The sequence below is a fragment of the Dromaius novaehollandiae genome, chromosome 1, assembly GCF_036370855.1.
Source record: "Dromaius novaehollandiae isolate bDroNov1 chromosome 1, bDroNov1.hap1, whole genome shotgun sequence".
NCBI lineage: Eukaryota > Metazoa > Chordata > Aves > Casuariiformes > Dromaiidae > Dromaius > Dromaius novaehollandiae.
Genome location: NC_088098.1, coordinates 75851185 through 75971873, shown reverse-complemented (window position 1 = coordinate 75971873; position 120689 = coordinate 75851185). Strand labels below are relative to the sequence as shown.

General features: G+C 38.9%; 5 protein-coding genes across 18 annotated transcripts in view; 3 read left to right on the top strand and 2 right to left on the bottom strand.

Annotated features, from left to right (window-relative positions):
- LOC112991498 (zinc finger CCCH-type antiviral protein 1-like) overlaps window positions 1–12455 on the top strand; it is a 24460-nt gene extending 12005 nt beyond the window's left edge. The window contains exons 7-13 of the mRNA XM_064517174.1: window positions 367–547; window positions 2308–2428; window positions 2918–3014; window positions 3512–3590; window positions 7508–7638; window positions 9591–9742; window positions 10415–12455. Coding sequence (XP_064373244.1) covers window positions 367–547; window positions 2308–2428; window positions 2918–3014; window positions 3512–3590; window positions 7508–7638; window positions 9591–9742; window positions 10415–10698 — 1045 coding nt within the window. The 3' untranslated portion in view covers window positions 10699–12455. The remainder of the gene's footprint in view (window positions 1–366; window positions 548–2307; window positions 2429–2917; window positions 3015–3511; window positions 3591–7507; window positions 7639–9590; window positions 9743–10414) is intronic.
- A 5175-nt stretch (window positions 12456–17630) lies between these two features.
- TTC38 (tetratricopeptide repeat domain 38) lies at window positions 17631–41577 on the bottom strand. The gene is made up of 14 exons (XM_026114100.2): window positions 41422–41577; window positions 38020–38097; window positions 37256–37337; window positions 36869–37040; window positions 35593–35766; window positions 33298–33373; window positions 31071–31190; window positions 27926–27985; window positions 26787–26825; window positions 25873–25954; window positions 24756–24921; window positions 20924–21083; window positions 20561–20634; window positions 17631–19698 (listed from the first exon to the last, which is right to left on the bottom strand). The coding sequence occupies exons 1-14, from the start codon at window positions 41443–41445 to the stop codon at window positions 19605–19607; spliced, it is 1401 nt and encodes a 466-aa protein (XP_025969885.2). The 5' UTR covers window positions 41446–41577; the 3' UTR covers window positions 17631–19604.
- PKDREJ (polycystin family receptor for egg jelly) lies at window positions 41567–51266 on the top strand. The gene has a single exon (XM_064517101.1). The coding sequence runs from the start codon at window positions 42040–42042 to the stop codon at window positions 50011–50013; it is 7974 nt and encodes a 2657-aa protein (XP_064373171.1). The 5' UTR covers window positions 41567–42039; the 3' UTR covers window positions 50014–51266.
- Window positions 51267–54795: 3529 nt separating this feature from the next.
- Window positions 54796–75641, top strand: CDPF1 (cysteine rich DPF motif domain containing 1). The gene is made up of 4 exons (XM_026114150.2): window positions 54796–55118; window positions 66113–66232; window positions 68503–68614; window positions 74229–75641. The coding sequence occupies exons 2-4, from the start codon at window positions 66120–66122 to the stop codon at window positions 74376–74378; spliced, it is 375 nt and encodes a 124-aa protein (XP_025969935.2). The 5' UTR covers window positions 54796–55118; window positions 66113–66119; the 3' UTR covers window positions 74379–75641.
- Window positions 75642–78296: 2655 nt separating this feature from the next.
- PPARA (peroxisome proliferator activated receptor alpha) lies at window positions 78297–120438 on the bottom strand. Of its 14 annotated transcripts, none has more exons than XM_064517106.1 (9): window positions 120164–120438; window positions 119055–119212; window positions 116685–118298; window positions 97857–98101; window positions 95045–95205; window positions 93461–93599; window positions 91222–91424; window positions 87954–88401; window positions 78297–86250 (listed from the first exon to the last, which is right to left on the bottom strand). In XM_064517106.1, the coding sequence occupies exons 4-9, from the start codon at window positions 98062–98064 to the stop codon at window positions 86003–86005; spliced, it is 1407 nt and encodes a 468-aa protein (XP_064373176.1). In that variant the 5' UTR covers window positions 98065–98101; window positions 116685–118298; window positions 119055–119212; window positions 120164–120438; the 3' UTR covers window positions 78297–86002. The 14 variants fall into 14 exon arrangements, with proteins under 14 accessions (XP_064373176.1, XP_064373214.1, XP_025969928.1 ...); XM_064517144.1 differs by having other exon boundaries at window positions 116685–116811; XM_026114143.2 differs by having other exon boundaries at window positions 116685–116807.
- Window positions 120439–120689: the final 251 nt, after the last annotated feature.

Here is a 120689-nt window from a genome sequence, read left to right as displayed (position 1 = left end):
ATTTACCAACTTTTTTTTTCTACTGAGAAAAATTATAACCACACTACTGTGTGCATTTATTTATTGCAAAAAACGCCTTTTGCTACATTATGCATGTAGCCCTAGACTGTCTGGAAGGTTGGCAGCACAACATCTGGCTAGAGATAGAGATGGCATTCAGTCTCTCACAGGCCTTATTTCAATCCTGAAGACTAGAAGCAGTTCTCAGAGCTGCCATGCATGCTGTGGGAAAGTGTTCTTATTTTGGGCCTAAATAACTTCAGGCAGTCGCATCATATTAAAGAAAATTGCTGCAGCCTAAATCAGATATTAGAGAATAAAATTTGCACCGTTAACTTCTATAAACCTCTGAATTTGTCCTTACAGCATAGCAGATAAGAACATTAATTTCCAGACAATGACCCTCGGTGGTTCTTCACTTCGACGCCTTTCTACACCATCATCTGTGACAAAACCCACATTTGCATTGACCACACAGTGGATTTGGTATTGGAAAGATGATCGAGGCGAGTGGACTGAATATGGAGAACAAGCGAGTCTGTGTTCTGTACGTCTACCTCATTCTGTGCTTTGAATTGCTCCTGAAACAATGTGTGACACCTCTTTCCCTCACCCCCCCCTTTAGTCAAGCAAGGTTAATGAAGTAAATACTTGTGTTTGTATTCTACAGAGTGTCAAACAAGATAGTGAAGCTACAGATGTTGGTAACAAATGTGATAAAATGATGGCAAGGTGAAAGGGCAGGAACATGACTAATCTCCTTACACTGAGGTTAAATACAAGCTGTTGTCCCTACTTGTAACTGGATGACTTGTTATAATTGCTTTCCTGACAAAGATCTTGTTGGGGAATGCAGGAAAGTGAAATTCCCTCTCTTCATCAGACTACTGGTGATGGTTCATGCTGGCTTCTCTAGTCAGATTCCCTTTTGGAGTTGTCCATGGCATCTACACAAATTTAACATATACACTTGTCCCTGAGATACATTGCCTTCTAATTTATTCAGGAAGTAGTCTTGCCTCTCTTCTAAGTTTTCTCTTGCTCCCTGGGAGATGCAAGGGGGGTTGCTCTCTCAGACCAAGTGTTATCTTTGTCCTTGGGTGGCCAGATCTTCCTGAATGGGGGAGTAATCTGTCTGAAAAACTCAGGAAAAGAAATAAAGAAAGAACCTCTCCTTACTCCCAGGCAGATCAGTTTCCCCCATCCAGTTCACAGTGTAGCTGCACAAGTCGTTGTGCTGGCAGAACACAAGGGTGATCCAGGGGAGGGGTAAAGTAGGCAGGGGAAGAAGGTAAGTGCAGTGGTTCTGGCAGCAGTGGGCCTTGATTTCCAATGGCAGCTTAAACGGAAAGCATCTCCATCAGCATACCCTCATATTTTAAATTATTTTGTGCTCTAGTGAACCACCCCTGTTACAGAAATCTAAATAGGATACATGTGTGTATGTCATTATTAATTATGTGTTTGTATGTTATGAGTGGATGGTAATCACACTTTAGGCCACAGTAGTTCTGGGTGGATTCCTCTTCATCCTTCTTTTCCTGTCTTCTTTCCCTCTACCCAAACCAAAGAGGGTTTGAAAAAAAAGGGGGGGGGGGGATCCCAGTGTTGCCTCTTGGTTTCTGTTGCAAGACACTTATTGCGTTTGTATGTCTGGATATTCCTAAAAGGCAGCCAGGAAAGGAGAAAAGAAATTCTCCGCTATGTGTAACAATATTGGTTCCCTAGGTATTTTTTGGTATGGTTGAAATGCAAGGCTTGTTCTGTCCTTACTAGTCTTTTCTCTCTCTGTCCCCCTCTGCTCTTTCTGCTGTATCCTGTGTCATCTTGTCTTTCTTCCTTTGAATCTGCCTTCTCATGGCCCTTAGCCAGTAGAAAAGGTCCTGAAAGCAGAGAGTCTCCCACGGATGAGCTTGCACTGCAACTGCTCACTTCCCATCCTTACACAACTTCTGCATGAGTCTCTTCATGCATCTAATGTCTGTGTCCGACCTTGAGGTCTGTCTTTCTCCTGGATGCTACAATCTCAACCAAATCCAAGTGGGAGAGCCTTATTATTCTCACTCATGTCTGCATGTCTTTGGCCTTCACACTTTTTTCCTTCTCTTTTGTGTCTTTTGGCCTTAAGTTAGCTGTGTCCAGAAATCAGACATTTGATTTACCTGCTTAAGATTGTGTGCATTGCATCATTTTCACCTGCAGAATTTGGAATTTGCTTTTTTGTTACCATTGTGTTAATAAAAAGTTATCCAGTGTTTAGTCCTGACCACGATTAATCATTCTTCTCTCTCTCTCTTTATCCTAAAGGGGGAAGGAGGTAACACGAACTCACCAACCTCTGATATTTTTGAGAATTTATATCTAGCAGATCCAGATGCCACTATATCTTTCCAGGCTGGCTTGCATCATTATGAGCTCAATTTTAAAGGTACTGGTCTCATTTACTGCTATGCAGTGCTTGACAAAGACTAACTTGCCTAACACTCAACTTCTTTCACTAACTTCATCAGATTCACTCGCTGGAAGGAGAGGTGAGGTAGTGATGGCCCAGGGGAAATTTCTTACAAAACTAGTATTCCCCCTTACTCCTTTACTCTATCCAGGCTCACATAGGAGCAGAAATCAGGTGATGCTGCACCAAGTCATGATAAACCTCTTTCAGTAAAGTCAGGTAACCCTGTGAATGGTAAGATGAACAAGCATCTTTCTATGCTCTTGGAGTAACTTTTAAAGAACATTAATGTGTAAGGGAACAAACAAGATAGACACAGGTTTAAAAAGGGAGTTACAGGAAATAGACAGGATTGACAATGAAGATGCCATTTTTCATTAATGAATACCTGCTGTCTTCAATGAATAACTCCACCTTCTAGACTCATTCATGATGTTTTCTTTTTCCTTCCCTCATCCCCTCAAGAAATGACCCAGACAAATACCCATTTCAGAACTCGAAGAAAGGTCTGCAGACGACCGAAGTTTGTGTCTTCTGAAGATGTGGAGAAGATAAAGAAAGGGTAATGATGCTTCTAAATTGTTGTCATTTGTCAGAAGTAACTGTAAGGTAAAATGGCTGTCAGCGTTGACAGTAATTGTGCAAAGAATGCAACTATTGATGGCAGAAAACATATCCACTTGATTAAACAGAAGGTGCACCACAAATTCTGTTTGCTTGGTGCATTACTTGGTTTCTGGGATATATGTTATTTCACATACCCCAGTCTGCAGGGTTTGGTGAGGGACAATTGTTTCTTAGAGAAGCAAATGAAAGAGGACTGACAACAGAATGACAGCATGCAAAGCCCAACTCACAGAATGAGTCTGTTTCTCAGTTTCTTTGTGGGATATGGGGGATTCTTTTGTTTATTTGGTGGGGGGGAGGTATTTCTGGTGAGAGGTGGTAGGAACTGACCAAAGGGGATGCTGCCAGTTTGAAAGCTCAGAGCTGGACTAGAATTAGTAACATCATCTCTCTTTTCTTTTCTTTTTTTTTTTTTTTTCTGTTTGCAAACAGACAAAAGGATTCTTCTATTCCAAATCAAAACTGTCCTGCCCACTGGGATCAATCTGCACTACCTGAGTTAGGATATAAGGTATCTTTTTATTTCCCCTTTGTAATTCTGATGAAAAGGCATGATACAAAGGGGGACACTGTTTAAGTGAAGCAATCACAACTGGGTAGATGCTAAAAAGGCACAAGAATGGTTTCTTGGGTGGGCGTGCTAAAAATCTAGATGATTTCCTCATCTAGAGGAATCCAAACTCTTGTTTACTTCATCTACATTTTTAAGCATCTATCTACATGCAAAAGCACAAATTCAAGACAAAAAAATCCACTGTTAAAAATGTCGTAATGGCTTAACTTAGACAGGTGGACCAGTTAAGCAAGTGGATTCTGTGAACTATGTATTTCTTCACTGGAACCTGGGCTGAGACCAAACCCTGTCTGCATAGACCATTATGAAACCATACAATAATAATACTGGCATGGCTGTCAATGAATAAGGTTTGGCCTGGAAAGCTAGAAAAGTGAATCTCTACACGCTGTAGAGATGACACCCTGCACTGTCACGCACTTTACAGATCCGAGCACAGACCATAGCCTCAAAGAATGGCAGAGAGAAAGAATTATCGCCAATAGCATCTAAAAATATTTGCAGTGGTCTCCTAATATGGTTACACTGGGAGTAGTATGAGAACCAAAATACCGTTTCTTAGCTTCCATAGGCTGGCTTCTGTTATTCTGCTTTGTACTGAACATTTCACTTTACCCTGACTACCCTCTTCTGTTGAATTATGCCTTACTCACTGGAATACCAGTATCTGGCTGTGTGTGTACGTGTGTGTGTGTGTGTGTGTGTGTGTGTGTGGCGAATTCATCTAAGTATAGTTCTGCTGAAAAATCAGTAGGTTAAAGTTTAGGTCATTTGCTCTGTATATTAGCTTCTTCCAGGTAGCTAAAACCTGTTTTTTACAATTAGTCAAAGAAGTATTTTTTCCAGGTTGTGTCAGGTACCTCGCACCTGCTGATGTAATTAATAAGTGTTTGTGTGGGAATCTGGCACCTACACCTTTTTTTAAGATTTGCCCCATCTTTAAATTGTGTCATCATAACAAAGGAGAGAGCTAATTGGCTCTTCTTCCTCTTGGCACATCAGCAGCATAATTCCAACTTAAGCTGGAATTTTTCAAAGGAATACTGGGAAGACAAGTACCTCCGTTCTTTCTAGATCTCTGAGTCGTATGTCCTTCCTGCTTCTCTTACTTTCTCTCCAAATTTCAATCTAAATTTTAGTTGAGTCCATTTGTTTAGGTGTTTCTGAAGTCACTGAGCTGAGTGAGAGGCTTAAATAAAATTGTAATTTGATGTACAGATCCATGGTATCTCTGGTACTTGTGGGGATGTGTGAAACAGAAGGATCATCTTGTTTCTCAGAGCCCGATTTGCTTGCTGACTTGGCACCTAAGAAAACCATTTCTTAACTTGTAAACTGAGTGTCTTTGATATGAAAGGAGAAGTTAATTCTGTATCTAAAAAGTGACAACGCCAGTAGTATCTTTCAGAACTAGGAATTAAAGCCTGGGCTAGACTAAGTGTTATCTCTGGGACCCTAAGCATGTTTTTTTGCAGTAGGTAATATTGGGACTGACTGGGATTATGGATGCTTGTGGTGACCATCATAACATCTGACAATTACAACTTGATGAATTCCCTTCTCTTCAAACACTGGCAAATAATCCTGGCAAACTTTGCTGCGCTGGAAGTCATCCGTTTAAAAAGGAACATCTATGAGACAGGGAGAAAGTCTTGTTTAAAAAGAGCAGCTCTGCTTTGGTAACATGGCTTATTTTGAGTGTTGCAGTGTGTTAATCTGTAAATCATTTAGAATCATAAACCATTCTATGGAGTGTAAAGTATGTGAAGTACATGTTAGACATTGGTAACACCAATTGGAAAATTGGTGTGAATCCCTTCTGTCTTTGTTTAATAGACAAAGTGGAATCAGTAGATGATAAGCCTTTAGTCTTGGAACTTCATGCTGTGTTTTAAATTCAGTCTGTAATGTAGAACTGAGAAATGTGTGCAACAAAGGTGGTGTGCTTTTACGTCAGCGGATTGGTCCTTGTGTGGCTGTTATTTTGCTGAAGCCTGACATGCACGCCAAAGATTGCTGTGCTGTAACAAGAATGGGAGTTGATGTATCAGAAAGAGTCTAGCTTTGTACTTAAACATTAGCCCTACTTGGGTCAGCCCAACTAATACGGGCCATACTGCTTCCAAGACCTATGTTAAGAAGATATCAAAGATGTCACATAGTATCATTATTACAAAGTATCAAGCCAAAGTAACAGTGTGGCATTCACCTTTACTAGCAGGGGATGCATCTCTGAGGAAGTAAGAATGAACCCACAAAGTCTGGTGCAAGAGAATTGGCTTTGTTGCTTGGGAACCATCATATTAACAGATAACTAACATACCTGTCTTACAAGATCAGGCCTTGTACCATGTGGCTGACCCTGTGTTTCACCCAGAAAGGTTACAGTTCCTCAGCAGAAGATGCAATATAGTAAAAGTATATTTTGTAGTCTAAATAAGAACTTTATATGTGTAATTAAGAGATGTAGCACTGAAATACATTGATACAATTTTTATTTGATAAGTGATGATGAAGAAACTGATCTGTAGTATCACAGAGCATGCAGATAATAAATCCTTACTCATCCAGACTGATTGATGTATTGCAAAGTGGCTTTGCAAAATATTCTTGTATAGGAAATACAATACTACATGGGAAATATCTTCAACTTTGTAAAAGCTTTTTAATAAATCCAAAGAAGTAATTCTTCCTTGTGCAGCTGAGTTTATTCTTACAATTCTTTATATCCTTATAAGACTTTCCTGTGACAGGCTTCTTCTTAATTCAACTATTTCATGCACGAACTGGACATGGTCTCTGGAAAAAAACCTTCTTCGCTTATATGCAGCTGTGACATGAAGTCCTATTTTATCCTCTCTAAACTCATTTTGAGTTTGGAGGAGTGGAGTTTGTGATAAACAGGCTAAGGTGTAGGTTTCATGTTAACTCCTAGGATGATCATAGTTTTCCTTCCTAAAATACGTCTTTGATACATGGGATGTTGGGCTTTTCACTTTAAGTCATCTTGAATCCCACTTGGCTTAGGTAGCAATAAACTGAAAAGTGTTACCAAATAACATTTGTCTGCCAGCATTATGCATTTTCAATCCAGCTTTCAGAAGTGGTCATTCTAGAAGATTAAAGGCACAGATTACTTTGGAGATAAAATTGGCAAATTTATGCATGACATAAACAAGCAAGAGAGCACAAATCATGTTTTAACTATGTTTTGTGTTAACTGTCCTTTGGAGAAAATGTAAACTTGTTGGTAAATTGTAAACAGGAAAAGTGTTGATAAATGTAGGCTTTGTTTCCTTTAGCGAAGGAACAGGCATGTTTAATTAAGCAGGTATTTAGTTTCTTAAATCTGTATTTAAGTGTGACTTTTCAAGTTTTAACTTTGAAAAGCTAAAGAACTATGATGCTGGGTGGTTGTATATATTTTGTGTGTTTCATTTTCAATAGCCAAAGCTCCCTGAAGTGACTGGGGTACAAATGAAAATGTTATCTGACATCTTTTGTTCTTAATCTTAGTTGGTCAGGTTTTCTTAAGATTACTTTCTCACTGTGATTTAAACTGTTGCAGGTATTATCTCTTACTTGGACATGATAAGCATTTAACAGACCCCTTTTATACCTTCAGGGTCCTTCTAGAAGAGAGGTGAGGTGTCTTTGAGGAGCAGGAGTGACATGCTGATTTACGTATTAACTGTCTGTCCTAATTATTCACATCAATCTAAAGCACTAAATTAACCCCTATTAAGTCTAGTTTGGGAGTTTTTTTGAAAGTAAATTTGTTTTAATTAGGCTTTTGTGTGTTACAAGCTAACTGAAGCTTCGTGTACTCTTTTGCTCTGGTTTATATTTTATAGACAGTGGAGATCACTAATACATCCTCTGAATACAACAGAATACGGATGATGTTTGAGAAGACTATGAAAAGCTACACTGTCCATAGAATAAGGAGGATTCAGAATCCATCCCTCTGGAAAGTGTTTCAGTGGTTTGTATTTGTTCTGTCATCCCTAAGGGGAGGGAGTCTCCAAGGCCTGGTCCCCTATGACTACTTCTAAGAAGGGAAAGAGGTTACTACCTGTGCTTTGAACTTTGTGTTTACTTTTTAGGGGCAGTTTCAGAAGTGAAATTAAGTGGCTAAGTCCTAGTAGTCTAAGACCTTCCAGAGAATGCCATGTTTTCTATGCAGTGGGGAGGCTGCCTTTGCACAACTCCTTAGGAGGTGTAGACAGGAAGAACAGAAAGACATGAATGACACAGGATTGAATGAGGATGCACACAATGATATGGAATAGTGTATTGTCCCTGTGATTGAACAGTAACTGCCTGCTGCACCTGTGCTTGGTTACAAATATTTATCCATTATAGTATATGAAATACTTATTTTAAAAAAGGAAGGATTGCAAAGGTGCTTGGGCCCTCTTTTTTCCAGTCAGATCTTTTAAGGCTTCTTCACAGGTTTGGATACCTTGTTTACTGATGCCAGTATTTACTGATGTAATCCTCATGCTTTAAATCAGTGATCTCTGACTTCCAGAGCTCCTTTGGGGTTTTCAACATCTCTATCAGTGATGTTGAATTGCTGATACTTGTGCCAGGCTGGATACCAATAGATTTGAGCTGGCACCAGTGCAGTAAACGATGATGTTCAAGTTCATTTCGTAGCAGATAAAAACAATCAGCCATTGCTGTTTCATAGCAGAGTTGTATATTTTAAAGCAAAAGCACAGATATTTAATAGAAATATTCAAAGACTGTATGGAATGGTATTGAAGAGGAAAAATATTTCTCAAAGAAATACTTTAACCTGTAAAGTGGTTGAACCCACAAAGTCGTTGTCTAATAACTTCATAAAACTTATACATCTAGCAAAACTTAGACACGTCGAAGCATACAACAGTGTATGCTTTTCTGTCCCTTCTCCTGCCCCCCCCCCCCGCAGACTTTTAAACTAACCAGACAGAAGTTAAAGCTGCTTTTAAGTTCTCAATGAGCAAATTTCAGTCCATTGTTCTTAACTCTTCATTTATGCTTTTTTCAATTTGGAGTGGTTCTTCCGTCTCCCCTGCTATGTTTACTTTGTAACTGGTCACTTCCTGAAGAATATTACTGTCTGGTCCACTTAAATAGCTCCTGAAAAGTCTGTGGGAGGTTTTGATGCTGTGAAGTAGTGATGGGACATACTAGTTGAATCTTCCCATTTTATGATTCCTCTGTTGGTACTGGTCATAGCGCATCATCTGACCCTGGCCTAAATGATTTGGGTCTTTAGTGGTGACAGAAGGGTCAGTTTCTCTCCTGCCTCTGTATCCCCAGCTGAACTGATCTCACTGAGGCACCAGGAGCTCAGGGCTGGTGAAGGGTTGCAACAGCAAAGGTAATACAGCATTTGTTAGGAGTGCACACCCAAGGCAGAAACCCTATCTCAGCACAGTCCTGTCCACTTGCAGGATGACTGGCCCTGTGTGTGTGGCAGTTTTAGTTCACCAGAGGAGCAAAGAAAACCTTCCTCTAGTCTTTCCCCATGGCTTGAGTGGGGAGGCTCTGCAGTTACCACCACCCCACTCTGCAGAGGGAGTTTGGGATGGGGGTAGCGGTGGGAAGGGACAGAAGACAGGAAAGCAGAACTAGCAGGACCATGCAGGGGGAAAAAAGGCTGATACGGGAGGAGTGGGACTGTAGTAGTATTGGTGCTTAATTCTGGCCATCTTCAGTGAATTTATCTAGAATTGCTGGACAATGGTATCAGTATATTGCTCATCTTGTAATTGTTTGTCACACTGCTAGTCTGCCTAAGGAGAGAGAGGAGAAAGCAAATATCATCCAGCTGATACTTACATGTACATTATGTACTTAGGAACTTCTTTTTTTTTTTTTTTTTTTTAACCCTCTCTTCCATTTTCTTCCACAACTTTCTTCCCCACTGCCTTTTTCTGTTAGGCAAAAGGAGCAGATGAAGAAGGAAAATGGAGGGAAGGAAGTAGATGAAAGATTGCTGTTCCATGGTACCAAAAACTCCTTCCTGGAAGCCATCTGCAATCACAACTTTGACTGGAGAATTTGTGGAACCAATGGAACAATCTATGGAAAGGGTATGTGGGAAGTGACTGTGGGTTTTAGACCTTAAGCTCCCCTAAGGGGAGCGTCCCCTAAGGGTACGTGATGAGCAGTCAATATTTTGAAGGACTGTCTTTAAATATACAGGGCAGGAACTGGTATTACGATTTTCATTCCATCTGGAGAGGACAGGAATTTGCCTTGTGCAAGGCGGTGTCTTTTCTCAAGGTTCTGAGAGAAGTAATTTAGGGATTTGAAAAAGCCCCTGTTGCTGTAGGTGGGACCTCTTGAGGGCTCAAGGGCACGATTTGAACTTGCTAGAAAAATAGCTGCTATCCTCCATGGCAGGGAGGGGGAAGGGCATGAATTCCCTCAATATAATCATGGAAGATCCTTTTGCTTGCTTTTCTATCCCTCTCATAATAACACATATGCCTTTAGTGTTTTGGGTTTTGTTTGTTTGTTTTTCAGGTATTCCTAAACCAGCAAGTTCTGAATAGAAATTCTGTGGTGTAACCTGTTGACTCTTGTAAAAAATTCTATAGTAGTTAGTAGATTAGTTAGATTAGTTAGTAGAGTAGTTTGTAGATTGAGTAAGAGGAGACATGAAAGTTGGGTCAAATACCTTCTGAAAAATTAAGGAACACTCAGTTTTCACTGTTGCTTTATATTCATTCCTTATACCATCTTTTCTTACCATTTTCTAGGAAGTTACTTTGCTAGAGATGCTTCCTATTCCCATGAATACTGTCAACCTGCAGTGAAACCAAACGTCATGTTTGTGGCGCGTGTATTGGTTGGAGATTTTGTTGAAGGCAACGCAAGCTATGTTCGTCCCCCGCCCAAGTCTGCCAGTACATTTCGGTTTTATGACAGCTGTGTGGACAATGTGTTAAATCCCTCCGTTTTTGTTGTCTTTGAAAAATATCAGATTTACCCAGAGTATCTAATAGAGTATAAGGAGGCAGAAAAAAAATGTATCTTGTCTTAGAGAAGGATGAGGGCAGTTTGTATCCCTCATCTTATTTTCCCTGTTCCCCATGGGTTCATACTTAGTGACTTCTTTTTTTTTAATACACCTCTTTTGACTGTTTATCTGAAGAACTTCCATACTGAAGAGGGCTGGAAAACAGATGTTGTATTTAAGAGACTTATCACCTTGTCTTCTCCTCTTCCTTGCCCAAATCTAATAGACATTTGGATAAACACAGCAGAAAAATCAGAATCATGGGATGGGAAAATTGAATTTTGTGACTTTTGTGCAAATAATTGTAAACAGTTTCTTGGAAATAGGTAAAGAGGATTTCTCTTTACAAACAGGTTTGGTTAAGAGCAAAACTGACACTAGGGTAGTTTTTAAGCAAACTCACAGATTTTTTAGTGGTTCTCAGGTTCCTGTAGTGTTTTGCAATGTTCAGCGCTTTGTGGAGTCCTGAAGATTCTTTTCAGTGCAGAATATTGCTGTTCTTGATGCTCTCTTCTGTCACAATTCTAAGCATGTCAAAGTACTTAAAAATGATGTGACTTAGTTTTCAAAACGCTGTTCGTTAATGGCAGTATTAGTTTCAAGTTTAAAATAGTAAAACAAAAAATAAAAAGCTTCTTTTAAACTCATATTGTATGTTCTCAAGTAGAGAAGTTTCAATTTTCCAGTGGCAGATACTCTTCAGATTAGAAAACTGTTGGAACAAATTCTTTTTGCAGATCTACATTAACTTGCTCTGGACCTTTATAGCAATAGGAGAGCAGAACTGAAACTGTGGAAATCACAGTCTATGAATAAGCTTGTCCGAGAATCTGCTGGTCTGGCTGCAGCTAATGGCCATAAGCATGTAAAGGCCATGTCACAGTACGGGCCAGCCTTTAAAGTAAATGTGACCGCATATTTTTCTCAATGTGAACAATTTCTTAGCAAATGCTGTAGGACAGGAGTAACATCTTAAGATGAATTGATGTTTTCTGTCCTATGTGTATACATAAATTTTCATTTTCCAGAAGTATTAAACGACTGGAAGAGGTACTGAGCTAATAGTTTTTCCCAAGTGTAGTTCCTCTTGTTGTTTTGAGCCTGTTGTGGGTCATCCTGGATACAGGTTGTCTGTGTCTGGATTTAGATATACTTATTTTGCTTTGTTTTCATGAGTGATGTGCAACTCTACTAATGGTGGTTAAGCCCTTTTTTTAAATTGTTAAATGCTTTTTCTTTTCCCACAAAGAAAATGTGATGCAGAGTTTTTACTGAATCATAAGTTCCCTCGAATTGAAGACCCTCTGTACAAAGATGATTTCCCTCTGTCTTACTGAGGCAATCCAGCTGGTAAGAGGAAAATTGTTGCTGAGGGCAGAAGAGGAGTAATTTTTGCTTTCGGATAAGTTTTTCAGTAAAATGAGTAGCCTCCCAGTTATTTCTATCTTCAGCACAAGTCAGTATAACACATATACTACCCAAAGTTCATGAGTTATAAAGAGGATGGGGAAGTGTATAAAAGTAGGAAAACTTATTGCAATAACTGTTTTAGAACTAAATGAAAACATTCATCAGTAATAACAGAAAAAGGGGAAGATTTTATTATATTTAAAATCTTTCATTTTCACTTTGTCTGTGGAGTTCCTGCACCACTATGAGCTCTGCCATATTTGCAAATAAAATGTATTGTCAGTCACTTTTACCTGGTTAGTATGCAGTTTGTTCCTTATGTAAACCTACAGCACAATTAAACAGACTTGGTGAACTAGCCATTTAATACATTTGCTCACTGTCTTCCTTTCTTCTGTGTTTCTAAACTGGGTAACTGCATGGATGTAGTTTTACATTTTGGTGTAGTTGCTTAGCCAAGTCTGAAGGGTAGGATGCAGTCTGATTCATAGACAATATTTATGTAAATGAACTTTGTAACTAAAATGTCCTTAATAATATTAAACACTGGTAGTTTGGTTGGATTCCATGTAATTAAACAGCTGTGCTTAGCAATCGTTGTAGTCCTAGAAAAAGGAAAAGATTAGGGTGAAGCACTGGTGGAATTAGATGAGTAACTTCTAAAGAATATAAACTAAGCACCTACAAGATGTAGTGCTGCACTTTCTTTTTTTGCCCTGCAAGCTACAGACATGCAAGTAGATGAAGTTAATGTGCTGTAGATCCACTTCCTCCTTTGCTACACGCTTGAATTCCCTGAACAGATTGGGCCTGTGTTTCACCAAAAGCCAGTGGCATGCTGGCAATTCAAAATCAGCCCAAATCATGAAATCTGGAGAAAAGACAAAGGAAGAAACTGGAACTCCAGAGTTGTGCTTCATGTCCTCAAGTAAGACTGCACTTCTGCAGGTCTGGCAGGAAATGCTGCCACGTGGGGGCTGTAACTCTGCGGTGCACAGGCTATGGGCTATGTAATCCGGGGGGGAGTTGGACTGTAGATGAGAATTGCTCTAGGGGAAGAGGAAGAAAAAAAACTTCTTTGAGGGTAACTGACCTGAAGAGGGAAGAAAACTTGTTAAAAAAAAAAAAAAAAAAAAAAAAACCTACCCTGAAGGTAGGAGGATGGAGCGTAAAGAAGAATAGTCTCTCCCATCTGCTGCCACCTCAGCCTCTTCCTAACCCATGCTAAAAAGATTGCTTTACAAGAGAAATGCAACGCATGCCAGAGGCACATAGTTATCCTTTGCCCTGTGAGATTGGTAAAAGGCACAATGGGTGAGACAGATGCCTCTGAAGGTGTTACTCCTTTTATGTGGCCACTGGGCAGGATTATAGCGCTTTGCTGCAGCAGGCACACTTCAAGGTAAGAATAAATCAAAGTGTTGTTTTGAGAGTAAAGGATAGAATTTGACAGAATTTTAGAAGTGATTTTTTTTCTTTTTTTTTCTCCTGTGACTCTGAATAGAAGCCATATTTGCTTATTTCTGGAAATCCTAGCTCTGCTTATTAAGACTGTTGTTTGTGGTCTGTATTTTTGCCTGAAACAGCCTACATGTGATAACAGCACTTCAATTTGTGGATTTCTGGATTTGCTAAAAGCAGCTTGTTGAATGTCCTGGTGTATCTGCCACATTCACTAACCACATATTAGAATCTGATTAATGGCTTTCAAGGAGTTCAACAGCTGCAGAACAACTTGTTCTGGAAAGGCTAAAAATGCATTTGCTGAAGGCACATGCTTCTGTGTTCAATCCAATAGCTTCACCCTTTTTCAGGCTGTTCATGAGCATAAATACTACTGCTCTTGACTCTTTCAGTGGCAAACTTGTGACTTTTTGTTCCTGTTTTTAAACTGAGTGAATAATTATTTCCTGTGCTTTAAGACACAGGAAGAACTTACAGAATAGCTTCACAGAATGTGTGTTATGAGCAGCAGCAATCTGTAAATATTAAAAAAAAAAAAAAACACAACAAAAACCCGTTAATTCTCAGCAAGTTTGTTGCATGTCACCACATAATACCATGTTTCCAACCTAACATACTTAATAAATTAGTAAATAACTAGCAATTATTTCCTTTGTTTTTGTTTAAATACCCTTGTGAAAAATGAGCTTGTGTTTGTACCTAAGCTGAACTGAACAGAGACAAACTTAAGGAAACATGGCATTTTTACAATAATGTGCTGTCTAGTATAGTTCAATTAGATTTCAAGTTACTGGCACGTTTGTCCTTTAAATTTCAACTCCATCTCCCCAGCTGGATTGAATGCTGACATTCCATGTCAGCATGCAATGAATATAGGAACGGATAAAGTGTTCAAAATGGCCACAGTGCCATGTGGCCTTCAATTAGCATATCCCTCCATGGTGCTTGAAGACTTTTGTCTCAGGTGTCTTTTAATTAGTGTGACTCAGAGTGACTGTCTGTCTTAATCCACAGTGGCTCCAAACACTTATTTATGAAGGAAAATAAGCTGCAGTTAGGTGGTTGTGTTTTCAAAGCATCTTGCTGACTGACTTCCAGTAGAACTTGGATTTCAAAAGTCTTATTTATGGCAATTATTCTCAAAAAGATTTTGGTGTAACACAAGTTTAAAAAAGGCCCTGCTGAATGGCAACGTTGTTTAAAAAAATGTGCCCACCTGGAAAAAATATATTAACGTGGATGCTTGAATTCTAAAGCCAACCATGTAATACTGCCTTTATGCAGAATCATATACAGTCCACTTCCAGATGACTGTGCCCACTTCCAGTTGACTTTCCTTTCTCTAGGAATTTTTCTAAACTGAGGGTTTTAAGGTGTACCTCGCATAGGTAAGGTAAAGGGCATGGAGCTGGCCAGCAGCACTCTGTGCTAAACACCTGCTGGAATGAGGAAGTCATTGCTGAGTTTGAAAATATTGGTGTTGGTTTTGAATTTGTTGATAAGACTTTCTAGCATCTCCTGTAAACTTGCTATGCTGATTCAGGAAACTCTTTTATTCTCATAATTAGAGGTCCGCTTTTTAAGTGAGTGCTCTGTGGAAAAAAGATGCAGATTCAAAATTGTAGTCTTGGCAAACAGCAGTTAACAGTTTGTTAGATGCTCTTTGCTACGAAAAATGTAGGCTTCCTTGGGAAGAGCCTTAAGCTCTGTGAAAATGTATGTACAGCTTTCAGTACATTGACTGAATTCTTTGTTACTCTAGGGCAAAGATACAATGCAGTTCATTTGGTCTGAGACTTTATGCAGAAGTTCTGTGCGCCTGCAGTAGTGGTACTATCAAGTGTCAACACAGATAAGCATAGATAAACTTTAAAAGTGAGAGTTACCTACTTTTCTGGAGTGAATTTCCCAATGATACGAAGTTTATGCATGTATCATCTAGGGTGACCTAGTATCTTCTGAACTCCATTTCCACTTTTAGCCAGATTTTAGAGGTAAATCTCTTACATGATGTTCCTTTGGACTGTGGTGGTTTGATAGAGACATAAAAGAATGTCTTGCAACCCCTCCTCACTCGCTCCCTTTTGTTTGGGCATCTTGTTTCGTGCAAAGAGACTGTGCAAGCAGGATACACACAAGCTGCAAATGCATAGCAATTATTCACTAGCTAATGCACGCAGTAGATCTAGCCCACAAGCATGTCAGTCATGTCTAGTCCATAGTACACCCTCCACCGGCAGTGAGTCTCTGCTGTCCAGGCAGTAATCAGACAGGGAACTGCTGGTTGCCTTTGCTCTTTGAGACAAGCTGATCCCTGACCTTGCTGAGTTGTCAGCTTCTGCTGCTTTTTTTCTTTTTCTCCTCCTTACGTTTCTCATGTCAGTATTTTTCCTCTTGAATCCTTGAGTTGCCAAATATTTATTGTCTCAACAAATGCACTGTTTTACTTTTCTTGTATTGCATGACTTTAACTATGTACTTTCCCACACCTTAACAAATTTCTCGGGAGAACTAAGTCAAGCTCACACAGCTGTGCAGCACCAAACTAGGCCTTGGACTGTGGACAGCTGAGCTTGGACTGAGGGTTACAGCCCCTGCCATGTCCTGTGGTACAACTAGCAGCTCTGGTTATTCAGAGCCTCGTTAGAGCTAGTCCCTGCAAGCAGGAATTAGGTCCCAGAGCAGAGCATACTTGTACCTCACCAAATCTTCCATCCCTTACCCAGAACCCCAAATAGGGGGAAATGAGGCCGAGAGGTGCGTGTTGACAGACACACATCATTCCTCCTCAAATTGGCCCTACCTGCCCAACACAAGATCTCAGAGCCACAAGCTCTCCCATGAGCTAGGATGCCAACCAGCTTGTCTGCTTATAACTAAGTGTAAGCCAGATCTGATCAGCAGCTGGCTGATCACCAGCTGTTGTCCCACCCCCACCACCCTTCCATCCCACCACCCTTCCATCCCCACACAGCCTCAGTATTAAAGATGTTGGAGAGTGTTTTGAGGTATCTTCAAACAGAATGGTGCGCACGTGGTTTCCTAGACTGCCCTAGCAAGGCTCTAGCGCTTTGATTTGCTTCTTTGCACATTCAGGCCTCTCAGGAAAGAAAGAAAGGAGAAAAAAAAAAAAAAAAGCTACCTTAGCAACAGCTCTGTGCAAATGTAAGCTGTGAACTTGCAGCCCTCTGGCACAGCTGCTGTTTGGGTCTGACTTCTCAAAGATAAGGTACCAACAGACAGACATGAGCCTGCGAGACAAATGCAGTGCCATTTCCCGGGGGGGGGGGGGGGGGGGGGGAACCACCACTGAAGCCACAGAACAGGCCTGACCACCATTGCTAAGTATTAACATGTCCTTAGAGAATATACAGTGGCTGTATTCAGGCACATAAAACATTCTTTCGAAAGGTCTCGATCAGTAGTTATGTATGCAAGGAAGCTAAAGTATATGTAAGCTTAAAGAAACTATCACTTCAAGAGCTTCCCTCAGCTGAATAAGGCCTTTATTCTCTATTTTGAAAGGATCTATTTGTATGCCTGTATCAGGAAAACATGGGTGGAAAGCTTGTTTAAAAAAATTGTATTTAATCCTAGGTTAACAGATCTGGTCTTGATTTGCAAACAAAAGAACACATGACTCAAAACTAATGTACCATCCACAGTAGCTGGTTGTGATACCACTGATGCTGTGATACATTTTCATTGCCAACAAAACCGGTGAGCTGCAGTAGCAGAGGGCTGTGGGGGTGGGAGTGGAGGGAGTCTAGGCAAAGCCTTGAACCAGCAATGGATGGCAGCTGTGTTTTCATGGCAGTTTCCACACTTCATTCAGCATAGCAGGGTAAAGCAAAACAGACTGAACAGAAGGAATAGCTGGAATATTTAAAAAATAAAAAATAAGAATAGGAAGGTAAGGTAGGAAACCAGAAGTGCTCATCTACAGCAAAATGTATAGTACTAATTGAATGCAAAAGCTTCCAGTCACATTGATGGAAGAAAAGCCTGTTAAGTTTGAAAACCTATAGTTTAACACATTTAAAGACTTCCTCAGTACAAGCAAAGAAGCCATTTACTTGTGCTGAATTAAGCATATCTGAATTTATTGATGTAAAGCAGGCAAAGTTTTAAAACACATTATATCAAAAGCACTACAAGTGTCACTGTTACATTTGTTTAGCAATGGATCACTTAGCCAGCAGTGTTCTCTGGCTTTTGTTCCCTAGGAGATTTGTTACAATCTTTGAGTAAAAAGTTATTTGTCCAAAATCAATGTTATAAATGCACTGATTAAAAATCAATAGTAAAAAGGCTACTGTAAGTGTAGCACAGAGTGAGCCAAAGCATGGCCATGGCCAGATAGACAGACAAAACAGTGATGTACCTGAAGAACAGAGAACTATGACTGCCTGCAGGATTCAAAAGGCTACAGGCAAGGACTGAAGTACCCTTGTCTGGTTTCACACATTATCCTTGGCTTAAAAATAAGCTGACTGTTCTTTTCTCAAAAGAAGGCTGGGGCAGAAGGGTGGCAGCAAGACACTTTCAGGTCTTAAGCCTCTATGCAGGAACTCCAGGTGCAGTGCAGTGCGAGTGATGTAAGTGGTAAAGTCAGAAGAAGCCATATGTGAGAGGGGGCTGCTGCAGGACCCAGGGAAGAGCCTGACTTGGACAGGAAGGAAGGGGTGGCACATCTGTGCAGGAGAGCTTGCAGATGTGATATGGAAGCCAGAGCTCAGGCACCTGAAGACAGTCCTATTTCCATTCAGAAACAAGATGAGTCTAGTTTTGGTTTGAAATGCTATCTTCTTTCCCTTCATTACGGATTTTGGATTGCTATTGCAAGATAATCTGTCACCTTTGGTGTACTGCAGGAATCCAGAGGCATCAGAACTCCATAAAGGTATATGGCTCATATCCTTCCCCATTTGCAGCACCGGAGCTTGTTGTCACCCCACTTAAGTGAGGAGAAAGCTTTGTGGCAGTTCTCGTTAGCTCGCTCTCTCTTCATGGGAGCTCCCTTCCAGTCTTCACCCATACTGAGATGTCTCAGTGTTCTATAAAGTGCATGCTGTGACATTGATTTTAAAGTATACTTTGCTAACATGTAGTGACTTGGTGCTGTTGGGATCACAGAAAGACCCATCTTTCCAAAAGCTGAGATAAGCACAAAAACACCAGTCCAAACTACCATTCAGAAATACCAGGGCTTAAGGAGAAAAATCCAGCCTTTTTCTCTTTTTCTGAAAGATGCAGAAATGCTAAAGGAGTACCCCCATTAAAATATTCCCCAGCAGCAGCCAGCCATTGTCCCTCATGTCTGGTTTCATTCACATAGTAGTTTCAGAAAGCTCTGAGGCCCTTTGTTTAAGGGAAAAAAGCCTAACATTTTATGAGAGGGAGCTTAGAAAATATGCACCTGGAAAGAGATCCTGAATGCAGACAGACCTATAACGCTAGGGTCTGTGACCAATGGCCAGGCAGACTGGAAGCTTTGCATGGAATTCAGTTTATGTTTGTATTGGCTTTGGCTCCTTACCTTCTATTAGCTATGCTTAAAAAGCCTATTTGAATTATATGACCAGTTTACTGATTATTTAATACATTAATTAACAAAGTAGCAAACTGGGCCAATAACTGACTGAAATCCAGGCACTGTCATAGTACTGTTTCTGGCAATCCACTGTTACCATATTTCCTACATGCATCTTCATAATCAGGTTACAAGGGAGTTTTCAAGAAAAAGTACCAGAAAAGCAGTATCCCAGGATGCTTCAGAAAGCTGTGCATTATTAGCAGGTGAGCTTACTCCCTTGTGAAGTAGGCTAAGTTATGACCTCCTGAAACTCAACAGCTTTGTTCCTTTAAAAAGAAAAAAAGAAGGAAGGAGAGGGGGAAAAAAAAAAGAAAAAACCCACATTATTAGGTCTCCAATTCCTATGATGCTCTTACCTATCATTAAGTGCTAGCATGATTTATAGTGTAGCATGTCCCCCCACCCAAATGTTGATTGGTAAAAGCTCATTGCCACTTCATCTGAAGCACATGGGAACAATCTAGGCCATTGAATGAACAGCTGCTGCCTTCCTAATAAGTCGCTCTGTCATTGGTGAGTTTGGTCTCATCATATCACGTTCTCTCAGGAGGCATCTGAGAAAACAGAGAAGAGGTAGGAGAGAAAAGGGAGGAAGGTCATGAGTACAACATGGGTTTTCCCATAAGATCCCCAGCTGCATCATTGTAAGAGGAAGGAAAGGGTGCCTGGGATCTCCTCTTAAGGTGCAGAATTTCTTTATAAGAGATAGGATATGTCATGCTTAAGGAAGGGAGCAGTGCAGCAGCTGGAAGGAGAACCAGGAGGAAGAAGCTCTACCATTTGGCCTCGACAGTAAGGTAGAACAGCTTTCTTTTCAGCACTGAGACTGAAAACAAGTACTTAGGGCTCAGAGTGCACAAAAGACTCATTTTGATTCTTCTATATAATCTTTACACACTAAAGAGACCTTAGCAAGGAGAACAGGCAAGGCCTCATATTGTCCTAAGAATCCAGTCTTCAAAGCCCGCAGGCAGACCCAGTGGATAAATTTTAACAGATCTCAATATGGGTCACTGAGCAACTCTTACAATTTGTACTAGAGCAAGCTCACATATCTGACTCTGTAACACTTCCCAATACAGTAGATATGTTATCATTAGGAGGGACTTGGACTGCTAAACTTCTGTAAACTGCTGAAAATCATTAAGTACACTGATCAGCAGGCAGGAGGAAAAACAGAAGCAAGAACCATTAAAAAAAATCAACTGTCCTAGAACAAATACAGATCATTCATCCAGACTGTGAGATAATTGGGAGCTACTATACTTTTTATCCTAGTTGGAAAAAAAGTTTATGTATTTAAATTGAATGATTGCATATAATTTCAGCTTTAATATAGTGTCTGAATATACTAGCCACTTCTTGCTTTTAAAAACAGTATCATTTCCACAAATATTAAACAGGAAGAACACTCACTTAGCAAGGTTTTGTTTCACTTGAGATTTACAATTTAAAGCAGCATGGATCAATAACTGGCTGAAAACATCTCTCTGGAAAAAAAGTATGGAAAAAAAACAAGTTAATAAGTAACTCCTACAATACTGCTGATTACAACATCTTGTTTAGCAAATTGTTAAAACTCCTGAGGAAAGAAACTCATCCACAAGCAAAATGAAATCGTTAACATTGCTAGTAACTGTTTGCAAACAGAATTCAATCACAAGCACAACTCAGTTTTTCACTTTCTAAGAAAGAAGCGTTATTAATAATGTAAGTGCCTAACAGGCTACTCGAAGAGGATTAAGTCATGTTAAAAAGCCTTTTATTGATCTCCTTTACCTGAGCATTACTGCCTCCTATTTGGATTAGCTGGTAGCGGATTGGGTACAGCAGGTCTACAGCTTTGTCATAATTTCCATTTTCAAACTCTACAAAAGCCTGGCAGAGTGGCAACCCCAAACTTGGAGCCAGGGAAAGCTCATGTTCTTCAGAATGTGTTCTGTAGAACAAGAAAGTGGTTAAACTCAGATTAAAAAAGAAAAAAAAAAAAAAACAGGAAATTGTGTACTTTCAGTGCCAGTCTGTCCCTGCCTGCAGATAGAACTATTTTTTATCCAACAAAGCCTGATGCTTCAAGTACTTTATTTAGATAATAGGTTTTCTGTGGTTATGTTACTTTCACCTTTTTGTTACCCCATAATCAGGAAGTCTTCCCTGTTCTCAACATATTTGCTAAAGACCCAATGCCTCCTGCCTTTGTGATATACAGTTTTGGCTACTACAAGTAGAAAAAATTTTGTCTGACAACCAGCTCAGTAATGACCCTTACTGAAGAGCTTGGATGACAAAGTAGAGACAACAGTTTGAGCAGGTTCTTCACTGTCCAAGTCTTTCTGGTAGCAACTTCTCCCCTCAACACGCACTCTTAGAAGGAACAGACGAGAACAGAGAAGAGAAGAAATAGAAACAGAAACCTGTTTCCTTAAATATAGTTGGGAATAAAAACACAGGGGAGTTACTATCTCTGTCTTCCAAGGCTCTTTTCTGTAGCCAGAAATTCTGCACAAGTTGCTATCCTAATCTTCTCAGAAGAGCATCATATTGCTACTTCTCTGTCTCTATCTGTGTTAAAAGTGCCTAGCAATTTCTTGCAGAAACCTCCAAACAGTAACCTCGCAAAACATCTCTGTTCACACACGTCAGGATTGCACTGCATTTCAGATATAAACTGTTTAATGAATTACAGCTCTTACAGTCCACTCTCTTTTTCCAGCCAGGACTACTCTTAGGCGGACTGCTCTCAGGTCCACAAACAGCTGAGGAATCTCATCTAGTTCTTAAGGTTTTTTTTTTCTTTCTTTCTTTTTTAGTGTTTGTATCCTAACCCATCTATGAGTAGGAGAAACAGCAGGACAATAAGCCTGTAGAAGAAAGTATAAATACAAGCAATCATTGTTTCCAATATTAAAAAACAAACAAAAAAACCCAAGTGACCAGAATTACTTCTCTTTAGTCCACAGGTAGTACCTGCACGGGCAACATGGAAGTGTGTCTTTCCATTGACACTGACAGTGACAAGGCCTCGGAGATAGCCACATCATTTCAATTGCCAAAAGGCTGGTTGGCAGCACTGGAAGGGGAGGAGGGCTTCTATCCCAGGCTATATATATAGCTATCTTTGAGAATACAGTGCCCATAATTCAATGCTGTAAGTCAAATCAGTTGCTCATAACAGATTTTTTGGGGGTAATTTTTTCCAGCTAACATTTAATGCACTAACCTTAATCTCTGGCTTCTGTTTAGAGTGCTTGTAACAACAGTTCAGGGCCATGCTCCTAAGCTAGTACCTTAAACTTACCTAGACAAAAATCTGATTACATAAGAGGTACATAAGGTAAAAGCAAACAGAAGTCTACACAACACCCCACCAAATGCCCCATCGCTACAGTTAACTCTGAAAAAATGTGCATGTGCATGCTTTCCATTAACATCATCTTTCTGAGATAAATGACAGCAATAAAAAAAAAAATTGTTTTTAAAGATCTGCCTTTCAAAGCACCAAGCTTTGGCCTAAATTCTCTGTGCTCTCTTTCTATGGTCACTTCTACAAATCTTCCTTTTCTCCCACTAGGTAAGCACTGATTTTTCAGCATGCAGTGTCACCGATGTATTTATCATTCCTTACAAAACACAGCCTTCTGGAAAGTTATAGGTGCACAATTGATGTGCATTTTAAATACCTCGTTACAGGTACTTAACAATGAAGAAATTCTCCATTTAAGAATATGTTTCAGCTCTCAGAAAATGCACATACGTGGAAGACTGATTTTACTTTCTCTTGCAATTAGCTGAAATATTGATTCATGAAGAACAACATAAACCCCTGAATTAAAACCAGAACAGCATTTCCATTCATGAAAATAAGCATATGATATCAACCACCAGAGAGTGCCATAGAATAGATTTTTTTTTTTTTTTTTTTTTTTTACATTTCAACCTCAGATTGCAAAGGCTAGGGAAAAAATAATAATAAAAACCCAAGGGTGACTGGTGTTTGCTTAAGTAAGAATTTTACTACTGCCTTTTAAAGAAATACGAAACACATCTTAGAAATTGTTTAGTTATCACATACCTATGATGTATATAATTAATCTTTTACTGTATACTAGCTTTACTTTTTATTTTACTTTTACATACAGATTACTAACTCAACCCGATTATTTAGTTTTTCAAAGTGCCTATTCTTATCATAGTCTCAAAAAAAAAAAAAAGCTTAATCATGCTTTAAACTACTGCTAAAAATGTACAGCTGTGTTACTTAGAAAAGGCTGAACAGATATACAAAAGGAAGCTCTGGGCAGAGGATAAGTACTGTATGTTCATTAAATATTCCCTGAGGTGGTAGGCATGTGCAGTGAGTATATAAAAGACATTTACCATCTCCTACTTTAGTCAAATCAGATATACTCAGGTTTGATTTGACAGCTGTTTATTTTGATAAGTATTCTTAAAAATTCTATTTATTTTTGATAGTCAGTAATAAATAGTGACAATAATACCAGTCAATCTCAGGTTCTCCTTCATTCTTCTTAAGTGATAGATGTGGAAACAGAGCAAAAAGAGAGCAGAAGGGGGAAAGAAGCTAGAACTGACTGAAATTATTGGCAAGCTGAAAAGCAGTACCAGCAGTCATGGGCTTAGACCATGGCAAGCCAAAATTCACAAAATTTACAGGCAGAAAGCTGGGGAGGAAAGGTGGTGGTGTGATTCCAAGGACAGAAGCAGGACAAATAGAGATGTTACTTGACAGTAAGTTATGAGTTTCCTTTCCTACTAAGCCTATTTCTCAGTTTTGTATCCTCAGACTCAATCTCTCCAAACCTTAGCAGCTTCCTTTTCCCTTTTGGTTGGAGTTTTTTTTAACATCTATACATCCAAAACTATCAGTCACACTTATGGGAGAGATTCTACTTATATTCTACTTATAAAGCAGTTATATATTTATTGGTTAGGTATTAATCTTTTGTTCTAAGTTTGCTAAAGAATATAGACAGGTGGTCTATTGCTTACAGCTTTGTAAATACCTCTAACTTTGGTGCTTAAAATGATGTTTCACATATACCATCCAAACCTGTAACTTGCTTTTAGGATCTATTAATTGCATTTATGTCATTTATGTATTAAACCCAAATTAAAAAGAAAAGGCAATTTACATTTACTTCATATATAAGGAAACATGACAAAAACATTTTGCTTAGTTGAAACAAATATTCAAATTTTGTAAATATTTGAGTTTGAATGCAAAACACTTTCTAGTGTTTTCAATACATTTAATAGTAGTTATTAGAATATCATTACTAATTAATGCACTCTGACTAAAGAATAACCTTTTAAATCAGAGCAAAAAGAACCACCACAAACAGCTGACAAGCTGTAGAGTGTCCTTATTACTATACAGGTGAAATATTTTCATCCTTTGTATGTAACAGCTTAGTATGAACCCACCAAAAGGAAATATACAGCAAATGTTCAGGTAGCATCCACGACCTCAAATGTAGATTTCCATGCAACAAGATTAGAATCCCCTCTGGACATTAAGTCATACATTATCACCCTGAAGTTGTGAGGACAAATTATTTATTCAATACAGTATTTTAATTCACTTGCTTACTTGGCAAGTTCCTGAAGAGTTGTTAAAAGCTCATCAGTAGTTTTTTGGTCTTTGGCTCCAAGGGAGGACATCAAGATGTGTACATCATTAAACAGCAGAGTGTGATCTTTGGTGTGCTTCTTTGTAAGCTTGAGAACATTGTCCCACCTGTTTCCAAGCTTTACATCTACGAGTTAAAAAAAATTCTTTTCCAGTAAAAATGCCAGATGCAAAAATATCACTTTGCAATATATTTTCACTTTCACTCAGCATAAATAGCATTGCTAATAAACTTAAGAAACCAGTCTCTGATATGGCAAAATTAATAGTCTAATGCTCAGCTACAGACTGCCATATTTGGGCAAATAGTTTGTTGACTGTCAGTAATTTTTCACCAATACTCTAGATTGCATTACATGAGGTCCTGGCTTTACTATGAGATGGCTCATCTCTTCTTGGAAATGGTGTTTATAATGAGCCACCTGTAGCAATCAAATTATACAGACTGGTAAGATGGATTTCATAAACAAACTCAATTCATCACTAGTATTTTAGCAGAATATTATAAAAATAACTTAATTCCCCCCTCCCCCAGCCCCCAGAACTCTAATACATAAATTCTAAAAGTTAAGGAGGAAGCCCCTGGCCCTTTGCATATTCTCATAACTCAGTGGCATAATATACATGCAATACTTCTTTCAATCAGTATCAAAATATGAAGTGAAGTATTAGTGCTGATTTGAAATTTGCTACAAGGGAAGCTCAAGAGCTTTTAGGGGCTTATGTATTTGATCCCTCACTCTCAGATCTCCAGCAACAACAGAAGTGAAATTTGCCAGAAAAGTGTGTGACCTGTGGTAGCTTGTGCTGAATGAAAGACTGATAAAATACTGTACTGGCAGGGGAAGAAAAACAAACAAACAAACAAACAACAAAAAAACCACTCTTGGGAGGAATAAAGGTTATGCACTTTATAATAAACCCCAAATTGAGGCTTTTCTCAGGAGGAGAGTTTTAAGATTTCCTCTGTAACGCTGACTAAGCTTGCTCTGTAAATATCTTTATATCCTTCTCCCACGTGCAAGAAAAAAAAAAGTTGTTTCCCTTACAATTTAAAAAACAATGACTGGTATCCTACCTTCCAAATAAAGTCGGTATAGCATAGAACAATTATCTACAACATCCAGCATGCTTCCACTTGACAGACATCGGGGAGCAATCTGCAATCACAGGTATTCATAAACTACCCTGTCAATGTGCTGGTAGGAACTTAATCAGATAATCAAACTTATTTTCACAGTAGAGAATTAATTTTATCTTCTTATTCACCAAGAATATCTGCTTTACAATAGCCTTAACTGCATCTTTTCTGAATACCACAAAGACAAATATATATGTTTTATTTATGCTGTTTTGCCCATCCTGAAGTTAAATCCAGTAAGTATCAGAGGTCACCAGCATATTATGTTCTTTCCAAGATGGAGCCATAAATATTACCTCACTTTGCCAGGGTTAATAGATGGTGTCTACTTACACTTTTTTTACAGTATTCTACAACCAAGATATGTTATGCCATCTGATTTGCTATTACTTATTTAAGAAGATTGTTTTGAAATCTGGACAGTAAAGAACTTTAATAAATAAATAAGGAATGAAGAGACATGCTCATGTTGACCTAGCAGTTAACCTGCAAAATCACTTCTTTGTAAAGGTAATTTGACTTTATAGGAAATATATTTTACATCATTTTCTAAAGCTTTTTTCCAGGACAAATACAGCATGAATAAGAGACATGAACAGACTGAAAAACTACCAGTGCTACCTCTGTAGCTCCTAAAAGCACAAGTATAAGAATCACGTATAAACTATACACTGCTGTGTCTTTTGGGCATTTTACCAGTTGAGAAAGTTTCCCCATAAATGTTGTAACAACAGATGTAAATAAAATACGCATGGCCCACTGTGACAGGCTTCAGCCTCATAGAGAGGGAAGAAAGCACATAGCATGCTCTTTAGTGTGTTCTCAGTAAGGAAAAAAAGCCCTCTACTCACATGATTGTCATAAATTGTCAAAGCAGCCTCATATTCACCCTGTAAAAGGAAAAAAGGACTGTGTGGTTAATATTCAGCTACAGTAACCAAAAGTGATTGGGAGAGTCAAAGACATATGTACAGTCAATAGATATCATAGTATTATTTCACAGCTGCCTCATGACTTGACCAAATAATCTGAGTCAGGGAAACCTAGAGGTACTAAAAGGAAGAACTAAGATAAACCAGGATTTACCTGGCAAAATAATCAGTAAGTTTAGGTTTCATTTAATGACGGATAACAATATTGCTGTAAGTTACACATGAGGGAGAAAGACAAGATACTACCTCTGGTTCTAATATACCTTTCGTTGATCTTTGCAAAAACTAGTGCATCCTACAGTGTGTACAAAGACGTAAGAAGAAAAATAATTTTAAGCAGGCTGCAAAAGAGTTGTACAGACATAAGGTGGCAAATTAAACAAACTATTAGACTAATTCTGGGAATTACACTCCTTCTATGTTACCATTACAGAACATAATAGGCAAGTTACAGCATGTTTTCTAAGCAAATTACACTGTCTTCTTGACAGTGTTGTTTTTGCCTCCCTAGTGAACTGAACCCCACAAGTCCTAAGTGTTATTAAATCCAGAGAATTTCTGCATTGCAGTCTGACAGGTTGGATATATTGTAACCATTTTTATAAAGTGCTTCAATAAATCTGAAATCTCTAAGAACAAGAAGAATTAATAACACTAGCTACCAGATTTAATAGATCAGTCCTACAGTCTTTGGGCCAGCAAAATAATATTGAATTTGACGAGAATTTTGCCTTATTTTTGTCTAAAGATGAGAGAACCAAGTTCATCTCTCTATCAAATAATTGTGCCAAGTGTAATTAGTGAGAATATTTGATCTTCAAACGTGTAATGATCTCACAACAATTTTTCAACACTAACAAAAATCCTGGAACTTTCTCCAACGTAACTAAAACTTCTCAAAATAACATACTATCTTACAAAAATGGCTTTGCATTATTTTATAAAAACATCCCTTCAAATAGCCAGAAGCCCCCTGCCCCCATAACTGCCTTTTAAATAGTGTTAAATGAATTATCTATCCGGACACCATAAAACATCTATATGAGAACACCTCATACCTTTTCGATAAAATATAAAGCCCAGTGCCAGTAATTATGGCAAGCAAGCATATCACTGTTCTGGAAAAAAAGAAAGAAAATTATTTGCAAAATAATTTCCCCTTTAAATCTATGCAGTCAGATTTTTGTTTTCTTCTTCAGCAAAAGCGAGTACTTCATGAGATAGAAGGGACAAGAATTTTACACCACCTGGCCAGAATATATCTTCTCACTTGATAGATTTGCTTTTTGTGGCTATTCAAAGAGATACCTCAAAAACAAGGCTTCCCACATCATTTCCCAGAGAGGAATTACATTTGGATGCATCAGAAGATTTTATCCTTTTGTGGCATTTCTTTTTTTGTGGGGGGACGGGGGGTTGTCTGTAATGAGAGTAAGGTTTGTCTCATCTAAAATGCAGATGTATAGTCTAAAGTTGCCCAGAGAGTTAGAGGAGAAAGATACCCATTTTACGAGAGCCATTCATCCCACCTATCTAGATACCCATATTAGGTAGACAGGAATCATTTCTTAAAGGCATGTCTCACTGCTGATTCCAGAAGCTACATTAGACGCCAAACACACAGGCAGTTCATCAGACAACATGAATATCCCCTGGACTATGCTAACTTTGCACTGTTCTCTCCAGCAGTCTGAATACTCCTCCCTAGCTTACGCTCAAGACAATGTCATTGCCGTTCACTTTTGTGAGTGCACGAAGACAAGACAAACAGGAATGTATTTCCAAAACCCATTAGTGAAAATTAGAGAAAGGTTATTCCCTCTTCTCCCATTCTTTCCTAGCACTGTAGTTAAAAATTAATCTTCTCACAAGTGGAAAAAGCATGTTCATTTTAGCGGTGACTGCTGTAACGCCCACTTTCAATAAGCACAAAGGTTCCCAGGGATTCTCAGAATTTTACAGTGCTCAGATAATATTAAACAAGTAAGGATTACCAGACTGTTTAAGTCACAAAACAAACCTCAGCAACCGAAGCAGTTAAGTGCTTGGTATAAACCTGATGATATCAAGTTTACCATCAAATACTATTCCAAATGTCACACAAACAAGAATACTGGGTTACCTCTTTGTGAATAAAACAAGGCCACTTTTTTTGCTTCTGATTTTGAGTCCTGAATGAGATTAAATTGCTATGGGAAAGTGGGCCAGTGGTCTGCTAAAATAAATAAAATAAAGCAGGCTGCCTTATTTATTTATGGAAAAAGTAGTCAGGGCAAGGACAACAGAAGAGCAGGCTATGAGAACTCATCACAGTAGTGCTGGAAAAAAAAATCCCATTTATAATAAATAGCGTTTGTATGGAGGCCTCTCTGGCAAGATATTTTGCCCCTTTTTATTTTGTATTGAAACATACATATGAAATGAATGGCATCTGCTTTTTTGCAGCATGAACAAAAAAATAAAGCCATCTTGGAAAGAAAACCTGTACAAAATCTATGCCATTCTTATTGGAAAGGAGAAAAATTAAAAGCAACAGAAGGAGCCTGAATGCTGTGGCAGTATAGATAGATGATCTCAGTCATTAAAAATAAAAAAAACTAAAAATTCCAAATCACCAGGCCAAATTCAAGCAACTTTGTTTATGCCCTTGGAGCTCCATGATTTTTATCATGTGCTGACTTTTGAACGTTCTGTGTTCATAATGGCCAAGATGAAAACTACTGCACAGAAGGAATGATTATATACATTGTTGTAATGACAATGTCAGCTGTTATAAATCTTAACTATACTGGGTCAGACATGAAGGTGTGTCACACAGTTCTGCTTACTGATCTTGCACTTTGCTTTATTTGGATAAATTGCAGGGGCACGCAACTATTTTAAGAAACAGGGTTCAAAAGGGATGCAGAAGTCAGAGACTTATTTTGAAAATAGTTGGCGTGATTTTGAAGGCATCACCTAAACTATCATTCCTTGGTATCACTGTTTTACAAGAACTGGTACGCCAAAGGACAAAACGTATTCTGAGATATGACATCCGAAACTCAAGTGAGGGATCTGAAACTTAAGTGCCTACACTTCCAAGCCTGATACCTGAATAGTCCAACTTAAAAACCAAACACACAAAAAGAAGTCATTCTAGCCTCGTTATCCAGCCCTGCTCTTTGGGTGAGGTAGAACTGCCCACTGCAAGAATAAAGCCTATCTGTGCAGCCGGCAGACTGCAAATGACTCTCAAAGAACTCTTGCAGGTTCTAACAACAACTCCAAACCTCACTGACTTCTGCTCTGAATATAACATGCACTTAATCACTAGTAAAGCATACACTGTCCAACACAAACAAAAATTAAGCTTCATTTCCAGCAATACTCTGCTGAGAGATACTCAAATACACTGGATATATAAAATGGCTTTTTTTGCTGTTTTAGTCTACTCAAGTTACAAACATCATTTATCTTTCCTTTACAGTTGATCTTTAAAAATCCTTCCCTATCCAGAAGCAAACATGCGTGTTTAATGAGCCTTCTGAAATGTTTGCTTTGTGTTATTTCACAGCTTATCTTAGGTTACTATGAAGATGTTTGCCAGGTTCTTTGTCTGGCTCACAGTGCTCATCTTGGTTTAAGCAGAAAGCTTGTAAAAATATACAGTGTACTGCATGGGTCACTTTACTTTCACCATTCACTGTAGATGAAGTGTAATAACCACATAGCTATCAATAAATTACAAGTTTCATGCCTGATGTTTCACCTGTCAATGATACTGTCTTTATGAGATGCAATGTACCTATCCAGCCCCACTCACTTAGAAAAAAGAAACTATGGTGTGTGTACAAACTACACACTTGCTCAAAAGCAGTGTTTATTAAAATATTGCTAGCTAAAGTAAGGCAGTGTGAAAGGACAGACTTTGGGTGGCTTTGACCTACTGACTTGTTTGGCATTTGTATAACCGCAGCATTCCTAGTCAGGATGGCTTGAAGTGACCCAAAATACCTAACCCTCATAAAATGCCATTTTTTCCGCCTCTTGCTTCAAAAATGGCATGGATGATAACAGCACCTGAAATCATGGTTTCCTCTAATTTGTAAAATTCGCATTGCTTGTAACATCTCTGTGAGTGGAAAGGAAGAAAAAAAAAATCACGGAATTTGGCTAGAGGAAAGACCTATAAAATTATAAAGAAATTTTTAGAACGTGTACCTTCCAGTTGGTTTCCGTTTCTTTCATAAATGCTAATCCTTTCTCCACCTCTGCTTTCATTTCATTTATGTGAGCTATTGTATGAATAGACCATGCATCTGTCTTATTCACAGCCAAGGCCTACAAGAGGAAAAAAAAGAGAAAACGTGATAAAGCTTACAAACCTGTAAATAATCATGTTTATTATTGCTGATATAGAAACTAGAGACTATTTCTCATTTGCTGCATGTTAAGTGTATCACTGTGTACTGTTCCAGCTAACCATGGCCTGGAAGACTGATTTGAACAGAAAAGGGAGAAAATGTTTATTGGTTGACTTCACTTCCTGGATTCTACTGCACAGAGATGGACAGCTGCAAAACAGTTTTAAAATGCAGGCTTTAATGATGATTATCAAATGTCATTTTATTTCACAGACATGAAACCAATATCCGTCATGAAAGAATTGCACGCATAGGCAGAGACATATTCTTTCATCCTCCTTCTCAACGTAGAGCAAGTTAATAATTTGGTTTAAAAAACAAACAAACAAACAAAGTAGCATATTCCCTAAAGTTTTTCCTGTAAGAACACGGTCAGTTTTGAGTATTGAGCAACTTCCTCTTTCCTGCTCCAAAAAGTTTTAGGCTTTTTACAATGTTAGTCAAAAGTTAAATGATTAGTCTTTGTTGTCATTTTCAGCAATTTGATGTATGACAGAAGCGCGGCAAAAACACACATTACAGATTATAGCTGAGACCCTTGGAGGACAGGCATAATCCTGAGGACTCGGGGCAGGGGGGTAGTAATTATTATCTTCATGAAAAGAGAACAGGCAGACTAAATTTGACCCCCAGAAACATTCTGGAATTAATTGTTCAATAATCTAGGGGCAAGCATTTAGAAAAGAGGGAGAAAAAAAACCCAACCAGGATGAATTGTCAAAAGCAAATTGCCTCAAACCAATCTAACATTCATTAATCAGGGTAAATAGCCTACTGCACATAGGAGAAACAGTAAATGGGGTATATACTGTTTTAGATATGTTTTTGGACACTATCTGACATGGCATTCTCATAAGCAGGTGAAAGAAATACAGTCAAGATGAGATTGCATGGTATGGCACAGATTGAGAAATCTCTCTAAAAAATAGTTATCAACAGTCCTTTATGAAAGTATGTATGCATTTCCATGTTAAGCTTTCTCTCTTCACTATTTCTACTAACAATTGGGATGATGGAGAGTCAGTCTATGATATTTGTGGAAACCACCATCCAGAGATAGGCTTCAAGCAATCTGGAGGACGGGAATAAAAATCAATATGATATTGACACTTTGGAGGAATGATCCAAAATCAACTTGGAAAAAGAAAAAAGGAATGTGCTACATGTAAGAAGGAAAAGTCAAATGAATAAATAAAAAATACAGAACAGTTAGCTGTATTGCAGGAAGAGGGCAAAACTCATCACATATGAAATAAGGGTCAGCAATCTGTTCTAGTCATAAAAAAGGCAAATTCTACTCCTGTTAACAGCAGTGTCATACGTAATAGATGAAAGATAATTGTTCTGTTCTAGCACTGAGGAAGATTCAACCAGACAAGTTAGTCCACCTGGGACAATGCATGGAAGAGAAATGAACAAGTTGATCTAGGTTTACATCTGCTTCTTCAGAGCAGGTGAATAGCCTCGGGGACCTCTTGAAGTTGCTGCTAGTCCTAGCTTTCTAAAATGTCATATCAAGGAGTTAAACTGTTTCCATTCATGCAATGACTAATATTTTGGAGTTCTGAAAGCCCTTTGTTACAAAGGGATGCAGATGCTTTCATATCCCTCTCTGAAATCAGGAGATAAATAGATTGCTGATCCACTTGCCAAGCTATTTACCAAGAATTAATAACATATGGAGTAAGTCTCTAATATGCAAAATTGCACGTTACTCTAGCAAACTGACATGATTTCCTGTCTTCAATACTCTTTCCTTCGTTACTCTCTTTCTGAAATAATAAAACCAGCAGAAGTTGTGGAAAGGACAGATTTTCTACTCTCAGCTCTAAAAGACCTTCAATGACCTTCAAGATAACCCAAATAACAAAATGGCACAAAAATCTATTAGTTTTAAAGAAGTTTCTCACTTTTGTTTAGTTCATTTTGAATGTCCCTTAGCCATATTTCTCAAAAAAAGATTTCCATGCAGACCATAACTTAACAACTCTAAAACCTTTTAGCACCAATAGCAACCAGTTTACCTCACAGGCAAGCTCTTCAGCATGATCAAAAAAGTTTGTCTCCATCAGTCCAAAAGAGTAGTAGCCCTTCACATAGCTAAAAAAAAGAAGGGGGGGAAACAAAAGCAGCACTTCATTCATTTAGAACTAGATTTAAGCCAGAATTGAAGGAAAAAAAGAAAACAACTTTAAAAATAGTATTTAATTCAAAGCAATTCTTACTATGTGAGCTACAACACTGAACAGTGGAAAGAGGTCAGAACCGATGTATTTTTTTTAATGAGTCTATCTAACAAAAGACTAACTCTTCCTCATTCTCAATATGCATAATAGTAAGAACATGTAATATATTTATTGTGCTGGTAGAGTGCTGGTAAAAATCAGTTGTCGGGCTGCTGCTGATGGTGGCAAACTGCAATGCTATTTGTTAGATTTGGAGAGTGCAAGCTTGCACAAAACAGAAGAACTAGCTAGTTCTCATAGAAAATGAGATGCCCAGGGACACTAGCATGGGAAGCAGTGACAGGATGCACATCACTGGTGTCTTGCCAACCGATGTTTACATCTTTGGACAGGCTGGAATTAACAGGACTGCACAGAACAATCTGCTGATCTCTTAACAGTGGCAAAATGCAGAACTGATGGTTAAAAGCAAAACAGTGCTGCTTCCAAAGTTAGTTGAATGTCCCAAAGGCAACACGTATATATGACTGTAGCCGTCCGCACTTTCCAGAGTGCTCACAAAACTACAGGCGAATATTTTATATGTGAAGTGGCTCTTTAAAACTGGTTATTGTCATTGTCAATTCACAAAGCACCCTCACTAAGCAATAAAGGATCAAGGTAAAGGAAAATTAAGGATGTTGTATACTCTTATACCTGATGTGGTCATTTTAAGAAATATTTAACTCCCATTGTATTTGCTGATTCATAGATTGCAAAATACCATGGGGTAGGTTCTTTGTTCTCAAAGCATCTCTTGTGTTTTTGGTTTTAAACTCCTGAGGTAATACAAATAATCATCTGTGTGGAGTACACTGTGCACAAATAATTTCAGGGATTGAGATGAATAAAGGTTGAATTTTTTGCCAAGGTAAGTTTCAATTCATATGTAAGTACGTGCCTGTTGGTTTGAGGACAAGGAGTACCTGCTGGGTTTTGACACTTCAAGAAAAACTTGGCACACAGATGTTCCTTTTTTCTTTACAATTAAGTGGACAACAACCTGCAGTTTTGTGACATGTGCATCTGGAAAATTTTACAAAAATGCAGTCAAAACTGCTAAAGAGTTTTCTTTTTCCAGCAAATGATAACAGAATACTCTAGTTAGAAGAATGAAGAATTCCAGATTTTTCTGAGTTGAGATAACACAGCTAGAAAAAGATGCCTGACACTGACTGCTACCCCATGAGACTCTGGGGTGCACAGATTAGCTACATTATTATGCTAACAATCAGTCTACTCTTCTCTGCACAGCTTGTGGAAGAGACGAGAAGAAAAGATTGTGTTGGATACAGAGGTACAATGGATTGGTCTACAGTAACACTCATAGAATATTCAGAAAGTTATGGTTCCCTGTGGAGGGCCAATACATCCCTCTCTCTCTAAATGCTAAATCCATGTACTGGCTTACAATTTAATGTAGATTTTTACATAAAGTTAGAGGCTTTCGAATAATTTAACAGGTCTTAAAAATAATTCAAAAAAATATATATGCAAAGTCAGTTTTTGTAAATGATTCGCATGTCAACAGATTCATACTATCCTGAATAGTTTCGGGAAACAAAAACTTTTAGGACTGAACTAAAGATATTTAAAAACAAGAAAAAAAAAGGTCTACCCTCCTGTCAGTCTTTGCTGCACCAGCCATTATGAGATATCCCAAAATTTTATTTCAGAATCATACTTCGATATTCTAAATTGCAACTCCTTTCTTCCTTCCTCTGATGTGCTCTATGACCCATAGTATGGGCCCCAGGAGAAAAATTGTTCTTAAAAGCCCAAAGGAGTTTTGGCACTGGCCTCTGAGAGGCCAAGATTTTATCCTGTATATTACAACAAATGTGCAATATTTGATAATAAAAAATTATTAACTGAGCTACAGATCACTTAAAAAATAAAAGCCTCCCCAACAGTGTTAGCAGGGATACAGGAAAAATGTTCTGACTGAGGTCAGGTTGGATTCAATTGCCCCTAAGTTTGTCTACAGGTCTCTACCCAACAGATACGGCTATGTAGATGTGTCTGAACTTAAAAAACACAAAGCACATGCATACACCAGATACATGGCAATTTTCAAAATAATGCATGACCTACCTGCTGAGAGGAACATCAGGTGTCCAGAAAGGATAAACCCGGGCAACAGAATCGCGCATCTGTATATGATATCCAAGGTAGAAATAAGTGTCCTGGGAAAATCTGAGGGCTAGCAGGTCAGTTGGGTGGCTCTGTAGAATCTGCTCCCATAGGTCACAAGCTTTTGGAAGATGGCTAGAAATAAGAAACTATTTTGACCAATGAAAGACATGCATACCTACCTCTACGGCCACTACTAAACTCTTGCTACTCTGAAAAATAGAAAACTCAACATCAGAAGACTTTGCCTTGAAGGAATTTCCTAGTGTTTTTATTTTAAGGTTTATTATGACATTGACTTCACAAAGTACCTTGCAGGAAATCACGTAAACAAAATCCTTATGTTATAAGTCACACACTGTAATAGACAAGGCAAATGAATCAAATTTAACTCATAAATTTAAGGATTTTCCAGTATGGGTCAACTTTAAGTTTGTATAGAGACCTGCTATGCTTAATCTAACTCCACATGAATGAAAACATCATCTTTCTTCACCTCTAGGTGCAAATCAAACCCACAGGAACAGGGCTTCAGTAGTTTTCCCTCACGTTTTACCTTTGTTAAGAAATGTGAGCAATAAGTCTGTGGTCATCTATTTGCTTGACAAACAGATAATAAAAGCAAATCATGTGCCATGCTTTCTATAGAGTACATAAACTTACTATATTGAACAAAACAGTGAGACCCTACAGTGCTTCCGACACTCTGCTATCTCCCCGTTTTACAGATGAAATAAAGCTTTTGCTATGACAACAGAGAGAAGCAGAAAAGTCTGCAGCTTTGCTTCTGTGGGCCCAAGGCTGTGTGATATTATACTGGGCCTTTGGAGCAGTTAAATAGTTTTTCAGTTTTAAACCATTTATTCCACTGATGGACCTATGACAAATTTTTAAAAAGGAGCATTTAATGACATGACACAGCAGCAGCAACAGCATGTGCTTGCCTATGGTGCTGCTGGCTAACTAGTCATGGTGCATACAGTCCGGGGAGATAAATTCAAGAACTGTCTATATGTCATCCTGATCCTTTGCTAGATCCCAACTAATGTCAGGCAATACCACTAATGAGTAGCGCTTCCATCTGTGGTTGCTAAAATCTTCAGTCTTTCAAATAGGATGAAAGCTGCCAACATAACGGCAAATGTGATACATCCCAAGGCAGTACGCAGTGGTAGCGAGAAGATTCTGAATGATCAAATCAGCTCCTGCCCCTTTCCCCAGAGGGACAGCCACTTACCCACGGGCAAACATGTCCAGTGCTGATACATGAAGCTTCTCCCGCTCAGTCAGTGGCTGTGATTTTGAGAGTGTCATCATTGTTTTCATTGCACTGTCCAGCTCTTTGTTGAGTCGCACCGAACTTCCAGTGCCAATCAGCTCCAAACCATTAGCGATGACATGTCCCATTGCTACAGAAACCAGCACATTAGAGCTTTAGCTGTAGAGAATTACAGGTAATTTATCTGTAGAGAATTACGGGTAATTTATCTCTACATAAATTCTTGAAGGGTATTTTTGTTTGTTTCTTTGTTTAAAAAGGGGACTGTCTCGTAGGTGAAAGTAGTCCTAGGATTTAGGACATTATCCAGCAGTATCTATACTAAGAATTAAAGGATATACTTACTAAAATTTGGATCTGCTGCTTTTAACTTGGAGAGACATCCCTCAATACCTCCGAGACTCTCATTATTGGTCCAGGTTGCATACTGTAACAAAGAGAGATAATTGCTAGAAATCAGATGACGCTGTACTTCTTTTCATTCTCCCAAGCAAGTAAAACTCAAAAGTAAGGACAATAATTGAGTAAAAGAGAAAATTAACTTTCAGATAAAAGTTAGGTTAGTAGGACAATGGAGAAACTGGTTTCTTTAAGGCATTTCAGCAAGTAGAAGAACTAATAATCTCGGCTTTTATGTAGTTTATGTCCAGTGGTGGATTCTCCAGTGCCAAGTAGGATGAGCTGGCTGGCTGGAGTTTTTCCCCACAGCTGTAGCATCTAGCATAGCTCTCTGCTACAAGGATTTTTTTGCTGTCTACTAATGGCTGGCATTAGTAGCCATGTGGCAGCCTGATATTGAGGTTCCTTCTTCTCTCCTCAGCTACTTTTTGTCAGAAGACTTGCATGATTGTAACATCTTTGAGCCCACAACCTTCCTGTTAGGTTTGGCTGAAATTAGCTAACAGATACATACATTACCAGGAAGAACCAAAGGGCACACATGCACACACATAGAGTCATTGCTTAAGCTTTCCTTCGAAAGAAACTAAACTAAAAATAGCTTGTTTCTAATCTTTCAGCTGATAAGAAAGTTAAAGAACATGTGCAGCAAACACTGTTTTGTACACAAGTCCCTTCAATTCACATTCTCTCAATTTTTTCTGTCATACCTGGGTCAAGGCAGCATCAAATAGTTTACAGGCTTCATTGCTAGTAGTGGACAAGATAAGTCCAGCATCCTGCCAGGCCTGCACAACAAAGAAATAAGAAACAGCTCATTTCACACATTGATTTTCCAGATTAAGCCGACAGACTTTAAAAAGTGATCGTATCTTTAGATGTTCTTCAACCATGTTTAAAAAAAAAAAAAGGAAAAATGATGGGAGGACTACGTGAACAGCCACATAAACCTTTTATGTGGTTATAATTCTATGGGAGAATCAATTAAATGGGTTAGCAGGGGGAATTGTACTGGTGAAAGAGGTGACAAATTTTAGAATGTAGAAGACTTCAATTGGCTATGCACCTTGCAAATTTAGAACCATCCCTAATTCAATACAATGCAATTTTTGGCTAGTCTCTCTGCTGCAGATACACCTCTTCAGAAGTAGTAACATGGTAAAATAAACCCCTGCTTTGCTCTTTATGAAATTAATACCACAAGTAACACACAGCCCAAATAACCTGCCAGAGTAAATTCACCAAGTCACTGGATTTAAGCCAGCAAATAACTGAACCACAGACTTGTGCACAGTCCTTTCATAAAGGAAAAACATGGACATTTGATAAAGCTAAAATGCAATGTAGAATCTGGCTGTCACAGTTTCTTGACAAGTTATATAACACTGACTGAGATGTCACATCTTCTACAGTCAAACTGCTGGAAGATTAAAAGAATTCATTTTACTAGGTGGGTGGTAGATATGCTCTTTACCCAACAGTGGAATTAGCTGTAGCAAATTAGTTCAAGGCATTCTTTAAGAGTGCTCTTGTAAGTATCTCAGGAAACAAATGAAAAATCCAATGACTATTCCAAAATGCCTAACTTGTTCATATGACTGCCTAGAGCAAATAGGCATGTAATCATTAACTGCCTGCAGGCTCCTTTCTAACACAGGATGGCTGCACAACCAGAAAGCCTGTCATTTCACAAATGTGGGTGCTTCCCTTCAAAACTTACTAATATTCTTTTACTATAGTTTTTGCATATTCTAACTAATCACTCTCCATTCAATGTTCCTATACTGAACCCATTACTGCAGGCATCTCAAGCACAGACTTACATTTAGCACACCATATCCCTGTCTAAGTATATACACATTTGAAGAGCTATACCAATCATTACAGGATCACTTTTATTCATTACACGGAACTTGCAGGATATTTATACAAAAAGACCTGGAGCAAGCTAATGCATACTCCTCTTAATGAGGGATTATTCCTTGTGTGTTCTGCAAGAATTTATCTAGTCTTATTTTACAGTTTGAATTATTTCCCGGTTCTAATGACTTGACTGTCAAAAATTTTAAATAACTAGGCAAAGACATCTATTTTAATAGCATTCTAAAGCTTTCTCACTGTGACTGGATTAAAGGCTCACATGCCAGCAGTTTAAGTACATGAGTGTTCAAATCACAAGCTTAAAAGACTACACCAGAATATAAAGTTACATGGTTTCTTAAAAAAAAAAAAAAAAAAAAAAAAAGCATACTGCATTCAGAAATAGGGTAAGGAGGAAAGTGAAAAGGGTTAGGCCTACTACTTATAAGCTACCTTTCATGAAGCCCTGCAAAACAGACCATGAATCATAGGCTGAAAATCACTAGTTTTCATAAACAATATCTGTCTGAAGTTGTTCTTTGTGCCATGGCCCATCTTGCACAACAGCTGGAAGTACTTTCCGAGTAGAATACGTTATCCCATTTTGAGGAGATTTGTAATATTAAGAATTGTATGAATGAAGTACAAATGAAAACGTCTGTGTGAGCATCAGAAAAAACAACAGAACAAAGGTTAACAAAAAAGGCCTGTATTGATAACTAAGGACATTCTTCCCAGTTAATCAAATTGAGGAAAGTGATGTTTCTATTAAGCCTAGAAAGCCTGGGCTCTGATAAGGCCACAGCACAGATTAGTCAGCAGATCCTCACTGTGACAACGGGAGGATTACTGCAAGGTTGAATTGTTTCACATATGCCATTACTTCTCTTGTTAGCCCACCATGAAAACAGATTCTAGGAAAGAACCACTCCATCAAAACTGTTGACTCCTAAAGGATATAAGAGATATGCCCCACACCTACTTTGTTGCTGCCAATTGAGAACCTAAGAGGCGTGATGAGGATGGAGGGGCCAGCACTTCTTGTCCTCTGTGTCTCACATAAGTGACTCTCACCAGACTATCTGGACACTACTTGATCTTGGTGCTTGTGCATACATGGGTGTAAGATTCTGAGTGAATGAAATCTGTGATAGAATGAAGTGTTCGTATGTAAAAATCAGCTTGAGATTTTGTAAAACAAGTATCGCTGCTCCCTTCCATAAAGTCTGGCATTGAGTTTTGTTGCATTAATTTCCTGCAACTTTACTCTTTAACCCTAGAACAGACTGTTCTCTGTGATATTTCTTGGAGGAGAGTGCCACTGCCCCGACCCTTTCTCCTGCTTTAAGACGAGAGTTTAGCAACAGGATCTGGTGATTTTTCATTCCTATCTGTGTCCCCTCTGGAGCCCCAGCTGGCTCTCTGGAACCTCTGCTTCTTCCGGGTTGCTCTTTGCCCACCCGCTATCACTCAAGCGGTAGCTTTCCAGAGCTCTGGATTTCACAAACCTATGACACTTCCAGAAGGTCTTGAGAGCTTCTTTAGCCTCCTGTCCTAACCAACTTTTTCTTACCTTATAAATCAGCAGGAATCATGCTGGCACCTCCTTGGACCTCTCAGTATTTCCTGATAAAGAGCCTCATTAATAGAACTTTTTCCAAATTAAAATATTTCTCATTTTTTTTAATCCGGTAACATGAGAGTACGCTTTGAGTCACTCCAGATGTGGCTTCCTCTGGAAGCCTGAGCTATCTCTGACACAACGGACTACTCTCTTTAAGTGCTAAATTTTGAAAATGCCACAGTTTGAACAAGCCACAGCTTTGGGCAAGAAATTAAAATAATTTTAAAAAAAGAATAAAGGGAGAGAAAGAGCAAACAATCTGCATTTAGAAGGATAATTTGAAATCTTAGAGCTGGAAAGGAGAACAGCAAACAAGACATGCAAGCAACTAGTAAGTAACTGGCAACGGCAGGCAGGTTTTGAAGCCGGAGAATGAGCCGGTGCAGGGCTCACCCACGGGGCGCCCAGCCCGCCTCGCAGAGCTGCAACCAAACGCGGACACTTTCGCACCCGGTTTCCCTTGCTGCAGCGCTATTTATAGAGGGGAGCGAACGGTGCCTCGGCACCGTTTTAAGATCGTAACACCACCCTCGGCTCACCTCAGCCTTACTCTCGGGGTCAGGTTACCGGGAGAATAAACTGGGGTGAACGTTAGGGGCCCCCCGCCCGCCCCGCAGCTGGCCCTCACCTTGCAGTCCCGCAGCGGCGCCATGATCCCGCTCCGCCGGCCCGCAGCCGCCGCGCTGCCTCTCTCTCCGTGGAGGAGGAGCCGGCCGCGGCGGCCGGGCCGGGCCGCCAACCGCCGGCCGCGGGTCGCCGCCCAGCCCGTTGGCGGCGGGCGCTTCCCCTCCCGCCCTCCGGGGCCCCGCAGCAGGGAGCCGCGAGGCTGCCGGGCTGCGCCCCCGGCCCGCGTGGCCCTTTCCCCCTCCGCTGCCCAGCTCCGGCCCTCGGCTTGAACGGCGGGGCCGCGGGCAGAGCTGGGGTTTTGGGAAACCAGGTTTGGGGGGTTGTTTTGTTTTCGAGTGGGGGGTTGATAGAATAAGCCTGACAGCACCCCCCCCGGGGGGATGGGAAGCCGGGATGCAGCGGTGTTGCCTCAGGAACGATCTGGCTGAGTGACTGCCCTAGGACCCACGGTGCCCATCACCGGGCAGCGGGCCCCGGGGGCACGGCTGGTGCCCCACCAGGACCCCTCGACAGCCGTGCCGCTGGGGGAGCGGACTCCAGGCGGCTGCTCCACAACAGTTGGAACAGGTGGGAACAGCCAGTGTTTTCTCTTTTAAGCCCTCTTTTAGGTCGCCACGCAATGCCAGGGCCTGTGCTCCCTCTTCTCCTCCTCGGGCTGCTCGGCTGCTGCCCCCCAGGCTCGGGAGACACATCTCCCCTTTTCCAGCCACCACCCCTCCAGGTCACCTGCCTGGGCCCTCACGGACACATCTCGCAACGGTGGGACAACGAGCGCTGGATCTCCTGCTTGTGGAACAGCACCATGAAGCTGCATTACCAGCCAGCCCCAGGAGGGAGACCCAAGGCAGAGGCGCAGCCACAGCCCTCACCACATTGCTTCTGGTACCTGAACTCGGCCTGGGTGAAGAACACCTCTCGCTGGTCAGGGCAGGTCATACTGCAGACGGGCCTCCTTCCAGGAAGCACTCCACCACCCACAGCCCCCAGCTTCATTACAGTGCAATGCTCATCAGCTTTGTGTGCTGCACCTGAGTGCCTTCATCACAACTTGAGCATTGAGATGTCTAGGCAGGATATGCATCTGTTTGTACTTTGGCCACAGATTCACCTGATCCACACGTGGCAGCCAGTAGAGCTGGGCTGGTGTGCACGTCTCAAGAGCGCAAACTGGCAGTACCGTTTCAGCAGCCACGGAGGCGACCCATCTGCCCTTCTCATTCCCAGCAATGAGCACGAAGGCACACTACCATCCTCTGTTTACCCAAGGGCCAAGTTGCAACAGGCTTGTGCTACCTACTACAACTACCGTTTGACTGTACACTACAGACACCATGGGCTCTATGTAGCTTCAGTCAGCATTGAGCAGATGCCTCAGATAAGCCTCAGCCTCTCTCTCAAAGTAGTGCCTAACTTGCTGCATGTCCTCAGTATCAGCTCCAAGCTCCTTAGTGTTCCTCACCAGCCCCTTAGCCTCTCCTGGAGTCTTCAGCCCCTTGCACTTAGGACATTGGCCTACAGGCTGGTGGATACACAGGGTATAGGGGGTTGGTTCAGTTCCTACAATTCTTTTACTTTGCAGAGCAACTTCTGTGCAGTACCCAGTCGTGAGAGGCTCGGTGAAATGGTGGTTGCCAGCCTCTACTTTCATGTTGATGGAAAGAAATTAAAAGAACTGACAGGAAAATTACATCTGTTCAACGGTACACTGGGCCTAACTGCAGGTGGAGAAACTCCTACCTATGTCAACCTTCACCCTGGCAAAACCAAGAGAGGCACTTACATTTTCAGATACAACCATGGAACTTTTTATACAACCAAAGAAAACAACAACAGTATTTCCACAGATGGCTCCAACACATGCTATGTATTCTACCAGCACCAGGAGCTTTCCTACTTATTCTCCATTGAGTTTGTGAAGTTTCACTGGTATAAGTTCAATATCTACCTTTATATGAATCAGAAAAGGACTTTGTTTAGGTCTCTGGTAGACAGAGATCTTGAAGTCCACATTTTCAACAGTAGTCCTTCGTTTCTGCAGAACTTTATTTATTTAGTGTGGTTTATTCCTGTACAACATCCTATGCTACAATGTGAGTGGACCTTTAATCTGCAGCTATTTGGAGCAAAAAAAGACCATCTTATTCAGAATAACACTTATACATACAGTGATCACATAAGAAATGCCACACGTTTTGTCCGTCGCTCTGTTTTACCTTTTGATCCTGAGAAATACGCAGGGTTTGTGGCAAAAGTGAATTGTACCAGGGATGGACTTACACCTGCTGTTTTACGAGTCACAGTCAATAATTACGCTTCAAAAACCATAGAACCGTTGGTGGCATGTCAGAAAAAGCCCTGTCGGATAGACAAGGTTTGGATTCAGAGACCTGCTCTTCATACCTCTCTCTTACGTCATAAAAAGGGGGCATCTTTTTACCTGTTTGTCAGACTGCTAGTAGACTGCGATGTCAGTATAACTATTAGGCCTTTGTGGCGAATCTATCCTGTTGAGGACAGAAAAGCTATTCCAGACTGGTCAAGACCTATAAACTCATCTATGATGTATGGTGTAAATACTATACGCATAACTGTTCCCAGTTCTACTTTAGATTATGGGTTGTATCTGTTTTATTTTTCTGTCACAGTAACTCCAGTTTGGACCAAAACAGTTCTCAAGGGCTCAGATAAAATTCATATTCAGATTGACAAAACTGATCTAGTTGCAAATATTGCAGCAGGCACATTCCGAACAGTGGGGTTTTCTGATAGGTGGACTCTTGATGGCTCCTCATCCTCTGATCCTGATTCAACAGAAGGGCTAAAGGGAATCAGGTTTACTTGGTACTGCACTAAAAGGTCATCAGACTATGCAAACATGAAATTGAGTGTAGGAAAGAAATGTCATCCAGGCCAGAGAGATTTGAAATGGTTAACATCTTCGGGTCCAGTTCAAGCAGTGGCACCAGAAACCCTCCAAGGAAACACTATATATTACTTTCGTCTAGTGATTCGAAAAGATACAAGACAGAGTTATGCTGACCAAACTATACATGTGAAGCCGGGATCCCCACCTATTCTGAATGTGGTATGCATTGAAAACTGTGGTAAAACTGTAATCCCAACAGAAAGACTTACATTATCTGGAAAATGCCTAAACTGTAGAATAAGCAGTCAACCAGTCTATCACTGGTCGCTTTTTTCTACAGAAAAAAATTTTACAGAAATTAGATTTGATTGGTCTTCCAGAACTTCAACAGGGAGGTCTGGGGCTTACCTATCTATACATGCTCTGAGTTTTATGAATACTGCATATCGATCATATGTACTTCTATTAAAAGTAACTACCTGGGATGGTAGGTCATCAATCTACAGATACTCATTTAAAATAAATTCTCCTCCAAGGGCTGGAAAGTGTACCATCAAGCCACACTGGGGTACCGCATTTGTGACAAAATTTGTTGTTCGATGCAGTGGATTTTCTGATAGCAATTTACCTCTGACCTATAAAGTAATAGTAGCTTCCGAGGTACCAAAAACTACCAAAATAAATTCTTTAGAGGAAAATACATTTGGCACAATTCTGTATTTTGGTTATCAGCCTGAAACTCCTCCATCTTTTCTCCCAGTTGGAGTACCCTCTCAGAAGTACACTTTGACAATTTATGTTCAAGTCTATGATTCTCTTGGGGCATTTACCCAAGTGAGCTTATATGTAAAAGTGCAGAACCCAGCTGAAAGTCGACCACTAGCTATTGTGTTTCATGAACTACTTGCCTCAGTAAGTGGTTCGAGTGCACCAATGACATCTTATCTCCAAACTGGAGATTATTTTAATGCAGGATATTTGGCTTATATTGCAGCCTCAGTCTTAAATTACATTAAAGCTGTACCAACTCTCCAAATATCTAAGGCTCAACTTCGGGAAAACCTTATTAAAACAGCCCTGAAGATTTCAATTGAGAGCATAATAGAAATTAATCAAGTAGTTGCTTCTATTTTTCAAGTCACAGAGGGAGTTGATGAAATAAATATTAGATCACAAGAGCTTGCCATTAGGAAACTGAGAGAAGTAACTGAAGTGCTGAAAATACAAAGGAATGAGAGCCATTGGTCTGAACAAACAGAAATTCAGACCAGTGGAATACTAAGATGCTTATCCAACATCCTGAGAGCTTCTCTTTTACATCGTAGGAATGTCAATATAGATGGAATTAAACAAGTTTTCTTCATCATGGAAAATTTAACTGACATAGTTTTCCAGGGCAAAGTCCCTGGAGAAATGGAAACTGTAATGGAAACAAAAGACTGGATTATCACTTTGAACAAAAAAGAAAATTGGAATGTTACAAATGCTTTCTCTACCATAAAAAAATGCAAGAATTGTTTTTATCCAAAGCTGAAAAAAGAGAATTATTCAGAATTGCCCAGTGACGCTGTGATTTCCACTGCCCTTTATGAGTTTGATGAGAACCCTTTCCCTTGGTTAGGTTATACATCAGAAATTGCAACAACGGTGTTGGGGTTCAAAATGACAGAGACCAAGGCTAATGGGGATCTAATAGGGATCATGCCTGAAGGGGCAGACATTATTATTGCTAGGAAAGATACGGAATCTTCAACTTTTCGGTTAGCAATAGGGCCTGATAAAACACAACATTACACAACTGGAGGATTTAGTGTTGAAGTGAAGAGAAATACAAAGGAGATATATATCCAGATCGTGACAAAACTGAAAGTTACTTTCAAGGTGTTAGTATTTGCAAGTGCAAATATCACTGATGCTTCTCCTACAGCCTCTTTTTCTGCCTTTCACAACATGCCAACAGTTGCAAGCAAAAATAAGCCATCTAATACTGACTGTAACATTAAGGCTCCTTACGTTATCTGTCTCTCAAAGTCATTGTTGAGAGTCACAGCCCAAGAAAGTGGTACTGATAGTACTGGTAGTCATAATATCTCTATCATCTTGCTGTCACGCTATGTTGTAAGGTATCAAAACACGGGACTGGTAAGCATATCCATTTTTAGTGATCAGTGCTTATTTCTGGATGGAGTTCGAAGTCACTGGAAAGAAGGCACCTGCAGGCTTGGCTCTTTTACCAGCTGGCGAAGGGTGCATTGCATCTGCAATACGAAGTGGAGTCCCAGAAGACTGTTAAAACACACTGCGTCAAACACATCCACTTTCAACATCAGGTTCCTGGCAGCCAAAGTAATAGTTACCCCCAACACCGTGGATCTGGAAAAATCGTTGATAGCAGACATACCTAAAAACCCTGTGACCCTTTTAACAGTGGTGTTTATTTTTTTAGTCTACTTTCTTTTGGCCCTCTGGGCCATGAAAAAAGATAGGGCTGATAGAGTCAGCAAAGACAAGATTATCGTTTTGCCAGACAATGACCCCTTTGATAAAGTGTGCTTTTTGGTCACTTTATACACAGGCAGTCGCTTGGGAGCTGGAACGAAGGCAGATGTTTTTCTTCAACTCATTGGTCAGGATGGCACAAGTGATGTCCATTGTTTACAGCACCCACATTTTCCGTCTTTCCGTCAGGGAAGCACTGATACTTTTTTGTTAACTACTAAGAGAGATTTAGGAGACATTTGTTCCTTGAGGGTCTGGCACAATAACAAAGGCCCTTCTCCAAGCTGGTTCTTAAGCAGAGCCAAAGTTGAAAATATGTACACTAAGAAGATCTGGTTCTTTATTTGCAGGAAATGGCTTGCTCTTGACAAGGATGATCACTTACTAGAAAGGACATTTACTGTCACGAATCCAAAAGCACCTCTATCCAGAATCGACTATTTTTTGATTAATCTTGCTGAAAACCTGATAGATGGTCATCTGTGGTTCTCTATTTTTGCTCATATTGTCACTGGCACTTTCAGTAGGCTCCAAAGGTTATCATGTTGTTTAGCAATATTATTATTAAACCTGCTTGTTAACATTATGTTCTTTAATGCTGACAAGAGTGAAGAATCTCCACTACACTTGAGGTATTTGAGATCAATAGCAGTAGGAGTTGAAAGTGCTTTGATTACCTTACCTGTACAAATGATTATAATTGCCTTCTTTAGGTATTCCCAGAAGGAACCTCCTTCCTGGGGTGTGGCTCAGAAGCACCCAAAGGAAAGTCCATCCATCATGTCTGAAAATCTTGAGAACTGGAAGGAACACTTACAAAAATGGTACCTTTCAGAAACTTCAGCACAATCCAGGAATACTAGTCCCTTGGGAAACTTTCCTGGTGCTAGCAATTCACAGAGCTTCCAGAATTACGGAAAGATAATAAACCAAGGAACTCCCCAAAACTGGAGTAACTGCACAATTTCCGAAAGAGATGCAAATGTAATTGCAGCAGAGGAGGAGACAAGAACAAAGGATTCCATTCCAAAGGCTAAAGCCTGGCAGAGAAGACAACCATCAAATTCCAATGTTAGTAATAATAACGCATTAGAAGGGGACAACTTTCACAGAGAAAAGAAACCACTAAGCATTATCTCCGTGCCCTTTCGCAGGAGACCACACATAGTCTTTTGTTGGTGGTGCGTCTATCTCTCATGGTTATTAATTATAGCTGTAACTGGGCTATCATCATGTTTCATTGTATTATATGGATTGTCTTATGGCTATCAGACTTCACTAGAGTGGCTTTTAGCATCTGCAATCTCTTTTTTTGAGAATGTGTTTCTTCTTCAAACCCTAAAAATCATTTTTTTCTCAGCTGTGAGTACAGTCATTCCAAAATACTGTGAAAACATCACATGGTTAACTCAGGAAAATTATTCTGAAATTAAGTTGGATAAAGCAACTATGAATGCAGATGAGATGAGAGAGAGGCACTGTAAACTTGTTACAATCAGAGGCAGTAAGCAGTATAAGCCTTTAGAAGCTGATGAAATTGCAATCATGTTGAAAAAGGCAAAAATTAAAAACAAAGCTCTTGTTTTTCTAAAAGATACCATCAGTCACCTTGTATTTTTAACACTTATATTAAATCTTGCCTATTCCACTGAGAACACCAATAGTTTTTACTACAACCAATTTATTCATGATCAGTTCTCTCTCAGACTTTCCAGTGTAGATAAACTAGAACATATTTATATGTGGGTGAATGGTGTGTTCTTGTCTTTGATTCATAATAACATTCAGCCAACCTTTCTTTCTGATAGCTGGTCCAAAATCATTGGTTTGCCTAGGATGAGGCAAGTACGGGCTAAAGATACAGAGAAAAAATGTTTCCATCCTCGCAGCTTTGTAAATAAATTTGTGATCAGTAAAAGCCACTGTCTTCACAAATATAGCAGTGACATCCAAGAGAAAGGTGACTATGCTGGCACTTGGAAAAAGATTGCCAAGGAATATGTTTCCAAGGATGCCAGCAGTTATATTGGATTTACTTACCAGCCAAACAAGACTCCGTGGGTGTATTACTCATATGGAGATTTGCACACATATGGACCAGCAGGATACACCTTTTACTTTTTCCCTGCAGAAGACAGACGGAATTCAACCACAAGGCTGGATGTTTTACAAAAGAGCAATTGGCTTGATGAAAAGACATGGGCTGTGATCATTGAACTAACGACATTTAATCAAGATGTACATCTGTTTTGCTGCATCTCAGTCATATTTGAAGTTTCTTATTTTGGGATCATAAACTCAAGCTTGTCAGTACATTCTTTTGCTCTCCCCATTTTTCATCAGCAAACTAAAGCTCAAATGGTTGTGTTTGTAATTGTCCTTGTCTTTCTCTTCATTTACATTTCAGATGAGCTTCACACCATAGGCCAAAAAAAGAAAGATTATATTAATAATATTTCCAATATAATCAACTTATGTTTAAAATCACTATTCTTCCTTTTTGTTTTTTTAAAGGTCATAAAGTTTAAGATGGGAGCAGATATTGTGAAATTTTACTTACTTCATCCAAATGATTTCATTCATTTTCATGCAGTTTCTCGTTTAGATCAGATTTTAAGGATTACTATGGGTTTTTTAGCATTTTTTACCGTTTTGAAAACTCTGAGATATTCCCGATTCTTTTATGAAGTGCGCCTGGCACAAAGATCAATCTTGGCAGCTCTTCCTGGAATCTCCTCCATGGCCCTTGTGGTGGTGGTGTACTTCTTTGTATTTATGGCTTTTGGCTACCTTGTATTTGGACAGCATGAATGGAATTACAATAATATGATTCACTCAGCACAGACTGTATTCTCTTACTGTGTCTCAGCTTTCAGAGACACTGCATTTTCATCCAACAGGTTGCTGGGTGGTCTATTCTTAGCCTCTTTCATGTTGGTGATGATCTGTGTCTTGATCAATCTATTCCAAGCTGTTATTATATCAGCTTATGAAGATATGAAACAACCTGTATATGAAGAACCATCTGATGAAGCAGAAGTGGTTACTTTTCTAATTAAAAGGCTCAGAAAGATATGGTATCTTCTGATCCATAAAACACGCAAAACAGGTGACCCAGATCTTCTTCACAGTATATTCTATGGGCAGCCTCAGAGGAGACATCAACGACATTTAGGGCTGAAGAACAGAAAAATAAATGGCAAAAAAATGGTTTATCTTGTCATATGAACGAGGCAGGATTTTGTATTCAGCACTAACTTAACTCTGTGATATTTATTTTTCAAATAAATGCTCATGAATGTTTAAATTAATTAGTTATTTTTAAGAAATTCTTAACACTCAGACGCTTGCCTTTGATAGTGTTCAGATTTTCTCCAGAATGTTTTGCATCCACTTCCGTGGTACTTTACTGTCTTGGGAACTGATACCTATTTTACATAGACAATGAATAAAGAATAAGCTCAGTAGACTATGAGTGGTAATCTTGCTTCTGGCTAAGAGTGTCTGAGCATATCTATAGTAACAGAAGACTAAAAATGGCCAGAGATCTGAAAATGTTGATAAAACCGTTACTACTCAAAGCATAAGGAATAAAAAAAGATAGGATGATTTATTGTGGTTTGATCTGGCAATTAAAAATATAAGTTCTCAGCACAACATTTACATTTGTATGCAGATGACACTGACGCAGTTTAACTTTTGGAAGTCATTAATATTAGAACTATAAAATAGTATAAATAGTATAAATAGTATAAAGTACTATTATATAGCCTAAAGGCTTTCAGTAGAATGCTGTATTTTACAACTTTATCTGGATACTAGTCAGTATGTTACTTTCTATACGTGAAGACTGTCCAATGTAAACAAATACAGGCAAGAAGAAGAATTTGCTTTTATCTCATCAAATATAAAATAAATAGAAGTTACTCAGAAAAGTATCAGTCAGCTTCCTTTTCTGTCCATGTAAATTGTTTGCTTTACAAAATGGATATACAACAAAACACTTCATCTTCAGTGGTAATGATCTAGACTATCCCTACATATTCATTTCTTGCACAGAATCTCTTTCTCCTTACTTGAATTTCTGCTATCCAAAGAAATTTCAGGTCCGTATTTTGTTAGAAAAAGTGAGGGGCTTACTATAAAAACCTCTGACATTACATGTTCAGGTAACATTTTTGATATTACATTTTGTGTTTCAACAAAGTGTGGGAACATTATTTTAATGAACTAATTTACTGATTTTGAACATTTATATTGCTGTAGACATACCAAAAAAAAAAAAAAAACAAAAAAAAAACTTGCTGGTCAACTGGTAAATACAACTATTGCTTATTCATAAAATTGCAGGCATATTCCAGGCAATGTACTTTGAATGTAAATCATAGAATGTAGATCACAGAATAAATTGCCAGTTTTCTTTTTTTTTCCTTCTTCCTACAGTAAATGATGGTCTGTGTTGATTTCTTCGGTATTTTCAACTCGAGAGTTAACTGCATGGTAAAAATCATACAGTCCCTTACAGTAGCTTCCTGATTTCTGATTTTTTTTCATCTTACGATTTTGTCATATACCGATATATTTGTGCGTCGGGCAGGCCCTTAACACCGCATCCTTCAGAAGAGCAGGGAATGAAGGAAGGCACCTACCGGCGGAGCGCGGGGCGTGAGCTGCTGCCGTTAGCGCAGGCGCAGAGCGTCGCCTGCTGCCGCGCCCGGCGCGGCCGTTGGGCGGTGTTAGCACGGGCGGCCGTTAGGGCTCGCGCCGGACTGACTCGGCGGCTGCGTCCCTGTCTCCCTCACAGCAGCCTCGAGACACAGCTTGCCCCCACAGGCTTAGCCGTCTGGTGTCGAACAGTATTTGCTGGCCCTACTGCATTTTAGGAAGTGGAAATTTGGGTATTACTCCTAAATTTTCTGGTCAGAATGGTTTTTGTGACTTAATGTACGCTGCTTTATCCACAGTTGTTGAAAGCTATAGCAGCAGGTTAAGTGATGGATTTTTTTTACCCTGAAAGGTATAAAAGCCCGTTACCAGAGTATACACTAATGCAAATAAACATTTTGATTCCTGTATCATTTTAACAACCTTTCTTACCTGGCAGCTCATGAAACCAAATGCAAGTCGGTAAAGCCCAATGGTTTAACTCCTGACATTTGAAGCAGCCATGTCTACAGTGCAACTGCTCATTTTCTCCATCACTATTCTTGTATTAACCTTGTTTCTGCTCCATTTATTCAGAAATTGCTCTGTAACAAATGATCGGTGGCAAATACTTTTTCTATTGCTCATGCTTTGTTTTTATTTCATTTTAACAGTTTCAGGCTTCAAGTGCAATGAAGAGCTTTTCCTCAACGCAGGCTACATAGGAGGTGCCACTTGTTTTGATGTGCCGCATATTAACTAGGGCTCCCATTTATCCTCCTTGTCCTCCCTGCACATCCCATACTTTCCTGCACTCCCAGCACACAGCACAGAAAGGCTCTGACACATGCCACATCTGCACTAGTAATTCTTCATGGTCTTGTATAGTTTTCACGCCTTCCCCCATGTATGCTAACTTCTACCTAAGGTTCAAATAAAGCCTCAAATAAAAGATTTGCAGTTCCAAAATTTTCTCATTCATTCCTTCCAACAAATACAAAAATCAATAGATGAAAGATCCTGAGAAAATAGCCTAGAACATATGAAGTGCACTGCCCAAAAGCGGCTATACCTATTGCTGAAAATGTAAAGGCCCACCCATATAGCAGATGCAAATTTTATGAGCCAAGGAAGATTAATCAATAAACTTCATAAGGAAGACTGGAGGTGGCTGCATCATTCAGGGAAAGAGAGACTCTGCACAGCCTCTTTGTCCAAGCAAGCCCATAGTCCCATGTGGGAAATACAGTGTGTTGAGGAAAAAGAAAAAAACGTAAAAGGAGACCACAAAGCAAACACGTCATAAACAATCCCTAGCGAAAGAGTGAACTCTCCAACAGGGATCAGCCAGGAAAGGAGAAAGAAGAGCAAAACCTGTTATATTGTACTGCTGCAGTTTTCCTGGGGAACCCCAAAGTGCAAAACTATTGGCAACTGGGACACCGGCACAATATTTTTTTAATGCTGTCGAGTACCCCAGAGATGGCAACCCACCTGTAGATTTGTCCATACTAACTTGGTCTGTTTAAAATTAGACTGATAGAAATAAAGGTCCCTGCACTTCTCCAGAAATATCAGGAAACTCCTGATGGTCTAACACTATGATTCACAGATTTCTAGAAAACTGGGCTGTCTTATCCACCCAGTGTGAGTCAGACCCTGCCTGCAGCACAGTCTTCTCCAACTTGCCCCTGTTTATCTTCCACATCTAACCATGCCACTCTAGATGTGGTCCCACAGAAAACTTTCTTCACTCTTTGCCTGAATATTCATGAGACTTGTGAGCATCTCACAAAAGCTGAGTATGGCAACCTGTGAGGTGTAATTCCAGAGCAATAACGGAGTTATACTGAACACATGCTATCAAATATTTTCCAAGACATTTTTTTTTGGAAAGGTCTAAAGCAAGACAGTTTGTGAGGAAAGGCAGTATCTTTTTTAAGACCAAAGATCCAGTTAAAAAAAAGATGGACAAATTTTTGGGCACAAACCTTTCTGGCGATCTTAAACTCCCCTGGGGTTAAGTGGCAAAACTTTTTTTTTTTCCCTTCTGGCTCATTCTAAATTGGGAAGGTTTTCTAACCTCCTCACTCAGAACTTGTCTAGAAGTTGGGCTATTACTGGTAATAGATAACTACAGTATCCCTGGTAAAAAATACCTGATTTCTTAGCACTGCCTCATTACAGAACACGGTTTGCTTATACTAATGGTGCATTGCATCTATATAGGTGGTTTAGACTACCTTGTATTTTCCAAACCATTCGACTAGCCCGAAAAGTGAATTTAACCAAATCCAGTTTTATGTGTCAGTTAAAAAAGTGGTTAGAGATCTGAAGCTAATTTAAATTCAGACTACTTTTATGGTGACCTTACCATCCCTTCTGTATACTGGCCTCTCTCCAGAAGCTCTATTCTATGGCAAGCAAATTACTAACAAAAAAAATAGAAAAATCTGTCACAGTTCATATGAAAATTTAATGAGCATGCCTGCGCTTCTGTCAATATAGATAGAATATATAATTAATAGAGTAAGAACCCTTAATAACTTTCATAGAGAAGTCTTTAGCCAGTTTTAAGCTTGCAGCTGTAACCCTCTCCTCTCTAGAGATGCCTGGAGATCATTCAAGCACTCCAGTCATGCCTAATTCTATAAAGTTTCCTACATCCAGACTGGCTGGGGAAATAACATTTTATTGGCTGTTTAGATGAACTGCTATCTGATTTGTTTCTGTTAGTCTTTACATAGGACTGCACTCTGGAAGTGAAGAACTTTTTCATGAATAATTATGATTTGTTGAACTTTGAGTTCACGCTGAATATTATTACATCAGCCTGTTTTCTGTTTTGGGATGTAGGTGAGGCTGCATAGCCCAATTTCAAGCATTACAGCCAAAGGATAAAGAGGCGCTCTCCTGAGATTTCAATTCATATTTCATCATTTGCTCATTCCTTGTTGAAATTTGGTGACCAGCAACTTTTTATTATCTGCAGCAGCTGCAACTAATTTCAGACAAAGCAGTGACCTTCTCACTTGCAGGGTCTCATGTGCCCAAAAGGCAAAACCTTCTTTCACATCCAAGAATGTAACTTGCAAGTTTTTATTATTAGACAAAGAATCTCTTGACTTCAGTTAGTAAAAGAGATCCTCTCTGGCAGGACCACTAAGTATAGTCACGATTTGCAGTCTTCTCCGATCTTAGCTGCTCTCTTCCAATTATTAGTGCCATTTGCAATACGAAAGCGCTGCTGCGCCCCCGGCCCGCACCCCGGCGACCTCCCGCCCCCACTCCCCGCGCCCGGGAGCCCCCGGTGCCCCCACCGTGGCTCCCGGCGCGCTGCCCAGGCCGGCCCTTCAGCGCCGCCCCACGGCACGGCGGTACTCGCCCGGGCGACCGCCGGCGCCAACGGCCGCGCCTAACGGTCCGGCCGCGCGTCCCCTGCCGCTCCAGCCGCGCGGCTTCCCTTCTCTCGCGCTTAGTTCCCGCTGCCGTTCTGCAAAACTCTCGCGTTTATCAGCGAGCAACGCGAGATTTTACCCCGAAAGGGCCGCGCGCAGTCTCGAGCCCCCAGGGCGCGAGAGGCCGGGCGCTCCGCCGAGCCGCGCGGTAGGCCGAGCTGGCCCTTTAAGGAGGAGCAGGGCTGGACCGCGGCGTCATTGCGCCAGCGCGGGAAAGCAGGAAGCGGCGCGGTGGGTCTGCGCCGACCGCAGGGGTTGTTTGGGGTTGGGCTGGGGGGTTCTGGGAGCCGCTGCTCGCCTGTGCCCATAGCGGTTCCTGCCGGGACTGGGGGCTGCGTCTGAATGAGGGCCCTCACCAGGGAGAGCCGGAGTAGCGGGGCTGGGCTGGGCTGGGCTGGGCCGGGCCGAGCCGGGCCAGCTGGAGTTGTGCCTGCCTTTGGCAGCCAGGCCCCTGACCTACCTGGAGGTAGCTACTGCTAACAGTAGGCAGGGGTGAATCTTTGTCTTGTGCAGACAGTGTGCCCGGGGTCTGAAGAAAGTGTTTCCTTTGTCCTCCCCAGGCTGGAGGCCTTTCTGGAAGACCGGTGGCCATACCCCTCCTTAAGAGGCTTGCTGGCCTTTCAAAGTGCTGTTGCAGAGGCAGAGCACAGGGCCTCTTCATTGCAGAAGACAGCAGGTAGACAGAGCCTCACTGCAGAGGTGGGAGAGCAGATTCAAACCCCGTCTTGGTGTGGGGCGGGAGAGGCTTCAGATATGCACTTCCTACCTCCAGAGTGCCCAAATCACTAGACCATAAGTTACACTGAGCAGAGGGGCCTTCCTCTTCAAACTGCAGAAGCAATTGTGAGAGGAGCATAGGTGAAGAGAAATAGCACAAGCCTGACAGTAGCTGGCTGACTAGAGCACGCACTTAACAGAGGAGACACCCTCTGAGTCTGGATGTGGAGCCAAAGCTTGATTCTGATCATTTTCTTCTGTGCAATAGTTTAAAATATAAAGCATATACTTTCTTTAAAAGAACATAGTGGCCACAGACTCCTTTTTTTAAAGGAACTTGGCTGAGTTGAGGTTGGAGTTATAGGATGCCACCTCAAAGGGGCTTGTGCAGAGGATCCCAGGAAAGTTCAGAGGCATACAAGAGCATTATGCAACAGTACTTTTGGACATGTGCAAAGGTGGAGCTTTAAGGACCCTAGGAAATTCAGGGAAAGCCCTCAGGTCCTGTGAAGTTTAGATGTTTCCAATAAGAGGTTGCACCTGAACAGGGCTTTTCAGGATCACAGCTTTGTGCTTGGACAACCTTAGAGCCATGGAAACAATTAGGTGCTCAGTTCCCCTTGAAACTACAAGGGTAGGGATTTTGTAAAATGCGTGGGAGGTGAAGTACCACAGTTTCTGGATCTGCTGTGAGAACCCCCATAAATCTCTCTGTATCTCAATGCTAGGAAATGGTCTGACTGCTTAAGGAGAGAGCTTAGTCATGTGACTTTCCTTCAGATTTAATCTAGACTTGTTCACTAACCTATTACTTGTCTGTAAGGCACTAGGGCTGGTAGGAGAGTCTCTATAAACATACTGCAAATTGCTATCAAAATGAAGTCAGTTGTGTCTTGGGAATGGTGGACTAAATCTCTTGAGCCATCTTCCATGTACAGGCCTCTGTGAGTCAAAGAATTGGATTTGTGTACTGGTAGTTAGTTATACCTGTATTCAAAGGTTTGTGCACTGGTTAAGCTTTTTCAGTTAGGATTTTTCCCCTGCTGTAATTTTAGCAATACACCCATTTGGAGGAAGTTAATAACACTGTAAAGATAGCTATAAAGATATTGTATGCTGATTTATTTCCCTTAATTGACATAGCTTATAAGTTGTACTGATGTGAACCTCTGCTTTAACTATATCCATACAATTCAAATAGTGTATGTTTTTTATATAGACAAAATTTAAGTCCTTCGTGCTTCAGGATGCTGTGTCAAAATGTTGTTTTCCTCATGCCTTAGTTTCCCGGGTAAAGGGAAAAGTTATTCAGGCAAAGTAACTGGTGCAACAAGAGCATTACTTTACATCTTGCCTACAAATATTAGAACAGTAGAGACTCCCCTGAAAGTTTTGTTCTGCACGCACACACAGCAACCTGGGGTTGTTTGGAGGTGTTCCATTGAATAAGATTTTGAATTGATAGTGTAGAAGATTTGGATTCCATTGTTAACCTCACTGGGAATGGAGATTTGTTCCCCAGGCTTGCTGAGACACTAAACTTCCTAGCATGTACATTAGCCTTACACTGCCCTGTTTACTAAAGCAGATCTTTTACTGACACAAAAAACAACAAACAAAGCCAAAAAAGTAGCTGCCAAACCTCCAGTAGATAAGCAGAGACCTGAGATGTGAATTAAAAACTAATCAGTTAGCCATATGATTGCTGGGTTTGATTTTATTTCTCTAGGTCAGGGTAAAGCAAGGGAGGGTCAGCTTTTTGTTATGTTTTGTTTCTCAGTGCCTGGCAGAAAGAGCACTTTTTACCTGATCTTTCTGTTTCCTTTTCACTGGCCTGCTATCACATAAATATGCTGTCTCCTATAAGGTATCCTTCTAACTATACCATAATAATTTTCCACTAGGCCCCCTACCCCAATCTGTTCACTTATTTTGTTGTATTTTTCCTAACATAAACTAAGTCAATGTATTACTAATTAATCACATTCAGATGCATACATATATACAAAAAGGAAACATACATTTAAACCTGTAACATAAACATCACAATGTTCTTAAGTTTTATTCATCTATAGCTGTATCTAGTACTTCTACCAACTCTTAACATAAACATATGGCATATAAGATTACTATCAAGACCCTATCAATTCTGCTGCTTACTTAGCTCTACTCTGTAGTCCATGCTCTTCACTTGGGCCTTAGTGTAAGCTTAGACCAATCTATCCTTGCTTAACAGAGAGAGAACTGAAGCCAAGGGAAAGTTACGTAAGTATCTGTGATTCTTTGAGGATGCTGCTGATCCTCACTGTATTTCGAGTCTCCTGGGAGACAAACCAGAGCTGCGAGGATTTTGCATGTCTGCCCTCCTAGCACATGACCCAGTAGGAGTGTTCAGCTGTGCAGTTGTAGTGAATTCTAGGATCCACTAATCTCTCTCTCTGATGAAATATGTCACATGTGAAAAATCCTGCTTTCCTCCTTTTTTTTTTCTACCTGTGATGAATGGAGCTGTAAATTTGTCCAGAAACTTATGGAGGAGGAGAACATAAACACACATGCTCTGCAGAACAGGCTGTGCAGACTACAGAGCATGCACAAAGTTCAGCAGCCTATGGTACAAGATGTCTCCCCCTGTTTAAGAACAAGTATAATTGCCCTGTTTCAAATAGAAAGGTATGGAAATGGTTGTTGTAAGTGAGTCTGCCTGATACCTATCTGATAGTGTTGAAAGGAGCAAATTCAGCCTTAATTCCTGCACCTTTTTTAGGCTAAGTAATTCAAGTAATGACTGGGGGGCCAAGTCTTTCTGAGAGGAACAGACTAATCTGAAAACAGAAATTCACACCATTAATGCATGGTTGAATTCATGTCATTTGTATTGCTATATGGTTAAAAAACAGGGATTTACCATATACATAAGTCACAAAGTCTGGAAATCACTAGTCCACATCTGAAGGATTAATTTCAACTGTAACCTGTAATCAAAGAAAAAAACAATAACCTCAAAGTTGTGTGTGTGTGTGTGGGGTTACCTATTTGTAAGTTCTTGTGCCAAAACTTCCACCAAGTGCCCTGGGAAAGAAGACTTTCTAACGGTTGACTGGGAATGGGCTTCTTGGCTTCATCAAACATATTGGGAGTATCTGTCTCTTCAGTTTTCCTCATTGCTTGTTGTTCACAATAGCTGAGACAACAAAACTTGGCAAACTAAGTGCCTTTCAGGGGAAAGGACAGTGCCTGTAAGAAGGTGTGTGGGGCTATGTGCATGGGAAAGTTACGTATGTAGAAGATCGAGGACTTTATTTTGTGTTCTCAGGCATTTTGAACCTGACACTCTTTGCCTCATACCCTGCTGAGTAGTTTTGTGGGGTTTTTTTTCCTTTTTAAAGCTTTTGCTTTACTTCACTATGTAATCCTTACCTTGAGCTCAGTCCTAACAAACTGAGAGCATCAGTCACATTTTGCTGAAAAGAATTCACTTCCCCCACTATGTTAATGTTGAACTTGCTCGTCATAGAGGAGAATGGGCACTGGCTGTCACATCAGTGACATGGTAATACACAACCCCCAAGTGCGGGTGAGAAGTATTTCCTTACAGGTGCGAATTTGCTTACAGTAGGGAGATAAATCACTGAAGCTATATTTACTGCTTTCAGGATTATGTTAACTGGCAGTGTCTTATTTCCTGATACACCGTGTTACCCTCTCCTTGTGTTTTTCCACAAAATCTTGCTGTTCCAAATTTTAGACTATGTTGGAAAGTGTTGCACTAAGTTTAGATTGTGCCTAACTGTGCTGATACTTTTCACTGGTGCATGTGCAGCCCTCCATAATTCTTCTTAAAGGACAACCTAAAGGGAACCACCATCCCTTATGTGTTAATAGCAGGCGAAAAATAGGATGGTAAGACTCTATGGATATTAATCCAACAAAGCTGTAATAGGGAGCTATAGTTTGAAGGGGAGCCAAAATCAGTTCAGGACAGGATGTAACCTATGGCCATAGCATGCTTATTTATTGTGGCTGTATCAGAAGGGAGATCTAATGATATCAGACCTCAGGTCTGGTATACCTTGTATAGGCAAAGAATAGTTATAATCCAGAACTGATAAAATTTCGATGTTTGGATTTCGTGTGTTGCCTTCTTGGCACTGTATCCCTATAACTTTGCTGTGAAAAGAGGGACAAACTTGCCTTGCCTTCCTTTAATTTCTGAGCCATTTTACATACAGAATGTTAGAATGGCGTCATGGATGATGATGTGATAAGCTGTGTGCTCTGCTTAGGAAAATCTTTTGGAAGTGAAGAAAGGAAAGAGGAGTTGAGTGGAAAAACAGATATGACTATGGATAGTTTGGTGGTTTTTTTCTTGGGGTGGTGGTGAAGGGGAGGAGAATATAATGATGCTGTAATTCTCCCACCTATGTTTGTATTGTTTGGGGTAATACTTGTACTGTCGTGTAACAAAGAGGTCTACCATTCACCATGCCTCTGCAACCAGACATAGGTATGGCTTATACTATGCATGCTTGGCAACTTACTTTTATTTTATCCTATAAATCATTCTTACTGCGGTGATCCACTTAGTTGTGTTTTTACAACTGAGTCACTCTTAACAGGTTCAGCTGAGTCGCTGAAACAAGGATTCCTAGCAGCTACTGACAGAAATACAGCCAGTCACCATGGCTGTACAGCTCTGGTGCGTCCACTAGGGGCCAGTGGTATATGCCAGTTAATCAGTGCCTTGTTGCAGCATTCCTGTGTGAAGCTGTTAAATTCTCACTTAATTTGAGATTCTTCTATATTAAATGCTGTCTAATTCAGAGCTGGCTGCCTGCCGTATTCAAGTAAGGAGTACTTGGACTGGATTTTTTTTAAAAGTGTTGATTTCTTAGCGTTTAAAAATCGTGTATCTTTTGAAGAAATGCTTTGTTGAGATTCATCTTGTGTTCATAAAGACTTTTTACCTAAGGAATGGTTTTGATTTGCTTATATACATTATTCCTCTCTTTCTTCAGACACGCCCCTATTCAAACATTCCCTATAACTGTTTAGAAAAAATGCTTGCTTTCACATGGCCTTCAGGGCTAGCTGCATGGATTAGCCCCTAGGAGGGCTGTTTACCCTGCTGCCATGGGGAGTCCTAGATCCCATGCAAGCAGCAATGAAGAAGCAGGGCTTAGGCCTGCTACATGATCACTGCCTAGAGGGAAGCTGTGCACTGCAGGGATTCAATTCCTTCAGAGCAAACAGATCATAGCAATACCAGCACTATTCCCTTGGTCTGAAGGGAGAAGTTGCTGTAGCAAGTGTAAGGTTCAGTGTAGTCAAGTGATCTTTTGGGGACGTAATGGGCGTGAAGTTCCAAGTGGCCGCACTTAGTGGACTTGCGTTCCTGGGCTAATTAGTTACCCGGAACCCAAGGTAAGTCAGCTCAAAGGAAGAACAGGGAGGCAGCCAACGAGTGACCTAAGCATACCTTCAGGGCAACAGCATGAAGGAACTGGAGGGAGAGAGTTGTTCGTGTAGGAATTAACTAGCAAGTAAGAAGGTTCTGCTGTTTTCTCTATTACCTGAGCAATTAGGCAACAGATCAGTTTTCTAAAGGAGGTGAGTACATTTCTGCTGCTGAAGTGTATTTAAACTTATACCACACCAAACACTGCAGAATAATTCAGCGTTTGCTAGGCTACGAACTCAGTGGCTCCTAGCAGTCTAGTAGAGAGCAGTGTGTACCACAGAGAATCAAGCTGAGAATATTTTAATAGGTTATCGTCATCATCACTGGATAGTGCTGGAAAAATTTGGCAGGAAAAAGAAACAAGGCTTTAGTTTGATAGGATTAAAGGGGTGTCAATGCTGGGCTTATCTGACACCCTTTCAAATCAAAGTCTATGTCTGTTTGTAAGCAGTTTCTTGCATAGTTTCTCTAGTTTATCAGTGACTCAAATACATGAGTCTCCTGCAGAGAATTAAGAGGGGCTGAAACCATGCATTGTAAAGACCTGTGCTAATAAGGTTTGAAGCAAAGAAAATCAGATTACTTATCTGTGCTACTACTTTGCCACCGACTCTGACAATTTAATGGTGATTTATTATTTCTGGCATGCCCTCCGGGCCTGTTAGCAGAGTGCTCCAAGCAGAACTGCCCTGAAGTTTTCAGGAGTCCCTAGAGAACTGCACTGAGAGCCATTTCCCCCCCATCCATATCATATATCAGCCACAGCATGGAGAAACACTGTTATACCACTAAGTTGTGCCTTCCTTTTACTATATTTATTTACGTAGTACTGCATTCAAATCTGTGTGCTTTACCTTTCACCATGCCACATGGGCCAACCTCACACGTGTCCTGCAGTATTCTGGGCTTGACTTGGCAGGTTTCTGCTGAGTGTGCTAGTTCAGGGTTTGATTTGTAATCAGGCATGTGTGGGTAGCTGTGTTCTTTTCAGAAGTGCTATGTATGTGCTCAAAGTAAGTATGTGTTTAAGTACCTTGCGGCTTACAGCCAAAATGCCAAATGCTTTGGCAGAATTCAGTTCTAAACAAGCTGTTCTTAAAGACTTCTTCATTACATCCAAGCCAACCAGATATTTGACATGTTTCTGGGGCATGGTACTTCAAAAATTCCCAAAGAAAAGAGGAAAACCCCAGCGATAGCACTGGTGATGATTTGAGTCACTTGAGGTCAGAAAGTTGCCTGCCTTGATTATAAAGGGATTAGTCTTGTAGACTTTTTTCCTCCTCAAGAGATCCGTCATCCTGTAGCTGGTGTGCTAGAAAGAAACTAGTTCTCGTTCATTCTTCATATGTTTGCTTGGAAGGGAGGCAGATACTATGACTCTGACAAGCTATCAGGCATTTTGCTAAGGTTGGGTATAGGGCTGAACCAGTGAGTTTACTTAGTGATAAACCAGAGTGTCTCTCTTAACTGTGTTTTTACCTGCAAACTGCTTCTGCACATTAGTTATCTGACATAAAAATACAGGATTTTTTTTAATTGCAGAAGAGTGAAAGTACTAAAAGCTTTGTGAGAGTGCATCTTAGCACTTGTCTGCTTCATGGTTTAGACTGAAAGTGTGAAGTACATGCACGTAAGTTAAAAAAACTTATTAAATCTACCATTAATTTTTTTTCTTCAGAAGGAAAATGGCTTTATTTTGTTATATAGCAAACTTTACTTCTGAATGGGAGCATTCACACAGAAATCTGTGTGTGTATTAAATTCACACCTTGGGTTAGTGACCTTAACTTTCCCAAGTGCTGCTGTATAGACAAGCTCTCAGGACAAATGCTGTTCCAATGAACTGAAACTTGGTGCAGCTGATGCCAGTGACCTGTAGCTTGGAGTAAAATGGAAAGCATCATAAATTTGTCTGTGCCTTGCAGGCAGGATCATATGCTTTTCAACTGGCATGGCCAAAAATCTGTTTGTGCATAGATATCATTCCTTCCCAGTGGTAGTCACTGAACAGATTCTGTTCTGCATGCCAACAGTCTATAAGAGAGCAGGTGTTTCTATATCTAACGTACTTCAGTTCTGAACCCGGGGCTGTTCTCTTGACTTGGGATCAGGACGCACTCATTCCAAAGTCTGTGATTCCCACTGCCATAAATACTCTTTTGTTGTTGTTGCTCTTAATTTTTTGGTTTGTTTTAAAGAAAACGTAACCATGACAGCCTTCTGTATTTAATTCAAGTGATCTTCCATACTCTACCTCTGCAGGCTTAACTGTTTTCCCTTTTTTTAAAAAAAATGATCACCAAAAATCACACGCATTGCTCTGAACTGAGTCTCATTCAGACAGGTGGGTGTCTTCGTATTGCTACTGACTACCTACAGAAAAAGCAGCTTTGGGTATGTTTGGGAGATTTCTCTGGTAACGCTAAAATTTAGGTTTCAAAAAGCAGACTTCTCAGTTCAGTTTGTGTATAGTTTGAAGAATCCCAGTTTTAATGTACAAGGAAAAGTACATAGCATATACATGCCTTATATCTAGCTGAAAAATCTGAAAGCGCTTTAGTTAATTCAAGTCTCTCAGCATCCCTGTGAGGTAAGTAAAATACACAATATCCAAGGTTTACATCATTTTCCAAAACACGTAGTTGCCTAAGGTATTCAAGGGTTGGATGTATTTATTAAACCAGCACCCAGGCACATTGGTGTTAGATTTGGAGAGCTCCCTATACTGCTGAAATGCAAGGAATGGCAGTGGAAAGCAGGGGTGGGAGTGAAGGAATTAGTTTGACAGGATAAGGGAGACTATTTGCGAAATTAAGTTTCAGGATTTAACAGGCTGAGGCTTTATGAGCTAAAGGTCCAGTATGAAACCTCTGTAACCTCTAAGGATCTTGGGGCTCCCTGTTCTTCTGGAATATTAGGTAACAAGTAGTCACAGCTCTGCTTCACCTTGCCCCTAATTCACCTTAGCAGCATATGTTTCTATAGATTCGGTTTCACCACTTAGGGTGAGCAGAAATAGCAGCTCACTGTCACTGAAAGGGGGAAATACAGGTCCCTCATCTCAACCCTCCCCTTCTCCTGGCTGTGAAGTTTTGCCTCTCACTTTGGGCTACTGTTGGCAGTTGTTGGATCCCTCCACAAGCCAGTTTAACTTACTAAAACAATGGAAAAAAAGACAGTGGAAGAAAAAAGAAAAGTAAGGCAGTTCTGTTATTTTTGACTATATTAGTAGGTAGTGTGGTGCAATAAGGCTGAAGTCATAGACCGAAGTGTTTGGTGCTGAGTACCTGATGTCCCACTCTGTATGTGTTTCAGAGGGTGTTTCAGAACGCTTCTAGTCATCCTGTGGATCAAATGCCCATTAGTTGGGCGTTCAGGTTGGAGGGCACTAGGTGCACCTCTGGAGCACGTCTTCCGGTTTAGTTCCATCAGAAACAGTCCAGTTTGTGTGCCTTAAGGTTGCTCCGTGATGCAAACCAAAGTGTGGTAGGTGGGGACAGTCAGACGGTTAATTCCCAAAGCATGCCCCTGACCTGAATAAAAACATTAGTAGAGACACAGCCTTAATGAACTGAATCAGCCCTATAGGCAAAGGGTATGGCTGGGAGGCTAGAAGAAGGGGGAATGGCCTCTGTTCTTTGGCAGGAGAGAGCTGTACGTCAGCTCATCTGTGAGCACACACAACCAAATCTGGACTAGTCCAGTGTTTCCAGTGATTCCTAGTGTTTCACATTCCTGACAGCCTAATGCAAGCTGTGCTTCACTTACAAAAGTGATGGGTTTGCAGCAGAAAACTGCGTGCCATAGAAAATCTGAGGGCTCTTAGCAGTTGGCTAGAAAATTGAAGCTTTTAGCTAGGTAAATGCATCCATTCAAGAGAATGCTGCAGGTGAGTAAAGATATCCAATTTGCAAACAAGCAGTCACATTCCATTCATGGATCAGTGCAGGTTTTGGGCATGTGCGTTGTGTTTGATCTGATCACACATACACACAGAAATCAATCCTAAAAGAATACATTCCATGCCATGCTTTTGGAAAACTGAAGGGTATGACTCTCAGATAAAGTGGTATCAGTTACCAAGTGTAAATCAATGGCCAAGATTTTAAACAAGTTGTCTTTTAAGCACCAAAGATGATGAAAAATGGCATCCTAAAGTTTGTACCTCATGACTGACAGCTACATCTTTAGAGTGGGTGTCTGAAGTCTTTCCTAGAGATGGACAATAGCTTTTGCCTGGGTGGATTCTCTGATGTGTAGTAACATACGGATGCATATTGCAGCTTTTTCCTCAGTGAGGACAAAGCAGAGTCTCCCTCTTCTACCTATTTTCTTAAAAATTACAAGACCTAAACATTTTTGAGACTACCTCCTTCTCTGTCTTGGTTGGTTGGACTGGGCCAACACTCTAGATAGACACGTGGTGTGACTGCATCAGCCTCACTTCCCTTGGAAGCCAGATAATAACAGGCAGCCACAGTTAAGCTCACAAAACTCTGTTTGAAGGTGGCAGTCAAAATGCAAGAAAAAGTACATAGGCATTCCTATAAGTATACCATTGCAACACCTACCTTTCTGGTACCTGCCTCCTGAGTGGAATCCCAGCCCTTCCACAGGCTCCGTTTGCAGGTCATGGGAAGAGACGGATGCTGCAGCCCGAGATGGGGATGCTGCACACTGGGTGGGGAGGTGCTTACGGAGTATAGGCCTCAGTCGAGCAAAGTGTTTTCCAGGTCACAGCTATGTACTCCATTACCTAAACTCTTTCTTCGATCAAGTTGTAAATTAGCAGGCGGGCTTTTATAGTTAGGCTCCAAGGCTGTAATTTCCAAACCTGTCTGAGGAATTTGGAAGTGTAACTGGGGCATGGGAAATCAACTTGATTTAGGAGAAATGATTTACTAATCAAGGCCTGTAACAGTCAATTCCCTGCTGGATTTTAATTTGCATAGCCAGATGTCCCACATTAGTTTAATTATCTTGCAAATATGTTCCAAGTACAGCCTTTTGGAGCTAAAATATTTTTGGTTTTCTTTGTAGGTAGCTTGAAGATGGATTCTCACAAAGAAGCTCAGCCTAAAGGAGAGTTCAAATGTCAGCTTTGTGGCTTAACAGCTCCATACACCTACTATGGGCAGAAGCCACCAAACACGCGCTCTATTGTGTGAGTACAATTTTTCATATTATAGACTTCATTTCTGCTATGGGCATTAGAAGCCTTGTACTGTGGAATGATGTATGCTACATACACTCAATAACATGCCATATTGACCCTGAATATGAGGCTTGGGATTTAAGATGACCTTCATTTTCCAGAGGAAGGAAATCTTAAAAATTGTCAGCATCGATAGCAAAGGAAAAAAAATAACTTTCTCATCCTGCTTCAATGCAATGCAAAGACTCGTATTTAACCTACTTCCTCACTGCACTGGCCACTCTACGATTTACCTGCACCATAATTTTCGTACTAGAATATTGTTGACTGTCAGCCTAGCGTTTCTGGGAATAGCCCTTTACCTCACAGCTGTATCAGCTGGGTAACACTGTAAACATAACAAGAATTACATACATACGGTAGAAACACTTTTTAAGAGCTGTTTGACATTTGGAGTTTCAAACAGCATTGCTTTTTGCATGAATTAGACAAAACTTTGGCAGAATGTATAACATTAAAATGTGTGGAAATTTAGTACATATTTACATTTCAGGAGACTGAAGCTTTTTCCTTCTCTACCAAATAGAGATAGTTTGACCAGAAAATATGCAGTCACGACTCTGTCTGCAGACGTTAAACTCCCCACAAAACAAACATTTAGCTTTAAATGTACGAGTAGCTCTTTTGAGGCCATCCTGGTCAATGAACTCATCAGGCAGACACGGTCAGGACCTCACTGGAACTGGAAGTCAGGCATGTACTCAGTGTTTCAGCTTACTAAGACTGCTCAGTTACTTGTAAAATGGAAACAGCTGTTGGTCACCGCCTGCTTGGGCTGACATCAGTTCTGTTATCCTTGGGCAGCTGTATTTTTATCACTCCAAATCCTACAGTGCTACTAGTTTTCCCCCTCCCACTCAGAAGAATGATGGATCACCTTCAATGAGGTACTCATGTAAAGAGTCTGAATCAAAGCTGAATGTGACTCCTACTTTTAAACTGACCCGGATCATTGTTAACATCTCAGCTTTATTTAAACCATTCATATTCAAACAGCAAAAGAATACTTGTGCTATAATAACAGCACTTCCATACACGCATAGGAGAAACACCTTTACAGACTACCTTTATTGCCTTATTTTCTGGTCTACTCATTAGTCCTAAGCACTGCAGGAAATGTATGCCAAACATGAAGGCTTGTACAATGGCCAGGTGTCTTCATTGATGATGGCTATGTTAAGACTGTGAGGCTTGCAAGGGGAGTTTTACAAAGATAATTCAATCTTTGTATGCTGGAAGACTTGTTGACAAGGTGTTCTCCCATGCCTGATCTTTCCTAACAGCGAAGGCTTGAGCAATACCATTTTTTGTTTGAGTGGATGGGAAAGCGAGAAAGGAATACACTCACAGACACACACATACAAACATTTAGGTACGTACATATGTAGAGAGACAAGTAAAGGACAGTATGAGTTGTCAGAATATCTTTTAAATAGGTATTGTACTCCATTTTACTATAGAGTTCAAGGTTGATTTAAATAAATGAATAAGCTAGCCTTGCAGAATGTGCTGTGCAGACATACACCAAACTGACTTCAGTAACGCTTTGCTTGGAGCTCTCAGGAATAATAAGGCATTAGTCTTTCCCAAGCAGGTTGCCAAGTTGCTAATAAATGCACTCCCTCAATACCCTGAAGCAAACAGTACCGTCTCTGAGATAAGGTCAGAATATTTCAGATCATTATAATGCTCTGTGCTAGTAGCTCCTGTCTGCAAGAGATGGGAACCTTAACTTTACTGCAGTGGCATAACTAAGAGCAGTAAAAGCTCTCTTTATTTTATACTTGCAGACATATCTTTCAAAGAGAACTCCTTATTGAAAGTGCTACAGCTGAGATGATAACTTGGCAAGGTACTTAAATTGGCCATGTGAAGGAGTGCCTGTCATAAAAATGGAAGATTAAAAAAACACTTTAAGGTGGAGCACTGAGAAAAACTTCGTAAGGCAATGCTGAGATGATCACCAATTGCTCTCCTTTTCAGAGGAAAGTTACAGATAGGAAGTGCCACAGTTTAAGACTGAAGGCAGGCCCAAGGTTGATTTTAAAAAGGAAGGGAGTGGCATAGCTGTTCCACTGTTACTTGTACAACACTAGGCAGTGCAAACCAAGGAGGGAGGGCTGCTGCCTTTTTATCCTCCCTCTGATTCTCCCTTTCAACTCTTCTCCTGCCATTGCTGTGAAATCTACCCTTAAAAGTTTGGAATTATTCTGTTCTAGGCTTTTGGAAGAAAGCTATGTTATGAAGGATCCTTTCACCTCTGACAAGGACAAATTCCTCATCCTTGGGTCTCAGTGCAGTTTGTGTAGCAGATCAGTGTGTGTCGGTACAGTAAGTAACAAGCAAAACAAGCATTTTGTCACTGCTTTTTGTTCCAGCCCCTGCGACCTACTAGAAAAAGACCAAACAACAACGAAGACCCAAACAGCCTATTTTTAAGGCACGCTGGTTATCTGTCTTGTTGGATCTCCCACATAAAGCTCTTCATATTAGTAAATGAAAGTGGTCACCAACTTTAAGTGTTTGCTCTGTTTGAAGTTTCCTCTATTTACACAATCCAACCTCACAAACACAGTGAGTGCTCTTTTCCACTGTCTTAGCACAGGAAGATGTGAGGGAGATCATGTATTGCTTCAAGACTCTCAGGTCCTTCCTTGCAGCAGCATACTATACCAATGGTAGAATTTTTTCCATAAAGGAGGTATGAATGTCCACAAATGGTTAGGTTTGCACCATCCTCTTTCCAAAAGCTGGTGTAGAAAGTGAGCAGGGAGAAGAGCTGTGAAGTGCTACAGCAGATCTCTGAAGAAGGAATTTGAGTAGCAGCCTCTAGGCAACCTTAAGCTACGAATTCTGAGTGCGGTTCAGAAAGGTGGTGTAAAATTACAGTTGCTTTAATTCCTTCTCCTCAGTGCAAAATTGGTCCTTTTGTTTGCTCTGAGTTCAAAGTAAAACTGAAGAGAAGTTATTACACAATTATCAGTGTCCTGAGGCTGTACTGTGCTTCTTTGAGGCAGTACAATGAATTGAGAAAACTTTTAGGTTACACTCCTTTCCCTTAGTGAGCCAGTTCTGTGACTGAAGAGATATAGGCAAGACTCATACATGACTCATGCCAAATATCTCCTAATGGAGATCATGCCATCTGATCATTTACAGAGACAGCAGCATATATTTGTTACACTGGACACCATCACCCTCACAGCAGCCAGATCCTGGCGTTCTCTTCCAAAGTGTTCATTTGGTCTCCTGAAGTGCTGCATTTCAATCTAAAGTGCAGCTGATGGCATTTGTGAGAGCTTACCTCAGTCTTGAATGTCAGCTTCAGCAGTTTTCACATTTAACCATCTCAGCCCCATCCATAATTGCAGCAGTTAGGGTCCAGCATTCGTGACGTGATCCTTCCTAAAAGTAGCTGGAAGCAGGAGTTTTTTAAAAAACAAACCTGCTAATGACTTTGTGAAGATGTGGAATTTTTTCTTCATGATATGTTTGGTGGCCAAGCCTGGTGGCCAAAGTAACCTTTGGCCCTGCTCAGATCATGAGGTGAGATAATCTGGGTAACTGAAAGAGCTCAGCTGCCAATGCCAGACAGTTTCTGTGGGGGAACTAGAGCAAATTCTCTTGAGCAAAAAACAGGGTCAAATTACACTGACCAAATTCAGAGGGTTAGACAGACACAGCCAAAAAGAAATTGGCATGCTTGGACAAGTTTAGGTGCAGTTCTGACTTGCAGGGAGTTAACATCAAGGACAGATTTGGTGCACTGTCCTAAGAGGAGAAAATTGTACCATAACATCTTTCTCCTGTTCAGGTTTGTTTTCCATTTCTGAAATCTCCTCTGTCATTTAAAAGAATGAGAATCACAAAAAGGTCAGACTAGAGATTGCAACTGAGATTTGTTTTTCTTTCTGGAATTACCTGAGGACTCCTGTGGGAGTCAGATGAAGCCCTAAAGCTCTCTGGTTACATTTTTGATAGCTGGGCTCTAGCCTAGTAGCTCAAGGCACTTGTGTACCTACAGCCTGTAGAGGCAAAGCTCACATGTGAGCAAGATCTTCCTTGTGACAATGTCCTTGTCTTGGCTGGCAGTCAATTCACTCCTATGAACAGCAAGAGTAAGAGCAAACATGCAAGCAGTAAAGCTAGTCAGATAGTTTGGGCTTATGAGCTTGATTCCTGCCCTAACAAGCCAGGTTTATCACTCCTTTTTAACAACACAAGATTTAGCAAGTGAGGCGTATTTTGAGCAAACTTGAGCACATTTTGCTGGTTTCATCCCCAAATTCTGTGTTTTGAATTTAAGAAGGATTTGACAGATATTTCCAACTCTAGCGATTAAATTTATCAGAAATACTGAGTTTCAACCTCTCAGTATCTTTCCACATAGTGTATCTTTCTGAATGAAGGTGAGGCTCTGAATTTAAGAGATTTATTAATTGTTTCATTTAATTTAGGGCATGACAATCTATAGAGGACACGAGCAGTGAGCTGGTGGAAGCTTCTCTTAATCTTTTAGCATTCCTGGCTATTTTGGCTATTGTGGAAATATGTTGATCATTTACCTGTTGTTATCTGAGTCTTCAAGATTTCCCTGATGGTATCACTCAAAGCAAAGCCTTGATTGTAAATAATTGAAAATAAATTTCTTACCAAACTGGCCAGGCCAGATAGTGAATCACACATATGACTATGGTTACAAAATGTCTTTAGCAATATGGCTTAGGTAACATTGAGAGAGATTTGCAGAAATGATAATTAACGCTGTAAACACCCACACCAAAGCAGGTAAACACATACTATTCCTCTTTCATGTAGGGAAAATTAGAGTGCAGAGAAGTAAAAAATTAACCAAGGCTGTGGAGAGAGCCAAAGCTGGGATAATAATTCCATGGGTTGTTTTGGGTTCCTGATTGTGCTTGACCCAAGTGGATCAGTTCAGCCCTATTCTGAGTATTTCCATCGTGTTTTATAACATAAGCATTGAAGGTAAAGAAAATCATGCTTTCTTGGGCCCTTGTAGCAAAGCAGCAGACTTTTATGATGGAAAACTTTCAATGGCAGGTTGCTTTAGTTTTTCTGTTACTTCAAAATACTACTAGCTTAACCTGAGGCAAAATTAAGAGATTTCTCACCTTAGATTTGGCAAAGGCCAAATTGGATTTAATTTGCTACCTTTTGTATCTAAGCAGCTGATCAGATTTTAGGCTTTTCTTGAGGCACCCCTTACACTGGCTAAAGTGTCTTTCCTTGTAGTTGGTGTGCCAAGGAAAATTAAAACTTCAGCAGCTGTTCTGCAGTGTGCTCATTAGCTCACTTCAAATATTCTTTCAAGTCTCACTAAGTTCATTTATTCCAGTCAGCTGGCAGCATATATCACTCTACTAAACCAATCTTTGACACAGTATGGTGATAAGTGCTTTGGGTCCAACCAGAAATAATTCTTGTAATGATTATCTGTAATGTCTTTAAACATGCCAAAACGCTATAAAAAGGAAGATAATAACAATGATTTTAAAAACCCTTAGAAAAGTCAACCACCCTTCTCCCTGTTTCCCTTTCAGAAAAGCAGAGAGGAAGTGATATAACCTGACCGTATTAGTCATTTAAAACAGTTAAGTTACTTCTTCTGTTGTGACACTAAACATAGGAAAAGAAAAAAGGTGACTTTTGGAGAAGAGAAGAAGATAGGAAGCAAATTTCATCCCTTATTGCTCACCACTGCAGACGCTGAGTAAACACTGACCTTGGACATGACTGTAGGTATTAAGTGATATACGTAGCACTGCAGCTACTTTCCACTCAACTTCCAGTCATGTGAGGACAATCCTGGACAAGGTCAGTAAGAATCTTTTCTTTACATAGAATTTCCTTTACACAGAGTTTCCTTTACAAGTGTGGTAAAGATAATATCCACGTACATTACTTTCAGACGTGATCCTTGTGAAAGTAGAATAAAACTCTGGCAGTAAGCTTTGGCAAATCAATTTTGCCTGAATTGGACTAGTAAGCAATGAAAACAGCATTGAAAACAGGCCTGGCCCTCTCCTACCTTGGTTGTGGAAAGGGTAAAACACACTAAAGAATTATCTGTTAAGCACAGAACCTTATTAGGATAATGATCAAAGAAGGGCTTGAATATACATAAGTGTAGTTTGTAGGGCTTTTAAACAACAGGTAGGCTGAAGTAACCTGTGCTTGAGAGAACAGGGGAGGACTAAGGGTATCTCGACCCACCCTCCAGAGGTGGAGTTGTTCATATTGCAAACTTTGCCTACATCCCGTAGGCTCAAATCAGCTAAAATAATTAGGCAACTCACTTGAAAGAATGCAAGCTGATTACCTGTGAGGAGCTGGGTCTTAATGTCGGAGTTTGCCATCTGCAGAACAAGGGGCGACCCTTCTCACCCCACCCCTCTTTGCCTTTGCCTAGTATCCCATGGGGCAATGCCCACCATTATGGAGCCAAGAACTTGACCTGGGGTGGGGGCAGCTGTGTGCCATAGTGTAATACAAACAACAGCAGGGCTAAATTAAACTCTAACCTCCCCTTTTTAATTGGCATCTTAAAGTATTAGGGATACCAAGAGACAAAAAACAATAGGCTATGGAGGTTGCACAACTGAAATCCCATTTCTGACTGTTCACAGTGCTTTTCAAGGAACAGGGTGTAGTCTAACACTACCTCTGAATACAAAGAAACCTGGCAGGCAGTCCAGAAAGGACAATACATGAAGAGAAAGTTGTTCCTCGGGCTTGAGAGTCACAAAGAGGCAGACTGATTGTGATTTTGATATAGTCATGTGTTACCCCTGCACCGAAGTGTGGGGAGTGACATGGGAAACAAAAGAGAGAATAGAAAAGCAGAAATATCCAAGCCAAGACCCCAGAGTCAGCCATAAATGACTATGCCAAGAGGAAAACTTTGCTTGCTATTTAGGTAAAACCCAGGGAGCCCACTGCTCCCAGAAAGATGTCCTGATCCATCTGAACTGATGTCTTTATTCATGTTTAAATCCCCAAGAATAATCCATCAGCAACACCAGCTCCAGCTTACCCATTAAATCCTATTTGGAATTTAGTGATCCGCACACCAGGAGAACCATGAGCTCCAGCCTCACCACAGGGCTAAAGAATAATATATTAACAAACTTTTCAAGTTCTTAAACTGTGCACTGCAAATAGACCATTTCTGCTTCTTCCTATTCAATACCTCTCACATCTTATTAGAGCTAACTGTGTGAAAAATAAAAAATTGGGTCTGTAACACCAGCTAACTGAATGTCAGTGAAACATGTCAGATCATAGTGTCATTCCATTTTAAGGGCAGCAAAAATATTTCCTCTTTGCACAAGAGATTTTATACTTTCCCATCATCTATTCAGACAAGAGGCATCAACTCCATCTTTAGTACCACACGTGTTTTGGGTTTTTAATCAAAAGAATACATTCAAGATAAAGGTGGTTAATGGATGAAATCTTGGTTAATGGATGAAATCGCAGTTGAATTAAACTCATTTAGCTATTCTGGTTATTCACGGAACACTTCTGTGGTGTTCATTACTATAATACTTGTTATGCCTGTTGATATTCCCTTAGGGCAGTACCAAGCACATAGATTGATACAAAGAAGGCTATGTTTTGTTGGGAGCTGTGGAACAAGGTGCAACTAGAGTCTCTGTGAGCCTACAGCCCCTGGCCTACGTTCTTGTTGCTTGTTTTTGCCCTTAGGGCATTATGTGGAGATTGGTGGGGGAAAAGCTTTCTGACACTTCAAGACTCACATGGCAGTGCAAGAACTTGGAAGCTCCTCCAGCAGAGACACGTCTTCATAAGCTAAATGAGGAAGAAAGAGAATTCTAACCATAAATGTGATTTAGAGAGCCTGTAACTTAACCAGTTCCATTTTGTGTGTGTACTTTTTTTTTTTTTTTTTTTTTTACAGGAGTGTAGCTTGTTTTACTCCAAAAGGTTCTGCCTCCCCTGTGTGAATGACAACCTGAAGGCTTTTCCTTTGGAAATACAAGAAGATATGGATAAAAGGAAGCCCCAACCAAAATCCTTCCCCTCTAAAAAAATGGATGCAAGGACTTAAATACTGAAGGACCAAAATAGACAGTTTTTTGGCTGGGATTTTGCCTCTCTCCTTTTCCAGACTATCATGTTGCTCCTGTTAAAAGAAGTGACCTTCATCAGCTTGCTACTACAGAAAACAGTAACACATTTCCTTGCATTTGGCTTGCCTTCAAGCATCATCATGCAGCAGTTGCAGTGCCAGCAGTATGGCCTAAAGGTGTTGAAAAGCCAGAAAGGCAGGCAGACAAGCCTGTTGTCACCACATTAAACGCATGTAGTAAAAAACCTAAACAGCTTAAAGCATAGGAAATACATCCAAATTTCACATTTGTTATTTTAATAATGTTTTGTGTTGTTCTTGACACGTCTACAGTGTTATGAAAAGCAGAGACCGATTTATCTGGCTTAATTCAGCACACGTCCACGGAAGTCAGCATACACCATTGTTAACCAGACAATGTGGTCTTAGTAAGATTACAGTAGGCAAGGAACTCAAAGTTTTTTTTTTTCACTCTAAAATAAACCCATTACAAGAAAATGTCATAGATACTCTTAGAAATATCTAGATTTTTGAAGGTCATAATCTCAATACTAGCACCCTTTTAAGACGTCTGACAGTAAGTACTCTTATAATAAAATGCCAGCTGATACTTACAAGTCTGCAGTCACTTTCCACTCAAACTTCTAGTCCATACCAGGATAGCAGTGGGAGTGATTAGGGACCCTTACTACATCCACCTTAGGCTTTGCGAATAAAAATGACTTCACTTTCACATCAGATAATCTGGAAATAGAAAAATTCAGCTAATAAGTTCAATTCTTTCCTGAAGTGTGCAATTAAACTGCAACTAGAGTAAGGATCCAAGAAACATGATTTTGGTCACAAAAGGGTTAAAAGTTGTTAGGGAAAAAGCAATTGCTTAGCTCAAATATTAGCTTTGTGATTATGTACGTTGACTGTGTCTTAGTTACAAGGAAGATTTATATGGTATCTGTATCACACCACTTAGTCACACACTTTGAGGATATATCTGCAATGCTATCTAATCACCAGGTCACATCATTTAGTCAAGCATTTGTTGGGCATTGGTTCAGAACATGTTAATGTCTTGGTTAATATCTGCCATTTTCTCAGCTCTTCCATCCATATGTTTTGTCATATGTTAACTTCTGGAGTTAATCATTTCAGTGGAGTGAACTGTCTGTCTGTTAAAAGAACCCAACATAATTTCAGTGAGTTATTTTAAGTTATTTAGGGCAAGAATAAATAAATCTTCCTTTTTTTTTTTTTTTTTTTTTTTTTTTTAATTAAATCGAACCCAGTATAGTGGTGGCTTTAGTTGATGGCTGGGATTTCTAGCAGTTACTAGAAGAGCAATAATGGACCTGTTTGTTAGTGCCCTTCTCAATCTCTAGGTGCTTAAGGACAGAAAATGCATACACAGCTGTAATTGTCTTTAAAAATATATATATATATATATATATATATATGCATTAAAACTTACTTAGCATTTCAGATACCTATCTGCAGTAACAAAGGACTTCCTTTTCAGAGAAAGTGCTAGTAAACGTGTTTAAAATGGGTTGTATTGAATTGCAGCTGCAGGGTAGAAGAGGGGGGGGGTGGGTGGGAAATCCCTGCTTTAAAAGTTGTAGTGTAGCTACTCTGTACAAATAAATAACAAAGGCATATCCTACTCAACAAAAAACAAAAAACAAACATCATTGTCTGTAAAGAGACCATGAGAGATGCTAGGAAAATCACAGGTCTTTTCCATGTGAAAACTGTAGTCACTCTAGTCGAGCTGACAAAAAAAAAAAAAAGAAAAAAGAAAAAAAGCAACATAGGTATGTGAGAGTACATAGTATGTTTACACAAATGTATGTTCTTCTAAAAGTGTGGGGTTTTTTTTTTTTGTTTGTTTGTTTGTTTGTTTGTTTTTTGTTTTTGGTTCCTTTCTGTCACAGTGTTTGTAACAGGGTCTAGCTTGATGCTTCGCTTGAAAGTAGGTTTTAAAAGCCTGGCTAACACAGTTCATATCTAAATGGGACTGCACCTGTGGGTTGCATGACATGCAGGCATGTCATGGGACAGGGAGATGCACCCACTAATGTGCTGGGGAGGACCTGCAGTGCCTTAGCTGTCTTGTCACCTATTCAACCTTCTCTGTCCCCTTTAAAAAGCACAGTTAACACATTTATTTGTAACCATTATGTTTGCCCTTATGACAGGGTAGAACAGTAATTTAAAGTCATCACAAATGACCCAATCTTTAAATAGTTGTAAGTTATATTCAGGATGGAAATATCACAAGTCACAAATAAAATTCAGCTGTAGCTGCTTTACTATTTTACTGGAGGGGAGTAGAATCATTACTAAAAGGGGGCAGAAGCTGTAACTACTTGGTTTGAGCCATTATAGCTGGCTTATTTAAGTGTACGATAGCAGTAGCTAAGGAAGATGAGTGCTTTGTGATTACCTGGTTAGTCATAGCTTTTAGGTAAAGCAAAGCTTTCTTTCAGCATGGCCCGCAAAACAGTTCACTAGCCTGAGGGTATGATTAAAGCCCAGGTTTTCAGATATGGGCTGTCACTTCTGTTTCATGTTTTAGGGAAAGTGTACTGAGCTACATGTAATTTGGTAGCTCCTATAATGACAAAGGATTATATAAAAATTTTTTTAACCTTCCTTTGACATGTATTAAAACTTATGTCTACAGCATTCAGACGATCAGTGTTGAACATGGACATTATGATCCCCTTATCCTAATACACTATTAGAATTTATTAGCATATATGTGATTGCAGACCAAAAGCCATCATGCCTATGCTTTCCAGCAATGTGGCCTACTTTTTAAGATATGCTGAGCCTTTACAGTTTGATTTCCTCAGGCTCCTCGAATACTTTCTGCTGCTGAAAATTAAGCCCTCAATGGTTCAGAGCACACCTGACGAAGAAACATGCATCTTCACCCTCTGCAGTAACTCTTCTTCAGCGTTCTTCTTGCCAGCTTAATAAAGCACCAGATTCTTGGGGGCATAATTATCTGTGATATAGCCTTCACTACCAATATTTAATTTTAAGACATGCTCATCAAAGTAGTTAGTGTGCTTCAATTCACCTACAAGTGAATTCCAAAATGTTTGTTGCTTCTCAAGCTGGTCATAAATGGGTATGGAGAAGGCTAGTAAGTCAACAGACATAACTGATGGAATACTACACATGCAGACACAGGCAGACAGACACACATGTTCCTAACTTAAGTTAATCTGCAAGAACCAACGCTTCAAAGATGCTCCAAATTATCTTTGCACTGTTAAAAGATCCACTTACTTTATTACATAGTAGGCATATTTAATACAATTTCTTTATAGCTATTTGATGCTAACCAAAAGGTATGGGCACCACTCCAAACAAAGCTTGCTTATCCACTCTTCCCCACTAAAATCAGTACAAGTACTCTCTGGTGTGACATTAAGCAGCTAAGTGTTTTCTGAAGAAGGGCCTTATATGTTAAATAGTTGGTGAAGGCAAAATCATTCCAGTTGTTGATTACAGTGGAACGGAGAGAAACACACGTTCATTGCCCTTGTAGTGTGACAGAAGGAGAGATGGGTGTCACCATTTCCCTGGTGCTGCACCACCTCTCTCCCCACCCTGGGTTCTGATTCTGCAAACATTTACACAAGTTACCAGTTGAGAAGGTAAGTGGTTGTCCAAGAGTTTAGAACAGAACTACTTTCATGGAAATAAACATTATTCATGCATGCACATTCCTTGAAAGAAGGATTCAGTTAAGACTTGGCAGCTGCTTCAGATAAAGCACAAGAGGCAGCAAGCAGAGGGTAACAAATACGTTTGTCTCAAAAACACAAGACATATTACCATGAAGTATTTTTCTGGAAGTAAAAGAAAGATCAGCACAACTCATGGAGCTTGCTTTTAAAAATATTTATTTTTTAAACCATTAAGGCAAAACCATATTTAAAATTAACTGTCTTTACATTCGTTCTTACAGGATGACTTCTTTTTAAGCACATAGATTCCTACCAGTCTGTATACAAACTATGAATTCTACCTCTTATTTTTAAAGGAGAGGAAGAAAATTCAGAATGTAAAAAAAAAAAAAAAAAAAAATCAAGTTCATTTTCATTCTAGATCAGTAGACTGGCAACATTTGAGACTTCACCATCATATTTAGCAATATATAATTTTTACATTTATAAGTGCAAGAGACTTTCCTATAAATCCTTGTGAGACCAGAACTTCCATTCTTTCTTGAAAATATCATTTGTATTGTTCTGACTGAAAGAAACGTGGGAACGTAGCCTGAATTAGTGGTATTTTACTGCAAAACAAGCATTCCATGAGAATTAGGTTTGACTACTCCCTGTAAGAAATGTCTGCTCCTCACAAGTTTGATATTTAATATAGTAAAAGGCACCCAAGAAACAGCATAAAAAAAATTTAAGTGACTGGAAAAAATCATCTGTTTCTTCTCTTTAATATTGTTATTTTGATGTAATTAAACACTTGCTAGCTCCATAGATGATTAGAGTTTGGCAACACTAACAAAAATGTGCTTTTTTTTTTTTTTATGTTACAGCAGATAACGGACATTTTAAGACATGATAAAGGGTTTCAACATCATGATGTAATTAAAATGCTGTATAACACTCCTAAAGAAAATTCAGACCAATTGTTTGTAAAAGCTGTAAAACAGCAGGAACAACATGAAATGTTGGCCATCTGAAAAGCTGGTAAAACAGACTTTGTCAAACACTAACAGGATCTTGTTAAAAATCAGTAATACTAGCACTTTGATTAGCTTTGTTATTACTAAAGAAATAACTAAAGCGATTAATGTTCTTCCCACTTCTGAAAGCAGAGCAAAGTATTTGTGGATACAGAGATGGAGGCATGGCTTCACATACCACCCACCCCATGGCCTTCATTTCCTCAGGGGAGCAGGATGAATGATTTCATCAGCAGGGGATTTCTCCCGTTATCCACAGGCCAAGACACCGGCAGATGAACAATAGCAATCTGCTCGGCAATTGAGTCTGCCGAATGGAGCTGCTGGTGAGCACAGGTAGATACACACCCGAATGCGCACACAGCCTCACGAACAGCTCTGAAGTGTGCTGCAGTGCTAACGGGGGCAAAGGCACTGTGTCTCTGTGAAGGCAACCCTAAACTACCATGTGGCAAAATTTACCTATGCTACGTGAATGTGCCAGAGGTAATAAAGTCTGGATTTGAACTGCACTCTGCATTGTTATTTGCAGATGAATCATCCAGCAATTTTGCTACAGTAATCTTCCTACAGTTCCTGTTGCACATCACAAATTTTGAATGTTTATACTGCACTCCTATGCTGTGGAGTAGAGCATAATATTTGCATGATGCCAATATTTTGGCTGGTCAGTATTTTCCCATACCACCAATATTCCTTTCAAGTATAAAGAATGCCACATAATTTTTTGCATTGATCATAAGGCTGGCATCTTTTCCACAATAGAGATTCCTGTACATGCATATCCAACCTGAGAAAATACACCAAAATACTTAAAGTGACTTTAAGTACCTTATGCCGGATCTTGCAGCCCTTTTTTAAGGCCCAACCTGCAATCAGTTTAATAATCTCTTTTGTGCATGTAGCCTGCCCCTCTGGGCAACAGAACTCATCTGAAATTTAGGTCCTTGCAGTAGGAATTCTGTGCTGAAACATATTTCCCTGCAGTGGAATCTGACAAGATAGAGTAACACAATAAAGGTTAAGGAGTTCAAGACAAAACAGCCTTAGAAGCTGGAAAACATTGAGAAAAAAAATCCAGCAACAGTAAGCCAGTAAGCATATTAGGGAAAACAAAAGAGCAGACACCCTTGCCCTGGGATGGGTTTTGTTAACAATGAATTTGTATCACATATTTACAGTACAAAGTGACATATCTGATGGCACCTTTTACAGTTTTTTCACTGTTGCCTATGAAATTCAGAAAAGAAGATGTAAGTTACCATAAGAAAGTCCAGTATAGCTTTTATAAATTTGATAAAATTATCTTAATAGAAAACTGATACTTTACCAATGCAGCATATCTATATGATGACAACTGATCAAATGAAATTTTTGAGTTGTAGCAATTTTGGAAAGTACAATTTCATCTATTACAAATCAATTGCAATAAATATAAATCATTGCTGGAACATTTGTAATATGCTGGGCTTGTACTAGATGCTATGTTATGAATACAGCATATACCTTAAAAACGTAATTCACTTTGCTTCTGTATCAGGACGCATTAGCAAGGATGTTGTATGCACAGATAGTCACACCTGAATCACAGGTCACAGAATCCCTATGGACAGATTCTGAATTCATCTATACTTAAAAATCATAACGGGAGAACTCCTACAGGAAAAAAAAGGAACTTAAAAGTTATGTATATTTTGTTTTGCACTGCCAAATTACATACTTTAAAATACATCTATAAAAACTATAGATCAACCTCACTGCAAGTAGCAGGAAATAATTATGTATACACATTTTTATTTCTAGTAAGCCATAAATCAATTTCTCAGAAAATAACTGCATATGAAGTACTAATAGAAGCTAGCTCTTCTTAGCTTTCTTTTCAGACTTTTAAGTAAAAGGAAGTACTCTGCTGTAAAGCGAAGATGAACTTTATTCTATAATCTACCTTTTGTATTGGTGAACTTGAGCTAAAACCTTAATAACAACTCTAAATATTTTATAATTACAGCTCTTTCTAACCTAGACTTACTTTTATTAAAATGAAATAAAAGCAAGTCTATGTTTTAGGTGAAAATTATTTGAAAATTTGGTTACAATTGTCAATACCAAATACTAATAAATTGCAGAATTTGTGAAACTTCTTCACAAATGATACAGAAATAAAGACCACAAAGGAATAAATAGTAGTTTGTCTTCAACTCCAGGCCCATCATCCTTACCTATAAATCTTTCCTCACTATACAAAAGGGTTCACAAGATAAAGTATGAAACATAAGTATTTAAATTAAATAATTTACATATTTTTCTTAAAGCACCTTTGTAATATAATTTAGTGAAAGTTTATACCTTGCAATTATATTCTTGTATTTTACAAATTGAAACGTGAAGGAATGGTATAACATTAAAAAATCCCACAATACAGAATATCAATAATCTCAGATCAAACCCACATACAATTTAAATGTCTAGTAAAAGAAGGATGATAAAGCTGATTAAACATACATAAAAAAAATATATGCAGCTGATATCAAGAAAGTACTTGAGATACAAGCAAGCACTAGATACCATACTATACTTTACATTTCAACACTTTTGAAGGGATTAGGGTTTTCAATGAAGGACCATTATTTATAACATCTTATGCTTAGGTAATACCACAACGGCTGCAAATGCCTTTGTTAAACGCAGTTGCAGATTTTCAACTAAATAATGTGGATGCTTTTAAGGAGAGAAGGAGCTGAAATTGTTCCTCTTCACAGACAGTAAAGGCAGCTACAGAGTAATCTTCTCCAATTACTTTGTTTAAGATGGTGTGCAAATTGTCCAGGCTTTCCATCAGAAAGGAGGAGGAGATTCAGATTTAACAGTATGTACCCAGCTCTGCGATGAGTAACTCTCTGAAGTTTTAGTAGTTTGAATAAACAAACAAATGTTTAGTTTCTTATTATAAGCTCTTCGATTTGCAAACTTGTGCTAGCTCTCTCATGAGAGCAGACTTAGTGCAACTGCTGGTATTTCCTAAATCTGTGTAGGCCAGAAATAATACAAAAATATGCTCTTTGGCAGTATGTCAGCTTTCTAGCAGCTGGCTATAACTAAAGCACAAAGGCACATGGAAATGAAAATTAAATGAAAAAGAAGATTTCTTTAAATACCAAGAAAGGTTCGATTTGTATAAATGAATATTACTAACTACGGTTTGTCATTTTGTGTCTAAAATAAAAGTGAGCTTCTTAAATTTAACAGGTACAATGTAACTGATTTTTTTTAATGGCAGTTGTGTGCTGTTACACTGAAGACAGTACACCTTTAAACAAAATATTAAAGAAAGAGATGCAAATGTACACCAGATTTCCCTAACACATGATACAAACCCTTCCTTCCCCCTCCCCCCCCAGCCTTTTGTCAAGATACCTAGGGTATCCCAACAAATCAAATAAACCCCTCAATAATGAATAGGCTATAAGTTCACTGAAAACTATTAAGTTGTCCCACTGTTTCCTAGGATTTTTCTCTATCCTCTGCTGTATCTTGTCTTAAGCTGTCTGTGGGCTCGCAATCCCTAACCAGGGTTCTTCGGTGCTATTGATAATAAAAATAAATAAGCGTAAATAAGAATCAGATCAAAACTATACATAACAAGCCAGTAAATCTGTAAAGAGTCTCCTAAAATCTGATCACCCCCTCAGCCCCAGAATTGATATTTTAACATCGTTTATGATCTGTGCAAGATGGAGATGCTGAAGGTTCCTCAGTAATATATCTCAAACTTGTCAGACTCCAAACTTCCAAAGAACTAACACAAATTGAGTAATTTTGAAATCTCATTGGCAAATGCCTACTGCAGTCATCTACTGAGGTAGCTAACATACTTTGTTAAAAGTGTAATGTTGAAATTAAGAACTTCTTTCACACATTAGCATTTGGGAAGTGTCTGTCCTGTGTTGTTCCTTGAAGAGACTGTGGATATGGGCACAGTGCAATAGCATGGATAGTGGTATCTATCCAGAATTTTAGGCTATGCTAACATCCTGTTCACATTTCTGTAATCCAAACATGTGTTTTTTCCATACATTTAAAGGGCTGTGATTTAATTTAGAAAAGAAATCAAATTCCAGTGTCTGAAGAACTATGCTAGCCGATTTTCAAATAGTGAAACAAAATGGGTCTGAAACAGGAAAAATGCAAATTATGCACTTTCCTAGTGTTTAGAATAGGAACCTGCAACAAGCAGCTACTTAAATTTATGCTTGCCACTGAAAAATGTGGTCTTCAATTCAATTGTGTATAGCTTTGCCAAATTTAAATATTTGCTATTATTTTTTAATGTTTTTGAAAAATTTCAGTGAAGTGTTTTAGCCACTTAAGAGAGCAAGAACAGGGAAAATACATTTTGTCCACACTAACTTTGCCTAATTTTTCCAAGAAACTTTAGTACATCCGAACTATGGAACAGAATTTTAAAATTTGCCTTTTGCATGCAACTGAGCTTCAGAAAAAAATACAGTTTTCACTTTTTCAGAATAAACTTAAAGCTATTGGAGACTCCAAAGTTAGATTTTACACTGCCCTCAGCTGCAGTGATCGTGCTACACACTGATGCCACAGGTACTATCTCCAAATACTCAATATGCCATCACAGAATGGCTAACATTTTGACAATTTTTGAGTAAGCAATATTGTGTATCAACTACTTCAAAACTGAATGTCTTATGCTTAAAGCCCAGCGTTCCATAGTGAAACACAGCTGACTTTAAGAATAAAGTAGTATCATTGCTCAAATCTTCTTGTTATTTCTGAGGGCATACAAGGTACTGCTATAACATACAAAGGACAACCCACTTCTCCTCTACTTTCTTCTGTTAAGACCTGGAGCCTTCTCTTGATGAAGTGTCTGATGAAGTGTAGCATAACTAACATTACTCCCTGTTGCTGACTGGGGAGAAAGAAGGTACCTGACAGGGAAGGAGGGATAATTCTGTGCCTATGCATTTATTCTTTCTGTCCTGCCCAAGCCAGTCACCAAATTTGAAGCCTATACATTACTATTTTGCACAATTGCAGTAATTAAAACCTCAGCTAATGGCAATCACCAGATAAATATCAAATTCCTTTTAAGCCTATAATTTATCCAGTGTCTAGCCTTACCAGCGTGCCTGTAAGAAACAAATGTTGCGACTAAAATAAGAAACACAGTATGATGTTCTCACTTTATCAGTTTTTGTTAATTCTTTCAGTGAAGGTTTCAGATTCTGAAACCTGCTACAATAAAACAAGTATAAAGTCTCCTCCTGTGCCACTGGAAGTTTAACTATTGTGAAAATGCTAAGATTGGCATCCGAGATCTTTGTGTTATGAAACAAATAAGCAGATAAGCAAATAACAAAATTAAATTACCAGACTGAAAAATGAAGAGAAAGAAATAGTAGAGTCTTGAACAAATATGCAATTAAACTAATGGCTAGCACTTGCTTTCACTTTTAGTGCAGGAATCTCTGACAAAGGATCCTGTTAAATGGCAAAAGTCAAGCTGTTCCATTTTGGCTCATTCCACATCAGGACCAAGTAGTATTGTAAAATCAAAAAGTTTCCTCTCAGGTACCCAATAAACTTATTTACTCTCAACTGTGCTCTTTCATATATTACACAACTGATATCTACAAATTCTGCTCTTGGTAATACTGTCACCTTATCCATTGTGTTTGTATGGGTAAGTACAAAATTTGATGAAATAATGTGGTTAATAGTGCTATGGACAAGGTATAAGAAAGAACAGAAAGAAATATATCTGAGTGGATAATTGAAAAAAAAAAACAATACAAAACAGTGTACTCGTCAGAAAAGTAAAAAAGTTTGAATCACTCTACACTGCAAAAACTGTTAAGAAAGAAGGTGCCATTCTTATATAATGATTTCTTCAGAGTAAGCTATCATTCTAGGCACTAGAATGCTATGAAGTTGGAATTCATTTTCTCTGGGCTAGGATTAGATTTCTTGGAGTCTCTCCAGAACTCTTGCTAGTTCAAAATGACATTTTTAAGTCAAAACTGCATTTTGAGCTATTGCAAGTTCTCCAGAATACACACAGTATGATATATTTATCCACAGGGACATTTTCTTATTTCCTTAAAACAGTTTAAAAAAGAAAAGAAAAGAAAAAAAAAAAAGGATTCCATCACTTTGTTTCATGTAGTCATCAAGAGACATCTGAATGGAGCCCCTCTGCTGTATTTTAGATAGCTCTTTGGATTTCATTTCATTTCATAAAAGAAACATCTTTTCAACATGCTAATGCTGAAGTTTACCAATGTAAAAATACATGAACCTGTACTTCATGGAACTCAGGCAGTAGCACGTGAAAGGTCTTTCAATTTTTTTAGAAGTGTATGTACAGTAATATCCAACTGTCTGATGCATATAGACTGACTGCCTTAAGAAAAAGTGTTAGTTAGCTCTCAGTAATTACCATTAGCCACGAGCGCATAATCTTTATGATTGTGCATATATATACCTGAAGAAAATTTGCTGAATTTGTTATATTAATTCTAAAATGACTTAACCAAGAGGAAATAGTTTTGTTCATTTCTGTTAATCAACATTCTGATTTATTATACAAATATGTATTCCTTACCAATCCTCAAATTTCCAAATAAATGAATCCTTGTGAGCAACTTCATGAGCATTAAGATTGATATTTCTCTGCAGAATTCTTTCAAAAGAGGACAGAAGAACCCAAACCAGAAGTTTAACACTCAGTTATCTAGCTTTTAGATTTTTCATGCTCCAGACTGAGTGAACAGCATATAACTGTGCAAGTAATTTTGCTCCCATCTATTATTAATATTGCTGTTGTCTTTAAATATTGTGGAAAAAATATTAAAAATCCTTAATACATATCCCTGTAGATTTCCTGTAGTAAAGGGTGTAAATGTGCATCAGATTCAGTCTTCTTAATTATCTGAACAAGTTGAGCATGCTCTGTCACAAGTTGTCGGAGGTCAGCCATTTTTTGAAGAAGTTTTGGGAAGAGGAAGTTGTCATCAGGATGGTTGGTTTGCAAGTGAAGTTTCAGTACATGCACAATGCTCTCTTGCATTTTTTCAATGTGTCCTACATTTACAAGACCAGGACGATCTGTTCTCAAAACAAACAGAGGAATACATGTCATAATGTTATAATTATTCTTTATTGTAGGTTACTACATTATACATGGAAGACAACGAGAATATTCCCATCAACTTCAATAGGTTTTGGATCAGGCTTGAAGTAAATCTTCTTTAAATAAAGGTAGTCTTGTCCCTTTGGCCCAAGTGTTTTCAATGCCCATGGTTATCTGAGGAGAGAGTTCATGATACTAATACATTCTCTGCTACAAAAAGTCAGCAGAAGTACACAGTCTAGGAATCCAGTTCTATATTCTGTATGTCAGGATAACGGAATTCAAACTGTAAGGACGGGGGGAAAAGCATTTGGCTATTTCTATGGAGTTCTCTAAGACTGGAATCTATACAAAGAGCCATAAAATAATAGGGTTTCACCCTTAGTTCCCATATACATTCTCATGACACAAGTTACTGACAGGACTTAGAGAAGGTAACACCCTTAACGCCACTAAGGGTGTTTCACACTTTCCAGGATATGATCCTATTTTCAGGTACTTATGATCCTGTCACACCCTGACTCTCTGGATCAAACTTCTCTGTAAGAAGTATAGGACCACATGCTAAAGTTGTTTCTTGAAAACTTAAGGTATTTCGAAGGAGTATAGGGAAAAATACCATTTTGCCTGCAAATAATTCTATTGACCTCTGAAAAATTCAAATTCAATACAGCATACAAAAGTAACTCAAAATATGATGGGAGCCTGCTATCTCAACTAGTGCACTGAATATTTGAAAGCCTACAGATTATATCTCTCTTCTTGTAATTGCTGAAGATGCAACCAAAGGCCAGTGAAATGTTGTCCTGTGTGTTTGGCAGGACACAAAAAAGGCAGGCAGTCACAGTTGTTCGAACTGTCTTGATCCCTTATTTCCCTTTTCAAAATGCTTTCAAATAGTTTTGCAATTAGCCTTAAATATGAATGCCCTTACTTTCTGCAGGAAAATAAAGGATTACATTTGTGTTCCTTCATTCACAAAGAGTGCCAACAACAGGCATTAAAAAACAAATGAATACACACACATGTTCTTAGGTATTATGAAATAATTTTTAAAAGCATCATAAGCTAATTTGAAACAGGAAGCTAATATGTGAAAATAGTCTGTCATATTAAGATCACAATCCTAACACAAGAACTGCATCAACAGAGTAGCGCATTTGTGCAGAACTTGTGATCCAGTCAGCAAGTGTCAAAGATCAGCAACGCTATAATCTGCATTTGCCTCTAAAAGTAGAGTAGAAAAGGCCTATTTAGTCATACTAGCAACCTCCTTACATAGTATTTTTCTGCCCATGTCACAGATACAAATACTGTTTCCTACCCAGTCCTAAACCTCCAAAACAAACGCCACCACCACCACCACCACAAACCACCAGCACTCTTCACATCCTGCTTTTAAAAACATGGAGCACCCAGACCCCTCTCTGAGTAAGGCTAAACAGTAACTCCGCACATGCATACAATTCTGCAAAGCGAAATACAGGATCAGGGCCACAACAGTGACACAGTATCTTCTATGAAACCTGCTAAAAGGGAATTGATATAGTTAGAGGTAGAATTAAATCTGTGGAATTCCATCAACTGTAAGACATAATTAATTTTTTCCATTAAAATTATTAATACAGGTGAAGAAAATCTTAAAAGTTACTACCTAAAGAACAAATGTATTGCTTACCTCCACAGCAAATGATAGCAGCCACAAAAAGGGATATATCACTATCATCCAATTCCAGTGCATTGAATTTCATTGCAAAATCAAATTTCGGCTCCATTATATCACAGAATGGCTTTCTCAGGCTTTTCAGGAACTCCCGGGTTATAAAACCGTTTCCATAGGCTACCAGCATCCCATCTTTGTTCATTACAGAAGCTAACATGGCAAATATGGCTTCATAAACTCCATATTTTAACAGTGTCACTTGATCATTCAAGTCAAGATTGGAGAAGCCAGGGATAGATTTGGCAAATTCAGTAAGTTCTGTTACAGTCTCTACAGAGGTGCACTGGCAGCAATGGAAGATTCGAACTTCTGCTTCCTTATTCTGAATTCCATTGGCTACCAGTTTTGCCACCAGCGTCTTCTCTGCCATACACAAGGTATCCATATCATGTATAACAAATGGCTACAGAGCAAAACAAAAAACCCCTTGAATTATTTCATACTTCGGCATCATGAATAACCAGGTATTATAGAACTACAAACTGCAGTATCTAAGAGACTCTGCTCTGCAAATGACAGTGCAAATAGTAAAATGTAAATATACATGACATTATCTTTAATGTAGTTGTTTTAACTAGTCAGTAGCAGCAGTGAAGATCCAGTAGCACAGGGTTTATCATGTATATATCCATCTCAGATTAAGTCCCAGAAGATTCTCAAAAGACTTGTATTATCTTCTCCAGAAGCCCACATTATTCTACCTACTTTCCTATCAACTCTTGAACTAATGATACTTGATGCCTGATATATCTTCCTCTAAATATATGACATTTAAATACAGGCAGTCATTTAAATATAGGACAGAATATTTACACAAGAATGTGACTCCTGTATTATTCTTGTACTTTACTATCAAATTATCATAAACTATGTTCCAGCTGCTCTTCCACAAAAATTCAGCTCACCCTTCTAGCTACAGTTAGTGCTAGATCATCACTAAACCCAGAATTACTCTACAGTGTCTGGCAATACAAAATTTCAGTGTTGATCACAGTCTTTTCCATAAGTAAAATACCCTTTATTTAAAAAGCTACGCACATTACAAATTGATGGGCTGGTCTCTTAGAATATCATTTTAAAATTCATCCACACTTTCCTAAGGAGAGAAACTCAAAAATATTTTAACGTATTATATTTTGACTAGTATACCTGAAGAGCAGTACTCAAAAAGAAGGACTTTCCTTGAAAGAAAAACAAGAAAAACTAACTCTTTCCAGCCAAAGTCATGGCAATTGACCTCAAACATAAATCTACTTCCATAAATGCTAAGCAAAGCACCTTTCCTGTGCTGTTTTACTTGTCTCAGATTAAGCATCCCAAAGAACTTTTGATGTTCCATTAGAAACTCTCATAGTTTCTCTTACAGAAATTCTCACTTATTTTACCTACAAAACATTAAAACATGCAATTTTTCTTATAGGTCAGTGAACAACAGTGGATATTGTCCACTTTTGTGCATGCGGATATGAGAAGAAAGTGGTAAAACAATATCAACATGAAATTTCTAAACTCTTTAAAAGATGTAGTCTATCTTTTAAATCCTTTCAGAATTTATTATCATTTCACTATGTGGAAAATAGGTATTGCCAAGGATTTAGGAGCCAAATTTAAAAATGCCACCTCATCACCAGGAAAAACAATCTGTTTACAATATGCTAGTTCTGATCCTTCATTTCTTTTTACTTGCAAATTCATTAACACATATGCAAACCACTATTCTCTGGCCAAACAGATGACTCTAATCTGAGAGCCAGTAAATCAATCTTATCTTGGCATAAATGCAAACACAAAAATTACAGTCTAATGATCCAAAATCTCTGCATTGCAGAATCCCAACAGATATTGTAACTTATGATTATGTCATGTAATAATAAGCTTGAAAAGAATTGTATGCAGGTAACTACTTGGTAAGGTGTTAAAGCATCATAGGTACTGTAGGTTTATGTCAGCTTGTACCACTCCAAAAGTTTAAACCCGTACTTAAATTTTAAGCATCTCATTAATCCAGTGAAAAAAGACTGGAATTATTCATGTTTCTCTTTTAAGGTAGAAATCTGTATGCTTGGCTAGCCGCGACCTATAATACATCAAATTCCACTATTTAGAAGACATCTTGCTTACAATTTTGGTAACATCCCATAGTAACACATGTTTTTTATTCTGGTAAGTATAAAATCTTCTTCCCCTCCACACACACACCTTTTACAGAAGTTACATCTCTTATTTTACCACTGATTTTATCTTCTATATATTAACATATATCACAACAGAAATTAAAAAAATTATACATAAAAACAAAACAAGTCAGTCCTTACATTGGTTATATGATCTCATGTGCTACAGAACAAAAAGCAGTTGATAGCACTAGCCAGCCCAAACTCCTCACTGTCTAATGATGATTTTCTTACCGCATTCAATCATATATAGGAAGTTTACGCCAGATTGTCAAAACTGTTTGACTCAGAGTTAAATTTCAAAGATGTTGTACAACTCATGAGCAAATATTACGCAACTACTTATTAATCAGTAACGATCTGAGTACCTCAAGTAAAAATTCACAGAGGACATTCACTACTTAGTATATGAGCTTAGCTAAGTTATCCTGTAAGAAAAAATAAACTCTACAACTTATATGTCTTCATAAGCTTGTTCGCTTCTCCCTTCCAAAGTAACCATAGAGTTAAGATCAGCAAGGCTGGATGAGGAAGTGGTCAGAACTCTAAACAAAGAATTACAAACTTTGAGCTCTCTTTCCACTCCTACCATCAGTGGTATTGTGGTTAAAACAAGAGTCATACAGAGCTCTCCTGTATGCCCTAAAAGATAGCAATATTTATCCTGATATTTGTGGCAGAAGAGCATTATAAAAATCCCCCCCAATTCTTTTTTTTTTCTTTCATCATAACTTTTAATCATCCCCCCTCCCAATACCAAAAGGTATCCATACTCAGATATCACATTCTGTTTTTTGATTAAGAACTAATTTTCTTTTGCTTCCCTCTTCATTATAATTTAAGGCTATAAGCTTCCATTTAACCATAAGCATCAGTTTAGTTACCCGATTTTCCCAAAGCTTCCAATTCTGATTCTGTTTTTTGCATATTTTATGTCTCTATTAACATGCTATTTATCATCTAAAAGATTAGCTGAAGAGTTTAACAGCATGTTACATTTCCTTATGTACATGCCAACTTTAAAGTCAAGTTACAGCAAAAGTACTTACCGGATTGTTATTAGTCTTCCCAGCAAGGATGACTCTGGCTTTAACCTTGTTCATATTGAAGTTTTTCAGGTAGGCGTCATGAATTCTTTTGGCAAGTGATTTAAGATCTGCCATTTCTGAATCTTCTACATAATTTTCACCTGTTAGAATTTCTGCTTTTAACTTTGCCTTCTCAGACCTTGGCATTCGTCCAAAACGTATTGCTGATGGGAAAGACATAATTGTAAAACAAACATACGTTACACAAAAACATAAGCCTTTTTCCACTGCTGATTAGAGCAACAAGACTATCTACAAAGAGGGAGTAGAAGTAGAATATTTATTATGATAAATTCATGAATGAAATAAATAATTTCATTCTTTCCAGCAGAGTCAGTGACTAATTATCAAGTCAGTATGCTAAACTGAAGGCAAACAAAATGTTTCGAAACACAAACTGGTATCTGTACTGATCTAAAATACATGCCTTCTCCATTCTACACAGCACAAGTAGTTCATGAAACTCAGAGTCACCCATTAGAATTCTAAAAAACAGCAACTGAGTGAAATCATGTCAGGAGCTTGGCTGAAAGAACATACATGCCGGCTGGAGATCTGCCTGGGGAGTTATTTGGTAGGGAACACTGCGCAGGGATGGGCCCCAACTCCATTCCTGATTCTGAACCTGCTGGGGCATTCAGTTCTGTACATGCTGATTGTCGAGTTCAACATACCTGTACTGCCTAGCGAAAGCAAAACAGACCCCAGATTCATGCTCAAATCACTAGACTATAGCCAAAAAACCCCTCCTCCTAGAGGGAGACCGGTCAGGATGAGAATAGGTTTTGATTATCCAATCTAGCAGTTAGGAGATTCTCTTGAAAGAAAGGAGATGCGAGTTTGAAACCCCACTGCATGTGGAGGTATCATTTCTTGGGCAAGTGGTCTTGCCTTTTAGCAATGAAATGTGTACTTCCATATCAGTCTTCAGTTTCATCTTAAAACTAACGCAACTCCTTTTACAAGGAGCCTCATCCTCTGATGGTGTGCAAGGTTTAGAGACAGCCAGTATAGCTAGTTACTCTTGCCTCATTCAGTAACTAATCAGTGGAACGATGGACCCTCAAGTGCTTTGACTGAGCAATTCAGAGCATTTATACAATTAGCATTTCATAGACCCAAGGAATTTTTCTCATGACATAAGGAGGTCACTCCAGGATTGATCTGAAATGCAGTTTTGGAATGCAATGGAAGTCCTAACATGGAAGGCCTGCCCTGAATCGGGCCATGGATCTACTGGAAAAGTGGAAGAACATCTGCCCTAAACTGAAACTTCTAATTTTAAGGTCATGGATATAAATTCACTTCTAGTCTTTTCCTCAAAAATGCTGCTCGCAAGTTAGTGGTCTTCTCCTTCTGCTATCACCTCCTAGATGTTTGCTCCCCACTTCAGCCGGAGTATAGGTACCCACACCTTTTTAGTAGGCTGAACTGGCTTCAGCTGAACACTAGTCCCTGCCAACCAGCACAGCTCTCTACTAAACTCCTGCCCCAGAGACGTTACTCTGTTGGCTGGCACACCCTTCCCAAGTCTGCTGCTTCAGGAAGGTTATCACCAACCAAGAATATAAAATTTCTCCCAGTGGGGCATAATCTCAGTCCATCTTTAAAAATTGGTTGAAATGGGCCTGTAAACCACAGGCTTACCAGCCCTATGCTATGTTAACACAAACAGTAACATAATTTTAAAGTTGGTTATCTAAATGCTCTAAATTATTACTGTTTCATTTGGCAAGCAACCTACCAGATTCTTGTTCCACAGTCAGCACAGACCTTCCCCTCCCCCACACTCCCTAAAACCATCTGCTGTTACACTGCAACCTGCAAAATAATGAAGTCTGGTTTCCTACAGATTTCTAGCCTATGTTATTCCCTCCCACAATGAGCTTGTTCTCCTCCTACTCCTGGAGTTTGTTTCAATGGGACCAACAGTGCCAAAGTTCTGGCTCGAGAAAACAGCTAATGAACATTCATATGGACAAACAATCAACACAATTGTGTATGGGTTCACAAAAGTACATTTGGCAGCTATGTATCAATTATATGAACTAGCCATTAGTGAAATTGGTTCACCTCCATTCTATACTGTAATAACTTGATGTTCAACTCATATCAGCATGCATAAAAATAGCCAAGTGCCTGCTTCCAGAAGCAGACCCTGGGTAGGAAAATGCAAGTTATTAAGGGCACTTTTACCTACCATTATGTGACATTCCAACTGAAAGGCACTTTTGAAAACGACAGTATTGGCACTTATTACGATTTTTTTTCTGAATCTTGCAGCTGCGATCACATTTATCATAGATGAGTTTTAATCGAATTGTTCTCCTAAAAAAACCCTATAAGAAGTTCAAGAAAACAATATGTAATGTTAAAGAATGTTGACTACTAAACTTTAATCATACAGGTATTTTTTTTTCTCCTTTTACTGCTTATTGTTGTCACTAGCAAAACAATATGCTAAGCATAACCTGGCCATAAGTAAAAATCTTCTCCACACAGTGAAGTGGTGGGTATGAAGGCATGTACGGAATGGGAAACAGGGAAAGAGGAAGCAGCTCTCAGCCCTCTTTCTTGGGAAAGACAGCCAAGAGAGCCCAGAGTACCTTCAATGTTACTCTTCAGGACTGAGCAAAGCAGTCATGTCTTGCTTTTGCATGCATTCTCTCAGCCCCCTCTGTCAGAAACAACCTTCATCTTTCATGTGTGTAAGTCGCATAAACACACAGATTTAATGCATCTTTTCTCCATCCAGCAACTGTGTGCGGGTTGACAGCACAGTGGAGCGTATAGAAAAAGCCAAGGTCATAAAAACGAGCATTACAAAAAAGCCTGTAACTCAACAAATCCTACCGTGATGTCTTGATACTGCAATGTAACGCTAGTCTCATACTACAAAGTTGCGACAGGGTTATCAAAACTAAAGACATTGTAACATCTTGCTTCACAGGACATAAGGACATAGTATCGGATATCATTTAGACTGTGGGGCTTTATGACCACATCTGATTTTGAACTGGCTCTTCGTCTCTTCAAAGGTTAGTGAAAATTCCTGTATTTGAACCTAGCATTAATCTGTAAGATTTGTATTTGAATTGTCATCTTCTGACCCAGGAGATTTAATGGTGAGCATGAGAGAAAAATATAAATATATATATAAACATATAAAATTGTTTCACTCGCCTTATATTATAATTTAGGGGGAAAAAAATGTAAAATTAAAACTTCAGAAGAAAAAGAAAAGAATCTTATAATTCCTGGGTTATATCATATAGTCATATATATTACTGATAACATTAATTTGCCCCAGAGATATGCATTCACACCAAAACTACAAGAGGTAGAATACTAAATTATTCAGGCAGAATGTGGTGGAGATGAGAAATTCAGGATTTGTTGCTGTTTTAATGGAAATGTAGTAAACTTGCATGCTTCTCACAGCTATACTTCCAAAACAAATAAAACACTAGTGGAGCAAGTAGGCTTTGGGTTTTGGTCACAGTTTAGTATTTTAAGTTGTTTTAGTGTTTAACTAGCTGTTTTCAGAACAGCAGCATTAAAACTACCATTGTGAATTGCCTCTGCTTGATGAAGGTCTGGTATTAAATTATGGCATCTGAATAAATCATTTCTCAATTATTTCACAGATATGTTTATTATTTAAATATTTTTAATGATTAGAATTATATTAATTAAACATTTATGAAACAAATGTTTATCTTCATATACCCCTGTAAATAAAGCAAAATGATTTAGGTTCTTAAAAAGAAAATTACCACTGTACCTTACAACCTTCACAAGCATGTACTCCGTAATGGTAGCCTGAGGCTTTATCCCCACAAATTCTACATTCAATGTTTAATGCTCCACTGGGTGATTCATCTATGCTACCTGGAGCTGTGGCAAAATTAATGGATGAAGGACTGGATGCTGGTGAAAGCGTGTCTAAAAGAAAAAGGAACACTTCATAAATACTACACTAACAAGACTGGTACCCTTTTTATTCTAAATCCACATTAAAAAATGAGCTTATTTAAAAAATAACCATGAGTTAATAGTCATTAAGTGAACTAATAATTTGGCAATAATAGTGTTTGAAAAATAGTTCTTATTTATATTCACAGTGCAAACAAATACAAAATACATGGTGTACCTTGCTAATTTTGGTGAGATATGCAATGTACAAAAAAAGAGAGGAAAAAAACCCAAAGTCACTCTGATAGTAAGAATCAGAAGGGTGATAATGGTTCTTCAATAATTCCATAAATACTCTTTACACAAAATAAGAAAAAAAAAATCTTTTTTGGATTTTCCAATGTTCATTTTTTTTATTTTGAACTTTTCATTTTTTTCCACTTTGATGTGAATACTAAATTTTATCATCCCATAATTTGCAATAAATGAATGAAAATTACTGAAATTATTTTTCATTTAAATCAAGGAAGTTTTCTTAACTATAAAAATGCACGTATACTGTCTTCACTGTTCAAGAATAACACAACAATTAAAAATGAAAAGCAATACTCAACATGTATCCACTGCTTCAGACAAATAGTGGGAAAAAAACAGCAAAAAAACCCCCAAAACCGCACATCTTCAAGTCTGTATCACAATATCCATTCTAGCTGTTGCTCACTCTTTCCAAAAAAGTTACTAACAGTTCATCTTACCATTACATCTTCCATCTCTCATGTTGTAGGGTTCAGAATCAGATCTATTGCTGTGGTATGATAAGAAACATATTCCTAGCTCAAGGTTGAGCTAGTCCAGCACTTGAAGATACACTTAAAAGTCCCACTGACTTCAGAAGAGCTACTCATGGGTTTAAATGATGATCTAAACTGAGGTCTAAAAGGGAGCTATAGAACTTCTCCTTCTAAACAAGACACTTTCTCAAAAAAGTGAAAGCATACTCCTTCAGAACCAGAAAAAGACTAAACAGATATTAAAAGGCAGATAAGACGAGTGTCTGCTTCTAAAGGTAACTTAGCAATAGAAGTCTTGCTCAGATATTTTACCTTTTGAGTATAATGGGAAAAACATTTCTAGATAGTTGTACAATGAAATAAGCTGTCCAGACATTTTACTACTACATGAAAATGTTACAAGACTAACACATCCCAATTTTAATTATTTCAAATAATATTTCTACCTTGCTTGAGGAAAATATTTTCTAAGGCCAGAATTTCTTTTATCTTACATCTCACAACTTGCACCACAAGACTTTAGCAAATTAATAGGTGTGTTATTTTAACAGAAAGATTAAGAAACACTCATGAATGTAGGTCAGCAAGTATTATGTTGGAAAAAACCTTGGCATAGAACTCAACGTCTGCATTGCCAGCACTGCCAAGCCCACAGGCATCAGAATAACCAAGAAACAGCCTAAACCCCAGGATTTTTTTGAACTACGATTTTCATTTCTTTTTACTTGCCTTATGGAATTTGTTCACATTTTCCATCTTCTCTACAAGCAAAACTAGAACTTTTTCCAAGGAACACTGAATACTCAAAATAAGAATGTAACACTAGAAACTGATCCAAATATCACAAGACTTATACACACAAATAACAATTAAAATCCCATGACTTGGAAAGACATTATAAACCTAGTACATCTAAACTTGTCCTGCATAAGGCCTATCTCTAACATGAAAGATTTCAATGAGAGAGGGACCCGAACCATATTTTTAGAACCATTTCTTTGGATAACAGTGCCAAAATGCAGCTCTCCCTCTCCCTTCAAAACTCACACTGTTCATTCCAACCACTGTAGTACAGGGACACTCCTCAGCTGTGTCTGTGCAGTTTCTATGAGGTATAAACCTAGGAATTGATTTATAGTGTTTAAAAAAGGAAAATGCCCAGAATGTAAAACAACCAGAAAAATCAATCACAGACTGCTGAAAGGTTTGTAAAACCGCAGTCTCAGCGAGAAACTGACATTATTGCAGTGTCTCGTAACTTTTCAACAATTTCCATTGGACTCTCTCACACAAAATCTCACGCAGTCAAAGATCTTTTGACAAATGACCACGTAATGTATTAGCGCTCTCAGATGAGTTACTCTAACCAAGGTAGAAACTATTAGTGGAATAAAGCTACTCTTGAGAAGGGGGGGAAATCAGTACATTAAAAGCATGAGTACTTTAAAATGTACTAGAATTCTAGGTTAGCTTTTTAGGTTTTTATATACAAATATATTTTTAGTAAATGCTTCACGATACATTTCAAATATGCGATTTGAAGAAATTTTTAAAATGGAGGAAAAATTTTATTGTAATATTTTAAGTGCTTTATAGTATTTCTAAAAAATAAACATTGTATCTTCTTTGCTGGTGAGTTTTAAGAGTTATTTTGAAAAAGGGTTGATACTAATGACAACTGAAAAACAACAACTTTATACACCAATCAGTTTTCAGTAATGTTTGCCTCAAATTAACTCTAGCCTTAAATATTTTAAGACCAAGCTATAATCAGCTCATATATTTGTAGCACCATTTATTCATAAACAACAATTACTACATTAAACATATTTCTGCCATCATTATGTATATATATAAACAACGTTTTAATATAATCCAAAACTTTCTTACCTGTTATAACCGATCCATCAGATCCTGGACCATTTCCCAATGAGTGGAACTCTGTTAAACTTAAAGCTCCAGAGCTATCATCACCTAGAGACTGAGAGATGTCTTGAATATTCTCCATATCTTGTAGGAACTCTCCAGATAGAGGGCTGCTTATATCATCCTCCTCCAATGGAGTAAGTGGATAAAGCTGGTTTTCAGTGTCCACCATTTTGGTCACGTAGAGCTGTCAGTTAATCTTCTTTACACTGGTGAAAGAAATAAAAGAAAATCCTGTCCTTATGATATCAAAATGAATTTAAAATTTGTTATGTTTGTATCAGTTACACATATTATATCAAATATGTGAATTCTAAACTGATAGTGAAATACAATACAATATTCCGTTGTTCTAGAAACTTTATAAAACATTAATCGTTGACAGGGCAGAAAAAAGAAGTCCACAAAATATTTCAATATGAAGAAAAGCTATGTCAAGATTAATTTGTAGATTCTCTCCTCTACTGTTAAACATGATAAAACATTTTTCTACAGCAGACATTAGGCACTTCCCACCAAAATTGATAGAAAAATAACAAACATCAACATGTATACATACTATGTTAGTCTTTCTCACTTTAGCTAAACAGGATTAAAGATGTTGATTTGCTCTACTGCTCACCTCTTTTCAATTTGTTCAAAAGGTCTTATGACACAACAAAGAACAAAATGCTGCCTTATACTATAATCCTTATGGAAGTGGGCCAGACAAAAACTTTTTGACCTATTCACGTTAATGAACTTGCACTTTGAACAAGAGTGCTCAACTGTATGCAGTCCAGTATACCTGTAATCTTAGAGCTAGTTTTACTTCCTACAATGAAATTTGCTTTTAAAATTGCCCTCAAAAGAAGCTACCAGTGTCATCAACTTTGACTAAAAGCACAGATTCCTTAGAAAGTACAAATTCTATTTCACATATTTAAATTTTTCTTTTGTTGACTCATCAGGTAAGAAACTAAATGTACTGCAGAACATTGCTGCTACTACAACTATCCAGCAACTCGCATCCTTCTTAGCACTGGTCAGCCGATGTTATTTAAAATATGCATATTGGATCTGTTAAAATTCCCTTTTGATTTTTAGATTACCTAAATTTTTATTTGAGGTACCAGATAACTGTAGTAGTACATCCTATGAATCCAAAATTTATTTTTAGCCTAGTGAATACCCATCAAAATGTTAATCCTTCAGGCACAAGAAAAGATTCAAGTTGGATTCATGTCTGATGATTAGAACAAAATAATTAAAATGTTATATATGACCTCGAGCAATTATTATAGTTCTATGTGGCAGTCTACCTCTCAGTGAAAGAATGATAAAAATATTCACATCTGATAACTATGTGCAGGTTCACTGAAGAAAGAAAATGTTTACTGTAATGGTGTCTAGTTGTGTTCTTTTACCTGCAGTCTATGAAATAATACTGTTATAGTGTTTAGCTTGCAGCACTTTTTCTCCCCAATGCAATACCACTGTATAGCGAAGACACAGATTTTTCTCCAGTGTAATGGTTTAACATGTACCTGGAAGAATAGAACTAAAGGATTAGCAGACAAAAATACACAGCAAAATACAGTTTCTGCTCATTTTATTTGGTTCACACACTGAAATGGAGTTCTTTATGAAAGTGAAACACTAAAGATTTCAAGATCTGTCCAACATAGCTGATGTAGAAATAAGATAGAATTCCACTCTCTCTTACTGAGTAGCAAAAAGACTGATATTGTCACTGGCTATTACTGGCTTGTCACTACATACTACAGGGATCCTGAGTAAACACTTACTTGCCCAGTTTCTTGGAAACAGGACAGTTTTAACTAGAAAAGGGAAAAATCATTTGACTATAAAGAAGATGTTCTTGGAAAGAATTGCCTCCTGATTATCTCTTTTTGGCAAAATCAACTTTATTCCAACTGTTGTCAGGTTGAGTGAAGTACAAAGGAATGTTGAAATAACAATATTACATCCCTTTGGAATGAGTATCTTGTGGTTACATCATTAAAAAAAAGCCAAACCATGAACAGAAAAAAGGTCACATGAAAATATGTTCGATAGCACATGGCGTAGCAAATAATGCCCAGGACACTAAGAATGGGAATTTGCCCATGATTTGAAACACCAGTTACAGACAATGGGTTGTTATTGATTTTGCTTGAATGCGTCACATTTCTCCTCTATCACGGTACACAGCTTGGCTCTATTTAAAAGGTAACAGTCAAATTAAACTATCCATTCTGATATATTAAATACTAGCTGGGACACTGCGTAAGAGTGGCAGCACCTCTCAGCAATAGGAGGGTTTTCAAGTGCATCTCAAACTCTTTTTGAAAGAATGAGCTGAAGGGGCAGTGTAGCTTTTCTTTTAAGAGCATCCAGGCAATACTGATTGTGATGCCTGGTTACTTTAGATCATAACAGAACATTATATTGAAAAACTAAACCAAAATAACTTTTTTCAAGTAGAATACTAAAGTGTAATTGCAATCAGTTATAGACAATACAGATTTCCATAATTTGAAACTACTGAAGTTTAGCAAAATCGATTCCAATTCTCACCCTCTTTTAAAGTTCAACAGCTATCCTGCCTCCAAGAACCCCTTTTGTTTCTCTTACAAATCCTACTGACTTGTGACTTGCCAAAATATTAAGAAATATCTAGATTTGATACTCTCAAGACTGTCAGAAGACATAAAACCTAAAATTAAGATGATGGTAACTTTCATGACCATAGTTACTGCAGAAAAAAAATCAGAAATGGTATGAATGAGGACTCTAAAACAAAGCCTCCACTTTAAAAATTAATTAATTGGCCTAATGTTTTAGGAATGTATGGTCATACACCAAAGGAAAATGGTAAATGATCTGACAAAGATTTTATTGCTAAACTCTCCACACATATTCAGAACAATGTTTCCAGTCTCATAAACACCCAAGATGAAGAGTAATTTTGCAGATGTGGAGTGCATTACAAAACACTAATTTCACAAAAAAGTAAGAGAAAGAATCAACTGCAAGTACTGCAGGTTAACATCATCTGTTGTTCTCTGCTAATAATTTTAATCCTGGGTATCTTTGTACTATTTGCCTGTTGAGACATCGTGAGCCAGCTCAGTAACACCTGGAACTAACTGTGCTGTTAGTTACCTAACAGAGTCCAAAGTGGGGATTTCCAGCACTATATTATGCACTCTTCTTTTCCCCCAGGTAAAACTTCAGCATCATTACTCCAGTTAGAGAAATCATCTCTCTGTATTTCATTTGTGAAAACAAAGTTAAATTGCTACCCCCATGATATGGCTATTTTGTGATAAGGGAAAGGAATAACGAAACTTGGACTTGCATCTTTTCTGTAATAGCAGCTGAGAAAAACAGCAACTGTTCTCTGGCAACTCCAGAGCAGACTACCGAATTCGTCTCCCCAACGAGTCATCAAGAAAGGGAGGAAGGAATGGCTGAGAATATGATCAGCACTGCTCCTCCAGGGTGTTCACCACAAAGCTGTCTCAGTCTTAAAAAGGATGGTCATGGCACAGAAACATTGTACTGCTCTTCACATGTGTAGAAAGAGTACTCTGCCCTGGTATAGCAGCAGGGAAAGTTCCAGGAGGCACTAGGCTCCTTGTAGCCAAGTGTTACTTGAAGTTCTCTATTGAATGATATACATCTCTGTAAGTATGACTTCTTAGTGCAGCAAAAGTATTTTTAAAAGACAAAGTTAAACTTCAGTGTTCACTTAAAATAAGACAAACGTTATTTGACAGGAAAGCAAAGAAAAAGCTTGATAGTTGAACTCAGGACACGGCCACAGTTTTTCAGCAGAACGCCCCTTATTGTACACACTGCATCATTTTTCATATTTGCAGTAAATATTTAAAATTGACCAGTCTTTGTAGCCAAATTTAAATAAGATTAATGTAACAGCTAGTGAAATATAAATGAAGTGCTTATTGTTTTAACTATTAAATTATGTACCCTTCTGTACTTTCGAACACTACCAGTAAATTACAGCCACTTAATCATTACGGCTCATGTCAATGGTTAACTAGCTAAATTAGCAAGCACAGTGATTCAATAGCCATTTCTGAAGACTGTTACAATATGGATACTAATTTTTTTCATTATTGAACAAGTCATAATATCTTTGCTTTTATTTTAATTTCCTTTTTCAGAAGCACGGAAAACCTTAAATTAAAACATCTAGCATCCACAGAATAAACCCTTTGCCTTCTCGCTTCACTGTATTTTCATTGGCAGGTTTCATTTGCTATGCACTGATATTCTGATCTGTGCTTGTATGAAAATAAAGCTTGTAAATAAAAAATGTACCAAATATAAAGCTCACTTAATAATATTCTCAAGGAGTATCTCTTTTTTCTCTCTCTTTTTTGCTTCAGAAAAAAAAAAGGTTTACGAGTTTAAAATATTTCAATGGTAGATGTGGTAGGTGCAGTGTGGATGACTCAAACACTTAAGCATCTGCATAAGTCAACTTTTCTTCTTACTCTTAAGACTTAAAAAAAAAAATCTTGTGTCATAAAGACACTGACACAGGACTTTTTCTCATGGTTTGCATACAACACTCCAGCTCTCCCCTACGCACAACAAATACACACACCACCACACAGAGTGAACCGAAAACAAGAGAATACAACATAGACAAATGAGAACATAATTTCATATAATTATGGTTTCAAGGATAAAGAGGCTTTACTGGAGCTCTATCAGAGATTGTGATCTCTGAAGTATGTCTGTTTTTGGAAGAAGTCTCCTTTCCCACCACCACACCACAAATACCCAATGAGTAACTTGCCTATATACTTAAGGGAAATTTTAAAGAAATCACAGTCAGAATAACAAAGAAAAACACCTAATCATGCAACAATCAGTTCTTTGTTTCATTTTTGGAAAGGGATGGTGGGAGATTAAACCCCTGAGATGACCCTTCCACATTTACCACTTCCCTCACTAGGGGTAACCCATGTTGGGAGGCAGGTCTCTGAGATGCAAAGGTCTCTGAGATGCAGTGACAAAGTCTGGATTTACTGCATAAACAAATTGATCGTGTAAAGGGCTTGCTTGCAAATATCAAGGTTAAAGTTGAAATATTCATTACCTCTAGGTCACTTTGTGAATGTTGTAGCTGAACACAGAACATTTAAAACTAGTAGGTACAGCAGATACTTTTAGAAAACTGAGATGAATAAGAAGAGTCTGAATATAATACAAAAGCTATATTTCTGATATCCTGCTTTAACACATAAAAATTATCAAGTGAAAACAAGTAAAAGTTGACCGCTAAAATATGAAGTACAGGCTCCTATCTGGGAGAAGACGTACGTTTTCTCCTCTATCCTCTGACATTTGGTATAGTTTTTATTCTTCATAACCTTCCAAGCCATTAATACTTTATATTTTACAAAGCATCACATTCATAAGACAGAGCATTCGGACGTTTACAAGATAAAGAAAATTTACTTTGGATGAAATCAGAACTTTTTCTAAGCCACCTCTTTTCTTTAAGGCTGCCAGTTGCACAAAACCAGAAAAAACTATTTGTTTTCCTTTATACAATTTTACTCTAAGATATTATATGCAACTTGTAAGCACCCTTACCTTTAAAAGAAATCAGAATTTGCATAGGCTAACTTTGAAAAATAATACTAAAATTGCAAAGTTAAGCTCTTAAAAGTTAGGTAATGACAAAGTCTATGCAACTCTGACTATAATTCCTCATTTTTAAGGCACTGTTACAAAATGTACATACATACTGCACATTGTTCTTTTTTCCTGACATCTCCCCCAAATCATTCCTCTTATTACTAGGCAGTACACTAAACAAAAGCAGAATTACACAGCTTGCAGGACAACCTTGTTGATATTAGTCTGCAGCAGGAAAAAAAAAACAACTGATTTATCGGTTATTAATTTATTGGTTAATTTCTTGATCAAAAAGGAAGAACGTAGAACATATTCCTTGACTAAGAAAAACCAGAAGTGAATCCTCTTTCTCTGATCCATAAGTACTTGCAAAATTGGAGGAGCACTGGAGAGTTTCTTGAAGGAAAAAGACAGGCCACAGACGTAACTTCTGTCTACTTGGTTAGGGCAAGGGGGGGCCCCATAATGAGATTTACTCTCCTCCCTGCAACACACTTCTCTAATTGCATCAGTAGTTGCAAAGACAACACATTTCTACTTTTACATCGGAATAGTTGGTACAGTTCTGACATACTGCAAATATTTTGCTGACTGATATTAGAAGTGGTAAAAAGAACATGGGAATATTCCCTCAGTTTTATACTAAGCCAAACCCAAGCAGAACTTACTGAGCAGCAGTCATTTCTTTGGTCCCAAGATTTTCTGTTCTGTTGGATTTTAGAAGACATGATCCAAAAAGAGAGAGGAAAGGCAAGATTCTCTTATTGAAAGTTAACAATTTTTTTTTATCAACTTTTCCATACAAGTAATTATCCAATACCATAAGCAAGCAATTTTTAGATAGTACTGCAAGAAATGAATTTACATGCTGTACAAATACGTCAAAAATAAGACGATACGCACAACAGCAGTGCTGATTAATGACAGGCCAGGTGTGCAGAGTACAACAGTGAGAGCCTGTGTATATTACACTAAGCAGAAATATTCTTCAACTAGATGTACTCTGTCAGACAGACAGACAGGAGCATATACAATTTTTCTATGGGAAATGTGGCACCTCTAACTCCTCTTAGCCCACCAGGAGCACAAGAAAATTTAATGGTAAGGCCAACATGGTTTACTTAGAAAAAGTGTTGAGATTTTTAAAATCAAGCTTACCTTGTGACATACTCAGAGCAGATATTTTCCAGATATATAGAGAGGTATAACAAAGCTGTTAAAAACTCTTGCCTCATGCACCTTGCATGATATTCAGCACTAAGTTAAACTTACTAGTTTAATTTAAATCTCACTTCTAACGATGTCACTTTTTTGTTAGTTATTCAGATATTTTTACTTTGAAAAATATGGAAACTATTAATAAAACTATTAAATGTCATTTACATGTCAAAGCTACAAATCTATGCTCTTCCTCGTGGAAATTATTTTTAAAGTAAGAATACATGCAAGGAGACACTGAAATAACCATACTAACATAGCTAACAGAACGTGTCAGGTTGCGAGAAGAGTATTACCAACAATGTAATATAACATCAGGATACAAACCCTTTGCGTACAGAAAACAAACTGGGGTTGTCTAAGAGGAGGTAGCTATACTAAATATAAAAGATTCCTTACACAATACTTAAGTGCAAAGCAGTTATTATGCAGAATCTGTGTTAACAGAAATTTAAGGACCTAGGAATGTCTGTTTAAAAGTCAGGACTCCCGACCAAAAATCTAAAATCTAAACCTGTACGATTAAAAAAAAATGTTAAAGGTGACAAATTCAAAGTCATCTTGGATTCCTATATAAAATGCTATCAGACCTCCATAAGAAAAAGAACCTCAAATTGGTCATACTTGCAGGATATACAACGACATAGAATAAAAATTTAGCATTTGCAGCAATATCAAAGACCAAAAAGCCCCCAAAACTTATTGACTTCCAAAGCAGGCACTTCAGTTGCCTGAAGTAAAGCAGCCTTGCCACTTAAGGCTCCAATGAGAACTGAAAACTGCTCTACAGACCAGAGAGCCTCCATATTAGATTAAGCAGTATGACCTTTTGACATGGCCATGCATCTTTTATGCAGGCTGGGGAGCTCATGCACATCCCACAGTTATTTGTGGCTTCTGTCCTTCCAACAGTAAAACTCACACAGAAAACTGCAGTGCAGAAAATGGAAGACACAAGCACTCACTCTGACCTAAAACAACATGCTCCAAAAAAAAAAAAAAGTTTCCACTGTTGCACACTCAAGCTGAGAGATATAATCTAGCTCAAAGAAAGACCTCAGCTGCTTGGCAAAGCAATATCCTACTATCAAATGGTTTTCTAATGGGAAATTTTTAATTCAACAAACCTCTCCAGAACTTGATAACTAGCGACTCAGCTGGGAACACTTTGCATTTACATACATGAGATTTACACTGACTTTGTATTAGATCAGAAAATATATTTCACCTGAAATCTATATTTCATCCATAACATTAGATCAGTTCATCTCTAGTTAACTAAAAGCTCAGCAGACAGATCTTGACTGAAGATGTAGAGAAATACCACAGTTCTAGATTATTGGTTATGATGACATCTCAAGCCTATCTTTGAATTAGCCACTGCTAACCCCTAGAACAACAGGAGCCAGATTTGACTTTGTCAGCAAGGGGTTATAAAGGTTTTGCAACCTCTGCCTCCAGGCTCCTGAGACAAGACTTACAGGTCTATCTGAAATCACGCTTACTCTCTTCCACATAAATGGACATTAGATGCATCAAATGTGACATTACTCAAACTTGTAACAAGGTCCTTCTGATATAAAGAAAAAACAATTTTTCCTTGCTTACTTCCATAAAGAATAGAGATGGGACAGTTGCTTGAACTGATGTCAAGCTCAAATATATTCAAGTCTACATTATTTTATGGAATATCAGTATGACATTCAGATGTTTTTTATTGCTTCCCCCACCCCCACAAGTGTGAGCTTTCACATGTAAAAGGTGAATACTTCAGTGGTTTCTGTAACTGGGAATTGGAAGATTTGACTTTCATTTTAATTTTAGTGAGATCTAAATGGAAACTTATGTCAGAAGGAGCTGTATGTCAGAAGAAGCTGTATGTATGTGTAGCTGTATGTGTAGCTGTATGTATGTGAAGTAAAGCTTTTAAATCTTTTACCCAAGTCTTCTGAATCTTTCAAATTCTTATAAGACTTGATTAGTCAAGACTTCAGATAGTATTACTCAGTATTAGTCAGACCATAGAATATTGCATTAGGATTACTGGCAACCAGCATTGTTCTCCTTCACTTTACCGTTTTCCTCAGAAAGTCTTTTTTTTTTTTTTTTTTTTTTTACACTACAGTATAGTTTCTACTGCTTAGGCCAGTCTGACAGCTAGATAATTCCTGACTCTAAAACAAGCACTGTCAATTTCTTAAGTGGAACACTTTGTGGAAAAGTATTTAGTTGTTGCTTGGACTTTTGTTGTCAAGATGCCTAGAAATTCTGAAGAACTGGCAATTTGTAAATTTTTCCCTTTCTCCATTTATCCTGTGTCTGCTTCTACTTTTACAGGAGGAAAAAAAAAAAAAAAAAAAAAAAAAACAAGCTGTGACACATGGTTGAGATTTGACTACATCCTTAATACTATAGGATAGGCATAATATAATTAACATTATGCAATTTCAATAAAAAAAGAAACATCTGCACAACAGCATGAGGGAAGTTTATTCAATTTATCACATTAGTCATTAATGCATATAAAGCAAACATCCACATGAGAGTTGTTAATATCCAGCAGTTTTGATGCACTAACAGTGAAGTCAGTATAATTTATTATTAAGAGATTCAAACAATAGGATTTGTTTTCCTGCAAGAAACTAAATCATGGCAACATCAACTATGGTATAGTGCACTCAGTGTTCTCGATTATGTGTTCTCTCTCAAGTTCAAATTCAGTTCCATATGTACTATTTACAGCTCACCACAGTTTCCAATTAAAAATGTATACATCACTTCACTGATACATATACCGTCATGCTTGCAACACACACTCCCTTTTTCTTTCCCTCTCCAAACAACCTCCAGTTTTTGCCCTTTACCTGATGCCTTTTCAATGGCCATATCTGTTCAGGTACTGTTATAGTCCACTTATATTATTCCATATTTAGAACTAGATCCAAATGATTACACACTAATCATAGCAGCCCTAGCAATTCATGCTTCAAAATTTACAGATTCTAAATCATTCATGACAACATCTTTTAGGCAATGAAGCTTAAATAATTTACAGTGTTTTGCACACAAATGCTCTCTGTGTTTGCTGAACACTTACATGTGAAGACCAGAACTACTGAGAACTGAAGATCTGATGCATCATTTAGAAGGTTGTTTTCTGCACATGTACATTAAAATCTAAGATTTGATTTATGATTGATATTTGATCCAAAGCAAGGTCACATTCAGACAAACATGACACTTATGTATTTGCTATTTGATCCAAGAGCCAAGGTCACGTTCAGACAAATGTGTCATCTGAGTATGTGGTATATTTTTATTACCATGCTAATGAACTTAAAGCTCTCTTACTTTCCCCATCTGTCCCAAAACTACTTATCCATTTATTTGGAAGTCATCTAATAGATTAATACTTCTTTAGGTTTTGCAATACTGTACAAACGTGTCAAGCTAATTTCTTAAGCCAAGATTTTGAATCGATGAACAATTAAGAATACCTCAACTTCAGAAATCAGAGCTCTGGCAGTCAGGTCAGTATCTCAGACTGAAGCTGTATCTGGTTGCAAGGTATGCTCAATATCAAGAGAGATTAAAAAACAAAAACAAAACCACATCTTATGAACTGCGTGCACATATTAGATATCCTAAACCATCATCATTGTTTCTCCTAAAATATTATCTGAAAGTTTTAGAGGTTGAGTCAAAGCCAATTCCTACATATGCAGCATTTACAAATAGCCTACACATCTGTCCTAACATGGTCCTCGCTTGGAAACCAGATGCTTGAGACTAAATAGAAATGTTGCAATTGTTTCTTTACACATTGAGTACAGCATCTCAGATTACGCAAAGTAACTTCTCAACAATTTTCTAACCATGCCCTGATATTCTAGAGACTTCATTTGCTGAAGGATAAAGATACCTGAGGGTAAAAGGCAAATACAAATTGCATTTTGGTGTGGTGACTAAGTGATTACCTCCAATATAATCAATTTTTGAAGTAAATAAAATGTAAACCCCTTGCTAAGTCTCCTGCAGAGTACATTTTCATTACATACGGTAAAAATAAACTTCAGAGGGTAATAAATTAAAGCCATCTGCACAACTAAAATTGTCAATTAAAATTATAATTTAATACATACAGAGGCAGTGCCAGGCAAAATTTTTGGCTATTTCCCATTAAATTATATTGACTGTTACATAAACCTCTATACCTCAGAAATTTTAGTTGTTCATGATAAATGAAAAAATGAAAAAGTTGTGCTTGATAAAAAGATAAAAAAAAAGATACAACATACACAACTGTCCTATCCAGAACGTCACAACTGTTACAACAAGCAAAGCTGTCTAATAACTGTTACTAACAAAGAGATTTTAGACAGTCTGTATTTATTAAAAAAAAAAAACCCAAACCAAAAGAAACCTTGCCACTAACTGACAGAGTTAAGTAAGGTCTTTGATAATTCAATGAAAAGCAGTTTCTAAAACTACAGTAATATTTTCACATTCCTTAGGGTTCATGTATACCTTAAATGTGTTCTTATAAACTAGAATATTGAATTCCTTTTGTTCTGCCTCCACAGACCCTTATGCATGACAGCAATTGGTATATATTGCTAATCAGACATTTCTTATTGACAGGACTGGTAGTAACATATTCTAAGAACTAAGAATTCTTGCTTTGTTAAAAATAAAAATACTTGCCTGAAGTTTAAATTTATTCTAAAATGAAGGCTGAGAAATACTTAACTAATCTTTTGTTCTGTGAGTGTACTTATTACTCCTGTGTGATTTCAACCTTGCTTACTCTCAACAGAGCAAAGGAACATTCCTGTGACAAAAATACTTGTCAGCTGAATACACCTGGTAATGGGATTTTTGATGTTGTACATAACTGTGAGTTTAAACAACATGACAAAAGCCTGAGCGCATTAACTTACAACACTACGCACAAGTGAAAGGTAGAATTCATATTGGTATTTACTATTAGCAGTATTAAAACACTGGAATAAGGACAACTTCTGTGACAAGAAATAAAAACTTTAATTCCTCTTGATATGCATTTGAGGACATAAAATTTTCATACCGTTGTCACCCCATGTCTTCATATTATGTCTCCTTGATCTTTCCCTTTCTCACAATACTTCTAGTTCACTCTCCCCATATACTGTCCCTGAACTACTGACTAGGCAAACAGCAAACACATGGTGTAGCTGGTTCAGAGTTACATGTTGCAACTGGCTTGTTAGTGCTCCAGTGCTGACTGGCAATTGACAGGCCAAACAGAACAGATAATTGTTGAATTCATATTTCGTCATTTCCTCAGCAGGGTCAATAACGTGTTCCTTTCTTCTTTCCAGTTACCAACTTTCATAAAAAATATAGAACTTTAATGCCTTTGCAATCACTACTCAATTTTGGCAAGACTTGCCAGTAGGTTCAAAGTTATTGGAATGGAGAAGGCAGCAGACAGTACTGCATATACACAACTTTCTTAGGTAAATAGACTAAAAGAGATGAGAAAACAATCCTGAAAACAGTGTTTTTGGTGTATTAGTTTAGGAGCATAACTCTCCTCCAAAGTAAGTCTGCAATTTTCCCCCTCCTTTTGTTCAGGTGGCTTTCAGAATTTGTTTTATATTTGCTAAGGTTTATAAAACACAAAGAGTACATGGACGCCTGAAATTACATTAGTACCTGAAGTGTTCTACAGTTTTCCAGGGTCCATCACTTTGACTCCTAATCACATACTTTACTAGGAAAAAGATAACTGTCTCTCTTTAGAATAGTGGTTAAATATTCACTTTGGTTGAGGACTTCTGACCTGTAGGCAAAAAATACTAGCTCTTACAGCCATCCTAGTGACAACATTCTTGAATAAAGCAAAGAGTGATTGCTTTGGAAGGATGCTTTTTTTATCTAAAAAGAGAGAAAAAAACCCAAGAAAAACAAAAAAGATGCATTAGATTATTTAAACCAACATGCTAAAAAGTCCAAACCATCTTTCACCTTTTCACATTAAGATCACTTCTTTTATCAGTAAGATCATTCAAAGTTTTAAATCAATCTTACTTGCCCTTCAAACACAACCAGGGCTTTGCAATTCCCCCTTTCTAGAACGCAGAACACCAAGTCAGACACAACTTGGCCACTTGGCAAACTTTCATATTTTGCCACCCCGACTTCATTACAGGGCCCAAGCTAGAAACAATTAACATCAAAAATCACAACTCTGCATCTATACCTGCTACTACAGTAGCTCCCCTACTTATGACCAGCATTCTTTTAGAAGGAACATGAAGCTTCTCAGTTTTCTCTTTTCATTTACAGCTTAAACCTCCATAAGCTCAGTCTCTCCTTTTTTTGGCTTGGGACAGAAGTCTAGTTACTGTGACATCTAACATTGCCACTTTTGCTTCAGAGATTAACAAAAAAAATCTTTTTACCTTAAGTGTACCTCCTTTTCAGGCTCCAGCCTTTTCCCCAGCCCCAAATCTCAGGTTTCAGTTTCTGCTTTACCCCAGCACTCTTAGCTTCAATACTCTTTCAGATGTCTTATTCCTCTCTTTCATAAACCATGCCAACCCATCCTCAAATCATCTCCTTCATCCCCTCGGGTGCTCTAGTCTTCTATCTCAACTCCTCTAGTATCTGCACAGCTGCAACCCCTTGCATGATTCACCACCAAACATAACAGACTATGATTATTCACTGTTTGAAAAGCTACAGTGGAATTTAGATCTGTTTCTGGAAGAGATTCAAGAAGCCTGAATTCGCCTTTTTCATAGAGAAGGACACCACTGTGTATTTTCTGTAGTTTTATTCCACTGATAAACTTCATTCCCTTGCCCAGCCATACTAGAAAGACATATTTGATAAACCTAAATTCAGCTTGGTAAGATTTATATTGTATATTTAGGCCCCTTCTGCTTGCTTGCTTTTGTGAGTGTCTTTTTGAAAATTAACTGAGGTAATCCTAATGTGCTACCTTTTATGCCCTTCTACCAGTGGACAAACTCTTATGTCTTCTACAAAGGGCACCTAGAGGCTGCTTGGTTTGCTTACTCTTCAGTGTATTACAATTAAAAAAAAAAAAAAAAATTGTGAAGGAATGAGTAAACAGGCTCAGCTATTACAATTTAAAAAATGCTCAAAATAATTTTGATTTAATGACATGCTACAACTCAAAGTACCCAGAGTGGAATGTGATAAAAAATTCTTTCATAATTTTTTTTATTAAAGAGAAAAATTTTCAGTTTTGTTTCAGTAACACAGAAATTCTTACCATAAGTTTTTCCTCATGACAAATGTATCACACACACACAAAAAAAAGTTTACACTGAATTAACATTGCTGAGTGGAGTCTTGACAATAGGCATGAATGTAATGAATCTACATTTTTTGGCAAACAGACATCAAGTACTTATACTTCCAGGCTACTGACATGTCAGATAGAGAATATACTTGGGACATATGACTTCACAGTTTTAAATCAGGTCATTCGCTGCAGTACAGAGATCACAAGCTTCACAACCCTGCATGATCAAAAATGCCAAAACATATCCAATCATTTTCCTGACATCTAAGCTCTCTGCTGGTCCTTCACATGAATGAAGAGTGTCTACTTAGTTGTTTAATAGCTCTGTATTAACAATACTATTTCCATTGCTGCTCCTCCTCACTGTTTTTTTTAAACTGGTGAAGCAACTGAAGCACAGAAACTGAAGCACATAAAGGCAGAAGAAAACCAATAGACTACTGAAATAGCCAGGAAGAGAAACGTTGTTGAAAAAGACATACATATACTTTCATATAGCAGTTTTATTTCACTCCATAAGACATTTTTGCTGATCTGATTGAATCAGACTTTGGAGAAGCAGTTACAGGAATGCAGCACTTACAGTCCTCTGCAGAGCCAAACAGAAGTTGTTGGTTGCAAAACGAAGTTACATTATGGGTACAGTTAAACAAGCCAGCTTAAGTAATCTAATAGCTCCCTGCCATCAAAAGGATATCCCTTTCATAGCTCCCTGACATCATCAGTCCTGAGCCTTCCTCCCTTCTTCACTTCCAGCTTCATAGTTCCATCCTGCCCTTGTATTGGCTCTCTGCCCACATGTATAATAGTAAACAAAACAAGGCCAGAGCCCAGGCTAAGCCATACTGTTACCATGCCCTCTGACACCATTTTGACCCATACCAGCTAGGACTCTCCCAGACAAATACCCAGGCATGGTTAAGGGGACAGTGCATGGAAAGCAGTGAACTGCTCTCAACTGGCAGTTCAGATACAACCACTCTGTTTCAGGAGGAAGACAGTTAGGTGTGGGGACGCAAGTTTTATCTTGCCACTTTGCTCCAGGTCCAGAGAACAGTCCCTGGCCTATTATATTCCTCAGTATAGACACAGTGTCAGTGAGACAATTCAGCTCATTAAACTGGTAGAAACAGAACACAGAAAAATATAAATAGTCAGAGTTAGCTGAACTGACTTGCTAAGATGCCAGCACAAAGAAAGGACGGGACAGTATGGCTGGTAGCAAGGGAAAGGAGCACAAAGAGAGAGCATGACTGACTGATCTTTAACAACAGTTGCTAGATTGGCTCAGCCCACAATATGTAACCACACCTCCCACTGTAAACCTCCTATCTGCAGGATTATCAGATATAATACAGAGAGGGCACACCCTTGTCTATGTTTTTATTTCTATATGTATTAATTAAATATATATATTCGATATTTTATATCATATATTATTATAACTATTATATAACTATATATATTAATTAATATCATTTATTTAACCCAAGTAGAAGACAGTGAGAGCTGTAAACTGAACAGATCTATATTCTTAAAGGATAACTAGTTCCACAGGACTTATTAACTTGAGAAAATGCAACTCCCCATAGCTTCAGTTAGAGTTATGGCAGCTCAGTATGCTGAAAAATCAGGTGCCCAAAATACACTTTTGGAAGCTGAACATTTGACAGCTGTTTGAAAATACTGGCCTATTTATGTACAGTCAATCTCTATGGAAAAACAACATGCAAAATGTACAGCTGCTGCTTTTTTCAAAAGCAGTACTCTGTGCTAGGAATTACTCTTGTCCCTCAACTACACAGTTTCAAACGCTGCTACCTGACTTGTTTCCAGTCAATCTGATCTGCTTATTTGTGCGCAGCAGCCTTTTGTCATGAGTTGCATATAAATGCATATATAAAATTAGTTTCAGAAGTAAAAAACAGTTCAAATTTCTTATGTGTTCTTCTCTGTGGGCAGTATGTGGAATATGAGTATATGTACTACAGCATTTTAAAGTTTCACACACATACAACGCAACAACGTAAGTCACAGAGCAAAATTGCCAACAACCTGTCTAACACCACAATAGACAGAAAATGTTCCTGCTCATACAGCTCTCTTCCAGTGAAACTGCATCCATACAGCATACTGTATGGTCAAAAAGCCCACCCAAGAAATCCTAATAATTCAGCACACTGAACACAAAACAATGTTTATCTATACATTAAGGAAGAAAATTTGGAAAACTGCATTTAGGCATGTCCAACTTCGCTGACTAAATTTCAGTGTCCAGTATTTTGTATCTGTGCTAGTTATTTTTTCAAATTATTCTTAAGACTACTAACCTTCATCAAGAACCTGGTTCTAGCCTCCCTCATAAACATAATTTTTATGCTAGCAATGTACATTGCCTGTAATCTCCCCCTAAAATTGCCAACAAGCCCACAATATCCACTATGACCTGTGGGCTTTTTAAATAAACCTTCGGAGTGGGTGAATTACTGGATGGTAGTAAAGGAGCATTCATCAGCCCTATTGTAAAGATGCTATCAAGCACTGCCCAATAATAAATCCAAGAGTCTCCAAACACAGTTCTTTTGACACAATGCCCATTCCTCTTCTCTTCTCCTTCCCACCCACCCCAAATCCATACAGTTCCATATCATATTTTTCAGCCTAACTACTCTAGGGAACATTCCTCATCCATGTAAAATAAAGATGCGAGAAGGGTTTGTTTTGTTTAATGCGAGCTTGCACTGTGACTCCAGTGCCATGTACTTAACATTCTTGTTGAAGCAGTAACACTAACAGGAGACCTGGAAATGTCAACAGTTCACTTCCAAATAAATTTTGCTAACAGACAAAAGTTCTTCTTACCATGTGAACATCCATCTTCTGGCTTTAAATTTAAATTAAATTTAAATTTTCTTCAGGGAATTGTTATAACAACCATTTCCAGAAAACAGAATTATTTTAAAGAACAAAACCAAAAAGGCATGTAGGCACTCTTATCTGTGTTACACAAAAAAAATGAATTGCAATACAACTCTGCAGGTAGATATTAGAACCTACTGAGACAGCATCATTGTGCTGGATGCACGGGTACACCCCAAAAGACAGTAAGCCCTGCCTCAAAACCCTAATCACAGGCGGTAGAATAGTTTCAAATTATGTATTTTTATATTAACTCTAAATAATTTGAGGACAGATTGCAATAGCATTTTCCCATGCAAAACGCTAATTACATCAAACTATAAATTCCATTCATAACAGTAAATGCTCTCCTCACCAGCATTTTATACACTCTTTTATGAGTTAGAAGTTAATCTACCAGCAGTTCATCTGCATATACGTATTGACAAACTGAAAATATAAAATATTGCACTCACTGGCTTTCATGTTTATTTCAGCTGGCTGAAACCAAATGCCAAACGACCTTACAACTTCAGTAGCTGCTAACTGCCAAGTAATTACTTTAACTAGGTTCCTCAAGGCAGACACATTTTTGAACAAGTTTCTTTTACTATTTGGAAAGATTAATTGATCTTGTAATTTATAAATTCAAAAAAAAAAAAAAAGGAATCAAGTTATCAGCATTTCTAGAAAGGATAGGTATTTTGCCAAATGATTGCAAATTTATCTTGCACTGTTAAGTGTTTCCACAGGTATAAGATAACCTGAACTCAATAAGTTTAGACATAGTTTGTTCACTTTATTCTTCTGTCTGCTAGCTCTCACTTTTAAAGCTGCAAAGTAAAAAAAAAAAAAAAAAAAAGAAAAAGAAAAAAAAAGTTTCTACAGCTCATGGTTAGTGTATTTTAAGACACACCAAACAAAACCACATGAACCAGTCATATAACTTCAGCCTAAATCAAAACTAGACTGCCTGTGAACTATATTTTCTAATTTGTATTAATCCGTGCATAAGAAGTCCTTAACTGAAAAAGAAATCATACTTCCTAGGTATTTAAAGACACATGCAAAGCATTTATAAATAAATATCATTTCATAAGCAGAAACTATTAGAACGTGTATGAGGAAGTGGAATCAGATTTGGCAACATCGCAATGCCACATGCAATCCCATCACAAAACAATCTGTTCCATATCCATTTCGTGTTTTAAAAACAAGCCAAATATTACACTTCATAGACTGAAAGGTTTTAGTTTATTCTGAGTATAGTGATGACTGAGGGTCTAATCTTACAGGGCAAGTACTTTTTCATTCAGGAAATATCAGCACTCTACTTCATCAAAGGTTGTTTAATATTTAATTTTACACACCTGGTCCTGTGAGATATTGAGCATTCTACTTCTAAAATATTAAGAATTCAGAACTCTGAGTAACACGCCTTTACACAGCTTCCTCCTGTTTAAAAGTACAACACAGCAGTAACTAACAGAACATATGGAAAAATTACCCTGTTCTCCACATTGTGCTGTTACCTTTCATTTATCAAATATTTGTTTGTACTATTTGCTCACATTTCTTTTCTCGTCAGTTGACTATACATAACCACACTTTACAGAAATTCTTCCTCAAATGCTTTTCTTCTCTAGCTGTCCAAAAAAATCATGCCAAGATAGCTCTCAATCCACGTATTTACTCACCACTTCATGCAGCCTCCCGCAAGGTTGAAACAGAAGTTGGTTTCCATTATCTGTTCCCTTTCCATGTCACATGCACATTGGTGTTAACGTGTGGTTCTTCATAAATAAAAAGCTGCTGACATTCTTTCTTAAAAAATAAATAAATGAATAGAGTGAGCAAGAACTTCACAGAGCTTACCATTCCATATTAAAAAATATGATGTAACACTTTTTCATTTTTCTTTATGCTTCTTCAGAAAAATATACTATTGCTTCAGCTAATGTTATTTTTTAAATCTATGTATTAATACAACTCCTACTCTTACAGCAGGACCACTCTGACATTTAGCTAAGTGGGGTCTATGACTGGTACATCCTGATATCATTCCAATCTTTTTTCTCTGTATAAAAAGAAATCAAAAGCACTCAGTTAATACCACTTTAGCGAAAGTCTTGTAGTATGCTCCTAATAAGCTGTTATAAAACAAATACTTTTACTCATAAAGAGCATTCTCAAAAATATCCAAGTATTTATGTGGACAAACTGTTAGAGCAGCTATGGTTCTGGTGTCTCTGCAATAGGCCTTTTAAGTGCCATTCACACCCCAAATGTAGAGATTTTACTTTTATATACTTTGGAGGGCTTGTTTAAAACAAACAAACAAGCAAACAAGCAAAACAAAAAAAACCTCTGTTTTCGCAGACAATTATGGAGGGTTTTTTTCCCTTATAACAAATATTTCCTTTGCAAAAGAAACAACTTAAAACTCAAATCTCATCAGGTAAGCTAAAGCAAAGTAAAGAGGAGAGAAAAAAAACCCCCAAAAAACAGTGTTCCTCGTGACCACCCCAGGTCAACAGTGAGCATTATAATCCATTTTCTGGAACAAGATGAATATCATAGGCCATGTGTACTGCACTGCTGCAGGATGTTATCATCTTCTGTAATATTTTAAAATATTTTAAATATTAAAATAAATATTTAAATATCCTATAATATTTAAAACATAACCATACAATATCACAACTGCAATGCAACCACTTTTCCATGGTTAAAAATTCATTATTCCCTTTCAGGGAATTCCCTTTTCAGGGAATCAACATTTTTGAGGGACATGAGTAGAAAAAATAAAACGTTACAGAAATACTGAAATGCAAGTGAGAAAAATACAAGGTTTTCACAACATACAGGATCATAATAGGTAACCAAAACTCCTTAGGCAATTTGATTATAGAAGATGAGATTCAATATAAGGCATCAGCAGATTGATAAGAACTCTTTTTGGACTACGTCAAGAGTTCCTTTCATACACGGAAAAAGAAAGAGAGCACGCTGTCTTGCACAGTTTTACAAACCTCTGATAAGGTCAGTTCACACTCTCATCCTTCTGAAACAATACACTGTGCTACTTAAATCCAAAAAGTTGCCATTGAAAGTAACTAGCAGCCAAAAGCTGTTTGTTATTTGGCTCATGCCAAACAACAGTTATGATACTGGTTTAGCTCTGAGTGGACTTGTGACCACATCGCATGAACCACCACTGCTGTCAGTTTGAGAGCAGGTATCCTCATTATTAAAATAGTGATTCAAAATGTATAAAGGAAGCTGTTTCTATAGTTTATCAATTTTTCTCTCTGGAAGAAAAAGAAAAAAAAGAAACGCGAGTTTCAGCCCAATATTTAGTGTTAGATGCTAAGACGAAAGTATGTTCACATTCTATAATACAAGAACAGGTTCCTTCCCAACAAAACTTAGGCAACTTCTTTATTTACGCAGCACTTCTACAATGTCCAATGCCAAAAAAGTGCTGCCAATCATCATAATTCCAGATAATCCTGTCTGACGAATCCTGTACTCACACTTCTTCCATTAGAGACCTTAGGAATAGCTACTCCTGCCAGTGAGACTGGGCTAATCTTAATAGGAATAGACAAGGCCGTTTCCAACTTAAAAGCAAGACCTTTTAACAATTCTTTCCATTTCTATTTGAATGCTATCTTTTCCACTCTTTCAGAAAGCAAGCAGACAGCCCTGTAGAGACAATCGAGAACACGTTTTTTCTTGTTAAACCACAAAAGCAAATCTAAGGGGAGCTGCCACTGACCCACTCCTCCCTCCAAGGATACATGACTTTCCTCCAGCCAACTGACTGGTAAAAGCACAACCTGCCTGGCGGATAACCTCCAAACACGTTATCTTCCATCCGGTGCATATGACACTTTCTCAAACTAGGTAAGGACAATTTAAATGTGCCATGTTCAGGAGATACTGCAATAGCAAAACAGCAATTTAAGCGCCAGGGTTTCTCTCCCTCTCTCTCTTCCCCTTCCCCCAATATCCTGAAGTCTCCCCATAGTTTCCCAGATTGCTCGCTAGCTATAAGCACTAACCTCTGCCAGGGCTGGTTCCTGCTGGTTCTTTAACCCCTGTGACCCCGGGCCGCCTCCCACCGCGGCTCCCCACACAGGCGAACTGGAGGCGCCAAGCCCAAGCGGAACAGCAGTAATAGCTAAAGCATCTCCCCAAACCGGCTAACTCCCTCTCCTCGCTTTGCCGCCGCCGCCGCCGCCACCACGGGTTTGCAGAACGTTTCAAAACACAACGACGGAGGGGGGAGAAAGAGAAAAAGCAGAAAAAAGACCAAGTCGTGAGCTAAACTGCCACCGTTTTAGCGAGACAGAGACCCCGCTCCCACCGCCCGCGCCCCCTCCCCGCCAAAGCCCAAGCGAGGGACACAGGCAGACTCTGCGCTGCCGATGCTAATACCATGCATTGCTGCTGGCCGGCTGGCAGGCAGCTCGGCGCTGCTGCCCGCGGCCGCCCGCGGCCCAGGAGCGGAGCGGAGCGGAGCAGGGCAGTGGCCGCCGCGGCCGCCGCCGGTGCTGCGCGGGGCGCGTGGGGCTCGGCACGCGCGCGCCCCAATCGCCGCTGACCCGCGCGAGCACACCCCCTCGCCGCCGGCCGCCCGGCGCGCACACCCCGGCGGGGGGGGGGGGGGGGGGTTGCTGCCGGGGTGGATGGGGGGATGGAGAAGTACCACGATCCCGTGTCCGACTGACGGGGGGCGCAGGGTGACAGGTACCGGAAGTGAGGTCGCGGCACACACCTCCCACAATGGCTGCCTGCTATTGGCTCCGCGAGCAGAAACCTGTGGCGGGGGGGGGGGGGGGGAGAGCGCCCTCGGCGCGCCCCTGCCGCCCCCTCCGCGCCGTGACAGCCCCCCCGGCCCCACGCCTCTGCCCCGCGGGAGACCCACCCGGCGATGAGCTGAAACAAAAACCCGAAAAAACAGAGGAACACCCGCCCACACCCCGGGAAAACGCGCACGGGGCAGCCCGGCGGCCACGGTCCTGCGCCGCCCGCGCACCGCGGCCCCCCAGGGCCCCGGCAGCCACCCCCGCCGCCGCCCGGAGCGCGGGGCGAGGCGGGGAGCCGACCCCGGGCCGCCCGCAACTTTCGGTCAAGGGCAAAGGAAACGCGAGAGAGCGGAGAGACAAACCGGCGCTGACGCAGAGGGCGAAGGCATCTGCCTGGGAACAAAGTCTGGGCTCGCGCTGCCTCTTATCCGCCCGCCGAGCTATTTGCGGAGCGCGGAGGCCAGGTCGCGGCGCTCACGTGAAGGAGCGGCGCACGCAGCGCTGCCCGGTCACACGCAGCGGCAGCGGGGCCGGGGCCTGGCCCGCGCCGCCGCGGCATCCCCGGTCACGCGTGAGGCGAGTGCCCAGCGCCTGCCGCCGGCCGCCCTGCCCCCCTTCCCCCGCCCCCGCGGGCGGCCGTTGGCCCCGGCGGCCGTTGGCCCGGCGGCGCCGCCGCCCCGCAGCGGGCGCTCGGGCGGGACGGGGCTCCGCACCGGGGCTCAGCGCCCGCGCACGGCTCGGTCCTCCGCGGCTCTCCGGCGTCCCACGGGCGGGGGGGCGCTGACATGGCACGGGCAGCTCCTGCCTGTGGGGCGCGGGAGGGTCCCGCTGCGGCGCGCAGGTCAAGCCGCCGACCCTGCTCCGTCCCCGAGTCCCTAACTCCAGGCC

Excerpts from the sequence above, each read along its gene's own strand:
- PKDREJ (XM_064517101.1), top strand. The coding sequence starts at position 42,040 with ATGCCAGGGCCTGTGCTCCCTCTTCTCCTCCTCGGGCTGCTCGGCTGC.
- PPARA (XM_064517106.1), bottom strand. The coding sequence starts at position 98,064 with ATGGTGGACACTGAAAACCAGCTTTATCCACTTACTCCATTGGAGGAG. Across the intron at positions 95,206-97,856 it reads TGATGGATCGGTTATAACAG|ACACGCTTTCACCAGCATCC; the intron begins GTAAGAAAGTTT and ends TTTTTCTTTTAG. Across the intron at positions 91,425-93,460 it reads AGTTGGAATGTCACATAATG|CAATACGTTTTGGACGAATG; the intron begins GTAGGTAAAAGT and ends CTTTCCCATCAG.
- CDPF1 (XM_026114150.2), top strand. The coding sequence starts at position 66,120 with ATGGATTCTCACAAAGAAGCTCAGCCTAAAGGAGAGTTCAAATGTCAG. Across the intron at positions 66,233-68,502 it reads CCAAACACGCGCTCTATTGT|GCTTTTGGAAGAAAGCTATG; the intron begins GTGAGTACAATT and ends ATTCTGTTCTAG. Across the intron at positions 68,615-74,228 it reads GATCAGTGTGTGTCGGTACA|GAGTGTAGCTTGTTTTACTC; the intron begins GTAAGTAACAAG and ends TTTTTTTTACAG.
- TTC38 (XM_026114100.2), bottom strand. The coding sequence starts at position 41,445 with ATGGCGCCGCTGCGGGACTGCAAG. Across the intron at positions 24,922-25,872 it reads ATACCGACTTTATTTGGAAG|ATGTAAAGCTTGGAAACAGG; the intron begins GTAGGATACCAG and ends TTTAACTCGTAG. Across the intron at positions 21,084-24,755 it reads ACTCTTCAGGAACTTGCCAA|AACACATTCTGAAGAACATG; the intron begins GTAAGCAAGTGA and ends CTTGTTCTACAG.